The sequence below is a fragment of the Streptopelia decaocto genome (assembly GCF_964273445.1).
Source record: "Streptopelia decaocto genome assembly, chromosome: Z".
Classification (NCBI taxonomy): domain Eukaryota; kingdom Metazoa; phylum Chordata; class Aves; order Columbiformes; family Columbidae; genus Streptopelia; species Streptopelia decaocto.
Window position 1 is genome coordinate 58,922,333 of NC_138657.1, and position 143,449 is coordinate 59,065,781.

The following is a 143,449-nucleotide window of genomic DNA, read 5'->3' on the forward strand; positions in this document are numbered from 1 at the left end:
ACAGAGCAAGGACTTCACCGGGGTCACGGCGATGTGGTGGCATGGCTCACATGGCGGGTGTGCTGCAATGGAGGGGTATGGGCTTTTAGGAAGAACAGGCTGGAAGGTGAGGAGGGGCCTTTTATGCATGAGAGTGGCAGGAATGCATGGAGCTCTGCCTGGAGATGGATGATGAGCCTGCTGAGAGCTTATGGGTCGGGATTAGTGGGCAAACCAACAGAGGCGACATTGTAGGGGGCATCTGCTATGGACTTCCCAACTAGGAAGAAGTAGATGAGATCTTCTTCAAACAGCTGGAAAAAGCCTCACATTCACAGGCCCTTGCCCTCATGGGTGACTTTAACCACCCTGATATCTGCTGAAAGGGCAACACAGCAGTGCTCAAGCAATCTGCAAGACTTCTCAAGTGCATTGATGGCATCTTCCAGCACAAGTAATCAAAGGAACCAGTAAGGAAAAGCACTCAGCTGGACCAGATACTTGCAAACAAGAAAGAACTGCTCAGGAACATGAAAGTCAGAGGCAGTGCTGGCTGCAGTGTCCATAAGATGGTGGAGTTTAGGATCCCAGGAGAAGGGAGCAGAGCAAAAAGCAAGAGCATGGCCCTGGATTTCAGGAGAGTACCTCTTCAGAGACCTGCTTGGAAGAATCCCATGGAATATCACTCTGGAGAGGAGAAGGGTCAATGAGAGTTGTCTGACAAGCTCTAGAAAGGTCTGTCTCAAACAGAAAACCAAGAAAGTGGCAGGAGGTCTGCATGGATGACCACAGAGCTCCTGAACTCAAACATGAAAACAAAGTGTGGAACAGAGGAGTGGAAGCAGGGGCAGGTGACTCAGGTGGATTATAGAGTTGCTCTCTGATTATGCAGGAATGGGGTTAGGAAGGACAAAGCTGAGCTGCAGTTCAATCTGGCAAGGGATGTGACATGCAGCAAGAAAGGATTCCACAAGCACATAAACAGTAAAAGAAAGAGGAGGGAATATGTGAACCCACTATTCAATGGGGCAGGGCAACTGCTGACAAATTACATGGACAAGCTGAGGTAACTCAGTGCCTTCTCTGCCTTATTCTTTACCACTCAAACTGGCCTTCAAGAATTCCACATCTCTGAGACCAGAGGAGAGTCTGGAGCAGGGAAGATTTATCGTCAGTGGAGGAGGAACAGATTAGGGAGCACTTGGAAAAACTGAACCTACACAAGGCCACAGGGACAGATGGGATGCATCACCTACCAGTGGTGAGGAGCTGGCTGACGTCATTGTGAGGCCATCGTCAATGATCTTCAAACAGCCATGGTGACTGGGAGAGGCTCCTGAAGAATGGAAGAAAGCAAATGTCATTCCTATCTTCAAGAAAGGTAAGAGGGAAGATCCAAGAGAACTATAGCTTGGTCAGTCTCACCTCAATCCCTGGGAAGGTGATGGAGAAAATCCTCCTGGAAAGCTCCTGATTTCCAAAGATCTAAAGGATGCGACAGTGATCAAGAGTAGACAGCATGGATTTATGAAGGGAAAATCATGCTTGACCAACCTGGTAGCCTTCTACAGTGAGGTGACTAGTGTGGTGGTCAAGAGGTGAGCGGTGAATGTTGCTTACGTTGACTTTAGTAAAGCCATTGATACTGTCTCCTATAACATCATCATAGACTAAGTTGACAAAGTACAGGGTAGATGAGTGAATAGTGAGGTGGACTGAAAAGCAGCCGAACAACCGGGTCCAGAAGGTTGTGATCAGTAGCACGAAGTCCAATTGCAAGCAAGTGGTGTACCCCATAGGTCAACATGAGCCCAATACTGTTCAACATTCTCATTAATGACCTGGACAATGGGGCAGAATGTGCCCTCAGCAAGTTTGCAGATGATAAAAACTGGGAGCTGTGGCTGATGCACCACATGGTTTTGCTGCTTTACAAATAGACCTCAAAAGACTGTAAAAATGGACAGGGAGAAATCTCATGAGGTTCAAAAGAGGAAATGCAAAGTCCGCTGTCTGGGGAGGAATAATACCAGGCAGCAGTACATGCTGGGGTCTGGTAGAGAAGGGAGGAAGAAATGTGTCTGGTTCATCTGCTTGGTTCACAGGATCTTCAGGTCCTGGTAACATGGGAAAGGGAATGAATATGTCACTGGCTCAGTCACAGAATGGCTGCTTGCCTAATAAAATGGCGTTAGTTATGCTAAACACTTTACCAGGGGTCAGGAGCAGGGGGTACTGGTCACAGGGTCAAGTGTGATCCTTCCCCTCAGCACTAGCGAGGCCAAAGCTGGAGTGTTGGGTCCTGGGCTCTCCAGCACTAGAGAGATGTGGATTTAGTGGAGAGAGTCCAGCAAAGGGCCACAAAGATGATAAAGGACTGGAGCATCTTGCATATGAGGAAAGCTTGAGAGAGCTGGGACTGTTCAGCCTGGAGAAGGCTCAAGGGAGTTGTCATCAAGGTGTTGTAACCATCATGGTTACAACACGATGGTGGATGGTTACACATCATGGTGGATGAGGGGAAAGCTGTAGACGTGGTCTATCTAGACTTCAGCAAAGCCTTTGACACTGTCTCCCATAATATACTCCTGCAAAAGCTGGTAGCCCATGGCTTGGACAAGTGTACTCTCTGCTGGGTTAAGAACTGGCTGGAGGGCCAGGCCCAGAGAGTGCTGGTGAATGGGGCTGCATCTAGCTGGCGGCCAGTCACTAGTGGTGTTCCCCAGGGGTCAGTGTTGGGTCCAGTCCTATTTAACATCTTTATTGACGATTTAGATGAAGGGATTGAGACCATCATCAGCAAATTTGCTGATGACACCAAGTTGGGAGGGAGTGTCGACCTGCTGGAAGGCAGGAGGGCTCTGCAGAGGGATCTGGATAGACTGGAAAAATGGGCCGATTCCAATGGGATGAAGTTCAACAAGGCCAAGTGCCGGGTGCTGCACTTTGGTCACAACAACCCCCTGCAGCGCTACAGGCTGGGCACAGTGACTGGAGAGCAGTCAGACAGAAAGGGACCTGGGGGTACTAATTGACAGGAAGCTCAACATGAGCCATCAGTGTGCCCAGGTGGCCAAGAAGGCCAATGGTATCCTGTCCTGTATCAAAAATAGCGTGGTCAGCAGGACAAGGGAAGTGATCCTTCCCCTGTACTCTGCATTGGTGAGGCCACACCTGGAGTATTGTGTTCAGTTCTGGACCCCTCAGTTCAGGAAAGACATTGAAGTGCTAGAGCGGGTCCAGAGAAAAGCAACAAGACTGGTGAAGGGACTTGAGCAGAAGACCTATGGGGAGAGGCTGAGGGAGCTGGGGTTGTTTAGTCTGGAGAAGAGGAGGCTTAGAGGTGACCTCATCACTCTCTATAACTACCTGAAGGGAAGTTATAGCCAGATGGGGGTTGGTCTCTTCTCCCAGGCAGTCAGCAATAGGACAAGGGAGGTGGTGGACTCACTGTCCCTGGAGGTTTTTAAACTGAGATTGGACATGGCACTTAGTGCCGTGATCTAGTAAATGGACTGGAGTTGGACCAAGGGTTGAACTTGATGATCTCTGAGGTCTTTTCCAACCCAGTCGATTCTGTGATTCCCATTACTGGTGGGAATGAAAGAAGGGAGACGGGCACTTTGCAGTAGTGCCCACTGACTAGGACAGAAAGCAGTGGACACAAAATAAAACACATGAAATTCAATCCAAACACAGGGAAACACCTTTTTGTTTTGGTTTGGTTTGGTTTGGTTTGCTTTGTTTTATTTTGCTTTGTTTTGTTTTGTTTTTGTGAGGGTGGTCAAACACTGGAGGCAGGTTGCTGAGATAGGTTGTGCAGTCTCCATCCTTGGAGATATCCACAAGATGTCTGAGCATGGTCAAGGGCAAGCAGCTCCAGGTGGCTCTGCTTGAGCAGGTGAGCTGGACTGGATGACCTCCAGAGGTCCCTTCCAACCTCAGGCATTCTATGATTCTGTGATTCTGTGAAGTCAAGTTATTACTTCTCCGCTTCATACCTATGTTGTTTCTAACTTTCTTATTACTCTTTTTTAGCTTTGTTTCCTGGGGCCTTCAACTGTTGCATGAAAATTTCACATGGAATTCCCAAAGGAATTCTCCAAAGAGTGGAGAGGTTTGAAGTGCAGAAAGCAGATGGCCTGTGTCACCTGGAAGCTGTTATGTAAGATATGTTTTGAGTCCTTCACTGTGAAAGGGGTACTGTCAAGTTAAAAACTATTTGGTGCCACTTAGAATCTTAGAATGCTGACACAAATTCAGTGAAAAACAAGATTGTGTGTGATTTAAGACTGCTAGAATTGAATTTCCTTTTCAGTAATAATATTGACAGTTATTCAGCCTGCAGTAACTTTGATACTTGCCTTATTTTCAGAACTGAAGAAGAATGACTCACGCACTTTAAGACTTATCTGTTTTTTCCAACTGTTGATCCTCTCCAAACCTTGCCTAAACTCATTAAATCAGCTTTACTTTTGTACATAAGCTTTTTTTTTTTTGGTCTGGTACCATATCACACTGTGTTAAACTGATAAATTTCAAAGAAATCCTGGACATTTTTTTTATTTCTAGGCAGTTGCATGGTGATCCTGAAAATAATCATAACAACGTTGTCTACTTATTTATTTGCCATAGAAATGTGCTGGTTTGCACTGTGGTATTTTTCAGTCACACTGAAGTAGTAAAGCTTTTTTCAGTTTTTAGAAGACAAGTCTAACCATATGAACTTTAGGTTATAACTTTTACATATTTGAAACCATACAAAAGTGAATAGACATAGTATAAAATAAAATATAATTTAATATAAACCAATTCTAACTTTGTGGTCTTCATAGGTGAGTGATAAGTATGATCATTTTTAAAAGCTGGGGACTTTACATTTTTTCTTTGAAACTGACAACCAATTTTTGCTCTGGCAGTCTCTACATAGAAGGCAGAAAGTTCTGTGTGAGCCCACAGATTAGAAAACTTAAAAAATGGATGAAGAAGGATAAGCACAAGATTCCCAGAAAAAAACCTCACAGTAGAAAGCAGAGAAAAACCAAAATTATTAAAAAGAAAAGAAAAAATAACATGAAGAAGCAAGCCCCATGATGAAGATACCTGCGAACAAAGATAACAGACTTCATCAGCCGTGGATGATTGTAGCGTTAAAATGACTTTTCAAATATCTGAGTGCTAGAAAAAGCAGTGGCAGAAAACATCAACTCTACACAAGAATGATTCTGGTCAGATTACCAGCCAAATGACAAGGAGTTCTTGACAACACCTTGTAGCAAGTGCTTGCTGCACTTGCTAGATCTATTGTTAGACTTAAATCCTCCTCTCTCCCATCATGTTTTCATGGCAACCTCCCCTGTGATTTCTGTTTTAACATGGAAGTATGTAGTTCCTTCCTCGTCATTGCTCCATTTTCCCAGTCCCATTCTTGGTCCTTATTCTTCCTTATCTGCAATCATCTTTGTGCTGTTACATGTTTTATTTCTGTTCTTCCAGTCATTCATTTTTTTTTTCTTCTTACATAATTTTACAGATAGATTTCCGGATACTAGTTCGGTTTAAGCTGGCCAAAACCATGTATTGTTTACTTATTCTAAAGAACCTCTGCTCCCAGCTGTTATTGTAATGAAATATCATTTCAGTGATAATAACCGAGCCTGTTCATCGGGCTCCAAGTGCAGCATCCAAAGCTACGCAACAAAAAATAATCTCCATTTCTTTTTTTCATTCAGTTCCCTATTGAAATCCTTCAGCTGGGTCTTTCCTGCCCTCTTTGCGGCATTTCTCTTAATTACCCTTGAGGATTGCATGTGTCTATCAAGGCCTTTCTTTGAAGACTAACAATAAATGCTGGTCTGGCTCTCCGCTCCATAGTCCCGCTCTCACTGCACGGCACTGCCTTCTCCTGTGTGGCACAGTCTCCAGTTCCTTCCCTCCCTCCTTCCTTGGAAACTTCAGGCTAATTTACTATTTCCACAAAGCCACCTCCGTCAAAGGCACTTTTCCTCAGACACACACGTGTGGAAAGCAGCAAATGAGGGAAAAGAGTGGTCTTAAAAACAGTAAGTGCCATAATTCTGTTCCTTCTTCCTCTTCACCTACTAATTACTGTTTGTTTTCATTCACTGCATTTGCCTTAAATTAGCTCCTCTGAATTTTCTCTTGTATTTGTTTTGAAATTGCTACGTCTAAATACATACTCCAAGCATGGGAGAAAGCACAGCAGATGACAGTAGACAGAAGCAGCTGCTGGTGGCTTCCCTACATAAAATAAACATGAATATCTGTAGCAAGGTCACTAGAGATTAGATAGCATACACGGACAGATGCACATCTGATGAAAGACACTGTCTTCTTTCAAAACAGATAAGAAACATAATTATCTTCTCTGATGAGGAAACAGCCTCCCAACGGGGATGAAGCAACTCACCTACCTCTTCTTCCGGCTTCTAGGGAATATTGTGTGCACCATGCGCACTGGCAGAGCTCCATCCTGCTGACATGACATGCAGGACGCCTTGTGCCAGGAGCCAGGTTTGGTGTTGCTTTCTCTATCTCTGAACACGCACAGAAGCTCTTCCTCCCAAACGCCGCATCCAGGGGAGGCAGAGGATGCAACCCTGGCTGATGCAAGCTGTGGTGGCACACGTTTCACGCCATTATGTGTGCACTCTGATGTGCACTGTGATGCCTGGACACCGCATGATTTAGTAAATGGGTATTAGGCAGAACCTAGTCCTCCTGGGCCCAGGTCAACAGAGCACCTGGAACACTAAATTGCTGAAATATATTGCACTACAGTATCGGTATCTTACTGTTTCTGGCAGTTCTATTTATTTTCTTCCTCGTGTTCTGCTCAAGATTCCATATTTTACCTTCACACTTCCCTCTTGAGTCACACATTTCTAGGTGGGTTTATGATAGCATCTCAGTTCCTCATGCAATCATCAATGCAACCAGTGGCCTTTTGGGTGTGTAGAGTGTACCCTAAGTACTGACCAAAGTATGGAGTGTACCCTGATTTCCATGCCTGCTTTATTGGAAATATTGAGCATTCCATGGGATCAGAGAATGCAACTAACTTCCCAGGCTATCACAGACATGTCTGAGGCCCCTGTGAACCATTCAACCACTTTGCTTACAGAATGATTAAATATTGCCACTTGGCGAAGTCAAGTCAGGAAAGTCTGGGAAACTGGAAAATGCAGCAAAGTCAAGCTGGGAGTATGGATAGGAAAAGTGAAACTGTGAGGCTCGATGAGACCACAGCAGCACTACCATCGAGACTGGGAACTCCTGGGTACCCAGCCTGTCGTGGGAAGTCCCGTCCCTGCTGTTTTCGGCACAGGCTGCTAGGAAGCTCCACACAGTCCTGGCTTGCAGACCGGTCCTCTGGGCTCAGTTGTCTCTCCGGTTTGGGGATTAGTATCTTCTTCCTACTGATGACCTCCTTTTGTACTGTCAGCTTTCCTGTCCCCTCACATTAGATTCTTATCTCTTCAGCAGTTACTGCTTTGTATTTGAAATAATAACACTGCTGCCGTTCCTCCTCTTATGTATATTGCATAAAAACAGTAAAGTGTGTTCTAAATGCATTTTTATCATTTTTAATAACTGGAATGGTTAAAATGTCACAAATATTTTAGGACCTAACCAGATCTGCAACTCAAATACTATTGAAATATATGCATTTACTGGACCTACTTTAACAAGACAGGCTTTTATAGTTTTGTTTACACCTCCCTGTTCTCCAGTGTGTGTTCTATTTCATATCAGGTTCTCCTGGATTCAATAGATCAAACTGAGAGATTATGAGATGACACAAGTCCTCTCCCAGCTCCCAACTGTGTTTCAAGTTTGAGTTCCTGGGCATTCTTTTGAGAGTTTAACAACTTCTACTAGTCATTAAACCAAAAAGCTTTCTGACCCAATATTGGTATATGAAGTATCAAAACAACACTTGAAAGATCTACTGCCTGGTACAGTTTCATTTATCCCTGAACCCTGACACACAAATATGTAAAAAAAACAACTTTCAGTTTCCAGACTTTCACTTGAGTGACCTCATATTCCCTGTACCTGAGCATTATTTTTGACCTTTGCTATTTTGTACTTGGCAACAAAATAAAATCAATATTTTTTTCAATAAAGTCATCTCAACATCTTGTTTTGTGGAACATATTATTATGGGACAGGACGCTCTTTTGCCTGAAAATGCTGGCTAAAATTCTCTTTTCAATGGGTTTAGACACCTAAAGATGTAGTTGGCATCTGAAAACCCCAGTGAGCATTTTAGTGACTTAAGTGTAGCTCCAATTGAACTAAATCCAAACTAGGCCTGTAATTAATATCATTAAAAATTCTCATAAATTCACGTTTAAAAGGTTTTAAGAAACAACTTTAATCATCTGGCTGTTTCATTTATTTTAAGAATAATTAACTTAGCCTAATACAACAGTCTCTATCTCTCTAAGAGACTTTAGGAAAAAAAAAAGTCACAGATAGGATTGCTTGAGAATTACTAAACAGAAGTAAAGAACCTGTTGGGTTTCTTTGAGGATAAGCCAGTGCCTCTAAATTTGATACATAGGCTTAAAACTAGAAGTAAAGGTGAGTCATCAGAGAGCAAATACTTTTCTTTCAAAACAGTACTGGATTAGGAAATCCCACCCACCTTTACACAGCTGAAAAATGGTGAGAGAGGCTCAAATTCAAACTCCTCTTTTATCAAAACAACCTGGATTTTAACAGAGAAAGAGGAAGTGTGGTTTTCCTCTCACTAGCAACATCCGAGCAGGTTTCTGCTCCAAGCTTATTCTCAGCCATGCTGAGTTTCTTTGGTAGTACTATCTTTATTAAAAGGACCTCTCCTTTCTCAGGTTTCAAGTTCTAATGTTACTGAGGTGCCGCATTCATTTTGGTACATTAGTCCAAATTACCGAATACAGTCTCTGTTGAAAATCGCATGGGACAGACTGGCTAAGCTCTCGAGCCACGAAAGGAAAATTACCAGAATTCTCAAAAGCTGGGCTGGAAATAGTGGCAATCACATGTCTGAAACACAACTTGGTTAGAGGACTATAATTAATTACCTAAGAGGTTTGGAACAAGATTCACCAACAACTTAAATGATATTACTGCAATATTTGCAAGAAAATCGTATAGAGCAATTGTAGTCTATTCTATTGCAAGGGCAGTATAGGCAGGTCCCTTCTTCTGAAGACACAGTAGTAATCTTTTTGTATGTATTGCCTTGCAATACACTCAGTGACAGGAAAAGCAGATAAGAGGCTCATAAAACCGAATAAAAATAACGCTTTGACAACAATTATAAAATAAATTGTACTGTTTAATAAGAAAATATGGTACATCTTAGGCTATAAAGAATTAGTCATTAAAGAAGTCTGCAAGAGGAGGACTTCTGGACTTGATGCAAATTTAAATTAGCATCTGGATCCAGAAACATCCTGAGAAGGCAAATATAATACATTGATTTTAGCAGTGCAGCTTAGATACCTGATCTCTGAATTTAACCTCAGATAATTGTTAAGAAACTGGGAATGCATTGTGTCCTTAACCTGAGTTTTAAGATTCTGAAAACCCAGCAGCTGTCTGTCACACTTTACCTTTCACCTTTTAACTTTTTTTCATCACCTGCAGCATGTGAACCTTAAATGTGCCTCCGTACTGGCACAGTAGGAGAATATGGTTATAATTTTATTGGCTACAGGCGGTTGACAGAGGTTTGTTTTGAACATACATGATTTTGAATCAATAGCAATGGTTTCATGCATGCCTATGTCATGCTATCTTCTACAACACAGAAAGTTAATGTAAGAGACTGCGAGAGGTCATTCATCATCTTGTACCACGGACCCCAGAAAAGAAAGCAATAATATGGATCATTTCCCCAAGCTAATCTTGGTAATTTTGGCACCTTTTTTGATCATATCTGTGAAGATGTAATAAAGATAACAAGATTACTGTTTACATCTGCATTTATTGTTGACTACACACCAAAAAAAACCATTGCAAAGACCAATTCTGCTTTTCCCATTTTGAGAGCAAACATGACATTTTTCAGAAAAACGAACAACCAACAACAACAACAAAAACAACAAAAAACCCTGAACAAACAAACCCCACCACTGTGTAAGTGCATGCCTACAGGCCAGCAGAGTGAAGCTGGCAGGAGTAGCAAGGTAGCTCTGCAAGGGCAGGAGAGCCAGGAGCTGAACGTGACAAAGCAGGCAGGGTAGTGGCCTTGCTGGTAAGTGCACAACAAAGCAGAGCAGGGCAGTGACAGTGAGCAGGGTCAACCAAGAATCCAGGGTTTCAGGCCAGTCTGCAGTGATGAGCAGGTCGGAGGTGAAGCTGGGAAGTTAAGTCAGTGGCTCGGGACCACAGCAACACAGCTGGGCACAAGGACACCTGCTACAGTTCAGATACAGCCCCCCAGTGAAGGGGAAGAAGCGATGAGGGTCTCTGCACAGCTGTTTTTGCTGCAGCCCTGTCTCAGGCTGCGGGAGTGCGTTATACCGGAGCCAGGCCCATGCACAGGGAGACGAGCCCCCAGGGAGTGGGGAAGGGGCTGCAAGGTCTCGGGGTGCACTCGCAGCCCTCACCTGAGCTCCCGCAAATCCAACAAGATGGATGGCTTCATCTCCTGGGTGCCTGTTCTGTCCTACAGCCAGGACTGCCTGTGCAACCCCATGTCAGGAAGCATTTTGCCACCAAAGCCCACAATGAGAGGCTGGCGTTAGCAACCCATATTTAAGTCTAGAACAAAGGCACGGTTCTGCCTTTGGTTTTTCTTTTTGTGGTAGGAAGGGAAAAGTAGGAGGAATTCAAGTTTTAGGTTCCCAGAGCAGAAGTTCAACTTTCCTAACAAGAAGTCTGTTTGGTGTGTAGGCAGAGAACATGCGGTGTGTCTACGTGACCTAACCGTGCCATCACCTACTTAGTTTGCATTTTGTCACCGTGTTTTTTCAGAATTACAAATGGAACTGGCTTGTACACAGACTGGCATAAGCTTATCAGAAGACTGCAGGGTAACATGTGCAAACAAAACTTTTGATTTCTCAGTAGTATTTCTCAATCCTTGCACTATGAAGAGTTACATGAAAAATCTGTGATTCTATGTGACAATAGCAGAAGAGGTAGTTACAAGTGCAAAACAGATTCAACAAACGCGACAGGAGTTAAGTCTTTCAGTGACAGTTTTTCCCTCTCTTTTGCATTATTTTTACATGCCCTTAAAATGGTGGAAATAATACAGTTTCAACACCTTCACACTGTGGGTGGCAAGCAAAGTGTTGTCTTTGCCTAGCTGTAGCAATCAGATGTCACAGAACCTGACACTGGCTGCTAAGGGAGTATATTTCTTTGACTTGAGCAAACTATCACGGCTTTAAAATAGGTGTGTAAATTTTATGAAGCACTTTCCCATCTGCAACAGGCGATGCCCAGTAACCTGTGCAGCAATGGGTTAGCTGGATATCAGTCATCACAGTGTCTACAGGCCGCCGAGGGTGGCATGTGAAACCCATACATTAGCTAATAGTGAATTTGCCAAGCGCCAATAACGCCATAAGATATAACTTGGCACACTGTGGATTTAACAAGCTGGGAAGAGATGTGACGGGAGGATCCAGGGCAGGTAGGGCAGGACATCGCCTCGTCCATGGGGCAGAGCCCCGTGCAAGCCCCCAGCGCCTGGTCCTGGCCCACCACGGGAAGGACCGTGGGCAGGTTTCAAAGGCCCAGGATACAGGGCTGCGCTCCCTGAGCCGAGTTACCTGCACCACGGCCTCCTGCTGCCCAGCAGCCTCCTGCCCGCCCCGGCCTGATGACGCCGCAACAGCCCTGGGACACCTCTCAGAGCGCCGCAGCCGCCTCCCAGCCCCTCACCCGCGGCCCTCCGCGCCCGATCTCAGCCCCCGGAGACGCCGGGACCCGTCGGGCTGGGCCCGGGTCCAGAGGTCGGGTCCGGCGCCGGGGCGGCTGGAGAGGAGGCTGTGGCCGGGCCGGGCGGGCCTCGCCTCCCGTTGCCGGGCAACCGCCTCCTCGCCTCGCCGGGGACCGGCAGCCGTGCTACCCTCACCCGCCGTCGGCAGGGCGCTCCCATTGGCTCCCCCCGTGCTGCGCTCGGCTCCCATTGAGCGCCCGCCGCCGCTGCCGCGTCCTCATTGGCGCGCTGCCCTCTGGCCACGCCGCGTCACTTTCTCACACCATTCCCCCCGCCTTCTCCGCCAGCTGCGAGCCGCCCGGCGGGCGGGGCCTGGGCAGCGGCAGCTGTGATTGGCGGGAGGAGCTGCCGCTCAGGGCGCGGGCCGGAGCAGGGGCGGCGGGGCCGTTTAAAGGCGCCTCTCGCCGGCGCCCCGTGTTTTCCCTGGTTCGTGCGAATAGGCGAGGGTGCGGAGCGGCGAGCGACACCGGAGCCATCATCTCCGACAGGTGAGGGCGGCTCGGCACCTGGAGGCCTTTGGGCTGAACGGCGTGCGCCGCCGTCTCAGCGCCGGGCAGCGGCCCCTGCGTGTCCTCTCCGCCGCGACGGGACGCGCGGAGCCCCTCGGGGGAAGCACGCGAGGCGGCGGGGCTGCGGAGCCGCCCGCGGGGTTTGGGGATGGGTCCGCATAGTTAGAAGCGGTGTTTTCAGTGCATGCAAGCGTGTTGTCACTAGTGCCTGCAGTGCGGCAAGAGGGGAGAAAAAAAAAAAAAAAGGAGGAAAAATGGAGAAAGAAAAAAGAAAGAGAGAGAAAAGAGGATAAAAGAGGAAAAAGGGAAGGAAGAAAAAAGCAAAAGAGGCGTGTGAGTGTCTCTTAACGCTGGTGTCAGTCTGCACAGGGCGCCGGGCGCTGCCGGGAGCATCACGGAGCATCGCCCGAGCGCGGCGTGCGGCGCTCCCTGCCCGGGGCAGCCGGCGACGCCAAACGCCGCCTGAAAGAGCCGGTGCCGGGGCGCGCTGGGCGCTGCCTCCCATCCTGCCCGCGGGGGAAGCCCCCCGGCTGGGTGCGCTGTGGTGGGCGGCTGCAGCGGGGCTCCGCCGGGCTCTGCCCCCGCCTCGGGCTCCACAAAGAAGCCCGAAAGCGGCGACGCCTTCGGCGTGTCGCTTTGTTGCTTCTCCGTGTCGCGACAGAGGCGCCCACCCAAGGTGGGGAGGGCGGAGCGGGCGTGGCCTTCTGCTCACGCCACCCGCCATCACGCAGGACGATGGCAGCTGGGTGCTGCGCCCGGCGATGCTGGCGGCTGCTGCACGGGTGTGGGCATCTCGGCACTCACCCGTGCTGCTGACCGAGCCCCGTTCTCGCATGTGCCCGGGGTGCATCCGGAGGGAGGGCCCCCCAGCGCGGGACGCGCTGCGGGTGGGCTCTCACGAGTTAATTCAAGGTGCCGTCTCTGCGGTTCGGTGCTTGTACGCGTTTTGCCCGCCTCCCACGCAGCCCCACCCCGTCAGCCCGCAGGCAAGCGGGGCGCGGGGATGCCACGTCCACGCGCGGCCCGTGCCGTGACGAGTGCGGGTGGCGGCAGGGACCTCTCGTGGCGTGACCGCTGTCCTGCATGCGCTGGGCACCTGTGGACCTTTCGGCTCTGCGGGGATGACTAGGTGATGTCACGGCTGTAGCTGCCAGGTCATCACTGCTTAACTTCCGAGGAACAGCTTGCGGTGTCTCTGCCATCATCACCAAAGCCTCCTCCCCGGGTCCTCCAGACGTGAAACCCCAGAAGGAGTTACCAAGTGTACTGCTTGTAGCCAACAGCCTGAGGGCTTATTTTCTAACTTTCATGTAAGTGTTCTGTATGAATTAGAACTTAGGCAGAAAATGACAAAGTCCAATTATTGACAAAATACTCTCAAACTCTTAACAAAAGCAAAGAAAGCCCCCAGTTGTTATGGGAGAACGTATTTCTGGCAATGTTTACAGAAAGAAGTGTCTGTTTCATGCTGCTCATTCCTTATACAACCTTAGGTGGATGTGAAACATAGCAGGTTTCTTGTTTATTTATATTAAAGCATTTGAGGTCCTCTGTCTTTTAAAAGAAATTGTACTTTTGAGTGCACTTTAATTTTCAGTAAAAAATCAATGATGGGAAGTTGTTTGCTGATTGAGCAAGAGGACAGAAGACTGTTTGTTTTACAGCAAGTAAACAATTTTTTCCTGAAATGACTGACTGAAATAACATGTCATATGTCTCTTTCTTCAGTAAATTGGAGCAAACTTATAAAGCCATGTTTTCCATTGCAGTACAGCCCGACAGCCCTGACTGCTGCTATGTTAGGTGCATTTGGTCAGCTTGGTATTTGATAAGCCATGAGAATACAACAGAAAGAGCCTCCCTTTAGTTGTCTTCTGTAGGAAGTTTTCTGATGAGAGAACTGCAGCCAGTATGAATTAAATGCCACTTTTGATCTCAAAGTTCTGTAAGGAACAAGCACAGAGCAGGGTGTTTTCTTCAGCCCTCGCCAATAATACAAATCCTCTTGGCTTACTGAGTTTCCTGGCTGGTTAAAAGCCACTGTTCTATGGTTATTACAGGTGAAGTCCATTATGTGCTGCACACATTGCATTTTAGTATATCACTTAAATAAAATTATTACTGCAAGAGTCTTTGAAATGCCTTTCAGCTTTCCGGCTCTTGGAGCAGAATCAGCTCTGCTTTTGTACAAGGCTTGTCCTTGTGGTGTCTGCCAGACCCTGTGCTGAGCCAGCAGCGGTCTGTATTTCCTTTTTGTCCCCTTTTGATGGAAATGAGGTGTTTTCTGCCAGAAAGAGAGCTGAACCCCGAAGTCGTTTTCCCAGCTGGTGCCTTGGGATCTTGCTGTCGATGGCATGTCTGCATTCATAAAGGGAGCCAGAAAGCACCATCCTCCTCCCCTGCAGTCCCTGTGCAGATTTGGGGTAAAACGGCGAGTTTTGGCCCCCGGCGCTGCGTGGTGTCTCCAGGAGGTGGCGTGTGAGTGGTCGAGAGGGGACATGATCCTAGCAGCTCCTGGAGGAGCCCTCCGGACCACCGGCCCTCTCTTCACTGCCTGTGGCTTTCGGGAAGCTGTGATGGGTCTAAGCGGAGAAGGTTGTCACCGCTACCAGGTGACATCTCGGAAGCACCGCCCCCAGGGGAGGAGCTCCCCGCGCCTGCGCAGTACCCGCCTGCGCGAGCCGGTGCGCGCACGCGCGGCCCGAGGCGCCGGCAGCCGGACATGGGATTCCGCAACGTGTAAGGGCCGGGGGCCGCGGGCGGGACGTGGGGGAGGCCGGGGGTGGTCGGCCTCCGCGCTGCGCTGAGCCCGTGCTGCGGGTGGGACGCGCCGTGGCTTTTCCACGCCACCCTCCGTGACTTTTCGCCGTCTCCTTGTCCGGGCCCTGGGTAACCTTGAGGCGCGTTAGGGCAGGGGGGCGCCCGCCGCCCTCAGCGCGGCCGGGGCGGCGGTCACCTGGGGTGAAGGCCTGCGTGCAGGAGAGACCCCTGTCGGCGTGGAGGGAGTGAGCTGGGGTGCCGGCAGGAAGCACACACAGGCGAAACTGGTTGTTTTGGTTAAAATCGCGGCAGTGCCGCTGTACGGCTGTTGTGCAGCGCTTCGGTCAGCAGCTGCAAATAGCGCTTTTCTCCCGTCTACGCGTTTTAAGGCTACAAGAGAAAATACTTAAATAGGTTATTTTGGGTACATCATAGATATGCTTGGAACTTCGTTAGAGACAACCAAAATGAATGGCAAGCCGTGCAGTCTTACATGAGGCTGTACCTGTAACAGAAAACACTTTTAATATTTTCCTAATGCTTACCTTAATACACATCCCATGAAGTTTTCAGTCCTGCAGAGAAAGGCGTTATGCAGCTCTTGGTGGTTTTGTGGAAGAAGTTGGGTGAGGTCAGGGTGACGGTACTTGAGCTGTGCACAAAAGGGACAAATGCTCTGGAAGGATGTAAGCAAAAATATGGGAAGATGGTGCCCGTCTGAGTACTACGGATAGGGTTAGAGTAATGGGGTGTACGATATCCCCAAGCATAGTGACAATTAAAGCTATGGAGTTCAGATAAGAAAACTTGGTCTGTCGGGGAGAATCCCTGTGTGTTCATCTCAGCCTGTGAAATATTCCTTCAGGCCTGCTGTTAGGAGTTCCAGTCTTCTGGAATGCCAAGACAGAGAATAATTAAAAGGAACAAAAAATAAAACCCAACCAAACATGCAAAAAGAGTTGTTCTCCTCCTGCCAAAAAAAAAAAAAACAACCAACCAACCAACCAAACTGCATCTTTGTTGTAAGTATAAACAAAATGGAGCACCTTAGCTCATTTACTTTAAAAATAAAAATAATTTTGAAAAGTCCTGGCCTTCTTTAAGGTGGAGATTTCCTGGTAAGGACACCTGTTTAAAATGTGTCCTTATCAGGAAGTTCCCAAATGCCAACAATTTTTCTAAAAAATCAGATATTTCTAGCTTGGTTGTCTTAATTGAGACTTTGCATATAAGCAAAAGTAGGATAATGAACATTAAGACTAATTTTTCAAACACTTGTGAAACATGTGTTTTGCTTCAGTGAAGTAGCTTGAGCTTAAGCTACATCCATTCATCTCCAGGGCTGAAATTTGTGTTTTCACTTAGAAGTTCTTCTTAGTGGAAGTTTTGTAACATTTTATATTGATGTTTACATTATGCTGAGACCAGAGTCTCTCCAGAGGCTAAGGCTTTCCTTTTTCAAATTACCTTGTAGAATTCCTGTAATGTAACTTTTTCTATAAACTTAGAGAAATTGAAAGTAGGTCTCTCAAAATGGATGTGAATAAATTGTCTGGTTTTGTGGTTTTCTTTTTTTCTTTAAGATCTACCACGATGCCTGGCTCTCTTCCAGTGAATGCTGAATCCTGTTGGCCCAAAGATGTGGGAATTGTTGCACTGGAAATATATTTCCCATCTCAGTATGTTGACCAGACAGAGCTGGAGAAGTATGATGGCGTGGATGCTGGGAAATACACCATTGGGCTGGGCCAGTCAAAAATGGGGTTCTGCTCTGACCGGGAGGATATCAACTCTCTCTGCTTGACTGTGGTTCAGAAGCTCATGGAGAGGAACAGCCTTTCCTATGATTGTATCGGGAGATTAGAAGTTGGAACCGAGACAATAATTGATAAATCAAAATCTGTAAAGACTGTCCTGATGCAGCTTTTTGAAGAATCTGGTAATACGGATGTAGAAGGAATCGACACCACCAATGCATGCTATGGAGGCACTGCTGCCCTTTTTAATGCTATTAATTGGATTGAGTCCAGTTCTTGGGATGGTGAGTTCAGGGCATTTTCTTGAAAAGTTACATCATCCCCTGGTTTTGGGTATTCTGCCTTATAGTGACAGTGTTCATGTTTAACCATATAAAACCCAAGAGGGTAAACTGTTTTTCTCTTCTGAAGTCTTTTTGTTAAATACTCTGGGTGTTTGCCACCAGTGCAATTACAGTGCAAAAAATAATGACATGGCTTAGAATCATTGGCCTTTTCCTGCAAGGAAATTGAAAGGTGGGGGAGAAGTCAGGATTGAAAAGCCCCTTAATCTTGAGGTCATTTCCGCTGTAACCAAACTCTAAAAATTGCTGATGGATGGTAAAATGTACTAGATTCTCCCGTTTCTCATTGTTATTTCTGTGTGTTTCTGACAGGACGCTATGCACTTGTTGTTGCTGGAGACATAGCAGTGTATGCCACTGGAAATGCCAGGCCAACAGGTGGAGCTGGTGCTGTCGCTATGCTGGTTGGTCCAAATGCTCCGTTAATTTTTGAGAGAGGTTAGTCCTGTGAGAAAACAAATACTGTTCAACCAGATAAGTGGATCCATTCTAAAGCCTGCCCCCTGTTTTTTGTGTGTTGCTAGAAGGCTGGATGAACTCCCACTAATGTCAGAAATTGAACTTTAACTCCTCTTGCTCTGGGCTAACATGGCCAAGTCCCATTGCAGGAGGCAGCAAATAACAGCCAGAGGTGTTCCTGTCTTTTCATTTCCCTGGGGATTCTCCAATAAAACTGGCAAAGAGTGGGCTAGAGCTGAATATCACAGTGCTCTATGTCCCAGGTGAAATGATGAAAATAACTTGTTACTTGTGTTTGTCATGCTCAGTCCTACCATACTTAATAAGCAGTTGAGAACTGTGTGAAACATCACTTTAAAAGGCCTGAAGTGCTATGAAAACGTGTTTGACTGGGCCCAAATATTGCTTCTTTCCCCACATGTGCCAAGTAATACATTCAGATTGACTGAAAGCAACTGAATAAAGTAATTTTCAATTTCTTTCCGTCAGGGCTGCGTGGAACCCACATGCAGCATGCATATGACTTCTATAAACCAGATATGGTTTCTGAATATCCTGTAGTTGATGGCAAACTATCTATACAGTGCTACCTCAGTGCATTAGATCGCTGCTATACTGTCTATCGCAACAAAATCCACGCCCAGTGGCAGAAGGGTACGTAGCCTCACCTGATGATCTGGCAAATGCTGGAATGTGTAACTACACAATGTATTTTCAAGTTTTAGCATCCAATCTAAAGACTGGTATATGGGTCCCTTTCTTCACCTTTGTGTGTTCTTAGGCAATTGTTATGTTTTCTCACTCCCATAAAAAGTGTGTTATTTCTGTTCTGGTGTGGCTAAAGACCTGGTAGTCAGTAAGCAGTCGTCTCTACAGGCTTTTGTTTGTGTTACCTACAATATCTTGCTTAAAGCCCATTATTTCCCTCTTCACCCATGCTCTTAAGATATTAAGGTTAATATTTAAGTGTTATGTAACAACACTTTTTCTTTTTTGTACCCTGTATGTTTAGTAATTGCCTCACTCATTAAGAAACACAGATGTGAAGATTAGATAGTTAAACGAAGCAGATGATTATGTCGAAATGCTGAGTAGAAATGCAGAGATTTTGTTAACCGTATAGTTTTTTATCATAGAAGAAGGGCAAAAATAGTTGGTGCAAAAGGTCACTAAGAAAGTAATTTGTAAATAGAAGTAGCAGCAGTGTGTTAAAAGAACTTGACAGCAATAGCTTGTCTTGTATGCTGATGTGTTTTAATGACTGATATCCTCCCACCCTGCTATTTTATTTTCATAGTTGAAGTGAGTACTAAACGTAAGTTGTAACACAATGTTTCTGCCACTTTCAGAGGGGACAGACAGACGTTTCACCTTGAATGACTTTGGATTCATGATCTTTCATTCTCCCTACTGTAAACTGGTGCAGAAATCTGTGGCTAGACTCTTGCTGAATGATTTTCTCAGTGACCAGAACCCAGAAACAGCAAATGGTGTTTACACTGGTCTGGAAGCTTTCAGGTGAGAATGGCTGCTGTCTTCCTTGTTCACGTAATTTTAATTTGGTACACATCCAAGGCATGTTTTTTACTTTCTGCTATTTTACTAACTGTTTCTGAACTTCTGTTTTTTCATAGGGATGTAAAACTTGAAGATACATATTTTGACAGAGACGTGGAAAAAGCTTTTATGAAAGCTAGCGCAGAGCTCTTCAATCAGAAAACCAAAGCTTCGTTACTTGTATCCAATCAGAATGGAAATATGTATACCCCTTCAGTCTATGGTTGCCTTGCCTCTCTTCTAGCCCAGTAAGCATAAAATTGGAATAAAAACAATAGCTTTTATATATAAGGCCATAAGAGTTTTTTGTTTCAGAAAGCCGTTTGTAAAAGCACCATATAGCAAACCTTTTCCTACTAGATTGCCTCAAGCAGAAAGGCTGAAGTTAAAAAGTTACTCAGTGCATACAATTAGTTAAAGTGACGACCAAATTCAAAATTTCTATGTCAGAAGCTGATCTGAGACAGCTGCTTAGTGCCTTCCAAAGTAGGATCATATTTGTAAGGTGCCATCTTTTCTCAACCTCAGCCTTCTTCCCCTGCCTGTTCCCCACCCCCACCCAAAAAACCCCCACTGCTGTGGAAAAGAGAATCAGACTGCTTTCTCTGTTTCACTACAATAAGCAAAGCCAAATTAAATAGTATTTACTTTTTTTTTTTTTTTTAATGGCAGACTTCTAAAAAAATCAAGTTAAGTTTAAATTAAACCATTCCTCTTGTGCTCCTTTTTACTTTGTTCTGACTTTGCCTTCTATGATGTGGTTGTTCATTTTAGGCTTTAGGTCTCTTAAGAACTGAAAGCTGACTGCCTTCTAGATAATCATATTCTGGGCATTTCTTTGCTCTGTTTTGCTGTGGCAGCTTTGGAATTTACAACAGCAGTGTTTGAAACTGAGTTTTTAAATGTCATCATTTATGCACACAGCATGCTAAATGTATATTGTAGTCAGTATAATTTGCTGGCTGATTTTTTCTAAGCTGGCTGTAGTTTCTGGTTGTTAAAAATTGGCACATTGGCTTAATTGTCACTTTAAACGAATGTTGCTTGATCTGCAGGTACTCCCCAGAGCAGCTTGCGGGACAGAGAATCAGTGTGTTCTCCTATGGCTCTGGTTTTGCTGCTACGCTGTATTCCATCAGAGTTACACAGGATGCCACTCCTGGTGAGTGAGAGGAAGAGATGTTAATTAACTCCCTTGCACAGCTTACCTTTAAATGCTGTGTTACACTAACCTTCAGCATAGCCTAACTTGCAGAACAGTGCCTAATGACAGTAGTGTTAAACTGAAGATGTTTCAGTTCCAGAGAATGTTTAAATGTCTCTGTGGGCAAATAAATAATATTCTTGAAATTCTGCTAATGTTCTGATTGAGTAATTGTGAATATTTTAAAATTACTAAAACTTTAGCTTCTGCAATGCAAAATATTTCAAATGGGCTTGAAATGTTAACATACTAGTGTGCAGTTCTTAACACTAGTGTTACCTTACCTGGTGGTTTTATATTGTAGGTTCTGCACTGGACAAAATAACTGCCAGCCTTTCTGATCTCAAAACAAGACTTGACTCAAGAAAGTGTATTGCACCTGATGTCTTTGCCGAAAACATGAAGATCAGACAGGAAACACATCATTTGGGTAAGGACTTCGTAAATATAAATCATTCCTAGTCTTACAGTAAAATGCTCATCACTTAATTCACCTGACTTGAAATGGTGAGGGTGTAGAATGAAGAAAGTGTCCAGCTCTTTGCACTTCTGAATAGCTCGTGTCCATTGGCCCAATGTGACTGAAATGAAAACGCACACTTGTTTATTTTCTGTCGTACTACTCCAAACGACAATGTCCTCTGTTGTGTAAAGCTCTGACCAAGAACAAGCTAATGGTGTATTACTGACTTTTTTTACAGCAAACTATATTCCACAGTGCTCGGTAGAAGATCTCTTTGAGGGAACCTGGTACCTGGTGCGTGTGGATGAAAAGCACAGGAGAACTTACGCACGGCGCCCGCTCGTGGGGGATGGACCTCTGGAGGCAGGAGTTGAAGTTGTCCACCCAGGCATTGTTCATGAGGTGAACACTCAACGCTCTTTTAAATATTGATGTAAATGGTGAAACGGTTTGTGTTTGTCTTAGCACGTGCATGTATGTTAAAAAAGGAAGTGGTTTAACAAGTTATATTAAATACTTTGTTAACATATGTAACATATAAGCCAGAAGTAAAAAATTGAATGTGGGATTTTTAAAAGTACATTTCATCATAACAAGAATGAAACTGTTCAGGAATGAAACAAGAACAAACTGGCTCTTTTCACGTAATCAGTTTGCATGAAGCATGACCAATTTGACTGACTTAAGACCAAGCTGTCCTGTGTAGCACACATGTTGTTTGAGAGTTGGATTAACCATGAAGTATGAATGTCTATGAACTAGAAAACTGTATTTAATGTTTTTTTTCCCTTCTTCTTAGCACATCCCAAGCCCTGCTAAGAAAGTGCCAAGAATCCCTGCAACAACAGAATCTGAAGGCGTTACTGTTGCCATTTCCAATGGGGAGCATTAAGATACCTCTGTGAGGTGGGGAATCAAGGCGTAAGGGTAGGGCGAGAGAGGAAAAAAAATATTGCAGTAGTGCTGAAGTTTCAGTGTACGGTAGTACTTCATTGGAGCATGAAAAACCTGTTTAAGCTCCTTGAAAAGATTTGTCATAATACGGTATGCTAATATTTATACAATTTTCAGAACACTAGAAACATTAATATACTGGAGATGGAGAGACCTGACAAGGTCTATGGGGATTCCTAAACATGTCTGAATTTTTTAATTGCAGAGTAGTAGCTGTAGTCTATTACAAGGTCTTTGTACATAGAAACAAAATAGTCTTCTGCTTGCTATTTCCATGTGAGATTACTTGAAACCTACACTGTTAACTTCTACTTAAGTGTGTGGCAAAATAGTCCAAGCTTTCCATGTTAGGGTTCTCAGTGCCTTGACAGTAAGCAGTCAATCTTCTGAAAACTGCACTTCTTCTCTTTCCCTTTGTCACCTTCCCTTTCTTCTCCCAGCCTACCTCCCATCCCCCTGTTGCTTTAGGAAAGGTATAGAACTGAGTAACATTCATTGCTGGACTAGAATCTGACTCCCCTGTCAAAATGTCTGGATGAGAAATGGATAGACTGACAGGTGGTTTTCTTCCAAGAAACTCTGTGACCCACTGTGTTAGTTACTGCATAATTCCCCCTAACATTCATATGATGTGTTTCATACCTGCATTATAAATCACAGCAGCCTGGGAGAAGAGAGGAAAAAGAAGAGAGGTAGTAATTGTTTATTCTAAAGAACAAAAAGGGTGTAATTCTGGGTTTCTTGATTTGGCACCTTTTGGGATTGTATAGTAGAAGTATTTAAGGCAGTGGAATTTTCAAATAAAACTTAGAGATGCTATTGAGCTGTTTTAATTGGCCAACAAAGGAAGGGAGGAAGATCACTTTGTCTGGAGCTCTGGCCTCTCGCTATTCTTTATCTAATATGTTTCTAAATGACTGTTTCCAACTTTGACTTTGGCTTTGTACTTCGAAGCCCTTCTCCCTAGTATTGTAGGAGTGGGGTCTTTTTTTTTTTTTTGTTAAAAAAAAGTTTTTTCCCAAGATGCAAGCTAGAAGCTATCCATTTTGCAAGTGGTAGATATACAATGCTAATGGGGAGTCCATTCTGGTAGATTTTTAAAGCCCAGATTGGAAATGAACTATGACATAAGCCTTGTAAGCTTGTAATATATACTTAAATTGAGCTAATGTACAGAATTAAGTTTTGTTGAATTTTTTTCTTTGCTAATTCTACAAAGCTACGTTATCTAATACAAAGTAGCAGAATCTGATTTGTCTGTTAAATTACAATTTTTGTGTGTAATGAAGTGTTTGTATTATCTGTCACTCACTAGGATTTGATAACTTGCTGTATTTGTACAGTCAAGCCTTGGTAAAGTAGTTGTTTGTTATAAATCAATGAGTACTAATCTGTTGTTTTTGCTGAAAATGATGGAGGAATATGCATGATGATAGTGTTTGCAAGTATTTTGATTTAGGTTGCCCTTGTGAAACTTATCTTGGCACCAGAAAAACAAATTGCCTTGGAACAAAGTCCATTGCTGGCAGTGGACAAGCCAAGAAGTGAGCTACTGGCCCAAAGTTAACCACAGGGACCTCATGGTCTGTGAGGATGATCCTTTATTAAAATAAAGTTGGAGATATTTGAAGCCTGTTGGAGTAGTGCTGACTTGTTGGGTCTTCAGGATGCCTTTTTTTTTTTTTTTTTTCCTTTAACAGGAAATAAAGAGGAAACTGGTCCCGTAAAAACCTGAAGTTGTGGGTTCACAAGCTGTGTGGACCTTCTGGGTCTTTCTTAATATCATTCCATTACAAAAGTAGAAAGAAAGGGTTGCTTAGGCTGGTGTAAAACCATTATTTCAGGGTTGTGTTTCCAGATAACTGCTTTCATATAAGAACTGTTTATAGTGGAGGAATTCATTCCCAGCTTATGAAATAGAATTGATACTTATTCCTGTCCTATGGAAGATGGTATTGTTTTATCCCCCTCAGAAAAACTGTGAAGGGGGACTCATTTTTGCTTTGTACTTACCTGAGCCTCACAGAGTCCAGTTTCCTATGGGTGGCTTTTCAGAGTAATTTGTGGCTCATTTACATTAATTACTCCTTTCTTAAAGTCAATTGATCATCTCATCAGTCCCCATAATACATAAGGCATCCTGGCCTTAAATTTGAAGGCACCAGCTGTACTTCTCTAAACGTTGTATTAGCTTACTTGCCTTAACTAAAATTATGAGACTCTACCTCTTAGTTTGGGCAGTTGAGAGAAGGACAACTACTGCACTTTTCCACCATTTGTATTGGAGCTAATGGTGCTGAAGATTAATGTATAAAATAAGCAATTAAAGCTAAAAGTGTCTACACCTTGGTGATGCTTGGAACAATTGGAGTTGTCAGGCTATCCAACTTATAACTTGCAGTGGTCAAGAGTGCCAGCCTTTGTTGCCAAGGTAGGATGGCAGCAGTTAGTACAAGTCTGTAATACTCAATATATAAGGGGATTTTGTTATTGGTTCATTCAGCTTACTGATACCTGTTGCTAAAGCAAGAAGTTACATGAGTTTTGGAGTACGCTTAAGTTTTTCTTTATGGGAGTGCAGCTGGAGTCCAAGCAGTTCTGAACTGTTGGAACTGTGCAAGTAACAGAAGGTGCCAGAAGGTCAGTAAATGGTAACCCAACCAGTTATGCACTAGGAATTGCAACCAAACATGCAGGGTTAAAGTAGCATATCTTAATTTGCCTTCCTGAATTGTGACAAATTAGGAGCTGTGGTCAACAGCATTGCCGTTTCTTTAAATAAAATTTTGAAAAAAGCTCTAAATTTTGTCATGCTTAATTTACTGAAGAAATTTTATGGAAGAATGTGCAATTGTTTAGATTATAGTTTGGTTTCTGCTTAAATTTAGTTTTCTGCAAAAACTGTCCTGGATTGTGGTGGTAAAGTTGTGTCAAGCTGAGGTTCAAATTTCAATAAGTTATCTCTTACATGCCTGTACTGAGATGTCCCAGCTGTGTTAAATGCAATAGTGTTTGATCATTACTAAAAGATGACCTCTGCTAATCATCCCTTGCCTGTTTCGCCTCCTGGGGATTTTGCACTTTGCTATATGAGGTGTCTGGAGCAAGGGACAAAGAAATGCATAAGAGCTCTGTTTCCAAGCGCTTTGTTGTGACTTGAGAAGTGCAAAGGAGGTGAGGCATTTCTGGTTTATTCAAAAATTACAAAAAATGTAACGCCAGAACTTGTGAAACATGAATAAAACCCTTTGTTAAATGTGCCAAGTATAAAGCCTGCAGTACAATTTATAAAATGGAGCACAGCTTGGATGTGTGCTTCATCCCACTGTAAGAATTGATCCTTCTCCTCAAGTCTTGTGCTTTGGGATCAGGGTGGGACATGATAGGAACACATTCAAGTGCCCTTTTCTTCTGTACCTTGTGCAAAACAATTCTGTAAACTCCTGTTATTGAGCTGCGTGCATCTCTTCCCCGGTTATTTTGAATGTGCTCTTCTGTGATTCCCAGATCTTCCAGAATGTTTTTCACTTCGATTTCTTCCTCTTTCAGTGTACTCATGTCTGATAAGTACTTTGGATCCAGTTTAAATGGCTGTAAAGGTTTGGGGTACTGTATTCCTTGCATCCATTCACTGTTCATAATAAGTTTGACAGAGTATCGTTCGGTCGGTACTGGCTGAAGGACTCCTTTTATCAGTTTCTGGCAAGTTTCTGAGAGGCAGGGAGGCAAACTGTATGTCCCCTCAAGAATGCACTTTTTCAGTTTGGCCACAGTGTCTGCCCGAAATGGCATGACACCCGTTGTCATGAAGTATAACAGGATCCCCAGTGCCCAGATGTCTACATAAATGCCAACATAGTTTTCATCTCGGAAGAGTTCAGGAGCAGCGTAAGGAGGAGAGCCGCAGAAAGTATTTAAAGTTTCATCTCTTTTACTTATTGTGCTGAATCCAAAGTCTCCCACCTTAACACAGGTATTACTGGTGTAGAAGACATTTTCTGCTTTCAGGTCCCGGTGAATTATGTTATTCTCATGCTGTAAAACAAGAGAAAAATTTGGTGTTAGGTTGTTCACAGGAAGGTTCTCAAGTGACTAGCTGTTATCATCGATTAACGGCCACATAGGAGAAAGGGAGTTATCTTGGACAAAGTCAGAAATAAGTACTACAATGAAACTGAAAAGTTGAAGTATTTAAACAAATTTAACTTCGTTGTCTACTGATACAGAAACAACAGAGTAGGTGCAAAAGAAGGGAAGAAGGATGCCAAGTTTAGGAACAGCAGCAATCTTTTGCTAACTATTCACACTATAAACTATTTTCATAAAGCAGATTTGTGATAGTATCATAGCTAATCCTACAAGGATAGATACCTTCATGTGCAAAATCTGTATTTTTTCAGAGTTCAGAACACTAATTTTGTCAATTACTACATTTCCGTAATGGTGTAAGTAACAAAAAATAATTTCTTTTTAACTCATTCCATTTTTGTATATATTATTGGCTTGTGGATTTATGATGTGAAAGCATTTAGTTCACCAAGTCGACATCATCACAGATACTTTGTTACAGTTCTGTTGTGTGATCTAATGTCCTACGAGGAATGGGTGGTGGCAGGAGAAAAGGACCACAGACTTGTGCCTTGCAAGACACAAAGTTCAGTGGTGCCCTCTAGTTTTAGAGATCTAAAGTAAATACATATGCTGTAACTTGTACTTTTTTTCCCTTGGAAATGGCAATAGCAGCCAAGGACTCAAACTGAGTTTGCTCTGGTGAGCGGTGATATACCTGTCTTGGTCAGGTAAGGTTTTAGCTTTGTCTTGAAGTAACTATGAGGAATGACACTCTCTGCCCTGCCCGTAGAAGTAACAAAGTGCATGTGTCCGGAGACAATCAGGAAACCCTTCAGCATCCCAAGATTTTTAAACCGTCATCGATAACAGGCAGGGATCTGTCCTTCTGTGGACTGGCAGCAGTGAGATGTGATTTCAGTAGCCTGGATTTGATAGCTCAGCACAAGTAAAATGTTTTCCAGAAGGCTGTGTGTACAGGTGAAGGAGGTTGGCTGGCTTGGTAGTCTGGGTTTAATGCTAGGAAACATGCAATCTTGAGATGTAAAGTAAGTTTCAGTAGCTGCTAAGTACCTGTCCTATGGAAAAGGTGTTGAAGCTAATCCATCGCATACTTTTATACAATATGATCCTTTTGTCAAAATATATTAAAAATGCATGCTGTTCATATATGCCACAAGCAGTCTGTAATGCAATTTCTAGATGCCTGACCTGGGAGCATCCTTGCTTTTGACTTGCCTGAGGCTGTTACATGTCAGGAAAATGCAAGCCACCGGAGGGCACCCAGAGCCAACTTTAACAAATGCTACTGCTCATACTTGCAGAACAGTCTTCCCTTGTTTTTATGCTCTTTAAAGTAGTTGTAGTTACTGTGCAGGTTCAGAGGAGATGGTACTGACATAATTAATTATTCCTTTTCTGCCTTTTATAAGGCTCTACACTAATTGCATCATCCTAAACCCAGTTGCAATACTGAAGAATAAACAAGGGGAAGTGACGTGATGGGTGTTAACTTCACAGGTTTGTGCCAAAACAACGACCAGGAATTAACTGTCTTAAGTGCCAGTCTCCTGCATGCATTAATAAACAAGCTGGATGCTTGCAACACCTAACAAGCTGCTTCTCTGGAATGCTTTCTTGTAGCAGAAGAGCAATTGATCTTATGTTTTGAAATAGCTGGAGGTAAGAAATGAAGCCTATGGCAATGTAAAGCAGACAGAGTGCTGTCGCTAAAGGGATGTTTCTACCTATCGGGTGTTCCCAGTTCAGTCTTCTCCCAAAAGCTGTCAACAGAGGGGCAGGAACTCAAGGTTTATGTGAAAGCTCTCTCAGATACCTTTTAGACAGCTCCTCTCTAGCTGTTCTGCTCTTCAGAAATGTGGGCCTGAAATCTTATTAACGGTAAACCTGCTAATTGAAACCCAAAAGATAGAGGCACAACATGTGCGAGTAGTGAGGGACAACATGCTTGTGGAAGAAGAGCAACTTACCATGTGCTTCACAGCAGACACAATCTGGGAGAAGATTATTTTACACTCTGTTTCTAGCATCTTCCCTTCTGTACTGATTTTAGTGAAGAGCTCCCCACCTCCTGCATACTCCATCACCAAGTGCAGTTTTGAGAGTGTCTCCACCACTTCATATAGTCTGATGATATTTGGGTGGTGCAGTTTTTCCATGCTGGATATCTCACGAGATAGCAAGCGTTGAGTCTTCCGGTCTAGCTTTGTCTTGTCCAAAATCTTAATTGCAACTTTCTCTGAAAAGGAAAATGCTTTTCCATGTTATTAATGCAATAGATGCAAATTCCGATACTGTTTACTTACAGCAATGCTTGGTTACAGAAGTCCAATAAAATTTCACCTCTGATCAGTATATGCTGAACCAAAGAGGCCTGCTGAGCCCTGCGATATTTCACACTCACGCCCATGCCCCTTTACATCTATGGCAGCCTATGCATTGCTGAGGTAGCTAAAGGCTGATGGCATATTGCAAGGGTTAATCAAATCATCGCTGTTTTAGTGTGCTCGCCAGCTGTCAGGCTAATATGACTGACGGACACAGTCACAGCATCTGCTTTGATGTCTAATGCTGGTAAAGAAGGTCTGCGCTTTCTCTTTCATTGTTGGCTCAGTGCTCTTCATACGAGCTGGGTCTGATCCTGGTTCTTGCAGACTCATAGAATCACAGAGTGTCCTGAGTTGGGTGGGACCCACCAGGGTCATCAAGTCCAACTCCTGACCCTGCACATGACAACCCCACAGTTCACACCATGTGTCTGAGGGTGTTGTCCAGTCTCTTCTTGAACACTGTCGGGCTTGGGGCTGTGACACCTCCCTGGGGAGCCTGTTCCAGTGCTCCACCACCCTCTGGAACAGACTCCCCAGGGAAGTGTCAAATTCAGGTGCTTTGTTTCAGAGTGGACAGACAAACTTGGGAGTAATTTAGGGGCTTTGGCTACAACCCTGCAAGTTCAGACTGCAGAGGTGTTTTTAAGTTGGTGTGACTTGGAGAACTCTTCCCTAACTTCTTATCCTATACTCCACAAATTCTGTTACCACAATCGGTGTTGTAGAGGTTTGTCTTTCTCAGGATAGATGTACCAGTTTTCCAATATGTTAATGTATGAGTAGTTCTTGGTACTGTTAAGAATACAGAAAACTATATGTTTATGCCTGTATGCTACAGCGGGCCATGAATCTGCATCAAACACAGGTTTTATTCTGAGTGAGGGAAAAAGACCAAAACAACGGTGAAATATAGGAAGTTCCAGGGATCCCATGAGACAGTATATCTAGCTGTCTTACGCTGTCCTGGTAATGCAAACTGCTTCTAAATTGTACATGTTTCTGTAGCATATCTACAGCAAAGACAAGGGCCACAAAACATAGAAATACATCTGCAGTTGCACCTCATGACCAGGGAAGCTCAAAGCAGTAGGAACAGGTCAGTCACAACTGACCTTATGTTTCTGTATGAATGAGTAGGTTATGGCTTTTGTGTTCACTCAAATACAACTGTTTATTCCTGGCACTATTTTTTCCCCCACCCCCAAGAATAGCTGAACAATTTCGTCACAGATTTCTTAACAATTAATCAGTTTTATCAAATCTTTCAAAAAAACCCTTCATCTTGGTTTCTAGTACATGAAGGTAAATTAAAAAATGTCAGTATTGCTTACTAGCTGCTTTTAAGAGGAGAGAGGCTATTAGATTTGCACATGTATGTTGGTATAAAAGCATTCAACATGTTTTTACTTAATATTGTAAAGCTATTTAACTCAAGTTTAGTATTCCACCATATCTAAAGGAAGTGTTAAGGATACATAAGCTTGCATGTCTGCACAGATAAAGAAAACTCCATGTTTGATATGTTTACCCTAGTAACATACATTGGGAGGAAATGCAGACGCTGAATGGTAACAGCACCCGACACGGACCCTGGCAGAGCTCTGACTGTGGCCCCAGCCACATTTTAGTGAAAGACTAAAAACCTTGGCTCACTGGTAGCGTATTCATCACCTAAACCAAGAGGGAAGAGCATCAGCTCACAGTAAGTAATACTTAGACAACTAAATGCCCAGACACTACAGCGATAACAATTCTTACAACTTAAACTTTGTAACTACATAATTACATCTTGGTTTATAAAAGCTGGGGGTATTTGAGCTTTAAAATAATAATCTTCAAGGTTAAATTCCTCCTCCTTTCTTTTGCTGGAATTTGCTATTCCTCCTGGTCAGTTTTCCTGCCAAGTTTTAAAAGGAAAGGGAGAAAATAAAGTTTGGAACTGAACGGCTTGATCCTTCTCACTGTTCACATACCACCATCAATCAGAACCAAGCTCCTTTATATCTACATCACTGCAGTTGCATATGCATGACATGCAAAGAAAACCAGCCCACTAAAACTATAAAAAAACTAACACCCTCCTTTTTTAAAAACTCATTCCCTTTGCTTCCAAAAAAACCCAGCTGGTTTACAAATCCTCTATTACCCTGGCATGGTGGCAGTGCTGAACAGAAGAGCATTTTTAGCAGGCAGCTTATTTGCCAAAATACTGAATCTGAGTAGCAAGAGATTTTTCTAACTATATGCAGTGTATGTTGAGGTCTGAAAAGAGCTAACTGAAATCTTAATAAGAGAAGGTCGTAAAAGATTGAGAAATAATGTGAGGAAGGAGCAATGTATGCTGTGATGGCAAAAAGAAACAAAATACAAACAAGTTAAAATTGCTTAAAAAAAAAAAAAAAACCACAAAAAAACCCACAACAAACACCAACTAGGTTCCTGGACATTCCTACCTTTGCAATTGATGTTTCACATTCGACTGGCTTTTTGCTAGCTGTAAATTGTGGATGCTTTTAATCGCATCTGAGCTGTGGTGTCACATTACATTCGTCAGCTGGGATGTATGTAAAATAAAGGTTATACAGAGCTTAGGATCCTAACAGTCCTTAGCAAGCAACTCTGCTGGTCTCTGGAGAACGTATCTGCCAAATCTCAGGCTAATGAAATGGGCAACAGTGCCAAAGAACCCAATACACATCATAGCATCAAAGAATTTCCTGCATCCTCTAAGCAACCAAGACAGCACTTGTGAGAGATACAAGGGTCTTCAGCCAGTGTGATCCTGCAGTTTTTCCCTCTCTCCCTCTAGGAAACTTTTCCTGTATCCTGTTGTGACAGATCACAAGGGCCACAGAACTGCACATGCATGTAATTGTTACAAAAGCTCACCTTAGTGAAAGACATAATTAATTTTTTTTTTTTTTTTTTTTTAAATATAGGGTGACATGTCAGGAGAAAGACCATAACTGGAACTTAACACTATGACAATAACTGAAGAGCTGAACAGCCCCCTGATACACACACCTCCCCCTACCACAGGGACCCAAACAGCATTAATAATGAAGCCTTTGTATTTATATAATCAGAAAAACAAACCAACCAACCAACCAACACCACCAGCCCAACTTGTACTCATTAGCACTGTGCAAGAACATCACTTTGTTACCAAAACACTAATGTGCATCTACTGGAAAACTCAGAATCCTCTTTGTGGGTGGCGGTGGGGGGTGTGTGTGCACGTGTGCACGTTCCTATTCTCCTATCCGCATACTGTATTTTATGAAGACAGATAAGCTCACAGGAAGAGATGGGTCAAAAGATGTTTGTCCTTCTTCCTTCCTCATGGTCATTGCAAACTTAGTATTGAGAAATTAATTCCTTGCCCCGTGAACATTTTCAACCAAAAAAGATACTAAAAAAGAAGAAAAAAAAAAAAAAAGAAGATATATTTTTGGTGAAAAATAATCTTCTCAAGAAAAAAAAAATGGTTTTAGTATTTAGTTTGTCCAAGCTTACTGTATTCACTGAAGTTCAAAGTTTTCAATCAGCTCTATTGAAATGCTAAAGCAACCTGTCTCCTAAACAAGTTAAACAGATCATAAGATCAGACGTTCATCCAGATCAACTTTATAACTTCCTTTCTTTAGCGTTCTTCCTGTTCCCAGTACAGGAGCGGCATTGCCTCCAACAGTAAGGACAAGACAGCTTTCTCTGGAACAAAAAAATAATCACAAAAAAAGCAGAGGAAATAACTTGCTGTGGGCCAAGTAAAACAGAGATGCTTTTCTGAAACAAGCAAAACGAAAAAATCCACAAGCAGTTAAAACAACCCTTAGGCATAGGCAGGCTTAAATTTGGAAAAAATAAATACCATCAGTTCCCCACTTTGATTCCCAGTGCAACAACCGGTGCACACGAGGGACACATGAGCTTTCACACCTCTGCAGTCTGGGCTGAAAGAGGCGGTAATAAAAATAACAGACAGCATGTCATGAAGGCTTTCGGGTGTATCTCCTTCTCTCACCTGCAGTGAGAGAAGGGAAGGAGAATCAATCAAATTGGAAAGACTATAAGAAAAAAACAAGATAGCAGTGCACAAAGATATGGGGAAAACCAGTAATCCCTGAGGGAAAATGAGAACAGTTTCTATTACTGTCAGAGAGGTAGAGGCAGAAAAAGAAACAGGATAGATGAAGGCAAGTTCTCAGTTATACCTATAACTGAAGTGTTTGCTGCAGTTCCTGAGTCTTTATAGTTCTTCCTAGAAGAAGAACATCCTAGCATATAGAGTGCTTTTCTATAGTTCAAAAAAATTAATAACAATAATCGACAATTCAACACAAACCCTGAGGTCCATGAGCTGGCCAGGGAAGGGGCAGACACGGACAGGATGAGGTGTAGGAGGGGAGGCACAACACCGTGCTTCACAGTGTGGACTGTTCACGCTATGGGATGAGATGTTTTAACTCCATAAAGTGCAGAGATTAACTTTTCTTGTAATAGCTGACATCTAGGAAATGTTTTTGTTTGTTGGTTTGTTTTTTTTAAAGCCTAATCGAAACCTGAGCATTTATCTGTGACTCTGCCTCTATATTCACTCAACAACAACGACGACACATACAAACTACATGTGTATTTAAGGTTCAGACAGCACCTTTCTTCCCAAAGAGGTCCGCTTGCACACATACAGAACGAGGGCACTCACCACTCAGGTGATCCACACAACGGTGCCTACCTTTTGTTAGGGAATGAATTCCAAGCTTCACTTGTGAGAAATTCCCACTTCCTATTTCTCCTCTGACTCGGTAGAAGCCAATTCTCTTTCCCAGGGTTAATTCTTTCACCACTTTTTCATTCTGGGACATATCCTGCATTAGTTTCTCAAATGGGGTCAGCCTGTGCTGTCTCTCCTCTTCCTCTCCTCCATAGTGCTCCGGGTGCCCGTCGTCTTCTCCGCTGTCCTCAGGATGCCACCTGCAATAGCGGTGTTTCCCAAGACTTCCTCCATTCACATATCCTGTTGTCATAGTCTATAAGGTAATCATATCCCCATTTAACAAGATGGCCTGATAAGTAGTTCAGATGAAATAATTCTGTATGAATATGCAGTCCTCCACATAATGGACACTGTGACAAACCCAGCCAAGAAAGCAGCTTACGGGAAGTCCAGTAATTAGTTTGGAAATTACTTCAAAACCAGATCTGGCATGTCTATATATTGCAGTTCTGTTCAAAATCTCAGATAAAACTGGAAGCCGTTTACATTCATCTCACACTAATAGATGTAGTATGTTTGAATCTTCATCTACAAGGTAAAAGATGCTTTGCAATTAAAACTGTAAACTTTGTGCAAGGAAATGGTCAGTTGCTTGCTGTCTATGCAGGACATTTGACACATGCAAATCATTTGACACAAATTTTCAGGCTTCAGCTTGCTGTTTTGAAAACTAACTTGATAGATAAAGGTCAAACAAATAGGTGGTTAACTACTTTGAATAAATGCAGAAGCTTCCAGTTCATTTTGAATAGCTGACCTTTAGAGCATCGTTCTCCTTGATTCTGGTACCAGTCCAAGAGCTGAACGTAGGGTTTGCCTTTCATTCATTCTTCAGCCGGTGAGCTTGTCACGGTGCCTTGGAAATGTCACTGTGCCTTGAAGCCTTGCTGTAAAAAGTTTGTTGCTCCTGTTTCCTCCTCATCGCAGGTTTAACAAAGCAACTGATCCTGGAAAATGACAGGAAAAGCACAAACTGTGCACCAGGCAAAAGAAAGGCTGTCTCTCAGTATCCCTGCAGTCACATGGTGGGACAATACAGGATTAAGTAACTGCAATGTCACGTTAACCCTTCTTTATTTAGATGAGCTTTCTTTAACACCTTGAGCCTTCTCAAAATTTTGCCAGATGCGTGGTGTTCCTAAGTAGACAGATGAAGACCGTCATTAAAACCTTTACATAACAGCCATACGCTTCACTAAATAACAGCACACCGCATACCATCTCATCAATTTAACTCTTACGTGACTGGCAGCACCAACAAAGAAGTCCTTTTTCTAAATACACATGCAATCACTTACCTTTAAAGCAGCACACCATTTTTGTTCCTTTTTACCTTTCTTCTTTAACCTTGGTAAACAGGAGGTGATCAGCAATGGCTAATCAGGCAGCCACGTGCCTGAGAGTGGAGAGCCGGGCAGGAAAGCTCCGAGATGGCGCGGGTGGCGATGCTCACCTCCCCTGCTCCCAGCAGCAGCACCGGCCAGCTGGCGAACACGGGAGACACCCCACTGCTGCCGTGTACGGATTCACCAGACTGAGGGGGACAGAATTAGAACAGCATCTCAGTGCCTGGAGCTTAGGGAAGGTAGACAGTCACCTAAGGTGCCACACTGGAGGACAGACAGTGTGTGATACTGCAGGTGGAGCTGCCCTCTAAACGCCAATCTACTGCTTGAGCAAGAGGTGGAGAGGCCAAAGGCACCTCGTAAAGGCAAAGAAAACATGGCTGGTGACAATTTAACTGAATAGGAACTGAAGTGGTACAGGAGCACTCGGTTGCTTCTACAGAGGGGCTGAGGTGATCCAGCCTCCAGGAGGCTGCTCCTTCCCCTCAGACACCCCAGCGATTTTGCAAGTTGCTTCCCCTCTCCATGCTGCGGCCACACTGCTGACAGCTCTGCCCAGGGACAGGTAGAGAGCCCAGCTTCTCCTCGCCCTCACGGTACAGGAAGGTCCATCACTTCTCCTTGTCACTCCTCTGAGCCAGGGATGCTGCTTACTGTGCGTGGTGCAAACTTACAGCTGATGCAGTTTGCAATGGGAATGGAGGGAGAATGTACACATTCCACGATGCCTTTGAATTCTTGTTACTCTTTTTGTTTTACTCCTGTTTGAAGAAAAGGACCATTTTCACGGTTGACAGAAAAAGAATAAAATAATAATAATTAATCAATTACGTTGTTCTCTGGATCTAAATAGAGTCAAAACCCTGACAAATATTGTATGTGTGCAACAACTATTGGTCAAATCCTGAAATTGTTAGTAGGGGAGAGACTGAGTGACAACTGAATGAAGTCTTCGGTATTCTCCCATCAAACCACCCTCACTTACCATAGAATCACAAAATAATTTAGTGCCAATCCCCCTGCCATAGGCAGGGTTACCTTCCACTAGACCAGGTCTTTCAAAGCCCCGTCCAACGTGGCCTTGAACACTTACAGGGAAGGTGCATCCACAGCTTCTATGGGCAGTTAGCACCAAGTGTTCCCTTTAAATTTATTATTTGATAACAAGGAAGAACAAATCTCAGTGGAAGGACATCTGCACCCCCAGCAAACAAAAACCCCACCTAAACTCAAACCTTACAGTCTCTTTTTGTTTTCCTTCACCATTTGGGTAAAGGATGATTTCTTGCAGGATTGCCTGAATCCTGGCCCACAGTTGTTTTCTGTTTTAACATCACAATTTTGAGAGTATTTTAGGTAATGAAAAACTTGTAACATGAAACTCAGCAGTATTTCAGTTTTAATGGTGGGCAGCACTCTGGCAGAGCAGGACTTTTGGAAGCCACTGGCCTGCTGTACACTGGCACAGTAATTCGGGTGTTCCCATTCTGCTGTTTGATCTTGAGGAAAAGGACAGCAGCTCAGGTTGTCCATGCAGAAGGTCTGGAATGCTCCATGAGCAATGTCAGAGGTGCCATGTACAAGCTACAAACTATTATTTAATTAAGTATCATTGGGCAGGCATTGGCATGCTCATCATCTTATCAAAGAACAACTGTAGCTTATGGGTGTAGGCAGAGCACTCTAGAGTGGCAGGTATCGACAATTCTGCTCTCGTGGGAGAAACACAAAAGTACTGCTCATGGTGGGGTGTAGGGGGGGAAACGGCAAGATGCTCTGAATAGCTGTGTCTTATGTGATTCTTAGAATGCCAGTCTATTCAGCATTAGACGTCACTCAGTTAAAGACCATCTTGTGCAAGAATAATCAAGCCCTTTGCAGTTAACTGGCTCTACAGAAAGGGCTGGCTGCACGAGAAGGATTTCCTTCAATCAGACCCATACAAGCCCCTCCTGGACACATTTGATAAAGGCAGAAAAGGCTGCGAGCCCAGTCTGTGTGACCAGTCAGTGCCACAAACACACTGCAGGGCAATGCCGGGGCCTCGTGGGGACAGGGCTGTCAACAGAAAGCCAAATCTGCGTTCAGGCATCAGTACATGGCTCTTCCAGAATTTGACCCTGCTGAATTTCTCCTGGGGCTCAACGTGCTCTTTTTTAGAGCACAGCCTACCATTAATCTCCCTTTCAGGCTTCCCACTAATTGTCAACCCTGCAATCTCCTGGCACTTGGCCAATTGGCTAGGTTTCCCCTCTCTTTTAAGATGAGCTATTTCAGTATTCCTGGTATTAGCAGAATGTATACCGTCTATTTATGGCCTGTGTTCCTTCCTGTAATCTAAACCAGTAAAATCTACTCTGAAATCACACAAAAGGGCACTAACTGTAAAAGCAAATAATTCTAAGAGAGAAGGGAGCAACAAGGAAATCAGAAGTTATCCAAATATTACAATGAAGGACAATTATTTCAATTTTTCTTTCTCCAGCCTGGCTAGCTCTCAACCTAAAAAAATCTCAGGAGAATTAATCTACCCAAATTATTACTTTAAAAACCAAAACAAATGAGCAAAAAACAGAACACTATGAAAAGGACCACAAGACAGAGTGAATAGATGTATCAGTCCTTTAAGAACCAGGCCAGCCCAATGCTGCTCTTGTTTGACCTCGTTTTTCAAACATTTCCAGGTACTGACCATCTGATCCTATTCTAAGAAGCTCTAAATACCCTCAGGCTTCAGCTGCAGGCACAGTTTAAACCCTGCATCCCAGCTCTTAGGAAATTTAGAATGAAAGCAAAAAGGATGAAATAAAAAAAAAAAAAATCACTGAATATACCAACTTCAGTTCCCAAAATCCCATTTTGGCAGGTATATAAAAGTGATATGGTCTTAAGAAGCTTTGAATGGAGCACGTGGAAACACAGAAGCAGCTAGACCAGGGCTCTAAGCACCACATTTCCCAAATTTGTTTCTTTTATTAAGCCCTTCTTTTGGAGAGGCAAAAAACATCCAGCTTTGTGTGCTTAAACTGCTGCAGCTCCTAGTCAGTGACTATGAATAAAGTCACCACTCAAATCCTCAGAATAGCGTTTTTTTTAAATCCAGAGGGTGCCACTGGATATTGCAACACATTCACTAGAGTTCGCTTGTCAGCCCCTCTGCTGCCTCGCCCCAGAAGAGCAGGATTTTGGAGGTATTTCCCCGTGTTACAGGATTATCTTGATTTGTTTGACTTCCCCTGAAGAACAGCTTGTCTCCTGCTTAGTACATTATATGCACCTCGAGCCAACTGTAGAAGCAAACTGAAGGTAAAGTTGCAGGGATTTTTTAAAGTCATCCATAAGAAAAATATTGACCTTTTTTTTTTTTAAAAAAAAATAGCTTTGGAAGTTCAGTTATTGTAAGAAAATACCAGCAACCCAGTATATTTCTGTGTTTGGAAGACCTATACTGTGTTTGGAAGACCTGTACCACAGACCTAACATGGCACAAAGGTCTCCTGTGCAGCCACAAACCGTGTTCACTGACGCAGGGAAAGCAGTAGCTCAACTTTTGTACTTTTTCTCAAGTAATATTGGTTCAGTGCATGGCTGTTGTGGCCAAAGGAAGTCAATGCTTGTTCAAGGTTTGCCCTGAGCACATTTTTTTTATTTAAATGAGAAGCAATCTCAGTGTTATTTCTGTGAATGCCAGAAAACATACTGACTATATAAAATACACATCCCAGAGCCTTGTATGAGTTGCTAAAAAAAAAAGGTTCAAACCACAGAGTATAGCACAGTTACAGGCTGAATGCAGACTGTATGTTCCCAGCTCAGGTAGGAGGAAATAAGAGCAGTGCAAACAACTTGCTCTCTCTGCCCAGGCACACATGCCACCCATTTCAGTACATCCCAGAATTACTACTGTTAGCTAGCAGTTTGCCAGTTTGCCAATTATTGTTTGATGAAAACCAGACATGATCAACATAATTCTTAACCTTATAAATAACCTTGCCTAAGACACAGCATTGTTTTTCTGCACACGGAATATTAACACATGCAGAAGCCCTGGCAAAGGCAACATAAACTAACACTGTACTCGCTTTTATAACCATGTAAGTACAACCCTATGAGTGTTGTACCAGATGGAAATCAGAGTTGTTTAGGACAGTGAAATGGGAGTCAGGCCCTGTACAACAGACTATGCAGAAGCTGTATTTATTTTTTTCAGTTAAATGAAAGCCTGTTTGCTTAATACAAGATACATGCCATGATATCATCAGAGAGTGACTGCAACATGCACTGTAGTGCGTTACAGCTCTCATTCCTTCCATCATCTCCGTCAGGACATTGCAGGTTGTGACAAGGCACAATGGTACCAACACCTAAGTGACTCCATATGGAGTCCATATGACTCTCACTGTAACAGCAGATGTTCTGGCAGTCTGACACAGCACCTGGAGGTCAGTCACCTTCACCTCCTGCACGAACCTCCCCGTCCTGCCACACATTAACGTGTAGACACAGGGTAATGCCAGTCACTTGTGCCAGCCCATCGGCTAGAGCCAAGTCAAAGCACTCTGCTGTCCTCTCTGCACATCTTAGACAGACCACAGATATAAGACTACCTTCAGGATGACAAAGTGAAAGAGAAGGCTAACAAAACAGTAACATTAAAGATCATGGACACTATTGTTTTTCCTGCTGCAGATCACTTGGTGAAAGAGAACGTCCTCAATGGCTTCCATGCAAAGCTTCACTTGTTGGCCACAGCACCCAGAGGAGAAGGAGGTGCTAACAAACAGTTGTATTGTACTGACTCTATCACCACCTGTCAACACATATTCTATGTGCTGATGCCAAACAAAAACAATCAGAAATCCTGGTGTGAAAAAGAAAAAAAAATGCCAGCAAAACCCCCCACACCTTGGAACACAGTAACTCTAGCCCACAACTTATTCTTCAATTGTAACTAAGGGCAGAAGACAATGGACTTTGCAACCTGTTTAGAAGTTTAATGAGCCCCAGTCCTGCACACTGAAGCAGAATACAGGTGGGTGGTTGATCAGGAGCCCCCCTCCACCAGTTCTTCAGAAAAACTGAAATCTTCATCTTTTGGGTTGATCCCACATTCGTTCCAGGATGGACCCCTAAAGACAAACGTGGATATTTCCCTGACAGAATCTGACTCAAGGATCTTACCCAACCAGCCCACTCCCAGAGCTGCTGATGAGAGACGGTGCGGGGGGGCATAGAGCGCACCACTCAGCACAGGTCATCATGGCAGAAGATCACAGATCCAAGCAAGCTCCTACATTCATTTAGTCCAACTTCCTTCCACCAAGAACAGGGAGAATAGAGGGAATCCCCAGAGGTGTGCCCTAATCCTTGATCCGCCCCTAAAAGATCTCGCCATGATCAGTGACAGGTAGTCACTGGCTGTGTCCAGGGCTTGCTACAGCTTGGCCCACAGACAGCCACCTGGCAGGTAGACAGCAGGCTGGGCTGTCATAGCAACACTCATCTGCCAGGCCACACCTGTGCCAGCGTTGGCATGGCAGCAGCAGCCCAGGGCAGGCCTGCAGGCTCACTGACAGGCAGTGCGTGCCGTGCTGGCACCGGGGTGCAGCACAGACTCACCTCTCCACCTCTGCAAGTGTCGTCTGCCGATGGGCTGGAATGAGCTCTTGGATGAGAGCATCAAGGAGGACAGGCTGCAGAGAGCCCTCAGCACTGAGATGTAACCCTTCTCTCCCAGCCGAGCTGACACCAACATGGGTTGGGTGCAGCCCAGCTAGTGCAGCCTGACATCAAACCCACAGCATGCAGACTGCATGGGATATATTGAAAGGAAAATAAATCCACAGGAATCAACATAACAGAAGCTATACTAAGCTAATGCATTGAGACCTGAGAAGTAGAAACCAAAATGTGTGTGTGGGGAAAAGTCCCTTTCATCCTTTTGCAGCATTGCATGATAAAAACAGCTAAAGAGAGAACTCATTAGTCTTTGAATTGTGCAGTAACTTGTATTGAAAGCAAAGACAAAAAAATGAATTTATTAGTAGAACCTATTGATTTCCCAGGTCTTTGAAGTACACAGAAAGGATTAATTTGAAGTCTGGCTGCATTTTGAAATAAAATTTACCCTCTGAAAACTTTAACCTGGCCAGCCTCTTTTATTTCCTTCCCTGAGGTACAATGCAAATTGGTCAATTTGCCACGGAATTGTTCTTCCAAGGTAAAACCAGCTTCCATTAAACATGCATTCTGAGGCAACAGACATGCAACGAAGTCTTTATTAGCCTTTTAAATAAGAGGACAAAATTTACATATAATCCAATTACTCCACTGAAAATGAATTTGACGCATAGTCTTTCAGAGAAAATAAAATTAATTCTGGAAAAAGCAAGCTATAGTACAAGAAGCAAGAAGTAGCAACACTTTGAGTCCCACTGAAATAACCAAGGTAATTAGTCTTTACTTATTTCAATAAAATGACTGTATATTTAGGCAGATATGAATTGCTAAGCAGATGGCCTGCAATAAAATCTCCCTGCCGTTATTTGCAGGAAAGAGAAACCTAAAATGTGTTTCCATACCAAAGAAAACAGACAATGTTCGGGTTTATATTGTCTATTGCAGTTTTCTTTCACTGTTCCCCACTTACTTACCACAGGGGCCCTAGCAAATTACAGATAACTCTGGTTACCTCTTACAAGGTAATAAAGTTTAGCTGCATCAATATATGTGCACTCCTCAAAAGTACTGAGTAGTAAAAGTTGAAGTATTCATAAGGTAAATTTTAAATGGATCTGGGCAGAAGATAGGCAGCTGCTATTATTTTCCAGGGAGGTATTTGGAAAGACGTAATTCCTGCACCGCACTCTGAAATGTACTTCATACTGCCTGGTGCTTCCAGTTTTTTAGACTACATCTGAAATACACGAGCTTCATCCTGATTCGGAGCTAACAAGCCACTGCATTACAGTAATTATATTATTGAGCCTGACTAAAATAAGGCATAGATGTAGGTATACGACACCCATGTAAAAAGGGCAGAAGCCATGGAGAAACAGAGCAATGTCATAAACACCGCTTCATTTTATGAATGCTGAAGAACCGTCTCCTGAAAGTGTCATGGCAACTGCTCTGGCCTTGCCAATTTTAAATGTCCCAAAGTGACTCCAGTACTGAGAACTTTCAGAACATATAAAGAAAAAAATCTAGACAGAAAGACACATCTTTGTACTTTTTATCTAATGGACAATTAGATTGGAAATCTCTAGAACCTATCAAGATATAACACTGAAATGGAAAACAGTCCCAGCCATATTTCTCTAGCAATATATGGGCATGTCGCTTTCTCAGACCGACGTGGTCCTCTCACCATGCAGACCACTCGCTCCTCACACCAGCTCCTGCCTCTGAACCCGTGTTTGGACACCACGTACCATGAAACGTCTTCACATGGCAGTGCCCTGCTGCCCACTCCACTGTCTGCACAGCCTCCCCGGCCCTGGCGGGCACAGAGCCACGCAGAGGAATAAGCACAAGCTCGCCAGAATTGCTGAAGCTTCAGCTAACCTCTGGAAACCACTTAACACGCAGTTAAGTCTTTGAGACTCAGCAAGAAGCTTAGCAGGAAGCCATCTGATCTCATTTGACATCCTATGGGTCATAAGTTACTAAACTTTGCAAATCAAAGAAATGTTGCCCATTAAAGACTCCCCTTCCAGTGGAGTGAGAATAAAATGACATCACAATGGGTGTTTTTGAAACTGGGATCTAGAGAAATGGTCTAATGGCAGCAAGCATCATTCAAAACAGCCTACTGCAAATAGAACTGTTCTCTGAGCTTCAGCTGCTGTGGCACACATTAAACACAGCATCTTTTGAGCAGCTTCATAACCCTTCTGTACTATTAGCAGAATGATTCACACATATGAAAATTATGGGAGCAGATGTAAAACTCGCCTGCAAATACAAACAGAATCAGAGTCCAAATCAGCTTTAAAGTTCAGGACACCTTGGCAGACAGCACCTGCTCACAGCACTGAAATCCACTGCATACACCATGTTGTGTTTACTGTTGGGAGCATTAGCAGAGACCAAAACCAGAAGTGAACTCCCAGTGCTAAAGCTGCCAAATCTAGGGAGCCTTCGCAAAGCACTTCCAAAAGACAAAATTTCTGTGGAACTGTATTGCAAATAATCGTCGTCTCAGTATCTACCAGCTGAAGCTCAGGTCCCTGGTGGAAAAAGGCTCTGAAATGAACAAGGAGTTGATGCTCATTTCTGTGCTGTAGCGGTCAGAAACCAGGCTCTTCTGTAGCACCATTTTGTGTAGACTACCAGTCACACCATCAAGATAATTGTCGAGTCTGCAAAACTTCAAAGCCCAGTCACGTTCACTTAAATGCCTTCTCCAAAACAAGCTCTGACTCTAAACTTTTGTCGGCATTTCTCCCCACATTGGCAGATAATTACACTTGTCTCTAAGGTGACCTGAACTATAACATCAAATCAGAAGAAAGCCTTTTTCATTGTGTGGACCCATGTCAGAGAAACCCATGCTTCTTCAGTGGAACCAGTGAAACAAAAGCAGGGTCAGACACAAGTGTGTGATCTGCAGGGTTTTGCTCAAGGTTTTTTCCCTGTACTACAGCCCTGAATTCAACATTTCCATTTCATATCCTTCTGACCCCAAATTCAACTAAATCTTACAATATACCTGCCACACAGACACATATGTAGGCAGATAGGCACCACAGACTCACACAACATGCAACATCCAAGGAAAACCACTAGTTGCCAGAGAACTGGAAGTTGTTGGAATTCCTCTTCCCATGTTGGCTCTGACCATCACTGAAGCACCCGCTGCAGTTACCTCCGGCTTTTCACTTCTGACAGATCAGTGCTTGTTCCTTACTTGCCTGAACACAGCAAAGCATGGACTCGAGGCTGATGGAAGCAGCTTCTCCCATTTTCTCCCAGATGTTGTAGAGCCAACAGCTGCAGCACTTTCCAATTAAATATTGCTGTCACTGTGGGCAGCCCAGCTCAACACCGCACGTCCACAGTCATTTAATGTACTCACCCAGCTGTGCAAATGCTTTTATCACCAAGAAGTTCTCAGATCAGACTGAACAGAGGAAAAATAAGCAAGAAGAAAACAAGGAAACTCACAAGACAAGCTTTTCCCTGAAGGAAACAATTTCTGAAACACCACATCTGTCAAGGATGCTGCATTCTTCACAAAATCACAGAATCACAGAACATTAGGGATTGGAAGGGACCTCGAAAGATCATCCAGTCCGATCCCCCTGCTGGAGCAGGAACACCTAGATGAGGTTACACAGGAAGGTGTCCAGGCAGGTTTTGAATGTCTCCAGAGAAGGAGACTCCACAACCTCCCTGGGCAGCCTGTTCCAGTGTTCTGATACCCTTACTGAGAAGAAGTTTCTTCTCAAATTTAAGTGGAATCTTTTGTGTTCTAGTTTGAACCCATTGTCCCTTGTCTTATCATTGGTCGTCACTGAGAAGAGCCTGGCTCCATCCTCGTGACACTCACCCTTTACATATTTGTAAACATTAATGAGGTCACCCCTCAGTCTCCTCTTCTCCAAGTTCCTCTTCTCTTCTTCTGAGTTAGTGATGTGTTGGCTCTTCTTTTAAGTTTCATTAATACCAATATCTTTTCCCTATGGATAGCATAAAAGTCATTTTCCCAAGACAGCTGATTTTTTTTGTAAACCTCCTGTATTGCCTCATATGTCAGTTAAGTGGAGGTGACAAGGACAGTTCAGTTTCTTTAAAGAATCTAAAGTTATTCCACATCTGGACTAGAACAACTTCCATGTTTCTTTAAACAAAACAAATAAACCCAACAGAACCTAGGTCAAAAGAGCTGCCAGGAAGCAGCCTTGTGACTGGAGCACCTACTCAGACTTTGGTAGCGTATATGAGTCCCTGTGCTAAACCTTGAAAAAGGGTTTCAGACACAGTCTTTCAGCACGCAGGAGAATGCTGTCATGGCTCAACTATCCTCCAGGCATGCCTTGAAAACCGTAAGCACCACTAAAGCAAGTTTCTAGAGGGGTGGAGGGAGGACAACCCACTGACTGTGATGTAGACCCATATAGGAATTTATATAACATAAAAATTTATGTACCAGTCTAGCACCCCGTAAAAATAATAGTTTCTTAGCATCAGGCTTATGGGAATAGCTTTTTGCAAGATACCCAAATGAAGTTGTGTGGTGTTTAGCAAGAATTAAGCCTCAGTTCCAATATGTTTGTTCTAACTGCGGAGTACAGAAGTTTGGGCAACTCTAATCTGTATTCCAATATATATTCGGTACATTTTGCTTGGTGACTACATTTTCACATGAAGTGTATGGCTAGCTTCTAGGTATCACTTAACTTCAAGCTTTCATTTTCCTGCCAAACACATCCTCAGGAGGTCATCAAATCCTGTGTCACCAGAGACCAAGGACAGCAAAGAGGATGATATAATCTGCATCTGGGAAAAAGGCCAAATGCAGCTCTTACTGATGCTCCAGGACTTTGATTCTGAAGGGAAACATGCTTTTTTTTCTCCTACTTAGCAAGATATCAGCTGTTTCAAGTGACATTAACCAGCCAAAAAGGGTCTGGGACAGAAAAAAGCATGAGGGACGATGAAAAAACAATCACACAGACAAAAAACCCCAAGGAAGAATAAGCAAGAAGGCTTTGAAATAAAACACTTACAAAAAAATTCCATTACTGATGCAAGAAGTGTCAATGTTAATTACGACTGAACTGTTGTCAAGAGAAATCTCCTCCACTAAATGGAGCTGATTACAGTCCAAATTAAGACAAAAATCAGCCACTGATGTGCTGCAGAAGAGCTGACAGTTTGCATCAATGCTACTTTTTAAATGCTTTCCTTTGAAGCTTTTTAAAAAATCTGATCCTGCTAGAATCCAAGCATTTTTCAGGATTTTGTGAATGTCCCAGCCTCAGGGGAGCCCTCCACACACACCCCCAGCCTCCACACGACACCTGCAGAAATGCAGTTCCACTGATAAATAAGTGATAAGTAAGTGGTAACTCCTTAAGGACAGGACACAGCTGCCCTCTGCCCGTGCTGCAGTGGCACAGATGAGGGAAGCTGACACCGAGTTTGATTCCTCCCAAGCAAGGGCACAGTACACAGAGCCACCAAGGGCTGCAGCACCCGTGTTCAGCGTGAAGGTGCCACTGGGCGATGCACGCAACCTATGGACTATGAGACAAGGGGCACGCTGTCAGTAAATGCCTTACAGCTTTTGCAGGCAGCGCTTCACTTGGGTGGAAAGCATCATGCTCGGAGCGGCTGACCATTCCTGGAAAGCTCGCATCCCTGTGCCGCTGCAGCGTGCTCCTTGGTGGCTCAAACAGCATTGTGCATCGCTGAGAACTGGTACTAATGCTGGAGAGATTTACTGCCTGGCTCGTCTTGAGGCCGTGCTTGTCAAGTGGGGACGGAGCTGCACAGGAGAGACCTGAACAAGAAGCAAGCCTGGACAGATGCTGTTCACTCTGAAGCTTTAGCTCTTTACCCAGGTAACATGCACATATTATTACCGTCTGCAATCTTGCACTTTATGGTCTTGAAAATGATGGTCTTTATGAAGGTGACACCAATGAGAAGCTACTAAACTTTAAAATATGAAACAGCAGCAGATATTGTGCTCACAAATCAGCATTTATACCTTCCAGACCAGTAGAACCTTTAAAATACTGTTTTCACTTTTGATCCCGAAACTATTCTCTAGTAAGACGCATTACAAATTTACATGTCCAATCTACAGGCAGAGGATTAAAACAAACATTTGAGAAGTGTTTTCTCCTTCCACCCCATTCTTTGAAAGAAAAACTTGAGATATTGTAAATCTAGAAACTAGAGTTTAAGAAAAAAACATTTCACAATCTCATTGCTTCCCATCCACCACTTCCCTCCAAAACTTAAGCTGGGGTAGGGGCAATCACTTAAAGCAGCACATCTCAGGCTATTCCCAAATGTCAAACACAAATTATATAGATGAAAAACATACAGGCAAACACAAGTTTGTAAAGAACACTGACACCATGAAAATACAAGTAACTACATTATCAACGAGCACTGTGCTTCAAGAGAAACACCACTTTAACTGGGTGATAGTTGCCTAAAGAATTTATATTTCCAAATATGTTACAAGAAAGAAAACCTGTGATTATAAATTCAGCCTCCAGCCTGTGACATTTTGCAGCCTACCAACATGGAAAAGGAAACACAATACTAACATGGAAGCAATAACCTCACATGTTTTAACTTATAAAACAGTAAAATCATAGAATCATAGAATGCTAGGGATTGGAAGGGACCTCGAAAGATCATCTAGTCCAATCCCCCTGCCAGAGCAGGAACACCTACATGAGGTTACACAGGTATGTGTCCAGGCGGGTTTTGAATGTCTCCAGAGCAGGAGACTCCACAACCTCCCTGGGCAGCCTGTTCCAGTGTCTATTACCCTCACTGAGAAGAAGTTTCTTCTCAAGTTTAAGTGGAACCTCTTATGGTCCAGTTTAAACCCATTACCCCTTGTCCTATCATTTTTTGTCACTGAGAAGAGCCTGGCTCCATCCTCGTGACACTCAACCTTTATATATTTATAAACATTAATAAGGTCACCCCTCAGTCTCCTCTTCTCCAAACTAAAGAGACCCAGCTCCCTCAGCCTTTCCTCATAAGGGAGATGCTCCACTCCCTTAATCATCTTGGTTGCCCTACACTGGACTCTCTCCAGCAGTTCCCTGTTCTTCTTGAACTGAGGAGCCCAGAACTGGACACAATATTCCAGATGTGGTCTCACCAGGGCAGAGTAGAGGGGAAGGAGAACCTCTCTGGACCTACTAACCACCCCCCATCTAATACACCCCAGGATGCCATTGGCCTTCCTGGCCACAAGGGCACAGTGCTGGCTCATGGTCATCCTGCTGTCCACCAGGATCCCCAGGTCCCTCTCCCCTACACTGCTCTCTAATGGATCACTCCCCAACTTATACTGGAACCTGGGATTGTTCCTGCCCAGTTGCAAGACTCTACATTTGCCCTTGTTATATTTCATTAAATTTTTCCCTGCCCAACTCTCCAGCCTGTCCAGGTCTCACTGGATGGCAGCACAGCCTTCTGGTGTGTCAGCCACTTCTCCCAGCTTGGTGTCATCAGCAAACGTGTCATCAGCAAAATGATGATACTATAGAGCTAATACTGGTACTGGGAGAGCAAACACAGGCTTGGCTGATACATGTGGTGGCCTGTGGCCTCATGGAGCTACCGGAGTGACAGGTCTAAGGGACATCAGAGACAGACCCTCAACTGAGCTCATTCATGCCCAGGGCCGCAGCTGTAAAACTGAGAGACGATTCCATCGTATGGTGCAGAAGCCTTGGGAGCAAAATGATGGACAATATTTTGGCAAAAAAAACAACACTTAGAATTTTGACATGGTGAAGGAATAAACTACAAGGACAAAAAAATCAGCAGCAGGAGCAAGTTACAGATGAAAACCTGACACTAACGGCTGATAGCAGAAGGTTTTTTGCACTCTACACATCTAAAATACTTCATGAAGAATGTTTTCTTATGCTTAAGGTCAACGAAACAAACAACAACAAAAAAAATTACATTTGATAATGAATTCATTTATAATGAATTAATAAAATCGACCTGGGTATGAGATCAGTGACACCTGTATGCTTTGTGGGAGAAGCAAACACAGAGGAAGGAACTGTCTACAGAGGCAGCATCGGGAGCTGTGGGGAGAACAGCCCAAGGCCACCAGGACACACTGCAGAATGACACCCTAGGCAAGGTGGTGCAGCAGAGAAGAGAGGGGACTTGTGGGGTTTATCACCAGGCTGGGGCAGCAAACACATAAACTGTTTCTTAATGTTCATTCCCGCTCCTCTTGTTTCACCACATTTCGAAAAGGTACGACTTCTCTGTTAAATGCACATGAAAATGGGATTTAAACATTGACTGCTTATTTTAAATGTTACATTTATTGATGCTGGTAAGTGGTCAGCTCTCCTTTGGTGCAATTATGCCATGCTTGGCCAGAGAAGTAGAACTTTACTTAAGAGCAGAGCCCCAAACTCAATTCTACAATGTAATTTTTGTGCATTCTGAACACTGGACCAGACTTCGGCATGAGCTGACAGAGACTCTTCAACTTGACTTCTGCAACACCAAGTTCCTAAATGAAGATTCTGTGGAACCTGTAACCAATAAGAAAAAACAACTTACACAACTCTGTCGTGGACAAAAATGAGAAGCACTGGTGGACTCTCCCTCTGTAATTATTAGTGCAGCTTTGTGCTGTCTCTCTTAGCCCAGAATTAACTCATGGTGGCCCAGCAGGGCAGAGAAGACAACTGCCAGCACAATCATCTCTTGCAGGACTCGGAAAAGCTGATTCTTTCAACTGTGCTGTACAGTATACAGCATTATACATGGGCCTATTGTGGAGGAGAGGGCTGTCATGTTACACAAACACAGCATCTCACAGAGGCCACCTTGCACACACAAACTGGCCCTGGTTACCCTGACTTCATTAAAGCTTTCACAAACACCAAAGTTCAGGAGTACATCTCAGCAAACTATAGGAAAAACTATGGAACTAATAACATAGTAACTGCAAAATAATAAAAGAGGGATCAATAACTGAGAATCAGTTCAAACCAGCAGTAGTTCTCCTGAACTGTTCAGAGCCAGACGAGTTTTCAAGCATGATTCCATCGCCTTGCAGGAAACACTTAAGCCGTCTAACTTACTTACAGATTAAATACTTTCTCATTTTGCAAAAAACCTCCAAAAGTCATGATAGTATCAGCACTCATTGTTGCACACTGTAATAATAATGTCTTAATAATGGCCTAAAGAGTCCTTAAACTTTTGATACAATCTCTAAAACAAATGACATAATAATTTAGACTGAGAACAATGACTTATCATAAATACCCCAAAAATGTTGGGCTTGGGACACTGGGCCAAGTCATACGCTGCTATTACAGCAACAAATTGCTCCATGGTTTAACACTGTGTCTTTCCCAGAATGCTGGAGGTGCATTAGTTGGACTGTGGGTGCTATTTTAGGAGAAGGAAATGGAGAACATTTAAAACAGCTGTTATCTAGCAGCTCTATATTGATCATTTGGAAATGGGATTAAACTGCATGGATCAACACGCTGCTGTACAGCTGCATGGATTCATGGTTGTCATGACAACCAGCAGAAAATGCATCCCACTAATCCTCCCTGAGCAGATCTGTCCCCATGCAGCATTAATGAGATTTATCACTAGCACAGGCATACTTACAGTAATTTCATTGCAGACATCTAGACTGGTATAATCACTAACTCTCTCTGCAGTTTAAAATACAAACTCACAATCAGAAGGAAAAAGGCCCAGTTTTAGGCATGAATGCTCGAAGCAACGAGACATCATTGGATGTTACCTGAAATGCACAATTTCTTAGTGTTAGTGTTTTCCAATTAATTTTCCAGGGCACTGAGTGTGCAATAATGTATTTATTTGATACACACAATAAAGTAACTGATACCTTAGGCTTCCTACATTAGGCAGAGTCCTGTCATATTTCAAGCAAGAGACACACTGATTTCTATTTTGGAGTTATCCTTCTAAATAACTTGTTTTCCTTGCTATGAGGAGGAGTCTTTGGTTTTATGCTTCAGGAAAGAAAGTCAGGAAGCTGGACAGTCTCTTCAGTTCCACTACTGCCCACTTGCAGAGTTATTTACTCTGTGTAACCATAATAAAATACAGAATTTTATTTTATTATTATTTTTTTTTAAAAGGAAAATAAAAGCCATTTACCCACTTTACAGGAACAGTTAGAGGCTGAGCTAATTAATATTCGCCAAGTGTCCTAAAAGATAGCTGTCTATGCATGAAGAACTGGTTACTTCCAAACACAGAGGAGTCATGCTGGAGATTTTCTCAGTGTTAGCCCAGAGTTTCAAAGGCTGAAGTTTATCCCCTGCCTCACAATAAACATCAGGAAGAGAAGCAACACACTCCCGGCTTCTAGGGCTCCAGAATAACACCGGCCATGAAAAAGTTGTGTGGTGTTCCAGCTGCAAGGAATTAATCCCATCATTTGTCAGTATGGTTCAAATGCATGTGCTTTCATTTGTTATGTTCCCCACTCCTGTGTATCTTAACCTCAAAAAACCAAAACCAAAACCACATCACCCAAATCCCCCTGCAAAAAGCACTTTTTGAATATGTATCTTACCACCACCTGTGTCACTTGTGGTTCCTGGCAGTGAAGCACTGCAGCTGCCACGGTGCCGCATCTGCTTGGGTCAGTGCCCTGTGTCTTGTGGAGTGGGGACTTGCAGCACCTCCACTCCAGAGCGCACATCATTTCCCCACTCGCAAAGTCCAGAAAATTCTCCCATGAAGCTCAGCCTATGAGCACCCTCTAGTTGGAGGCCAGTATCTAGTGGAGTGCCTCAGGGGTCAGTACTGGGGCCAATATTATTCAATATATTCATTAACGATTTAGACGAGGGAATAGAGTGTACTATCAGCAAGTTTGCTGATGACACCAAGCTGGGAGGAGTGGCTGACACGCCAGAAGGCTGTGCTGCCATCCAGTGGGACCTGGACAGGCTGGAGAGTTGGGCGGGGAATAACCTAATGAAATTTAACAAGGGAAAGTGTAGAGTCCTGCATCTGGGCAGGAACAACCCCAGGTTCCAGTATAGGTTGGGAGATTACATATTAGAGAGCAGTGTAGGGGAAAGGGACCTGGGTGTCCTGGTGGACAACAGGATGACCATGAGCCAGCACTGTGCCCTTGTGGCCAGGAAGGCCAATGGCATTCTGGGGTGTATTAGAAGGGGGGTGGTTAGTAGATCAAGAGAGGTCCTCCTTCCCCTCTACTCCGCCCTGGTGAGACCACATCTGGAATATTGTGTCCAGTTCTGGGCCCCTCAGTTCAAGAAGGACAGGGAGCTGCTGGAGAGGGTCCAGCGTAGGGCAATGAAGATGATTAAGGGAGTGGAGCACCTCCCTTATGAAGAAAGGCTGAGGGAGCTGGGTCTCTTTAGTTTGGAGAAGAGGAGACTGAGGGGTGACCTTATTAATGTTTATAAATATATAAAGGGTGAGTGCCATGGGGATGGAGCCAGGCTCTTCTCAGTGGCAAACAATGATAGGACAAGGGGTAATGGGATCAAGCTGGAACACAAGAGGTTCCACTTAAATTTGAGAAAAAACTTCTTCTCAGTGAGGGTAATAGACACTGGAACAGGCTGCCCAGGGAGGTTGTGGAGTCTCCTTCTCTGGAGACATTCAAAACCCGCCTGGACATGTTCCTGTGCGACCTCACCTAGGCGTTCCTGCTCCAGCAGGGGGATTGGACTGGATGATCTTTCGAGGTCCCTTCCAATCCCAAACATACTGTGATACCCAAAGAAAAATAATTTTTAGCGAAGGGTTAATTGATCAATTTATTGTAATGTAATGCCATAGGAGCAACCACTTCTTTTCCAGTGTAATTTAATTGCCTTCAAAACGGAATCACTAGACCAGAATGTATTATAATAAATTATTTATATTTGCAACAGTGTAGGCCCTGTGTTATTTTATGAAATCATTTTGAGTACTTTCATATGACAAAGCTAATGACCCTATGACTGGCAATATTTTTTAAAATACCCCAGAAGCTGCAATTTTTAAAATAACACTTTGAAAAGATCCCAAACAAGTAACTGTAAGAACAGTAAAACTGGCATATACAGGTATCCTAGTTTCTAATTCCCAAACAGCCCAGCTGTCTAGAACTAACTAAAATCCTTAGGTCTTTACACCTATTTGTGGGATAATACACTATTTAGAAAAGAACTATCAGTTGAATTAAAGGCACTAGAAGATGGATGATAATTTTTGAGAGGTCAGGAAAACTAAGCATCTGTTTGCTCATTACAGCCATGCGGTTGCTCAGTCCCTGGAACTGCTTAAGATCTGGGAAGATATTTAAATTAAATTACCCAGTGGAGGAAGAAAACAAACAAACACACACCAACAACAACTTAGATGTGTAATTTAGGACCCTTTTTGATAGAATGACACTTTTTAAATTCTGTTTTTTATACACACATGCACAAACACACTTCTCTCCCTGAAAATGAGTACTGGTTTTCAGTTTTCCTCCTGAACCGCGGACAGGGATGGTCCAAACATGCTGTAACATGTGTGCACCCATGATGTCAACAAACCTATTTGGTGTGGATCAACTGAAACAACAGTCCTCACCCTTAAAGGGGAGAGTCCCGAAACCAAACATTTCTTGTGACAACTGCTGTTACAGTAACTGTGCCAGCCACACTATATGAACAGGTTACACTAGATAAGGAATAATATCGCAACCCAGAAAACACTGAAGCATGTCCTGGCTCCTTCTATGGGAATTAGTTGTATATGTTGTACATATAACATGGGATTTCAAGGACTGAAAATATTTTGGCTTCAGATTCCAATTACTCCCAGCACAGGAAAAGGGCCTCAGTTAAAATACAAGTGTCCCTCAAATAATCTGCATTTGAATAACGATTAAAATCCACCCATGCTGTGTGGGCCAAGTCACAATCAGAAAAATGTGGGATGTTATGCCAGTGACTTTACCAAGAAAAATAATTCCTTTTAGCCGGTGTACTTCCTCTAGGCAGAATAACATAGATTACAACAGCGGCGGCCAAGCGCTACAAGTCAGCGCAGGCGTGCAGCAGCACAGGCAGAGGCAGGAGGAAGGCTGGCTCACACGGGCGGGACTTACCCGCAGCCCCGGCAGGCACAGGAGCGCACGCTGAGCCTCTGGCCAAGGCTGCCAGACCCGGCTGCGCTGCAAGAGCAGGTACCTGAGCGCCGGCTCACTCCCGCTGCCTCCGCAGGGCCTCGCCGCCCCTTCCCACTGCCCGGCAAACCAGCCCCGAGCCGCGGGCCTCAGCACCGACACCCACCATTTCCTCCTGCCAGGCTGCCTGCCATTTGCCCCTTTCCCTTCCCCTTCCCTTCCCAGGATGGGCTTTCCTACCCCAGCGCGCCCCTCGGCCTGCTTCCGCAACCCAGCTGACGGGGCTGGGAGCCGCGGCCGAGGGAGCTGGGAGCCGCGGATTTGCCGGTGAACCGCGGACTCGCCGCTGAACCGCGGACTCGCCGCTGAACCGCGGACTCGCCGCTGAACCGCGGACTCGCCGCTGAACCGCGGACTCGCCGCTGAACCGCGGACTCGCCGCTGAACCGCGGACTCGCCGCTGAACCGCGGACTCGCCGCTGAACCGCGGACTCGCCGCTGAACCGCGGACTCGCCGCTGAACCGCGGACTCGCCGCTGAACCGCGGACAGCTCCGTGGGGCCGCGCTCCCAGCCTGTCCGGCGGGCAGAGCCCCCCAGCCCACCTGCACCCCCAGGTGTTCTTATCCCCACATCTGAGACCCGCACCCTGGGAGCTGCTGCCTCCACCGTCATTCCAAGCTTCGGGTCTTTTAACGGTACCAATTATTGCCCTAAAAGGCTGCCAGCCCTCGTTTAAAGACAAGCCCCAGCAGAGATGGTTATGGATGCCAAGGCTCCTGTTAGAAGAAAAACCTGGGGAGCGGAAAGCACCAGACAGCTGCCTGAGCATCTCTCACCTTATGTGCAAAGCTGTGGCAAAGATGTGAACACTGCCCTGCTCACCAAGGGGTCCAGCCGTGGCTGAAGCTGAATTTGGACCAATCTGTGAGTCATGAAAGGGCTCCAGCTTCTGCTGGACCTGCCCGAGCTGCCAGTTTGACAAGCTACAAATTACTTGTTTTCATTACAGACAGGCTGCTTTCATTTTTAAATTATTTGCTAGCAGCAAACACTATGGCTTAACAACGACAAAATCTAACTGCACATTTCATGACAGTCCCTGTAGGACAGATTCTTCACACCCTTAAAAATAAGCAACCCAATTGAACATCATTATAAACATGTTCTCACTGAAAATAACACCGAGTTACAGAACTTGTGGCAGGGAGTGCTATATTCTGCACCATTAACTGCAGGCAGGTCAAACAAAGGAGAGGCTGCATGATACTCCTCTAGTGACCAGTTCACACAGGATCGACATCCAATGTCAGCCTCGAAAGTCTGCAGATGAAACATGCTGTGGCTCAGGAAGACTTTTCTAGAAAAAAATCAGCTAGTTATTTCTTATATTGCCTAAATAACTCAGCATTTCTCAAACGGTTGATCAGCTCACTTTCCCTTCTCTGCTCTACTTTCAGAAATAGTTTATGGTCTCTCATTAATACCACATATAAATCTACAAGTCTACCCCTAACCTCAGTCTCAATTTGATGCTCAATTTTATGTTATATCCAGACACACCTCACAGGTTTTTGTTGACTCCCACTTTTCCATTTCTCACTGCCTAAACCCCACTGCTTTAGCCGATTAGTTTCAGTTTAGAAAATTATAGGGAAGAGGGGTCTGCAAAGAGAAGGGCTCTCCAGTGGAGATGTTGCTTGAGGAGAGCATTTCACCCTGGCCCGCGGGGTAAGGAGGGGATGGCTCGCAGTCCCACCGTGCTCCCACCCAGGGCAGCTCTGAGCATAATACAGCAGTTTCTCTCCTACCAAATCAGTGAACTGTTACTGAAAAGAGGAGATCAAACAGAACAAAAAAAATAGCCCAACTGTGCTTACCGTAACACTGCCCTGCTACCAATGCCACCTACTGCTCAATTTACATTGGACTTAAATGGTCTGAGTCAGCTTCATTGGTTAGAAAGACTGCCAGATTGCTCCTCTAATTCCACTGATACACACCCTGTGTCGATATGCACAAATACCTAAAAAAAATACAGTTATGCAGCTAAGCAAATAGGCCTGTCCCCTCCATGTTATCAAAATACAACCTTCTTATCAGAAACCAGGTGTAAATACAATAGCCAACTTTTACTTTAATTCTTAACATTCTTTCCTCTGCACAGAATCTCATCACATATTACTTGCACCTCAGAAAACAAAAACATCATTAAAAAGAATGCCAGTTACATTAATAAAATTGTTTGAAATTTTAATTGAGATCTATTTCTTTTTTTTTGCAACAGTTTCTCAAATGCTATGATGAAACACAATCATTTTGAGCGAGACTAAATAAAACCACAAATCCCAGGAAACAATTCTACATTTGGAGAAAAGTGAATAGAAAAGCCTGATTTTAACTAAGAGCATTAGGGAAAATCCTTGCAAAAATTCCTGCTTTCAGTTAAGGCTTTGAAAAGAAAGCTTTTCAGAAGTGTGGAGCACCTCTAATTTCAAGGCAATAATTGAGAATTAGAAGTCCTTAGCATCCTTGAACACAGAGCTAGACAATTATTTTCTAAACAAATTGAACTTTAAAGAGCTAATAATCTTATTAAAAATTAGGTTGATTCTTACCACTGGCAGCTTGCCCTATAATTGCCAGTCACTCAGTTGTTCTTAGTTCATTGGATGACACAAATGATGCACCATTTCATGGTTGGTATTGTTTTATTGTCTAATATTGATTAAGTTATTTACACTCCTACTTTTCAATCCACAGTTTAGCACTCATACCTATGGCTTTTACTTTTATGTTTAGCACAACATATTTCTGTCAAGTGTCAGAACATCATTTCAAACTAACAGGAACCCAATATCATATAGACAAGTCTCTATGGTTAAACGTATTCAATATAAAAAGTGATGATTTATAAAAGAAAAGTCTGCTGGTAGCTTTCTTCCAGCTCAGGCTTACCACAGTTTCTGCTGAGCTTTTCTTATTTCAAAGTGTCCTTTTTAGAGTGCCCTGCTGCCTACATGTGAAATCTGTTTCTGTTTCCTCACTCAGCCCCCCGCCTCTACATTAAATGGAAAAAAAAAAAAAAAAAATCAGTAGCTGACATTTTTAAGCTAAAATATAAAGCGCTATAACATTACCTACATTGCCTTTTACTGAACTAGGTTCCTGAACACTCTAGGAACTTTGTGAAAATTTAACCAGTCAGTGTTGACAAGGCACAGGATTCTTGTGCTCAGAGGCCTCCAGCAACATTATTTTTTCCCCAGCCTGAAAGTCAGGGACCACTGTAGGATACAGCAAACAGATCGATCCGAAAATTCACAGATGCCCAACTGCCACTTAAAATAGAACTGACCAGATATTACTGATTCTTCTGCCACTGACACCCTGCAAATCTAGAACAAGAGTTTGCCTCTAGCAAGGGCAAAAGAGATCAAGTTACTCTTACATATACCCAGGGTGGAGTAACAATGACACAAGCTATTCATTTTAAAATCCTCACAAAGCTGTCCATGTCTGTGGTATTTTCTGTTCCATGGTATTACATGAATGTGAAAGTTATTTTTCACATATGTGAGAAGTTTAGTTGTATATGAAGAAAGCTAATTTTGGTCCACTTGTCCAGCTTCCTAAGGGCAGCATATTGGAAAGGTAACCACTGATGGTTCACAAACCAATGTAAAAGTTAACAAAAATAATTTGGTATCTCATTCCTAAACCTGCACACTGTTATTTGTCCTAGTCATCCACCTTTTCATTCTGCATGTCCACTAATTGTTGAGGTTTTAAGTCTTCAGCTTGTTCATGATCTTCCTTAACTGCATGATCTACTTGATCAGGTTCTTTTACTTCTGCTTCTCCTTGATCAACACTTCCATACTGTACTTGTTCAAGGTCTGTTCCATCTACAAGTTCTGCCTGTACTTCTTCCATCTGTATTTGATTTACGTGTTCAACATGTAACTGCTCCACATGAACTTCAGCACCTTGTTCAGTCTGAATATGTTCCACTTCCAAGTAACGAATTTGCACCTGTTCTTGAAGTTCCTCCATCTGCGCACCTTTCACTTGATTGTCCTGTATGAGATCCTGATGCAGCTGTTCCATAGTAACCTGTGCAGGATCCACTTGTACCTGAATTACTGGTAGGACATGGACTTGTTCCACTTGTTCTATTATAGTCATTGACGTTACTGGTTCGTTTTCCACTGGAAGCACCTCTTCTGTCACTACTTGTTCTGAAATATTGTGCATTTCTTTGAGATGCCTTCTCAGCTCACTGCCTCGCATAAACCACAAATCACATAGGGTACAGTGGTTGGGTTTGTCACCGGTGTGTATTACCAAGTGATCTTTGAATTGATCCCAGCTGTTAAACACACTGTTACAAACCTGAAACAGAAGATACTGTATGTTAAACAGTGTCAACAGAAATAAGACAAAGTATAGTGCCTATTTCAGATTACGGCTTCACATACTGTAGTTTCTTGCTACTTGGATTAAAAAAAATATATACGTTAGGAGGTGAAAGCTGAGAAGTCAGCTTCAGATGAACAGAAGACCTGGCATTTATTTTTGAGAAACAATGTGCTACTTTTGAGTTGTACACACACATAGAATACATACAAAATTTATGAATCAGTACAGCATTTCGAAGTTTTCTTATTTTAACCTTACAAGAAATTCACATACAGTATCATGCCCCAATAAATGTCTGGTGCTAGAGTTTTGAGTGGAAAGCTATTTATGTAATAATACTGTATAATAAAAGTGTAATACAAACTGTCCTGTTACTGAAGTTCTAGATTCAGTACTACTAGCCAACTTTTCCTTGTCAGCTTTCATTTGCTTATGGTATCATGAGGTTTACCTCGGTAGACTTCTTAAAATACTAACCTTACAGATAAACACTCAGAATTACTTAGTCGTACCTAAAAGTAATGAATATTGGTAATGCCCAAGCACATAATTCTTGCTCTTGCCACATGGAGCCTAATTCAGTAGTCCAGACATACACTGAAGAGCACCAAAAGTGCTCAACAAGGAGGCACCATTTTGCTTTCACCTCTTTGTTCAGTGAGCCAAGATTTATCTACTGAACACTATTCCATCTTAGTTCTAAGGAGAGAAAAATTCAAGAACAATTTATCCAAGAACTGCTGTAGTTTCTGCAAGTTGAAGAAACACTAATCCACAATCACAACATCTGTGAGAGGGTGTGGTATCAATATAGAAAGCGAAAGCTATGATACAAAGTTACTAGACCAAACGATCACAAAGACAAAACAGTATGTTCCAGGAAGCTATCTGGTACAACTTCGCGTTATACAATAATTCTCACATTCAGAATAAAGTAATCTTTAAGACAAAGGTATGCTCCCAAGAATCAGCTTCAGACTAGCATTACAACTAAATGATGCAACTGCATCAGTGAAAGTTCTGGTTAAATTATTTGATTAGCAATGCAAAATTAATTAATCTCTTGCAGTATTCAATGCTTTTGGTGAATAAGATCACTCTCTCTTTTGGAACAAATAAAGCCGCTATCCAGTAGATTTCTTCACTACACAACCCTACTTAACCTCAAACGACAGCCATTTTGTGAACTGAATAAGGTGAGAGCCTTAAAGGATTAGAAAGGAAGAGGAAGCGGGGGAGAGGAAAATGGAAGAAAATAAGTGTGTTTATATTTGAGACTGTTACAGCAGTGAGGCAGCAACTGGCATATAAAAATGCTACAACCAGCCTCAACTCTTGTATTTTCTAGCTTTCCAGAGTCAGCTTTTAAATGCTAAGCAAGATTTATCTAAACAGCTTTTCAAATGTCAGTTACATATAGTTACTGACCAAGCACCATAGCTGTCCATCTACTGTATTTGTACTTGCTTAAAAGACATTACAGATTGCCATTTTAAATTGGAATTACTTTCCAGGCAAAGTCAAGATATTTGGTATCAAACAGAAGAATAATAAAAGAGGAAATAAAATAGTACTTTGTATTTTGGACTTTAGGGAAGCATGCTCACAGCTGTAAACGTCTAGGTCAGTGCATCAATAACCTTGAAAAGGAAGTAGAAAGATCAGTAAAATGCAGATGAACAATTACACACCTGTAAGAATCTCTTTGATTGTAAGAATTATTAGGCTCCATATTAATAATTCCATATTTTCAGTGGAACTACTTAGACATAAGAATTTATCTGCATGTTTTAGTTTAAGGCAATCCTTATATTTAATTTAGTAAAAGTAGTTCTTGGTGATATAAGCCCCCTCTCGTTGCCTTTCCTGCTTAGTACAGGAAAGAGGTATTTAACCTCAGGCTCTGCTACTTCCGCTACCCACCTGACATTCATACAGCTTTTTTCTTCCCTTTTTAGCTCCAGCTCCAGATTGACAGGCCGTCAGGTGACATTTGAGAGTGCTATTCCTAGCAAAACGTTCATGGCAGTTTGGACATTCAAATGGTTTTTCACCTGTTAAGACAGATACAAGGATTTGTAAGTGTATAAAACTAGGCAGCTCTCTGTCAGCTCTCTCTTCCTCCTCTCTCTCGTGTAGGTTGATATATACACCGTAAAGACATCGCCAACTGAGTTATTCTAAAGAAGATAAAGACATTATATGTAAACTCAATTTACATAAATAAAAGGAAAAAAACCTCATAACCCTCATTTAGAAATAAGACAATGTAACAATTTGCAGTGCCATTCAAGATACATTTAGGTTTTTATGGAAGTTACATCACTCTTCTGATGAAATAGCTTAAGAAAAAATAGCACTAATTTGTCTTTTTTCATCTGATAATATTTACAATTAAAGACCCAACATTAGTAAATATATGAAGTGACATATTAAAGAAGGAAATATTTAAATAACAGAGTTTTGTTTTCAAGAACAATAACTGCTTATGCTTGAGAGCTGATACTGAGCTCCAGAAGAGAAGCTGGCAAGGAATGACCATACAATAACAATGCATCGGTATTTAAAACAAATGAACAACACCCCTTCCCCCAAAATACAGTGAAGAGAAAGCACAGAACATAAATGGGCACAAGCAAGATAAAAATTCCTTTCAGTTTGGCCACTTCCAACCTGATACCAAACACCGAAGCAAGCTAGGGACAACAGTAGGGGAGGTTGAAAGCAGGTTGGTTTTTCTTTTTAATCCAAAACAGTATATTGTTGGTACTTTCATCAAGTAGTAACAAAGAACAACTGGTGTCTCCATTTACTAATTTAATCACACACATACACAATGAAATTCAAGGAAATGAAAACATAAAAAATTAAGAACAGGGTGCTTATTCTGAAAGTCTGATATTAATAATTAATTTGTGGAGGTGGTGACACCAACCTCACTACTGAAACAGTTTAATGAACTCCAAAAGAGGCTGAGACATTTCAGTGAATAACAAAAAAATCTGTACTAGCTAGTAAAAATGCCTGCATTTTCAGGAATGCAATAATTAGTGACTACTGAGATAGAAGCCAATAAACCCATACTTTCAGAAATAAAGATATTCTGAAGTTTCTAATTAGCTTTTCAAAAGAAATGCACAAGTAGCCTATAATTTTCACTTACACACAGAAAAATCTTAAATGGTGGGAATATTCCCTTTCATGGTTACAAAATGTTATGTTTTGGAGACTGTGTACAGGTAACGCAGAGGATGCTGAACTGCCATCAGTCTTGCAGGTCAAAAATCAAGGACTTAGCACATCCTGGCACAGTGCAAATCAACACTGTGACGTGGGCTGCACCAGTCACAGCATGGGCTGAAAATACAAAGAGCGTGCCCACTGTCTTTTTCTCTGAGAAACACACTGGCATGCTGGGGGCTGAACTCCCCTGCTAAAAGTGACAGCTTGCTTCTCCTACCCCACTATGAGTTGAGTTGCATCTGAATGAGATTTTACGATGAGAGAGGCTTTGGGCCTGATCTAATGATCATCTGTTTTCCCTTTATGAGAACGGATGAGATTCCATTTGCCAACCATAAGGAACTTACAGGATGGAAATTCTGACCAGAGATAGTTGAATATTGTGCTGGTCCTTTATAATCCTACAGTCACGGGAAGGAGACTTCCACAAATAAATATTTTTTAACCCCTCAAAATTTGTAACAACTACCACAGTGACTTTTATTTGCTTAATATGTAAGGAATACCAGGTAATTCAGCCATAACCATAAAGCTACCATATCATCATTTAGGCTGGGTTTGGAGAGAAATAGTAAACCTAGGTGTGTTTTTTTTTGTTTTTTTTTTTTCCCCCCACTAAAAGCAAGCATTTATCAAATTAACTTATTGGGGTAATTTATTCAAGGTATGTAAACAGAGTCCATTTACTCACTCCTATGGAGGATGCTATCTGCAATTCAAAGTACTCTTCCTATAAAACATATTCTAGGTTTACCAAGAATGGCAAAGACTATGATTAACTTCTTCTAAGAAGTTTGTATACAAATTACTTCAGTTACAGAGTTTTCAGGCAAGGGGACAGACCAGATTAATTCAGCTGCTGGGGGCACATCACAACTCCTTTACCTGCACCTTCACTCACGTGAGCACACACACGTGCTGTCCATAAAAGGAAAAAAAAAATCAAGAAGGCCTAACTTTCAGAAATATTCAGCAGTCAAAATTGCCAGTGAAATCAGAGGGAATCAAAGCCGTTCAGTGTCTCTTTCCACTACGGGATATAAGCTTTGCAAAACATGAGGATTAGACCAGCATACTACGAGCAGTAGCTTCATTTTAAGATTGATTTCTGTATGAGGAAATCTCTCTTCTTGTGCAAGACAAATTAGAGGTATTTAACTTGATGGATATACATTATTTAAGTGCAGCCTTTCCTCATAAAGGGGAAAACCGTACTAGTTACATGAGAGCAAAACTCCCTCTTTATAAATTCTGGAGATGACTTTGTTAATACTTTCAGAGTTAAATGATATGCAAGATGTTTTTGAGGTATTTTGTGAGAGACTTGGAAGCTGCTTAGGGCACTGTACGCATGAGTGAGAAACTCCATATATCTCTTTCCTATATTTTATTGAGACAAAGATAATATCCATTGGCAATGTCAAATTCCTACATCAAAAAGAACAACCAGCATTGGTAAAGTGCCTGTTTCTGCTCCAATTGCTATTTTCATGTTATTGCTGGTGTTGTGAAGAACCAGCAACAAGATCAAATACTTTGTAGGACATTTTCCCCCAGGTCTTTTAATTCCATTTCAGAATTCAACCAGTGCTATACAGAATTCAGACCTTACAATCTTTTGGCTGAATGGAAGTTTTTCCACTGACCTTAGGAGACCACAGTTAAATGCTAGTATCCGTTTTGATTTTAATCTTATGGCTTTTGAAAATGCTAACCCCAAAGTAATTAAGTTCCATGCCTTACACTTGTTGTATCAATATATCTAGAAAGTATTCTGTACGTCCTGTGATATACTAAGTCACTTTGTCCCCAAAATCCTTTGTTGCAACAGCAATCAACATATTGTGATATTTGGGTTACTCTCTTAATCTGCCACAAACTTCTACCTGAAAAGTCTTTTGTTAAGTAGCTTGGTTTTGGATGGCTCATAAAGGAGAAACACTTGCTGTTTCATAGGTAACAAGGATTTGCCAAAGACTGTTTATAAATAGAACTTTTGAGGTGCTATTTGGAGTAGACTGGACACTGCCATATATACTCAGCAGTCTCATATATACGTACCAAGAAATTAATATTAGAAGGCTTTAACAATGATAAGAGGTTGTGAAAGAACTAAGGCTGCTACCCTCCATTAAATTCTTACTGATGACTCGTGACTGACATATTAACCAAAACCATCTGGAAGATCAGGACCACATTATTTTACATTCATCTGTATAATGATCAGTACCTGTTCAGATAGTAGACTTTTCAGTGAGATGACGAAGCAGCATCTTAACCTCCCATAATATAAAGAGCAAAGAAGTAGCACAAACCACTTTGTACTCAAAAGATGCTATCCAGATTTCAGAGAGGCAGATTTCACAGTAAAAAAAAAAAGCATACTACAGTCACTAGAAACGTTTTGCTGTTTTAATTAACAAAGAAAAAGTCATAGATGAGATGTCAAGAGCAGGGATGAAACTTTCAAAACAAGATGATACAAGAGAACTTTTAGGGAGTATTTTATGCCTAATGCATTAAAAGGCATTTGCTCAGAAGTTTTGTTAGACAAAGCCCTCTAAACTGTATTCCATTGAGAAGCTCACAGTTGAGGTCATATTTCAACAGAAACATTTGCTAGTGGAACCGTGAAAATAAAAGCAGCTCCTCAGTTTAGTACTTTTGAGGAAGGAAACATGCCTTAAGATTTTGAAAAAATCTTTAAGATTTAAGACACTTCGGAGAGAAGCTTCATTCATGCTTTCTGGTTTTAGGTGCCTATTTGTAACCCCGTCAATCCCTGAAAAGTTTACATCAATGAAAAGCAAAACAAATGAACAAACAAAAAGACAAACCAGCACTTCAGTTGTAAGTAGAAGCCAAGTATTTCTAGCACTGAGGACTCATGCATTCTCTTCAGTGTATTCTCTTTTTCCCCAAAACATGCAAAAACCCAAAATGCTAGAGCCAAGCCACAAGGACAGGACTACCGCAGTGCTCTTACCTGTGTGCTTCCGGAGGTGCTCTTTAAAATGTCCAAAGTGATCAAACTGCTTTTCACAGTACTGGCATATATGTATTTTTTTACCAGGTCTTTGCTTCTTGCTGGCACCACCTTCATCAAGGTGGTAACAGGTGAGGTGCTGTTTCAAAGCACTTTCTCGTAGGTACCTTTTATTGCATATGTCACACTTGTAACTCTCAGTAGAATGTGTTTTCATGTGTTCCTTAAAATGGTAAAACAATTTAAACGAACGGTTACATATCTCACAGTGGAATAAATTGTTCATGTGTGACAGCTGAAGTTCCACAATTTCAATACCTTCTACCTGTTTGCACGAGGGATCAGTTGCACTATCACCTTCTTGGATCTGGCATTTTCTCTCTCCCTGACGATACTTGCTGGTGATGTCTGCCAGAAGAGCCAGAGCAGATTCATCTGATGTACCCGTTGTCTGGATGTACTTTATGGATTGCTCTGCAGAAGCTACTTCTTCAAGTATTTCAATGCTGTCATCTTCCACTTCAATTGTCCCTTCAGCAATCTCAACCTCAATTTCAACAGGCTCTGATTCTGCAGATGGCAGTGTTTCTGTGATAACATTAGAGGTTTCAGCTATCTTCCTCTTTTTTGGTTTATTTTTATCTTGTGCTTGATTTGATTCTAAAGTTGATGAATTTTCTTTGTTCCTGCAAAATATTTGCATAAGCATGGTTAAGATCCATAAGCACTGACATAACAATTCCGGCCCAATACTGAGCTTCTGCATCCAACACTCTCTAGCTGTTTCTCAAAGAAGCTGAGCAATGAATAACCACATAATCTGTGTGCCTCTCAAAAGCTAATTTGTCCTTAGTCTATACTCCTTAGAGCTGTAAAACAGCATGGTTAAACCTGTAGAGCCTTTGACATAAGGCTACTAAAGTGTTTTAAATAGCTCTGCTTGAATGATAAAAAGCACCTGTCAGGAAAAAAGGCCACTTAACCTGATGACATACGTTTATCTAAGAAACTTGTGAAATTCTTTACTTGGAAAGAAAACTTCCCCATAGAAGGAGTTCTTTGGCCTGCATATTCAGAAATAAGGTTCAAGTCCTTCCTACACTAGTCACCTTTTAAGCTCTGGAATGTCTGCAGTTGCCTGCAGTGCTTAGAGTTTATTAGAAAACACTACATCTGTGAAGTCACACAAGGATTATTAGAACATCTCATACTTCAGGAAAGCAGACAGCTAATACCTGAGGTAAAAATAAAAGCCACTGGGACATGGACAGAGTATTTTAGTTCAATTTTCTGGGCTTAAACACAAACCCCAGCTCTGCTCTGTCCTGCCTGCATCATATACTCACAACCCATTTCCTCCAAGATGTCAGGGATAGCATGACATCTCAAACACAGACAGAGCTGAGTAGGACGATGCTTTCCAGTCATACCCTCAAGATCATCCACAGCACTCATGTACTGGAAGTTTTCCTACTGATTATCACTTTCGAAAATGAGTGGCTATGTTCCCCTCAAATCAGACTGACACCCCTCAAGTCAAGCTGACAAGAGTAAGATGTGCTTTTACCTTCCTCTGCAGCCCCATTAATCCCTTAATGTAACCCGTTCCCTATCACTTTCATGTTTTCTAGTAAGAGGAGACATAAGGCTTCACCCAGTATCTGTAAGTCATATGTTAGAGATGTGTGGCTAATGATCTAATGCAGGAAACAGCATATCAAATGTTACCTTACTCTATTGAGACACAGGAAGATGGAGTAGCTAAACTCACAGTTTCCTCTAGCCTGGATTTCTGACATCTAGAAGGTGACAGTTACTTTGCATATTGCTGCAAGGATCTCCAGGATCATGTACCAGAAGACTCTGACCACATTGTATGAAACTTTAAATGAGGATACACACATACAATACAACTGCACATTAAGGAATAACAGCTGATATTTTCTTTCTAGCCTAGATCATATGATGTGCAACTTTTTGATGCACTATACAAATATTTAGTTCTATAACCATCTCCACTTGAGCTGAAGTTTCTGAAACCTGCCCCTTTCAGTCAAAGCTCTGACTGGGCAATGTATCATAATTCTTCCCCCTCTCACTGTGGAGGAGAAAACAAGAGCCTGACAGTGGTACTCAAGCTTGTCTTTCTGACCAAAACCAAATAAACCCTCCCACCAAAAAATCCTTTCAAAAACGTATGAACAATGGAAATAACTCCAAGAATAGACTGGCTTGTGTGTGTGTTTGTTAAGCAAAACATTTGTTTCCTTGTAACGTGAGAATTACGGTGTTTACTGGTGATGCATAACCAACAAACTGCATAACATCATGCAACAGTGGTAAATAACTTCAGGCTGAAGAGTTTAGCTTGATGGATGGATGTGAATCCTAATTCAACAGTTCTACCAATCTACACTGACTCAAAGTGATATAAATTAGAGCATACTTTTTTAATTTCAAGTTTCTTTTCAATTTCTTAAGCAGAAAACTAAGGTCTGCTCTTTTTTACCTTCACATTATCAACATACACCCAGCTGTCAATTAGGTGTGGGCAGTCTGCAGAGACCTGGTATTAGTTACCAGAAACTCTCAGCGCTACAGTGTCTGCAACATTTACCAGCTATGTCACTTGCCATCGAGGTACAGCCTGAAGTGTGTGACACTCATTTTTTATCCTGCATAATTCTGACCTATATCTTACAGTAGAAGAGTATATGGTGCCACATAAATTTAGGAGGTTCCAGGATAAGGAACAGCACTGAAAAATACAGGGAGCCAGCTCTTATAAAAAGATTCTTGTGACTCTGCCTTACAGCATTGGGAAGAAAAAGAGGCCTGTGTGCTTACCTGATTTCAAGTGCTTTGATTGCTTCTAACATCTGTAGGTACTCAGCTGCTTTCCAAACATCATTTGCTTCTTCCTCACCTTGGACCATTAGTTTTGCTGTATAGGTGAACTCAATTAGATGACGAAATGCCATGTTACTTACACCTGTATACAGGCAAGAAAAAGAGCATTTCCTTTTAGCAGTTTCTCAGTCTCATCTGTCTGATGAATCTCGCGTGCTTGCCTGCACACCATTTTGCTCACAGTACTGTAGCTGCCAGTTTCAAAAACACAACACCCTTAGAAGACTCATGTTGGAATAAAAAGTCTGCTATAGAAACATGTGAATCTGGAACAATTACAGCTATGCCATGACAAAGATAAAAGGAAGGATAAGATGGACAAAAAGCTGTCTGAATAATAAAAAGTATAGATTTAAACATAAAAATATGATCTCTTTCTCAAGAGACCTTGGAGCAGCAAGTTACTGGAGGCTGAAATATTGCTCCAGTAATTTGCTCCCTGGCCATGCTGTTCTTGCATCCCAGCCAAGGCATCTGCTGTTGGCCATCACTGGCAGCCTTTTTCATCTGACCAGAATGGCTGTCATCAGGGAAAAGACTGCATGTCACACTGCTAGTCCTAAAAACATACAGGGTCTGCCTGACCTCCGTTAGTCATGTATTGAGTGGAAGATTAAAAAAAAGAAAAACGAACAAGGAAAAACCCACCCATAGAACCTCAAACTTTCTTTTCCAAAAAAACTATTTCAACATGCCCCCCCCCCCTTTTTGGGGCGGGGGGGGAGAAGTTTTTTTCCAGTGGTGGTAGCTGCCTCAGAACAACTCAAGAGCTGCGATCCAGAACACTACTTGACATGAACAAGTATGTATGTAAGCCCGTACCAAGGATAATCCATTCATTTCCAGCTTGGGGACACAATTCTGAAGCTTTTTATTTGCACAAATCAGATTACCTTCAATCTCCACCAAAGGTTCCTGAGTGAAATCCTGGAAGAATTTATAGAAGAACTGGCTACAGGCAGCAAGAACAGCCTTATGAGCTTTGAAATGGTGACCTAAAATGAGAGACAAAAATTTTGGTTTAGGATAACACCTTCCTCACTCATAGTGTAGAAGAAGTGCAGATGCGGAACAGAGACCACCCAGCGTACTAATCTATTCCAGCAGCATAGAGACATTTAGTATGCCTCCTTGTAATGTTGAATACTACTGCAACTAGCCTGTCCCATCTCACACAGACCCTTGCTGACATCACTGACCTTGCTGACGCTCTGCAACTCAATTAGCTGGAGGACTCACTCCAGTGTTTCTCTTTTCAAATTTAAGCTGTGCAAAATTCCAAGGCTAATCTTCTCCTTTCTTGGCCTCAGCTCTCTGATTTTACCCAGATTCTGTCTGTTTTTTGCTGCTCTTACAGACTGATGTATTTTATCACCACTTCTGACAGCATAACTGCAGAACAGCAGCAGTTGTGCTGGTTTGCTCCTGTTTTCCAGACTCCGTACTCCCTATCACTGTGTTGTGCTCTCCCTGGCACAGGCATGAACATTCATAAGGCTCCAAGGGACAGAGACGGGAGAAGTAACAGGGATCAGAACTACACAGCTGCTGCACACATTCAGGATAAGTTTTGTGCAAGCGCTGCCAATGAAGCTCTGGCAATTCCTGAGGAGTAACTTTTATTTCGTTTGCTTACTTTTTTCCTAATCAAGACTCTGTAGGACCCTTTTCCTTCAAAAGAGTTCTTGCTACCCTTTAAAAGATCAGGTGTTACTCCTTTAGCTAAATCTGCCCTGGTGGACACTGCCTATCTTCCTTGAAGTCCTCATCTGTTCTAAGACATGTTTGGGATGAAAAGCAATCTTAGGTTATCAATCAGACACCACCTTTTCTAAGGGGATAATAAGCACTTATACCTATGTCAGCCTTTTAAACTAATACTTATGTCCATAGAACACACACATAAAAGTGAGTGCTTCTACCCTATTATAGCCACATACTAGTAGGCAGGTAGCAGAGAAGAAAGAAATAAATCTTATTTCAAGATTTTTTTTTTTTTTTTAAACACAATATTTGTATAAGTTCTCTGAATGCAAACAGTCACCTCAAGTTAGGGAAAAAATATTTTAACAATGTTTCAGAAACCCTTGGGCAACATGTTAAATATAGCACAGCGGTTTCAGACTGGGCTTCTAACTAAAAATATTTAGAATATTGTTTGAAAAGCAGAAGCAAAATTATTAGTCACTGCTGGAGACTCTGTTCACCCTGAGATTTTAAATGAAACTCTGCATGCAGCTTGCACACTGGTACAGAACCGAGAATTTGTCAGCAGCCTGGTTTGACAGCTGAGCTGTGACAAGCCCAACAGCTTCCCAGCACAGCTTTCAGAATTCTCTGTACAACAACTGGTTCTTAGGCCTGTACGTACCATCGACAATCAGAGTGATATCTGTAAACTGGTCCTGCTCACGTTGTTCATTCAGTCTATCCAAAATAACTTTATAGTGCTCAGGGAATTCTTGGATACATTCCATCGTTTCTTCGGCTTCCATGGCAAAAGGACTAGACTGCAAAAGATGTGGTATGAGCGTAAGGATAATGTGCCACTGAGTAAATACTATGCACAGTTAGGTTAGTATACAAACATGAAGTAACTTGCATTTTTCAGGGACTATAAAATAAATGGAAACCCTAAACTGTCTTGGTAACAGGTTTATCTGATTTTAGCTGAGAGGTAGGAAATAGCAGGGTTAATGATGCAGAATATTGCCTTATTTATACACATAACAGACAAAGTGGTAAGTGTATTTATTTATTCCACAGATTCGGCAGGGACCTACCTCCCTCAAAGCAAATATTGCAGTGATGTAACATCTCCACAGCTAACTATTCAACACCACTACAGCAGCATAATGTCAGAATCTTCATATAGTTACTTCTCGCTATTCTACCAATTCACTTGGTGGAACAACACTTCTTAAAATTTTCATATTAAAGTCGCATTTTGCAGCTAGTGAACACAAGATGTTTGCATCCTTTAAATAAGGTTGTAATAAAGCAGCATTTTTCAGCTTCTGAGTATATGGGAGTTGCCAGGGATTTAATGTGCTGTCACACCCAAGAGCAAAGAGCATCTTATTAATCCAGCCTACTTACACTCCTCCCCATGCAAAGCGAAATATTCTTAGCCAGCGTTTTGAAAGAGACACATATTCTCGTAATCTGATGGCTCTTCCTCCCTTACTAATACAATAACCGTAGCTGGGGATGGGAGCTGCACAGGTTCTCAGACCTGAAGTGGTTTAGCAGAACTCTGTGCCTGTGGACAAGACGCAGGTTTTAGTCTGCTGCTTATGCAAAAGAACCTCTTGAGAGAGCCCAGGTGCTTCAATGGAAGCATTTCACAAACTAACTCCAGGCAAAATGACTTCAGATCTGTGAAGCATCACTCATCTTCAACTCCCACACTCACATGGCTCACACTGAGAATGCCACAGAAAAAGCAAAGACATTTCAAAATCACCTTAGAACAGAAACTTTCTTTCCAGAGTCTAACTTACTTTGAAGAACACGTGTCTTCTGACTAGGCCTGACTGTCCTAAAGGCATTTATGACATACTTTTCACTATACTGTTAGTATGGACAAAAGGAAGAAAGTCAGGAGAGCAGCTGGTATCAAACCAACCATTATTAAAGAGATGGAAGTTTCTGGTGTGGCAATGAAGCATTTTTCTTCAGTGCTAGAAGAAACTAGAGAGCAGGTGCTTCCTGACTGCTGGTGCAGATATTTTTGTATGTGATTGGAATTGGAAGGTCCTGAGTGCAAAACTGTTCCTTACATGTACTGATCACAACTGAGCTGATGCTGTCATACTTGCAGACTCCCCTTGTGTGTAAATTCTGCCTCACAAACACAGGTGTATGGGCTTCAGTAGACACAGAGAGGAGAATTACCCAGTTATGGCAAGACAAAGTTATCTTCTTATGACTAGAAGACAAGAAGTAAATGAAATTGTGGAATTTCTGTTTTCACCACAAAACACACTTTCTTGCATCTCAGAAAAACTGGCCCACACAGAAGTCATTTTGCCAAGAGCATTAAAAAAAAAAAAAAGCTGAAGCAACCGCTTATGGAAGTCCAGCTCTAACTGCCATTACTGCTTTGCCAAGCGGACACTGAAATACCCATCAGGGTCTTCAAGGGGACAGAGGAGATCGGCCTGTGAGGGCGAGTGGCAAGGTGTGGTGCGAGGGAGCAGATTCTGCTGCTGCTGTCGTTGCACTTCATCCGTAATGATGGGTCTAAGACAGAGAAGCAACAGCTCCTGCCTCTCTTCCATTATCTGGTATTCTACATAAAGTCTCATGTGGGAAGCTGTCAGCTATTTACTTCACTGTTTAATTCTTCTTGGGCATTTTTGACACATTATAAAAGGATGACTTGCAGTTAGAGGCATAATTCCTTAAAAGTTACAACAAACAAAGTTTTGACCACCAGCTCTCATTATTTCCACCTACCCAAATGTAATTTACTTCCAAATTCAATATTTCTAGGGATATCTTACAAAACAATAGTGTAACCTCCCCCTACCCAATCTAAGATTTTTTTTTTAAGTTTGTCTTTCTCAGAACACTTAACAAACATGAATAAGAAAACATACAACTTATGATGGTTAGTTTATTGCCATGAATTAAAACAGAACTAGTAAAAAGTGTGAATTTACTGTGTATCTAAATGCAGTTGCAGCATACATTGGGTATTCTTATTTTAAAAAGTCAGTGATACTGCAGAAAAAAACCTCCAACAGAACAGCATCCATTCGATAAGAGCGTGACTTCTTTAGAGGAAGAAGTGAAAAGTAGACAAGGAAACTGAGAAGCCATGGAGGGCAGACAGAAGTGATCCAAATTGCCACTTATGAGGAGCCTCATAGAAGAGTAACAGAAACTGGAGTTTTTCAGTTGTTTACCTTGATTTTATTGAAAGATGCTGTAAACTACAAACTTAACCTTATCATCTCATAACATTGGATGCATCTTACATGATGTGCATATGATTTGCAAATGTTTTTATAACTCTACTTCAATAAAGCCAGCTTATTACTATCCTCCTGGACTACAAGCAGCGCTCTGTACTTTAGGAAGCAGACATGTGGTTTCTTTGCCCACACGGGTCACACACGAACGCAGGCAGACAGAGCAGTGTCACAGGGGCTCCGACAACCCAGAGAGGCTGCCGAAGCACCGACCAAGCCGCCGCCATGTCGCTGTGGCCACCGCAGGAAAGCGGAATCTGAGGGGTGTCTGGCGGGCAACAGTGGCTACACAGAACTGAGAGCTTCTCGTGCGCTTTGCTGATTATTTTTCCTCAAAATGAGCAGCGGCAGAGCCAGGCCGTCAGCCCGCCGCTCGGCCCCCTCAACCACGGAACGGGCCCCGCTCCCGCCGCACCGCGAGGCCGCCAGGGGGCGCCCCGACCCCCCCGCCCCGGCGCGCTCCCGCAGGCCCCGCCCCCGCCGGAACCGCAGGGCCTCGGCCTCAGCCCTGCGCCCCGCGGCCAGCCGCTGCCACCGCGCCACAGCCGCAGCCTCACCGGCGGAGGCCGATGGCAGTCAGCGCGACCCCCCGCCAATCGTAAGGCGGTGGAAGAGCCCGCCCTAGGCGGAGGAGCCAATAAGCGCCCGCCGAGTCCCAGGAGCGGGAGAAGGCGGAAGGCCTAACCAGCGCCGCGTGCCCGCCGGGCACAGGCGCTCCCAGGGCGTTACAGGCGGCCATCGGCGGGTGCGAGTATCCCACCGGGGGCACCCCCGGGAGGCGGCCAGGCCGGTGTCTCCCCGAGCCATGCGCCGGGAAGCGCCGCCGCCTCGTTAGTGCTTATTACGTCATCAAAGCGCGCATTAAATCGATCCCTTTTCAATTCCCGGCCGGGTCGCGCCCCGGCGGCGCGACGCCCCGCGGGGTGGGAAGGCGGTTCCGCCAGGTACTCACCGCGCGCAGCCCCTCGCCCCGCCGCGCCCGCTCCGCCGGTACCGCTTCCTGCTCCCCCGCACGCTGGAAAGCGGGGCGGCCGTCGGCCAATCGCGACTCGCATTCCCGGCCTGCACCGCGCGGAGGAAGTGACGCCAGATCACCTTTCACACGACAGGGCGCGCAGGCGGCGGAGGGGCGGGGGCTCGGCGGCGCGGTGCATTCTGGGGAGTTGTAGTCTTGCCGCGTGCGTCAGCACCGCGCAGCCGCAGAGCGGCCGGCGGGGGTGGGCGGTGCCGCCGTAAGGAGCCGCTGCCGCGGGTGGGCCTGGCGGGGGCGGGGCCGGGGGCGGGCCCCCCGCGGTGCCGCGCAGACGCGGGTGGGGCTCGGTTGAGGCCGGGGTGCTGCGGGAAGCGGCGCCTCCAGCCGTCGCTTGGTGCCGCCCCGGCCCGGAGCAGTGCCGGGAGCCCCGGCCGCCGCCCCGCCCGGCGGGAGGCATGGCGGTGGGAGCGGCTGTCGCGGCCGGTTGGCGCCCGGCGGAGGGCGGTGTGGCGGCGGCCTCGGCTGTTCCTGGCCCCTGGCTGTGATCGGCGAGTGCAGTTAAATCCACCATTGAGATAAGGTGAAACTCCGTCGTTTTGCAGAGAGCTCGGGCCGGCTTTTCTGCGCGCCGATCAGACGGACAGACAGACACACGGGTGCGCTCAGTGCCGGGGGCAGGCGCGCTGTGCTGGTGTTGCCGCGTTCAGTGCGGGTGATTCTGCTCGGTGCGATCCGGCAGAACATCCCGGCGGCCGGGCAGCGACCACCCCGCGCCCCGCAGGCACCACCCGACGCTCAGGGGATTCGCTTCAGCTCCCCGCGCCAAACCAGCCCCCCTGCCTTAAACAGACACTTCCACGCGGGGTACGCACACCGGTGGCGTTCTCCTTTTATTGGTTAAACCGGATGGTACTTGAGTGTCGTGGTCACAGAATCACAGAATGTCAGGAATTGGAAGGGACCTCGAAAGATCATCCAGTCCAATGCCCCTGCTGGAGCAGGAACACCTAGATGAGGTTACACAGGGAGGTGTCCAGGAGGGTTTTGAATGTCTCCAGAGACCTCCACAACCTCCCTGGGCAGCCTGTTTTAGTGTCTGTTGCTCTCACCATGAACAAGTTTTTTCTCAAATTTAAACGGAACCTCTTGTGTTCCAGTTTGTACCTATTGCCCCTTGTCTTATCATTGGTTGTCACCGAGAAGAGCCTGGCTCCATCCTTGTGACACACACTCTTTACATATTTATAAACATTAATGAGGTCACCCCTCAGTCTCCTCCAAGCTGAAGAGACCTAGCTCCCTCAGCCTCTCTTCATAAGGGAGGTGCTCCACTCCATCATCTTGGTTGCCCTGCGCTGGACTCTCTCCAGCAGTTCCCTGTCCTTCTTGAACTGAGGGGCCCAGAACTGGACACAATATTCCAGGTGTGGTCTCACCAGGGCAGAGTAGAGGGGGAGGAGAACCTCTCTGGACCTACTAACCACCCCCCTTCTAATACACCCCAGGATGCCATTGGCCTTCCTGGCCACAAGGGCACAGTGCTGGCTCATGGTCATCCTGCTGTCCACCAGGATCCCCAGGTCCCTTTTCCCTACACTACTCTCTAATGGATCATTCCTCAACTTATACTGGAACCTGGGGTTGTTCCTGCCCAGATGCAAGACTCTACATTTGCCCTTGTTATATTTAATTAAATTTTTCCCCGCCCAACTCTCCAGCCTGTCCAGGTCTCTCTGGATGGCAGCACAGCCTTCTGGCGTGTCAGCCACTTCTCCCAATGGTGTCCGAAGCTGTGCTGAAGTGCTGCCCAGTGAGGCTGCCTCTCCTGCCCGTGCTGCCTGGCTCTGCCCCTTGGGCGCCCAGTCCCTGTGGCTGAGGGAGGAAACTGCCCAGCAGCACCTGCCGCTCCAGCAGAGCTGCTGGGTTATTTGGATGAGGCACCTTAGGAAAAGGTAACCAGTGAGCAGCACTGGCTGCAGCCAGCCCCTCTGTGAGCGCTGGTAACGTGAAACTCGGTTTGGCTTCTAGGCCAGGGTCTGCATCCCGAGGAAGCCAGGCTTTGTGTGTCGTGACCGGGTGAAAACATATTAATCCAAATACACCAGTATCATTAACTTGCCAAAACAGACACAACGATTGTCCCTTTAACAGCCTCTTTGTCAGTCATGACAACAGAAGAATCATGGAATCACAGAATCATTTCAGTTGGAAGAGACCCACCCTCAGGATTGAGTCCAACCATAACCTAACTCTAGCACTGAACCATGTCCCAAAGAAGCTCATCTAAACGCCTTTTAAACACCTCCAGGGATGGTGACACCACCACCTCCCTGGGCAGCCTGTTCCAATGCCTGACAACCCTTCCTGTGAAGAATTTTTTCCTAATATCCAATCTGAACCTCCCCTGGCACAACTTGAGGCCATGTCCTCTTGTCCTGTCACTTGCTACTTGGGAGAAGAGACCAACACCCTCCATACTACAACCTGCTTTCAGGTAGCTGGAGACAGCGATAATGGCTATGTGTACTCATGAGCTTGCCCATGTGAATGAACTTGTTCATGAACTCCATTACTTTTCCCTGGAGCCAGAACTACATGATTACTTTTGTTGTATTCATCCCCCACTAAGGGTAAATGCCTATGAATTTGAGGCAGCCATTCAGCATAGAAATGCTGCAACATCAAACAAAACATGAATAACAGACATTCAATCAAGTTACAATTAATTTTTATATACCCTTTAGTACATAAACTCCTATGACTGTGCAGTGTTTTGTAATACAGTAATGCAAGAAAGTTTTATTGATACTGGTGGTTTGTAATGTAATATTAAAAAGCTTGAAGTCAAATTTGTGTCTCTTTTATTTCCTTGTGGTATTGCTTAATGACCTTGCTAATGCAACACTACTGTTATTCTTGTCAGTAGGTATTCAAGCAATTGTTTTCAATCTAGGAGTTCTCTGCCACACCCATTCTTGTTTTCTTGTACACAGCAGTACATTAGGAGTGTTGATGCCTCCTACATTTAGAAATATAAAGGTTTGCTTTAAACCATTATAGACCTAATTTTTAGTTGAGGAACTGTATCTCCAATAGCTTGTAATTCAAACTGAAATATCACTAAAGATACTGTTGTAGGACCAAAAGACAATGATTACAAATTTCCATTCCAGCACCTCCCACCTATCCAGACAAGGTTGGTGGGCTGCTTATTTTTCATTAATTTAGGTTTTTCTGACAATTTGCCTTTTTAGCCAGGGCATTTTGCATACTGTTTCCTTCTTTTTTCCTATGGCTTCACCCTTCTAATTGTACTGTCAGGGTAGATGGGAGCTTTTAAATGAATGATTCATAATTTGTCCTAATAGCTTTTCAAATACAGAATTAGACTAACTGATCTATAACTTTTCAGGTTCTCCTTTTCCTCTCTTGGAGATGGGTGTGGTGTTTCCCAGCACTACCTTTAGGATTTCTGACAGTTATGTTACAATACAAACAATACAATTTAGTTGTAAGTCTCAAAATAACCTGGATTACAGTTCATTTTATTCACAAAAGGAAAAAAAAATGTTAAGCAAACATCAAAATGATCTTTATGTCTAGTTCAACCCATATTGGCCATTTGTATGGCTAAAAATTCCCCCCCCGCCTTTTTTTTTTTCTTTCATTGTCCAGAATCACCTCAGTGACACTCCGCTCTGGATAAATCTGTATTCATAAAGATAACCTGATAAGCCGAGTTTGGAAATAATACCAAAGCACGGATGATCTTTTCCCCCTCTGGTCTTCTCACGGTGGTGTTGAAGAAGGTAGAGAACATCCAGCCAGACCTTTGGTGGCCTCTCCCTGGGAGAGCTATGAAGCAGCAAACAGATGAAAATGAATACTAAGCTAGTTGCAGAAAAGTGTAAATCTTACATTTCCCTTCTTTAATAACGAAAAACCCTCTTATCTGAAGAAATGAAGGAATTAATAAACTGCAGATGTGAAACTAAGAATTCAGAAGGTGTGCTTATGTGCAGGACTGAGTAGATATTAATAACTATTTTCCAAAAGCAGTTGATCCAGACTATAAGTGAAGGACAAATGGAGCCATGAGCTTATCTAGTGCAAGGCTTTTCCTCCAGCAGTCTGTGACCTGTGCCCAGTGCGCTCGTGAGCGCTGCCTGGCTCCCCAAACAGTTTTCAAAACTACTTAACACACTTGCTACAGACACAGATCTCCAACCACATTGTCCCACATTGAGACCAAATGATTCACCCGAAGAGGGGCAGAATTCAAATAGCTCCCACGTGGTCTTTTCTGGTCTCTTCTGTTAAAGCAAGTGTTATGAAATCAACTGCCCATTCCTGTAGTGATATCAATCGTTTGTAAGAAATCTCTCTATCAGTGGACGCAGCATGTATTCATCGCGCAAGGACGTGTTCTGTGCATGAAAAGGCTTTACTGCCGTGCCCAGAGCAGGCCAGACGTGTCCTGTTATGCAAGAGAAAAATATTTCTGTAGAGCCCCCGTGATAGGTATGCTTAGTGAAACAATACCAGTGACTGTTTATAAAGTTTTAAAGGAACATAAATATGGGTTGTTCCTCTAACAGAGAGCTGTTCTGTTAATCCTCCTCATCTCTTTACTCTTTCAAGAGGGGAGGGAAGATAAAAGGAGTTAATGAAAGCCAAAATGACAGTGTAAAATGCAGTGCTTGAAAACTGTAATGTGCCGAATTGTCAGTTGATGTTAAAAATCCTTAAACCTTACAAAGATGTCAGTTTGTTCCTGCATTATCTTTATGTTTTCAGAGGAAATGCAGTTAGGACAGGATGTGCGTTTGTACCTACTCAGTATTATCTGCTGCCCTACAAGCTCCACACCAAATCTTATCTATTTTGTACAACTTTCATATTTTTGTGACCCCATGAAGATCAGCTGACTAATGAAACCAGGGAGATCAGTGTATGGTGAACATTGCAAGACAGGGTGGTTGAATTCTAGCATTCATACCCAAGTATTTTCTTCTATATTATTTTAAAAATCTGGAAGAAGAAGCAAGTCGAAGAACTTCATGCCTATCAGTTTCATAAACTATAGCAATTTGGATTCTGCAGAATTAAGAGAAGCATGCCTAAAAGAATTGTATAGTGGCTTAGTGCTTAAATAACAGTAGGTTTTAAGTACTTTATTATTTTTTCCTTTTATTGCAGAATATAAAATCATAGAATTGCAGAATCACGGAATGGACTTGGTTGGCATGGTCCTTTAAAGAGTATCTAGTTCAGCTCCCAATATAAATTCAGCAGGCCTTGGCTAGGTCAGTATTTGTCGGGTAAATGCCTTAAGGAAAACCTCTGTTAAAAAGTTACCTGTCTTAATGGTTAAAATAAATACATACCATGCCATTTTTGTAGGGGTATGCATTGTGCATTGTGAGTAGAAATAACATACATACACATTGTTCATAAAGATTTTGTATAGGTAGATATTACCTCTTTAGAGGTAACTAAGATTTTTCACAAGGCAATCTGTAACCTGATTTGTAAAGATGTTTTCCTGTTGTTTTGATAAACAACAGTGAACATAGTACCTCAGGACATGAAATATGGTGATTTTTCTAGCTGTCTTTAATAATCCATGGAAATCTATAGAGTCTGGAAAGGATCTCCTCAAATCAGACGGGCTTCATCCTTCTAGGGAGAGCAAGAGGACTATAGCCCATAAGTTGGCAGGGCTGATCAGGAGGGCTTTAAACTAGGTTTGAAGGGAGAAGGGATTGAAACTGGGCTCTCCAAAGATCAGCCTAAGGATGGAAAGCCTGAATTAAGAGGGAAATCAGCAGCCCACTTGAAGTGCATGTACACTAATGCACGCAGTATGGGCAACAAACAAGAGGAGCTGGAAGCCATCGTGCAGCAGGAAAACTATGACATGATGCCATCACAGAAATATGGTGGGATGACTCTCATGACTGGAGTACTGCTATGTGTGGCTACAAGCTCTTCAGAAAAGATAGGCAGGGTAGGAGAGGTGGAGGGGTGGCTTTGTATGTTAGGGAGTCACTTGACTCTGTTAAACTTGAGGTCAGCAGTGACAAGGTTGAGTGCCTGTGGACCAGAATCAGAGGGAAGTCCAACAAGGCTGACATCCTCGTGGGTGTCTGTTATAGACAGCCCAATAGACCAGGACAATGAAGGAGATGAATTATTCTACAAGCAGCTGGCAGATGTCTCAAAATCGATGGCCCTTGTTCTTGTGGGTGACTTTAAGCTGCTGGATATCTGCTGGGAGCTCAATACTGCACAGAAGAGGCAGTCTAGGAAGTTCCTAGAGTGTATAGAGGACAATTTCCTTCATCAGCTGGTAAATGAGCCTACCAGAGGCAAGACCCCGCTAGACCTACTGTTTACAAGCAGAGAAGGGCTGGTGGGAGATGTAGTGGTTGGAGGCCGCCTGGGGCATAGCGACCATGAAATAATAGAATTTTCAATACTCAGAGATGCAGGGAGAACCATTAACAAAACCTCTACGCTGGACTTCCGGAGGGCAGATATTTGCCTATTCAGAAGTCTAGTTCAGAGCATACCCTGGGAAACAATGCTTAAAAACAAGGGGGCCCAGGAGGGTTGGACATGCTTCAAGCAGGAGGTTTTGAGTGCACAGGAACAGGCTATACCAGTGTGCCGAAAGGCTAGCCAGCGGGGAAGACAACCGGCTTGGCTAAACAGGGAGATTCTGAATGAAATCAGAAATAAAAAGAGACTTTACCAACTGTGGAAAAAAGGGCTGGCTACTTATGAAGAATTTATGGAAATAGCTAGATCATGCAGGGAAAAAATCAGGGAAACAGAAGTGCAATTTGAAGTTAATTTGGCCAATTCTGTCAGGGATAATAAAAAGTCCTTCTTCAAATATGTTAACAACAAAAGGAGGGGCAAGGAAAACCTCCATCCTCTGTTGGACTTTGAGGGAAATATAGTTAACAAAGATGAGGAGAAAGCTGAGGTACTTAATCACAGTATCACAGTATCACAGTATGTTTGGGATTGGAAGGGACCTCAAAAGATCATCCAGTCCAATCCCCCTGCTGGAGCAGGAACGCCTAGGTGAGGTCGCACAGGAACATGTCCAGGCGGGTTTTGAATGTCTCCAGAGAAGGAGACTCCACCACTTCCCTGGGCAGCCTGTTCCAGTGTCTGTCACCCTTACTGAGAAGAAGTTTCTTCTCAAATTTAAGTGGAACCTCTTGTGTTCCAGCTTGATCCCATTACCCCTTGTCCTATCATTGTTTGCCACCGAGAAGAGCCTGGCTCCATCCCCATGGCACTCACCCTTTATATATTTATAAACATTAATAAGGTCCCCCCTTAGTCTCCTCTTCTCCAAACTAAAGAGACCCAGCTCCCTCAGCCTTTCTTCATAAGGGAGGTGCTCCACTCCCTTAATCATCTTGGTTGCCCTACGCTGGACCCTCTCCAGCAGTTCCCTGTCCTTCTTGAACTGAGGGGCCCAGAACTGGACACAATATTCCAGATGTGGTCTCACCAGGGCGGAGTAGAGGAGGACCTCTCTCGATCTACTAACCACCCCCCTTCTAATACACCCCAGGATGCCATTGGCCTTCCTGGCCACAAGGGCACAGTGCTGGCTCATGGTCATCCTGTTGTCCACCAGGACCCCCAGGTCCCTTTCCCCTACACTGCTCTCTAATATGTAATCTCCCAACCTATACTGGAACCTGGGGTTGTTCCTGCCCAGGTGCAGGACTCTACACTTGCCCTTGTTAAATTTCATTAGGTTATTCCCCGCCCAATACCTACTTTGCCTCAGTTTTTACCAGTAAGACAGGTGGCCCTCAGGACAACTCATCTCTGGAGGTGGTCAACAGAGATAGGAGGCCAAATAGGCCCCTTGTATTCCAGGAGGAAATAGTTGGTGATTTACTGAGCCATCTGGATCCTCACAAGTCTATGGGACCAGATGGGATCCATCCTAGGGTGATGAGGGAGCTAGCAGAAGAACTTGCCAAGCCGCTCTCCATCATCTTCCAACAGTCCTGGCTCACTGGGGAGGTCCCATATGATTGGAAATTGGCCAATGTTACCCCAGTCCACAAAAAGGGCTGCAAAGCTGACCCTGGCAACTACAGGCCTGTCAGCCTGACCTCGGTGCCTGCCAGGGTTATGGAGCAGATCATCCTGAATGGAATCACACAGCACCTTCAGGATGGACAAGGGATCAGACCCAGCCAACATGGGTTTAGGAGGGGCAGGTCCTGTCTGACCAACCTGATCTCCTTTTATGATCAGGTGACTCACCTGGTGGATGAGGGGAAAGCCGTGGATGTGGTCTATCTGGACTTCAGCAAGGCCTTTGACACTGTCTCCCATAATATACTCCTGCAAAAGCTGGTAGCCCATGGCTTGGACAAGTGTACTCTACGCTGGGTTAAGAACTGGCTGGAGGGCCGGGCCCAGAGAGTGCTGGTGAACGGGGCTGCATCTAGCTGGCGGCCAGTCACTAGTGGTGTTCCCCAGGGGTCAGTGTTGGGTCCAGTCCTGTTTAACATCTTTATTGACGATTTAGATGAGGGGCTTGAGACCATCATCAGCAAATTTGCTGATGACACCAAGTTGGGAGGGAGTGTCGACCTGCTGGAAGGCAGGAGGGCTCTGCAGAGGGATCTGGACAGACTGGAAAAATGGGCTGATTCCAATGGGATGAAGTTCAATAAGGCCAAGTGCCGGGTGCTGCACTTTGGTCACAACAACCCCCTGCAGCGCTACAGGCTGAGCGCAGTGTGGCTGGAGAGCAGTCAGACAGAAAGGGACCTGGGGGTACTAATTGACAGGAAGCTCAACATGAGCCATCAGTGTTCCCCAAGAAGGCCAATGGTATCCTGTCCTGTATCAAAAATAGCGTGGTCAGCAGGACAAGGGAAGTGATCCTTCCCCTGTACTCTGCTTTGGTGAGGCCACACCTGGAGTATTGTGTTCAGTTCTGGGCCCCTCAGTTCAGGAAAGACATTGAAGTGCTGGAGCGAGTCCAGAGAAGAGCAACAAGACTGGTGAAGGGACTTGAGCATAAGACCTATGGGGAGAGGCTGAGGGAGCTGGGGTTGTTTAGTCTAGAGAAGAGGAGGCTTAGAGGTGACCTCATCACTCTCTATAACTACCTGAAGGGAAGTTATAGCCAGGTGGGGATTGGTCTCTTCTCCCAGGCAGTTAGCAATAGGACAAGGGGGCATGGGCTTAAACTCTGCCAGGGGAAATTTAGGCTGGATATTAGAAAGAAATTCTTTACAGAGAGAGTGGTCAGGCATTGGAATGGCCTGCCCAGGGAGGTGGTGGACTCACCGTCCCTAAAGGTTTTTAAACTCAGATTGGACATGGCACTTAGTGCCATGATCTAATAAATGGACTAGAGTTGGACCAAGGGTTGGACTCGATGATCTCTGAGGTCTTTTCCAACCCAGTCGATTCTGTGATTCTGTGATTAAAGCTAAACTGGCAGAAAAGGTTTTGACCTTGCACACTATCAGCGCTGAAGTCCAATGTATTACACAGACAGAAATATTAACAGATAATTTTAGATTACTCCTTTCAGGCCATGCAATCTTCCTAGAAAGCCGTAGATTTATGGACCGTATTATTGCTGGGAGAAATTATGTCTGCCTGATAGGTTCATAAAATGTTCGCTAAAGATGAAGGTTTACTTCAGAACCTGGAGACAATCAGGGAAACATTTCACATGCAATTAAGATAATATTAAGAGCAATAAAAAGTTGGAAAGTTGTGCAACCTAGAAATAATTCCTCCCGGTATATAGGGGAAGATTTTTTTTCTTCAGGAGCTTTTCTCTTTCTGGCACAGCCTTCCATCCGTCAAGTGCATCTCTCATCCATGCAGAACTGTGTGTGCTGTGTGGCATGTGGACTGTAACTGTGCTGACTGTAACCTCAGCTCAAGTTCTCCCTGTGCAGACACACAGATGGAGCAGCTACCAAAGCACACGCGCTACTGAGAGAGAACCCAGCCTCTGTCTGTTCTGCCATTTAAGTTCCGAAGACCAGCCTCACGCACAATCCACACTGTAAGCCTCAAACAGTGCCTGAGCCACTGACTGCACCATGATTTGCCTGAAAAACGGCAAACAAAGTCCTACATTTGGCTTCAGGACAACTAGACATCTGAAATTTCACACGATCATTTAATTACATGTTTTGCAACTTACCTTGCACACATGTGTGTTTTAAAGAATAAACGAACAATTTATTATTAACTTAAAACATTTACAAGCAAGAAATGATGAAGTCTTTGCAAAAAAGGGGGATATAATTAAAAACCATTTATTGTTAATTATTACTGTTACTGCAGTCATGGGATCACTTATGCATTCAGTTTTCTGGTCTGTCTCCTCCTGAATGCCTGCTAGCTGTGTTGAAGAGAATGTTCTGCAGCTTTGTTGCCATGATTTTTAAACTGCTACAAGTTTTTTTCAAGTCACATTCATATTTTTTTTCCTCTTCTTGAGCTCTGACAGGAAATCTGGCAATGAACATGATGCAGGATCAGCACAAATCCCTACTTCTTTTTTTTTTTTTTTCCTGTTTTGCTGACAAGAAATATTTCCGAGAAATTCCACTTGTAGTTTAGAGGGCTGTATAAAATGCTGATGGTCAAAGACAGGTGTGGGAGCTGCTCAGCTGTTCCACCATGAGACACTGACTCTGGGCTCTACTGGGGATACCACCACCTCTGTAAATCCAGTTCTTAAGACAGCTATATGCCCGATATTTAAATGACAGCTAGTAAATAATATAAGGCATACATGAGTAATATTTTGAATGTCTTCCTGCCAAGAGACAGCCACTAAAAAGTTAAAATAGAGGTCAGCTAGAGATGAGGACTCACTGAAGTAAAATGGCAACCTGAGACTCCCTCTCCTATAGTTCTACAAGAGTCCTTACAAATGAGCAGCCATGCAAACCTCTATTGACTGTAGAGATGTTGAGGCTTAGTGTGTTGATTATTTCTTGTCAGGACCAGGACTCATGTTTCCAGTTCCACAAGCTGAGCCAGTGCTTTTGGAACGGAGACTCAAAAGTGGGTATTGCTGTTATTGCCTGTAACTAAAGAACATGATACAAAGCCTGTTCAATGTGAATTCTCAGACAGGCCAAGAGGCCCATGCAAACACAGGTGATCATATGAAATAACAGCAATTTCACAGAAGCAACCAATAGTGGCTGCTTGAATTTTGCAGGGCAGACTTTTTCATGTCTTTGCTATTTGCAGTGATGTAGGGTAGTGCAGCTGGCTTCCAAAGGTGTTGATTTGGACATTATACCTTCATTATTGCCCTAAGAAGAGCACACAGTATTTTTTCAAAGTTCAGCATTCCAGGACTATGCCATCTGAAAAGCAGTATCATCATTAATCAACCTCCAATATCATGTATCTGAAGCCATGAGTATTTTAATTTGTCAGACTCCATTTCTTGTAAAACAATCTCCATCTTGCACTCAGCTATCTGAATCTGTCCCTAGGCTCCCTTACAAATACAAATCTCTCTCTTATTCATTAGCTGGACTCAGTTTTCAGTTCAATTTTCAAGTATTTTACAACAGATAAGCAAAGAAGCTTGAACTTCCTGTAGGGTTCACTGTATATTGTCACTGAATCCCATGCACTGTGCTGTCGTAACTTCCATTCCTTGGCTAGGGTTCAGTGCAGTGAACTCTGCTTGGATGATCTGTCATAAAACATTAACAAGAACTTGCTTGTACAGGTATTTCTGGTGAGAAGCCTTTAAAGTCACCTGGCATGAACTGCTGTTAGTTTAGCTGATGAATCATTTTCCTCTGCATCTCCTAAGGAGAGTTATTTTGTACAAAGATTAGATGGGAATTGTATGTATTGCTGATGATACTTCTGAAGTTATGATTACAGTTACACCCTATTGAAGACCTGACAATGTAAAGAGAACTGTCTGAATACAGAAAAATCAAAGCCTTTGTTTAACTTCCTTTATATTCCTTGGTACAGATCCCGAATGACTTTAGTTATGGGTTGACTCAATGTATTGGAAAGTCCAAAGCTGCCTGCGGAATTCCTCATGCAACTACATGATTGCTGCAAAAGAAGGAGTCACTGATCATGGTGTGGGATCTGAGATCCATACAGGAGATCTGTACAGATACCCTACTTTGGGTATTATATTTGCATCTTCCTGATTTACTGTCCCCAACACCAGGAGCCCAACTGAAGGAATTTTCCGTTTTCTTCTGTAAATCACAGGACAGTCGAGTATTACTAAATACACTGAAAAATACAAAAATACAGAAGTTGTACAGTTATGCTCTTATTAACCACCTCTTGGGTATCATCAGGTAATTTGTCTATCCTTCAAAGGATGAGAGGACCATTGGTTTCAGGCCCAGTGAGGTGACATGGGGAACCCGCAGGCCGATAGAATTATTGCAGGATAAATGCAGTAAGTAAACAGGGCCAATAGATAACTCAGAATACATGTGGGTATTCAGCAACTAGGGTCAGTTTGCATTTGTAATCTGTGCAATGATTATGACTTACGGCATGCCTGATAAAAACAATAAATCCCTTGCTGCTTACAGTGTGCTACATATTGGTTGAAGTGGAGACAGATACTTCATTATTATAATGGCGTTTCCAAACAGAAAAATAAAACATTTATCTACTAGATGAAGTCTCATTTTGTTTTTAAGTAGACACATGCATGTATTAGCTATTCCTTCATTCACTGGGACAATTTCCAGGCCTATATCAGAGGATGTCAGCTTTTGTTGCTTCCTTTGAATTCTGAGAAGTATGCATTTAGCTATTCATATCTTCTGCTGCTTTGGATCTCACATGAGAGGATCACGAGACCAATATTGCACCACCATCCTTCGTTCTGGAGTTACTTTAACTAATGATCTTGTGGTTCTAATTATTTTGCTGAATTTACTTTAATATATCTTCTCAGCCTTCACTTAAATTACCCTTTATTTACAGCATTTAAGCAAGTGTTTAAGGCCTCATAAACAAACAGAAATTTGTTTATGTAAGCAGTAAGTAAACCTCAATGGCCCGTTTTTGTTGTAATTTATTCCATTATAAAGGATGAGTAACCCCACTGAGTTGACACGGTTACGCTGTTATAAAATGTGAAGACATGAGATGGATCACTAGACTGACAATCTGCCTGTGGACTTTGAGTTCCCCATTTGTGATATCCCTCAGTCACAAGAGCAAAACAGACACTGAAGTCCTAAGGTCTCATGATAGAATTCCTGCTGGATCCACGTTCTGCCTCTGTTCTCTCATTATTTGCACATGTTGCAAATCCCTACAGCACACGTCACCAGAATATAATTACTGACAGCCTCATAATTCCGTGTGCATTTGAGATTTTTTTTAAGAAATACATAGACCAATCTAGATAACAGAAATAACAAAAACCACTTAATTTCTGAAGACACTATAACTTCTGTGTGGTAATGCTTTGAAAAGTTTGAAACACGCCAAAAAAGGGGATAGTTATGTTCAATAAGAAGGGAAGTGGGCTGTTATTTCCACCAGGACCATTATTTTTCCCAAATAAGAAAGTAGAGTAGAAACAGAATGATAATGAAAAAAAAATGTTTGAAACTGAAGTCTTATCCAAATTAGAGTTCATAACTGCCTCCTGCAGTGAAATTGGAACATACCCAACAACTAAGAAAATACTTGCAGTGGAAAGCAAAATTAAGATTTAAGACAATTATTTCCTTAGAAGCTATGGACAAAGGGCAACAGGAGCCTACGAATTCAAAGGGAATTAATATAAGAAATGGAATGGTCAGACTCTTAGACTGTAAATTTAACACTTGTTAACATCTTTATTGTACTATTTGTAAAAAAAGCTGGAAGTGTATTTTTTTCCACTCAGAAAGGGTAATGCTCCAGATTGAAGTTTAAAAATATTTATGGTATATATACTTCTAAAACAACTGAATTAGATCTATCTAAACTCACAGCCAGAATTATAATATACCCTACCACTTGCTTTAGCGCAGAGAACTTTTTTCCTTAATAAATCTTAAGGCAGCAGGCCCAGCAAATAATCTGTCATTTGGAATAGTGAAGGGCATCCTCAGAGCTATGAGAGCTAGGTCCCAACCCAGCAAGGAATACGAAGACATGTTTCCCTAACAATATAAGGAAAATGAGCACACTCCACCTTCAAAAAAAATCTGTCCCAGTCTGATGTGTGTTTTCCGCATGCTGTCCTCCAAGACTAGTGAATAAAACTTCAGATTTTTGTTCTTCTTTCCATTGGCTTGAGCATAGGACTTCTACAGGATAAACCCCAAACTCGCACACAAACAGAAGCATAAATCTCATCTCCGCAGGAGGCAGCTAAGCCGTATAAATCTCACCACCTTAAACTCTAAGGGCACACCATGTTTTTAAACATTTATTTCTCCATAAGCACACATAACACGTGCATTGCGGGAAAAAACCTCAAGCACGCTGCTGTCAGACTGAAACATGCTGTGCATAAACAGTTTTCTCACTGAGGAAAGAGAGTAGGCCAACAGTTTAACCTGAGTGTCCACACATACCTCAGTGACCATGGAGTTCAGAAAACGTAACAGAGTAATAGAGAGGTAGGTAACTATGGCCAGTCGGTAGAGCTTCGTGGCTTTCACGGGGCTACATTGATTTAAATGGCTGAAGATCCGGTCTCTAACTTTCGACATAAATTGGTAAACTGGCAGGTTCTGCAGAAACAAGTTTTAGAACTGAGTGATGTAATCGAGAACAGCTGGGCAAAAGGAGCTCTGTGCTCACATGCCCTTAGGCGTTGTGAGCCATTTGCTAAGACAAATATAAGATAAAGCATATGAGAGAAAACCTGCTAGGTCAGCGTTTTCATAAATAGAGAAGAACCTTCCCCCTCTCACTGCGGTTACCACTGTGCTCACAAAATAATGGCTGGTTGGCCCACCCCCCTGCTCTGACTGTACCACTGCCTCCAGCTGACTGGGGTGACTGACAAACTGTATAACCCGGTGTTCAAAGTCACCGTAAGAAAAACACCACACCATTCTGCATGACAAATGGTTTCCACTTGGAATTAGTTAGCGGAGAAATATTTTGGCTACTTTTGCTGAAGGGGTTTGCTTTGCTTGCAAGGTCATTCAGAATAAGCTCCCTGAACTTTGAACCGTATCTGCAAAGCGAGATAAACAAGAGCCCTATAAATACCACAGCCCTTTTCCTCACGCTGTTTTCCTCTGCCACGGAGTTGAGCAGAAGCTGCCAAGGAGCGGGGGAGCAAAGGGTAAGTGTGCAGGTTTTGCTGTGAAACAGCTTTGTGACTTAAGATTTGTTAAAGTTTCTTCTTATTTCCTTGACTGAGGCGGCTAACTGTGGAAATTTCCATTGGAAACCAACTAGAAAGTTGAAACGCGAAGAGAAGTGTAGTTCAGAGTGCAGCTCTGTTCTCCCTCGCAGGGCAGACAGCTGTGCGCCCGTGCTGCTGCAGGCTGCACAGAACCATCTCAAGGAGTTTCTCACAAGAGTTTAATGTGTTTACAATGGATATAAATGCGGGTAGCTTTCCAGATGTGTGGAAAGAGCGAAAAAACGGCCCTGTTGATACCTACTGGATCATGGTTTAATCTTCAAAGTAGTGTACCTAAAATGCTTTTGTTAGAACTGCAGGAAAGAAACATTAGGGACAGACGGATTTAACAATGTTGTTGGCTTTGGAGTGGCTGGCTCTTGTTTTAGAAGATCAATTAGTAAGATATTTAAACTTTTTTAGAATATGACAAGATTGATGAAATGGGTGTTATTTATCACAACTTAGTATTTCCAAACCATGCTGTGTTTACTTTGAAACTTTGATGCGAGTGGCGAAATGATACGATTCCACAACCTATGACATGCTGGGGAGCAGTTCTATAATTTTACGTGGTTTTCGATAGTGGGTATTTTCTGAACATACAAAGCAAAAATTTTTTATGGTAATGGATAAAAGGAAAAGATAATTATGTATGCTTTGATTTTCATAAACATTAAATGGATTAAGTGTGGGTAGGAGATTTTATAAAATCTGAGGAATCCTGAAACTCAGTTTTCATTTCGTGTTTTTGCAAAATTGTTTCCAGTACCTGTGTTCTTAAGAGACTTTTCTCAATGGGAGTCAAATACTACAGACTGACTTGTAAAAGTCTTTAAGTTTTTCATCTGCTTGTTTTTTATTTCTGCCAGGTTCTTTAATACTTGCTATATAACAAAATACGCTGTTGGTGCAAGTACTTTTAAGGCAATGTTATTACCCTGGAATCTGGAGTGAACTGGTGTTGATGCTTACTGGCTCAGCAAAAGTGATTTCGAAATGCAAGAAATGAGGCTACTTTAAAATCGCTGAAGTATTAAAAACAGTCAAGAAGAAATTACAAAGGGGAAGGAACAACGTAGTGTGATTAGTAGCATTAAAAGAAAATCCAGTTATTTTGAACACTTTATATTCTGCTGTTTACATACAATAACAACACGAAAAGTGCTGCCTATTTGGGGGAACTCCACTGCAAAATGAAAGGCATATGATCAAGCAGTAAACAAAATAGCTCAAGCTTGTTCTTAGAGTTTTTTGGTTTCGTTTAGTGTGTTTCGTCCTTTTTTTTTTTTTTTAACTGAATATCCTGCTGTGCTTTGTTATGAGAATTTCAGAGTCTGAACTTTGTTCAGGCACTGATCTTGTTTTGTTTATTTTCTCTCTCTTCAGATAAAGCCCAGCCATGTGGGCAGGGCTGGGGCTAGTTCTGGTTCTCTGTCTCCTCCCAGGAGGAGGGACAGAGACACAGAACTGCAAGGAGGCCCCAGAATGGCGTATCGGGGAGGAGAACCCCATGCTGAACTCCAGGGGCTCCGTGACGGTGGTGGCTCTTCTCCAGGCTAGCTGATACTTGTGCCTGCTGCAGGCTTCCAGGTAATTTTGTTAAAACATGACAGGTCAGCTTTTGATGCCAGGGTAATGCATGTGCCCAACTACAGCTGCAGTCAATGATCACTACTTTCCTCAAATGCCACCATCCCAGCTGGTATGTGTGGCCCAGGGGCCAGTGTAACACTGAGCAGGAGCATTCTGGGCAGTGGCTCAGATTCTTTGTCTCTTGACTTAGTGCTGATTGGCAGATCATTTTCTCCAGATTGTACTTACAGCATGAAAGTATGATGAATTTAAGACTCATGAAAACCCAACAGAAACAGTTCCTCAAGACTATACTTCAGTTAGCAACAGATGATTCATGTGGCAAAGATGCTGAAGACAAGAAACATCATCATCCTCTGACACCACTAGTACAGCTGAAAGAGAGAGATCTGTGATCACCCATTTGTTATGTATGATCTGTAGGGGAAAAGGCAAATCAAAACATGCACTTTTAATGTGCTTTCCCAGACCCTATTCAAACGTCCTAGATAGAAGAAGTATTACAGAAGGTAAGGAAAAGAATGGCCATCTCAAAATAGATGAAGCATTCAAGGGAATCATCTCTGTTCATACGAGACCTGGGATGTTGGTGCTCTGGTTTCTAGAACCTACTTCTGTGCAAATAATTAGGTATCATGACAGTAACAGCAACAAAAAAATAAATTTGAGTTGACCCAAACAGGAATTGCATAAAGTTCTTGTCTTGGATTCATTTAGTGATTGTGAAATCCTCCTTCTGGTTTAAAAATTCGTAGTACTGGCTTCAGAGCTTGATTTTAATCACAGTAATAACATCTTAGTTTTCCCCTCTAGGCTGCATGACTTCATATTATAATAGCCTTTGGAAGTTTTTTAATATCTAGATTTGAAAAAGCAGTGGTAAACCTCTGGGTCCATCAAAGTCAAAAATGGGCTTCGTGGTTGACTTTCAAGGCATTTGGGTTTGATTCTGTACATTTTAGGTATGTTTTAAAGAATCCTTCAAGCTCCAGACTATTTCCTGAAAATGGAAAAAAAAAAAAAAAAGTGTTTTCCAGAGCAGTTCAATAGGAACAATACAAATGAAAAGGAAAAAAAAAAAACCCCACATGATACAGCAAGAAAGCAGCTTTCTGTACTATAGACCAAAGAAAGACTTTTGTGAAGGGATGCCAAAGGGAAAGGCTAATAACTGCCAGCCAGGTCATGCACACATTCTGTAGCCATCCTTTTGATCCAGTTGCTGTAATATGCATTTTCTGGCTATTACAGAAAAGATGAGTGGGACAGATATTGGCCTTTTACTGCAGGTTTGCTTTCTTGATTATTCATCTTCCTCCTGTATTTATGGTGTGCGTTCTTTAACCAAATATGTGATTAAAATCTCAGCATTTAAATAAAGACATCAGATAAACTAACTGTGTTAGACCATGAAGAGCGTGAAAGAACTGAAATAAAAACAACTGAATTCATCCTGAAAACAGATCTTTTCTTTACTTAGTACTGCATTCTACTTACAAGGACAGGGCCCATGACATATTAGCTATTGCAGAGTCTGCTTTGGTGACAGTGTAGTTAACAGTCATGGCAAATGGCAAAGTTGTTTTGATAGTGTTAGATTGTTGCCATTAAAACTCAGAAAATAACATTCACTGTACTAAATCAAGATGGAGCATATTAACTGCTGTTGAATATGGCAAAATTTATGCTTCCCTAATACAGTTTTGCTTCTTTACATTCTCCACTAGATTGGAGGACCTGCGAGTGAAGTTAAAGGATGAAGGACTGGTCAATATCTCGTATGTTGTTGTCAATCATCAGGGAACTCACTCACAGAGGAAATTTCACCTACTGAAAGAAAGTGTTTCAGAAAATATTACTGTCTACCAGCAAGATGAACAGCAAGATGATGTCTGGACTACCTTAAATGGAAACAAAGATGACTTTCTCATCTATGACAGGTCTCTGTTTAGAGGGGAACACAGGAAAATATTTGCATATGTTTAGGGTAATGCTTTGTAAATCTCTAAATTATTTAACTGATTTTCAAATAATCTGATTACCTCACAACAAAGACATAATCAACTTCTAAGTTGCACTAAGTAAAGTACTTGCATTTACTGGAAAAAGGAAGCTACAAAACAAAAAGTTACTTTTGCTTAAGTAAGTTAGGGATAAATTATTTTTTCTTTACAATTACTGATAAGGATATAAGGCTACTAAAGAGTGTCCAGAAGAGGGCCACGAAGTTGGTGAAGGGTTTGGTTGGCGAAGCTATATGAGGAGCGGCTAAAGTCACTTGGTTTGTTCAGCCTGGAGGAGACTGAGGGGAGACCTCATGGCGGCTACAGCTTCCTCACAAGGGGAGGAAGAGGAGGAGGTGCTGATCTCTTCTCTTTAGTGACCAATGACAGAACCTGAGGGAATGGCGGGAAGATGAGCCAGGGGAGGTTTAGGTTGGACATTAGGAAAAGGTTCTTCCCCCAGAGGATGGTGGAGCACTGGAACAGGCTCCCCAGGGAGGTGTCACAGCCCCAAGCCTGACAGTGTTCAGGAAGAGACTGGACAACACCCTCAGACACATGGTGTGAACTGTGGGGTTGTCCTGTGCAGGGACAGGAGTTGGACTTGATGACCCTGGTGGGTCCCTTCCAACTCGGGACATTCTATGATTCTATGATACAGTGGATTTAGACTAATGTAACTTGAGTGTAGAGTTTGACAGCATGATTCTGGTCTTTTACACTGGTTTTACTTTCAGACAACTTCATTACATCGATGCATGTGAGAGAAGAAACAAATGAGAAAAGCTATCTGGATTATTATGAAAACATTTTGACCGGAGTTATTGAAAATGTCACGTAGCCATACAGAAAAAATAGTATTTAGGTGAAACTTAAAACTTTCAAAGAAAATAGCTTTTTGAACATAGGATTCCGGAACATGTATCTTTTGGCAGAACCAGTAATAACTGGTTGAAATTATGATTTTTCAGTTTTGATGTGATTCAACAAGTCCTGCACTCCTAACATGTCTATCCTAATTACTATTTTGTTACTGTAATGAACATTCTCAGTTCATAATGAAGCATAATTAAGTATAATAAAGAATTAGAAAGTTACTTAACTTTTTTCTTTTTTTTTTTTTTTTGGTAATATGATGAAATTAAATGAATTAGCTAAATTAGGCTTGTGGGATGAAACTAGCACTAGAATGATCTTTAGAAAGGGATAGCATGTTACAGCAGCAAATATGCCTGAGTGTGGGCCATTGCTGTCATATGACAAACAGAACAGGGCTGTAAGCAGTTTGTGGAGAGGCCTCAAACCCATGGCCTTTGAAAGGTTGAACAGTTTTGAGCTGCCGCCACATAGCATACACGTACACTGTGAACTGGTTTGCACTAGTTTGGCCATGACCCATTCTGGTTCCAGGAACGTATGTCCTTACTGCGCCTTCATTGGCAATGAAGCCTTTGGCTGTTGTTGCTCCTAGACATGTGCTGCAGACGTGTAGGGAGCTAGGCGGGAGGGCTGCGTGTTGGCATTGCAGGTGGGGTACGTAGCCAGGTGCCGTTGTGTACACGTCCTGCATTTACTCCACCTCCTCCAAAGGTACCAGTGGTGTAGACAAGTGCAGACCAGAGCCCTCAAGCACAGACAAGGAGCAAACAGGTGCCGTAAACATCTCCTTGTGCATGCTGCATCAGCAATGCAGAGGGACCACAATGCACATTCCAATCAAAATACACGTTATGTGGCACAAAAATGTTATTTTAAGACTGCAACAACCAAGTGGCGACATGTACAACCCTCCTCATTAGCAAGATAGGTTTGTAATGAGTGTAACCTTTGCTAGCCTAAATACTGCTAAACGAGAGGTTTCTGCCAGTAGAGTTACTATGTCAGCCAGAAATCACACTTCACACTACTGAGCGATGCAGTTGAATGGGCAAATGTGCGTAAGGCAGATATTGTCTGCCTGTAAACCCCTTGGACAGAAACACCTTCTGTGGGACTGTATAGTGTGGGCAGATTGACGTGAATAAAATACAGTATGGCAAGAAGAGATACTTAATTTTAGGTGCGTGTTTATGTATAGGTAACCACAAAGTTCTTTCTCTCCTTAGGTGCGGCCGTTTAGTGTATCACCTGGGTCTGCCCTATTCCTTCCTGTCTTTCCAATATGTAGAAGAAGCTATTAAGATTGCGTACTGTGAAAACAAGTGTGGAAACTGCTCTTACACGGTATTTCCTTGTTTCACTCTATATATACTAGGAAAGAAGACCAGATTTGGCTGATACTTAAATTATTTCACTGTGATTAATCCCAAAGATATGATTTAGAATTTACACATTTCATGGTTCTTGGCAGAAAGCTTTTAAAGATTTTTCAAAGTAAATTAGATCTAATTTATAATAGACTGATTATCTGAATTCCTGCCCTTGATAGAAATGCAAATAATTTTCAGAAATCTAAATGCAATCTTGGAGGCTAATTCTGTTTCTGGGGTTATGTACAGCTAGTGAGCAGTGAACCACCCTAGTTTTTGGGTACAGGTAGGTACTTAAACAAATAGTAATTAAATCCTCCCCCCCATCCCCGGGAATCAAATCTCAGCTTCTTTGAGTTACTGTTCCTTTTAGTTTAAACAGTGTCCAATGGGTACTTTAAAAAGTGGTGATACAAGGTAAAAAATTATTGTGAGCATTACAGAAGAAGGGTAGCTTTGTTTTATATAAAACTGAAGATCAGAACTACTTCAAGGATTATCAAGAAATGTGCCTGGATAGTCATGAAAGTTCAAGGAGAAGAATCATTTTTATCCCATCATGCAGTTTCACAGCTAAATGCAGGCCTTAGGTCAGATGTGGAATCCTAGAAAAATAATACTTTTAAACAACAATTACTTGAATTATCATTCCAAAAGTTTATATGAAGAGCCCTGTCTAGTTATCAGTGGTGGTGTAAAACAAGGTTTTGATACATTCATATCTTTCTTCAGGAAAGTAGCACAGATGACTTAAAATTGGGTTTCAGGATCTGCAAAAATGTTAAGATAATATTTTATAACTAGTTCAATCAAAATAATATCTTGAATTTAACACAAGCTTCTCTTTTGCAGGAACCTGATATTGATGGCATATGTGAAAACATCACTAAAACAGCAGAAGAAGAGCTAGCAGAGATAGCACCTGAGCCAGCTAGTCAACATTCACACCACCACAACCTGCACAGACACAGACACCACCACCACCACCACCATCGTGAGGGTGGTCGTCACTCCAAAAATGAAAACCATCAGGCTTCTGAATCTCACAGGCATCATCCTCACAGCAGTCGGCGTCATAGAGTTTTTGGCCGCAACAGGCATGATCACACAGGTAGTCATGAACAGGTAGACACTGTTCCTCCAGGAGAAGGTGTAGAAATTACACAAGATAAAAAGCTATGAAAAAAGGGGAAAACCAGCTGTAAAAACCAGTTAACTTGAAACTGGCAGACAGCATCAGACTCAACTTCGAGTAGCTGATGCTGTCATTGTCGACACCTTTTGTTTGAAGAGGTAGGAAATTCTGTCACTTGACAGTGTCGCGGAGCACTTCCAAACTCTTGCAGGTGACACGGGCAGCTGTTGGCAGAGGACATCACTGAATCCTGACAGTGACGTCTGCTCACTGCTGCCTGACAGTCGCCAGCAGCAGGAGGAAGTGAAACTAGTGACACCTGACAGTGACAGGAAAACGCAAGAAACTGAGCCTGAAAAACAAACTAAGCACTTTAAAAATGCAAGGGAGTCCTACCAGCTAAATTCACATGGTTGTGAGAGTGGAACAATTAACGGATTAAGTGTTTTCATTGCCTCCAATTAAAATGATACTAAGACAGGTGTGTAGAGTTAAAATGTTGCAAACAATTACACTTTTAGAGCAGTGCTCTCAAAATTACACATACCTGTCAAATTCGATCACTAAAAAACTTAATAAGATACAGGAATTTAGTTGACCCTTAGTTTGTTTTTCAGTTGCACTGGGAAGGTGTCTGCATTCTTGGTTAATTTGTCTGTCTTGTTTGTCTTCTAACATTCTGTTTGCATTTGTGAGGCCAGGAGCATAAACTATAACCTAGGGGCTCCTGTCTGATGTTCTGCAATCAAGAACAGAAGATAACCAAAACAGATATTTTAATATTTTTTTTTTTTAATTATTAAGAAGATTGAATATATTCAAAAGCTGTTGCTTTTCTTTATAACCTGGGGATAGAAATTCTGTACGAGAAAAGTTTATTCCTAAACAATGTGCCAAAATAACTTTTTATCTCAAATGTAGCATACAACAAGTAATTGCATTATTTTAGAGTAACAGATTTATATGCTTAACTTTTGTGACTTAGAGATGGTATCAGGGTCCATTAATACATACTACTAGAGCTTGTAAAATTCCACTAAATCAGGAAGATGGTGCCTAAAGAGAGAAGCAGTGTTAACTTCATGCAGAATCATTATCAGTCTCAAAAAGAGGGAAGGATGAAACATTTAATCTTGGTTTAATGTTTATCATTGTTTATTACAGTGCTGAATTTGATTAATCTCTATTGGTTAGTAAGGTAATATACCACTTGAACTTGTATAACTTCTCTGTCCGTAGCTTAGCATCCCTAACCTTTGATTAACTGAGTTGAAGTAAAAATAGAATTGTTTGAAGGATTCCTGGATGAAGAAGAGAATATACAAGAATGGAAAACTGCTTTGAAAGCATACACCATAATTAATGATGGTTTAATGGGGAAATTATTACTCCTGTGAAACCTGAATATTTTTATTGTGAATGCTGATTAGCAAGAAAGTAGTCCTGGATATTCAAAGAATGCATGCCTTTGGAATATTTGACAAGAGTGTTTTCAATTAAAAAAATCTGCATTTTTTCATGTCTTGTTTTTACTTTCAGGTGCAAGTTTCAAGTTTGAAATACTCTGTTTCTCATTTTATGTACTGCTGAAATATTTCATGTCATTTACTCAAAATCGCCTCCGTTTGAGGTGCAGGTCTTGGCCTTTATTAAGACGTTGCTCTAAGTCTCTTATGGTGTTCCGGAGAACTTCAATTTCCTTATTCTTCTCCTCCTGGAGATGCTGTAGCTTCTGTAAAAATACATGCAAAGGCTCAGTTGTTAAATATCACATAGACTTCAGTAACAATACGATAGTAGTAATGAGAAATATTCTAGTAAAAATATTTTTCTCAGTATTTTATATCACAAAATTACAAAGATGACTTCTCCAGAATCCTATTTTTGTGACATCCCAAAGTCCCAAGGCTACAAAACCAATAATGCACACATATAATTTATATCAGTCAATTTATGTCAGTTCTGTCTTAAGTTCCCAGATTACCAATTCTGAATTTTTGTTGTTGAAGTCCAGCTATATCAACATAATGCAGAGAGATGTTAAATTAGTTGTCTAGAGGTGGGAGCAGTGTGTGGGAGAGTAAGATGGATCTATAAGGCATGAAATTCGTCCCCACCCTCCAAACTTTTGTTGCAGGACAAAGTAAAACCCCTTTCAAACAGGCTGTAATAGTATTTGGTATCTGCAGACTACAGGCACATACCCTTCGATATACACTTTGTGGCAAAACAGAAGCATCTGAAAATGATTTTGTTGTTTTATTCTGAACTTGTGCTAATTTAGCATTGAACTGAAAGAATCAGGAAAAGACAAAACATTAAGAACCAACAGGAAAAAAAAAATGTTAAATAATACAAGCATATTTTTTCACTTTTTTAAAAATTGGATTTTGTTCCTGAAAGTAGTAATAGCAAGTTTATCTGCTACTTAATACTAGTACAAAGAAGTTACTTTATTTAAAACAATGTGATGACAAGCTACATTTCTTCAAAAAAACCCGTAAAAATATTGCAAAAAGGAAATACTAGAAACACGATAAACCAAATACATTTAGATGAACAAGATCACTACTGAAAAAAAAATAAATGGAGGCTACACAGCCAAATATCTGCAGGAGGAGAAAGTGCAGAGGATGCTAAAAACTTCTGAAACCATCACCTTTCCCTCACATTCTGAAGATAACTGAGCCCAAACACTTTCACACCTTATTTTTTTTCATATGTGAAAGGTTTGAAGTACTTCCTTAATTATTTCTGTAATAAGGGTGGCTTAAAACCTGAGCTATGAAATACATGTTGAATTCTGTGACTCAGATCTCTGCAGGATTACAAGTCTTTAAGCTCTTGGAAGTTTAAAAAAGAAATGTATCTTCCCAACATTCAGAAATTCAAAAGAATAACACTAAGAATTTTTTTTTTATAGCTCAAAAACTAGCAAAATTTTCAAAATAATTTAATTTAAACCAAGAACACAGCAAACTTCAGTCTCCCTATACAGTAGGTAGAACTCGAATCCTTAGCAGAAGCAACTCAGTACCATTAAGGAAGGGAGCACACACCAGTGATATTTGCAAAGACAATGTTTTTTAAGTTTCCTAGATTGCATCATATTACTTCATTAAGTACTAATTAACATTTATCACAACACAGTCTCTTCTAAGTTTACTCAATGCCCAACTGATCTTTAACTCAGCTTTGTAATGCATACCTCTATCTGGAGTTTAATTATTTCATTCTGCTTCTCTTCATTTTGAATTTTCAGCTGTCTAGTTAGCTCTAATATTTCCAGTTCTTTTTTCTCTCTCTGTTCTCTATACTCCGCTTCTTTTACTTCAACTAGTAACATAGCAACACCAAATACGATGATTACAGAAGATGTTTAGATGGATAAATAACATAATTTCCCAAATATTAAAACTTTCTTTAGCAGCAGGTCAGTATTTCATGGGAAAAGAATGTCATTCAAGCAAAAAACAAGACTTCAAAACTATGTGAAAACGACCCTGTTCCATCCTAGTAAGATGGAGTCTCTTTAAAGCAGCATCACATTTTACAAAGAATCGGTCTGGCTTTTTTCAATTAAGTGGATGACCAAAAAATCCTACTCTTCAACGCTGTGCCAGTATTGCAAATAATTAATATTGAAATAATTTTTTTTCCCATTGCAGTATTATTTGTGAAAACAATGTCCTACTCTGTGTATAGGTGGAACTTTTTAACAACAGTCTAGCTTATAGATTGAAGCAATTTTCCAGCCTACGGTTCAACCCAAAATTTCATTCCTTCACATTTTTAGGTCCAAGTTCCCAGTGGCTGTTGTACCTGTTTGGGAATTTCTGCTCATCCTGTGTTGCTGTACTATTGCCCCATTGCTACTGTTTACTCTCTTGAGCAAAGATAAAACTCCGTTAAACACTGTCCACTTCTAGCTTTCATGTTTCCACTAAGTGGAACTTGCATTTATCCTAGATGAAGTATAGCTCCTACAGGTTACAACATCTTTTTACCCAATGCTAGAGCATTTAGTCTTCAGAGGACTTACATTTTTTTCTTATCTCACAATTCAAGTGTGTTATTTCTGATTTGTGTTCTTCCTCTTTGTTTTTAACTTCTAGCATAAGTTTCTCAATCTGATCTTTATATTCCTGTGAATGTAAAAAGCTTCATAAAAACCTTGACGTTTCTGTGCTCTTAGGTTCTGCAAAGCACAATATTAATGTCAAAATGTACAGTACTCTATAATTCAGTACTTGTTTTATCCTCCATCTAGTAAATTCAAAATGCCCAATTACTTCTTACACAATCCAGCTGAAGTCCAAAGATGAAAAGTGTAGCAGATTCCACTGTATTATAGCTATCAGTTAATACAGAATTAGAAATTGTACTTATTAAAAGACAGGCAAATAGAGAGGTAATATTTCTTTCTCCAAGCCAGGATCTGATAAAATGCTGCAGTTAGCTAAGTGACTACAATTTTAATTTTGGGGATTTTTGACTGCAAGACTGTTCAACAAAAATCATATTTCAAGTATGAATTTTGTTAATATTGTTTTCTGCAACTTCATACTAGCAGCAGTAGAAACATCAGTGATACCAGCATTAGTGAGGCTGCTGGCACTGATACTCAAGTGAAGAGTCTGAGCATACCTATTGTAAGTTTGCTCCAGTAAGTACTCCAGAACTATTCAGGTATTGGCTGTGGCTGCCACTGTAGTGGTGCTTATTCCAAAGCCCTTCAGAGCTTTCTGACAAGGTAGGTAGCCACTCACCAGAGGAATGCTCGGAGGCACTCACAAAGGCAGTTACTGATTGGTGGTGATAATATATACAGACATGGTCAAGGAAGCGCCTTCAGCCACACTAGGCAGTTTCACCATGCCCATACATGTATATAATGTATAAAATCATAGTTTCCTCATGTCTTTCTGAAGATATTACTTACTTTATTCTCAAACTGTCAAGACAACAACTCGATTGTTATAAAAACTTAGTTTTAACTCATAGTTACTATAAACACAGGCAAAGACAATCAGCAGCGAGCTTCTTAATTGTATTCAGGTAATGGATCTGCAGTGTTAGCAGAGAGAACTATCACAACCTGCTGGTGTTACCTCCTTTCCAAAAATGAGTGGCATAGATAAAAAATAGAGAGAGATGGTAAATGGAATTTATCATGAGACACAGATAAAAAGTAGAGATCTATTATCTTTGTAGCGTCTACTCCCAAAGAAACTATACACAAAATTCAGACACCTTTTGATTCTTTGGCAGTACAGCAGGCATTGTGAATATCAAAACCTTATTTCCACACAAGAATATATTTTAATGCAAAGGATTACATGTTAGAATGTAAAGCTGAATTTAAAGCTAAATACAGATTTTTAAAAAGTCCATCTTAAATTGAGACAGAGTTCTCAGAACTTACTTGTTTTGACCTCTATCACATTCTCACATTGGTACTGTGATGAGAACAACTCTTCTCTTTTTACACTATAAACATTAGCAAAAGTGCAACAATAATGGTATTGGTAGCAAACCCAAGAATACAACAATATATTAACTGCTTCTATAGAGATAAAATATTATTCCTCTACCTAAATAATGATAATTTGTGATGTACCTGTTCACAAGCCTTTAATTTCTGTTCCAAGATGTGAATGGTACCTTTCAGTCTATCATTTTCATCTATGTAAAAAAACCAATAAACTATATGATACACTAAAAAGTACAGTTTGACAGTATTATTAGCATGGAAGCAGAATAAATAAATTACTTTCATTGTTTGACTTGTCTGACCTTCGAGAAACTTTTTTGTAGACATAATAATAATTCACAGAACTACATAATCTCAGTCATCATTTTTCTAGGGCGAAAGTTCCTAGTTTAATCATAATATTTTCCTGGTATTACTACTTTGAAATGTCTTTGGCCTTCTGATAACTGATGCATTCAAGAAAATCTAGTTGTAGAGTTCTTTGACTCAGAGAACAGAATATTATTATCACGACTAGAGCAGTTTCTAATGGGAAGATGCTGCTTTTAAAGTACTTGTTTCCCAAAAACTAGAAAGCTGGTATCTCAAAAACAGAATTTAGAAAAAGCAGATGCTTTTCTGATTGTCAAAAGTCACCTTGAGTATTAAAAACAGCTGCATATTTCCAAATTTTGGAGATTTATTAGTATTTATGCTAACATGACTTGGACACAAATTGGGTATAAAATTACCTACTTGGTGTACAACTAAGCTGCAGTATAAAGATATAGCAAATACTTATGTATTTTATTTTAAAATAGCAAGCAATCAGTAATTGTCAGGTATGTATGGATAACAGCTAAATCTTATTAACATTACACTGAGGATTAAGACTCTTTGGTTTAACAAAATGATAAAAACTATGTATAAATGCTGTAATAGACTACGGTCCAAAGTTGAACGATACTTTCTCACTTTTTATAAAATTGCCTGGGCTAGGCTGAAATAAATTTAAAGCCCAACTATTGATTAAAAAACCTCGCTGAGGCAGAACTTCTCTACACATGGATTCTACGTAGGATAACAGCAACAGACATTCTTTAAGCACATAGACTACCAAAATCTGCACAAGATTGATTTTAGATACTTTTTTTCATTTCTGTTTGTCTGCCAGCAAGTTTCTCTCTCTGAAAAAAACAGTAAATATGCACAAAACAATTCAATGCCTGCTTAGCCTAGTTACAGTACAGTACAGTATATATAAAAACATTATTCTTTTACCTTTCACATTACACTGGTTTTCAATGGTTTGTGTTAGACCCTTTATCACATTCTGTAGAGCAGTACATTCTAAAAGAAATGAAAAAACAGTATTTTTGAATAACTTATTAACAATTTTAATTTTTTATTTTGTTTATAAACTTTTCTCAAGTATTTTATAATTATCTTGATTTTTAGTCTAAATCTTCTTACTGACTAGAAATAACCCAGATTATTATCACATGGTTACTGCTCCATTTTAGCATTTAGTTTGAACCAATTTCATCAAACAATAAGAATAATTTCATAAAGCTATTACATTTTTGTTTCTAGACATAAAACAAAGAGGTTTTTGTTTTCTGGGCAATAATGGAAGTTTTCCATATAAGCATTCCAGGAATTTGATGTAATGAATGAAACCGAGGTTTACTTTCCTAACAGTGTTTTTGCCAAGATTCTTTTTAACAAGACCAACACTACCCACTCATTGCAGTTCCACACCCTGTTTTTAGTACATATTAACATACACCTTGTGGCTCAACACAAACTTGGGGAGATTCATAACATGCTACTATATCTCATTTTAAACAAAATAATTATGTATGTATATACATGCAACTTGCTATCAGTTCACATATTTTTATCTCATATTTTTATTTTTTAATTGTATGTTTAACATTGGAACACCATATGGACTACTTATAATATAACATTTGGCTTTCATGAAGTACTGTTTTTATCTCTTATGTTCCTTGTAACCTTATCAATAAAGTTAAAAACCATTCAAAGACTGGGGACACTAAAACTGAAGTTGCTTACTCTTAAAACCTTACTATTTCCAGAGCACAGCTGCATTTCTTAAGTGGCTTTTTATTTCTGCAACAGATAAGGTATGCTAAACAACTGTTACTCATCTCATAAGATCAAAGTTCTGTTGAAAATTGTAGATCATACAGTTAAAGACTGCATTAGAAATAATGGAGTTGGGAAGATGAATTATGACCCCAGCCCAGAGATCCAGTTTTCCACTAATCTTTTTGACCTTTAGTCTACCCTTCCATCAAGTCGGCTGTTGATGCAGCCAAGCACGTTAGCCAGCTGCATTCTCCCATTCTATGCTTCCAAAAAAACAGTAGAGGGAGCACGCAGAGCACAGAAACATTGCCTGCCCTCAGTTCCTGTACTGGTTCAAAAGCATTTGTGGAAAAATCCTATTCAAAGTTGGACGCACTAGGTTAGCATGCCCATTTGTACCAACTAGTTCTACTACAAATTTTCTCCTATTTGAAAATGTATGGAAATAAACCCAAACGCTTCTAATTAATGCACAAATTGGAAAGACACCTATGCATTTGAGTATACAATAGGACAGCAGCTAGTAATGCAATGAATCGCAGCTATTTAAGCGCAAACTGCTCTTTTGTCCAGTCCTAAGAATATCTGCTTATCTTTCTTACCTTTAAAGGACGTATCTTGTCAAATCCCTTATGCAATTACAGTTGTGACTGTAAAAATTACTGGGAACAAATTTTGCTTGCCTACATTAGGGAAAAATAAGCAAAATTTTGCTAAATGGTTGCACCTTTGGACCACTGGCATAGCATCTGTTATGGATTCTGTGGGGTTCCTTGCGTGTAAAGAATATACTCCCTAAATGATCTTTTTCCATGTTGAATATATACAATTTGTTACATTTTCTTCCATTTCCATTTATAATAGGAGCTATTGGCTTTTTTAATGGGGTAATTGTATCAACCACTTGTTAATTTAACAACTTTAAAACACTAAGTCACAACAAATAACACAAGCTGGAAGATGCCAAATAGAGCAACCTTAAGTGTTTCATAGACAATAATGTGATTGCTTTATTTTTAAAAATTACAGTAGATTTTAGTTCAAAATTGCAACCTGCACCACAAGAGTCCATTTATTCACCATAGTAAAGGTTTAGCAGCAGAAAAATAGAATGCCAGACCTGCATCTGTCTTACTGGATCTGTGATGATTTACACTAAACAAAACTGTGGTCCTGAATATTACCTTTGTTTAGCAAAGCACATATCCAGACAAAACAGAACCTTATGACCTTTCAGAACCTTATGACCTTGCCCAGTTGCTCATCTTTTCCCACCTTGTCTATGGTTCAAGTGTTTCACTCTCCTCTCCCCTCGGAGTTTTAGAAGATTTCTTTCTTCTTTGCATTTCCTTTAGAATTCCCAATCTTACCTTAAATAATTCTAGAGAGAGACTTCTGGCAATCAAGGATATCAAGGAGCCCTCAGGTTCTCACACTTGCTGGAGATTTATTGGGGTGCAAAATGCTACTCCTGTTTCTGTTTCTCATACTAACAAAGAGTTCTTCAGCCACGATAAAATTCCACTTCCTTCACCCTGTTACTGCTAACAGCCTCAAACCCTTCTGGGTACATGGAACAACAGCCTATCCTTCCATAGTGCTCTTTCTCTCTGCTCCCCTGCTGTAAGCAGCATATTTATTTGGAATCATATGTAGTTTCAGCATGTAGTTTCATGTATTTTCCTTAGCTGTTCTGTGAATTGTCTACTCATAAGCCTTCCATTCTAAGGTTGTGTACATATCCTGTAAATTCATTTGCTTTTGCCTTAAATTTGTAATAGGATGAACTTGAGAATGCTCTTCAACTTGAGAATGTATGTGCATTGAGATTGTGTTCTTACACTGTTCATCAAGCAGTCCAAACCCAGCAATTTCAGTTGTCCTTGGACCAACTGTTCAAATGATACTTTCAGGAAATGCAGCTGAGCTGGGTTCTGGGAAACAGCTTGGGCCATATGGCCAGGATAGATCTTTTTTTCCAAGCCACAGCTGGCAACATCACTGTATAAAAATCATTCTCACAACTAGAGTCTATTAGCATAACTGTTGCTAGAGTAAGAATGAAAGTATCGATGCTACATTTAGTCCTTGCCTCTTATTCAGTTCTGCACAGGATCCCTCTATAAGTCCATCAATAATAAATAATGTTTTTTAATCCCACAGTGCTTTGACTTTCAAAAAGGTTTTACAAAGAATTGAACTATTAGATGCAACACTTTTAGTGCTCTGATTCTGAATACACAGTATGCTATTACCCCTTATCAAGGGTTAATGTTGCAGGTGAATTTGATAAAGGTGCAAAGACTAGTTACATAAATTTCAAAAAGGAAAAGCAAAATCCTTTAGAAACACTATATACTTTATAATATTATAATATTTACACCAACCATAATGTCCTTTTGAAATACTTTTAATGTTATAGTCACTGCTGACCTTCAGTAATGTGGTAACTATTTACCTGAAGGTTCCTCTGACAGCATCTGCTGCAGATTATGCAATTTGCTGCCCCAGATGTTTTGTGAGAGTCTGCTTTCCAATCACCATTAATAAATCCAGTTAAAAAATGTAAACTTATAAGCACTTCATGCCACAATACTTGAAGTGTTTATCTTATTGGTTAGCAGGTTAACCTAACAGAACAGCCATGATAACTGTCTTAATTTCTAAATACATTATATCCCTTTGGCATCTCTCATTTACCTTTTACTTCCTTATAATCAAGTAGCTTTCAGAACCACCTCTTGGATGTCCAACATTGTTCCAATGGCCAGCTATTCACTTTTTTCGTTACTGTTGCTAACAGCTCTCCAATCTCACTTAGTCATTGACCAGAATCCTAGTCTTCCAACTATCCTGCCTATTTATATCTGTGCTAATTTGGGCAACTACTATGACTTAAATATTACTGAATTTGTTTCTTCTTGACTATCCCTGCTGCTAAAACTTTAGTTCATATTTCATGCTGATTACACTGGCATTTTTACTTGGACTTCTGCCATCCATATTTTTTCCCAATTGTGTTTCAAAGCAGCTCCAGAGGTTGCTTTCTTCAGTTATATCAGCGTAGCTATCTCCTCCTCAGCAGTGAAGCACTACTGTTTAAAAAATTCAAATCTCTCTTCTTTGAATTGTTTTCAGCCCATTCTACTTCCACAGGCCTTGTTGCAGTCATCCCAGCTGCTCTGATTTCCTGAGTTGTCTCTTTCTCTGCTTTTTTTATCCCATAGGTCTTATGACAAGTACAATTTCTTCCTTTTGTCCATCTTTTCCCTTCCCTTTTAAAAATCTGTTTTGTAAAAACCCCTCTCTCTTTTTTTTTGTCAGTAATGAAGCCTCTTGACCTGCTTCTGAATGACTGTCCTGCATTGTCTTTTATGCTTAACACAGAAACAAGTGGCTCTAATGAGTCAGAACAGTTCCATCCAGTTCACGATCCCACTTCAAAATACCCAGTAGAAGATACTTCAGGAAAGAGGAAAAAAAGCTGGATTAACGCTACCCTTAATACATAATCTCAGCGTTTCAAAACGCAAAAATAAGGGAGATCTGAGTGAGATGTACTGTCTGTGTTTAATAAATTTGTTAGGTTTTGTTACATGAATTTTCTAATCTTTTTGGACTGATCTCTACTTGTTACCCACAAGATTCTATGGAATTGATTTATCTGTTATGTTCAGAAAAGTTCCTCCTTCTGTTTGCTTTAAATCAATCAACACATTTGATTTCTATCTCGTTCTCTTATTACATTATACAGTGAATATTCATTCTCTAGTCACTTTCTCTATGCCATTCATGATTTTGCATCTATGAGTTATATCAGCTCTATTCTTTCTCTTTAGGCTGAGAAGTTTCCAGTCAACTTAAGTCTTTCTTCAGATGTTCCAAAACTGTGACCAGACCTGTGAGGGCCCCAAGTGCATTCTTCTGCCACCTACCTCCTGCGTGTTTGGCTGGGCTCAAGGCCAACTTAGAAATCTAAGTACAGCTGATGACCTTGAGAAAAGCTGTTTGAAGAAAGCTGGAAGACAACTCAGAAATGGCTGCCCCTCCTTCCCTTGGGACCTGCTTTTAAGATGAGGCTTTTGCCCTGGACCTAGCTTGAGCTATGCTGCAGCTGTGTTTCAGCCACATTACCAAGTAGATCTAGACCTTGGTCATGACCTAGGGAGTGAATTCCAGGCTTGATTTCAGACCTGCCTCATTGCTACAAACCTGCTAATTATCACTACACCACGTCTGGCCCTTGTTACCATTTCTGGACCTGATCCTGACTCGCCTCTTGTCTTGGTCTTGGAGCTGCTCCATCACCATGTACCTGTTTAGTAATGTGAAGTTTTGGCCATCCCTGGCATCCCTCACTTAGCCAGCTCTGCATGGGTACAGCAGGAGTGAGTCTTGGCTGGTGAAGCCCCTACCTTGTGGGCCTTGTTATATGATTGGTCCCGATTTCCCGTCCTGACAATATCAAACTGTGCCACCTTCTCAGTTATCTTTTCTAGTTCTGGTATGTCTGTTTTGAAATGTGGAGATCAGAACATTACAAGAAAATCACAGACTTTACAAAGACATGATGCTTGTTTCTCTGTTTCTTCTATAATCTGATCACATGTCTACCACCGTGTTTGCTTATTTGACCACTGGTATTTTCAGTCCAGAAGGACTCCAAGATCTCTATCCTGAGAAGTAGCCAACTAAGGCCAACTGTTGATATAAAATGCTTCCCATAGGCACTGCTACTGATTTTCATCTCCCCTTTCTACCACTTGTCATTTTGTGACATGATATTCTTAGTATAACAGAATAGATTAGCATCATTAGCAAACTTCATTCACTCAATAGCTTTTCTGATCATGCTACATTAATTACGTCCTAGTGAAGATCTAAAAAACTCAACTGGCAATCTCACTCCAGTATGAACATAAATGTATTGCTACCCTGTTTCCTAACTTTTAGCATGTTGACTTGTCAGAGACCAAAGTTCTACAAAAAGATGCACCTTTCAGCAACTCTACAAACTATAGAAGAATAAGCAACCACAAATCTATGGTAAGTACTAGATACTATTTCTCTTTTCAAATATTCATCTAAAAAGACATACTTCTAGAATAAGAAAAAAAATCTTTAATAGTTTTGTCTTCAATTCCTCCTTTATGTGCCAAGTTTTTTTATTATGATGTATAGGCTTATAATTCCCATCTGTAAAACACTAAATGCCATTTCAATATTTAGCTTCTTTTAAACAGTTTGAATCCTCTTAACTATTTTTACCATTCATAACGATTTCACAGAATCACAGAATGTTAGGGATTGGAAGGGACCTCAAAAGATCATCTAGTCCAATCTCCCTGCCGGAGCAGGAACACCTAGATGAGGTCACACAAGAAGGTGTCCAGGCGGGTTTTGTATGTCTCCAGAGAAGGAGACTCCACAACCTCCCTGGGCAGCCTGTTCCAGTACTCCAGCACCCTCACCATGAAAAAGTTTCTTCTCAAATTTAAATGGAACCTCCTGTGTTCCAGTTTATACCCATTGTCCTTTGTCTTATCATTGGTTGTCACCAAGAAGAGCCTGGCTCCATCCTTGTGACACTCACCCTTTACATATTTACAAACATTAATGAGGTCACCCCTCAGTCTCCAAACTAAAGAGACCCAGCTCCCTCAGCCTTTCTTCATATGGGAGATGCTGCACTCCCTTATCATCTTTGTTGCCCTGCATTGCACTGTCTTCAGCAGTTCCCTGTCCTTGAACTGAGGGGCCCAGAACTGGACACAATATTCCAGGTGTGGTCTCACCAGGGCAGAGTAGAGGGGGAGGAGAACCTCTCATGACCTACTAACCACTCCCCTTCTAATACACCCCAGGATGCCATTGGCCTTCTTGGCCACAAGGGCACAGTGCTGGCTCATGGTCATCCTGCTGTCCACCAGGACCCGCAGATCCCTTTCCCCTACGCTGCTCTCTAACAGGTCACTCCCCAACTTATACTGGAACCTGGGGTTGTTCCTACCCAGATGCAAGACTCTACACTTGCCCATGTTATATTTCATTAAATTTTTCCCCACTCGACTCTCCAGCCTGTCCAGGTCTCACTGGATGGCAGCACAGCCTTCTGGCGTGTCAGCCACGCCTCTCAGTTTGGTGTCATCAGCAAACTTGCTGACAGTGCACTCTATTCCCTCATCCAAGTTGTTGATGAATATATTGAATAATACTGGTCCCAGTACTGACCTTTGAGGCACTCCTCTAGTTACAGGCCTCATAATGACATGCTTTACAAAGTAAAAGAAATATGACCAAAACTGATCACATCAAAGATGACAGTAACACGAGTACAGCCTATGGAATAAACTTACATGAGTGGTATCAGCTTAATTGAACGCAAACATGAAGGATTAAATGCTATTCCTTACACTTCATTACTGAATTGGAAATGTCACTGAGATAAAATCTTGATGGTGACATTTTAAACACAAAATGGAATGTCACTTTGTTTAATCTGGTCTCTTCAGAGATTTAATCTCACACATAAAAAGTATAATCACTTTGGACAGCTGTTCTGGCCTCTAGAAGTTAAACAAATGCCTAGGCAGAACAAGACACTGAGATTCCACAAATACCAAATGCCCTTACAGAATAAGTATAAATGAGCAAAATTCAAAGACTAATACTAAAGCTTTAGTATACCAGTTAGCACGTTACAGGGAATATATATTCCAAACCCCAAACTGGGCCATCAAATTGTCCCTAAACAAACCAAATCACACAAGCAACTAAGAAATATAATTCTTCATGTTATCTCACACCACGAGCCTCAGCAGTCTGACATACCCCCTCCAATTACAGGCAAACTTTGACATTTCAGACAGCGGCAAAATATGCATTCAAGAATGCATGTGGCTCATTTCTCATTGGGCAAAACATTCCTGGTGACCAGGTGAGACATAACACGTGTCATATTGATACCCATGAAACAGCTCAGCTGGGGGCACAACTGTTTCAATGCTTACCTTACTTTTCCCAAATGTTGACCCTGTTGTTCTACACAGACATCTGAGCTGCTTATGGATGAACGTAAGTCACAGGCTAACACTTAAAGTAAAACTACTGATGTTAGGTTGCTTAAAAATACTGTCTTTGTAAACCGTGTCAGTTCACTAGAAGCTCTGGGCCTGTATGGCTGGGAAAGGTAAACATTTGGGGACAATAACATCATCAGGTATATTAAGCTCATCTGATCCTCTCCTTTTGTCCTTGTCAACACATTTTTTCCTTGTAAAAAGAAATAATGCAATCAAAAAGAAAAAAGATGAAGAGGAAAAAAAAAGATCATACAAAAGGAAAGTTTTTTCAGTCTTGCATGCACTTAAAAATCTCATAAAGTGGATGGACATTAACATCAAGTGGAAAATAGTTACTTTAACGTAGTTCTCAAGATATGTTTGTGAATTAAAGTTCTCTAGTTTAAGCAAATGAGATGGATTCTAACACATGACCCAAGATTAAGCATTACTGCTTTTCAGGCAATATCTGAGATCCTTGGTAATTTATTTTTTGTATTTTATATGACTGAAAATAATGGAAATATTTATCGGAACTTCCTGAATATCTGCAAAAAAAAAATCATAAAAAAAAAATAAATTACCTTCTTTTACTGATTCTTCCTTCGATTGGCTTAATGTTAACAACCTGTTACATTTCTCCAGCTGAAGAACCAGTAAGTTATTTGCTTCGTTAATTTCCGATATTTTCTAGAAAATTGGAAAAAGATTATATTAACATCTTTTAAGTTTTAGATCTTAAGTTTTAAAGTAACATAAAATTTAACAATTCACAACACTGCAGTCACAAACTTGTATTATTTGCCATTCTGGTTATTCTGTTATAGAGAAGAGTGATGCTAGACTTGAGAGCCTGTGCTATTGTGAGATTAACCTACAGAACTAAGAATGCCAACCTATCACTAGTTATAAACTGGTTTCTTCTCAGTTCTGTAGTTCACAGTCTGGACGAGTCCTCAGCAAGGTTCCTTCTACTGCTTTGCATAGGAGGTTGTCAATGCCCTCGCTGAACACCAATATGAGTAATGCACAGGAAGAGGAACTGGTCTGATATTTTTTTTCCCATAAGTAATGCTAAATTTATATTATCTATAGTAGGTATTTACTGATCAGGAAATCACCAGAGAGCTAGCCAGAGTGGGTCTAATAAGAAATACAGCATCAATATTCCTCAGTGGATCAATTTTTTAAGAATGGCTATATACACAAAATAAAGAGAGCTCAATGCATACGGAATATAACAACAGATGCTCCTGCTATGGCAATGAGATTTTTCAAGAACAAGGATCAATTTCAACAAGGACAGTCCAGCAGAGCTATGTAATACTGTTATCTCCAATAGCAGCTTCTGATACAAAGGGACACTTCCATGCTTTTCCTGAGAAGCCAAAATTGGCCGCTCCACTGCTAAAATCCTAGCACAGAAACAAAGGCTTCTTAGGCTCCACAGAAGTCACTCATCACTCTGAAATAAAGTCAAGACACTTTCCAAACAAAGCTCATATTACAAGGCATATTAATAAGCTGGTATCACTTAGAATAAATTTTCACTTGAAAAGTTTATTAAAATGTCACAAAATATTTACAGATAGCAGTTTCAACACTCTTTGCCTTCTTCACTTACCTTTTCTATCTCTGAGAAATTATCTAAAAGTTTATCAAGGTTCACTACACTGATTTTCTTCATAGTTTCTTCATGGATGTGATTCATTTATTTGCCTGAGCTTACAATCCAATAATCACTGTAAATATAAAAGTAGATTTATGAATTAATATATTTCTCATTCATACTATGTAGAAAGATTTCATATGCACAAAACTAAGCAGAACAAAAAAGACTTAAAAAAAAAAAATTAAAACTATTTTTGCATGTGAAGCTAAATTTCAACAACCTAAGATCTTGCATTTCTAGAAAACACCATGAATGTCAGAAAGCCCAACCAAAACCTACCAATCAAACTGTTAGATGATACAGTTGAATTTGGAACCTTTTTCTGCAATTAAAAAACAAACCTGAATTCACCTGCACAGACACAATGATGCAATTTTACCTAAATATATTAGTGATCTGCACATAGGATTCTGTTAAAACATACATCCAATTTCTCTTTAGATATGCTGCTAAAACAGACTGGTCTTCCCTTCCTCACTTTAAAGAGTAAGAAATTCAATCAATTGAAGCAATTAATTATTTTCTACTCTGAGTATTTTAGAGGCAACAGATGAATTTCTGTTAAGTTTGATTAACTTAAAAAATGTTGCTTAAGTAAATGAGATCTTTCCAGACACACATTAATGCAGGATCTAGACCTTTCACCTGTGTAGATGCTCTAATACGTAACTACTCAGGCTTCAAGTTACTTACACATTTTCATATACACAATTTGCATTAATACCAGTGATGAGAGACTGCAGCACATAAACCTTACCGTATGAATAAGAAGACAATATTTTGAAAAGCACACATGTAATTCCAGATTATTAACACAATCCCTATTTTTAGTAGAAATTCTACTTACAGAGTCTTCAACACATGTTTCCAAGAGGGACCTGAGAGACACAATATGAATGCTTCTAAAAATATCAAAACTATCTCTGAACATCAGGCTCCATGAATACCAGATAAACCATGTATTCCAGACAAAACTGTCACTTTTATGTGGTAATGTATGAACCATCTTTTTACAATTAACAAAAAGCTGCAATGAAAGAAATTAACCAGAATTCAGAATGTGTGCACTACCCAGAAACTGCATGAGTTTCCAGACAGAAACTTCCAGTGAAGCTAGGTGGAAATAGATATGTAAAGTAACAACTACTAAGCAGAAAACAAAATTATGTAACTGAGTTATTTTCTCAGTCATTTAATATTTAAAAGTCTCTACATGTATGTAACTTCTTCACCAAAGCAGTAAGATAAAGACACTGGTTCTGTGTGTTTAATACTCACTTTTCTCTTGTATCTGACGTTTCCTCAGAGGAAGTAAAACAATTCATTAGCTAAAGCTAATTAACTTTTTTTTTTTAGTCAACTATTTTTAAGGAGATATATATATATATAACATCAAAGAATTAATGCTTCTAAGTTAGTGACTTTTTTACTAAGTTAGCAATCTTAATGGATTCTGTTATTAAAATGCAACGATTTGTTAAAATGCAGTTTAAAATATTTATTCGGGATATTAAATTTTGTAAAATAATTACATATCTTAATATTCGATTAGTTGGTAATCTAAATGTACACTATGAATGCAAAGCCCTGATCTTTTCAGTCCTTATCACTGGCAATATCTTAACTGTTCGTCAATCACTGTTTTTTTAACCATGCTCTTAAAACTGTGTTTTACCCTCAACATTTTGGCTGAGAATGGGAGTTCAGGGAACTGCCATCTTGTATGCTGCTTTGTGTGTTTCTTTATACCATGGCATCAATGGTTTCCTCAGAAGACAGGATGCACTCAGCACTTGCAGCATTAGGCAACAGTGCCACTGGGAATAAAAATCCTGCTGAACTGAAAAAGTAGTTCAAAATAACACTTTGTATTATTAATGTTGTGTTTTTCCAGCAGGAAAACTCATCACTTTTATTTTTTTTGTATATTATTATGTATGTCTTCCAAAGGCATTTTTGTTAAGCCTCCTGCTGCTGATTTGAATGATGGTATTTATTTTACGAGGGGTAAAATTAGATTTTAAAAATATTTTTGACTGTCATAAAACTGACACCTTTATTTAATCTCTCTTTAACTGCTTTCTGTCCATGGTCTCTCTGTATCTTTTTAAAGTATTGTAGCTGATGATCTGATTTGGGAATTTAAAGTTCCATTTTTGCTTCACGTAACAGTGAAAACTGTATTTATAACCAAAATAAAATGAGTAGATATTAAAATGCATATCTCAACTGAATATAGTAATTATTCAATTACAGGCACCTCAAACAGCCTCACCATTTTGTCTGAACTACACCTTTAAGGCAGGCACCTGTCATTTGCATTGCCTATAATCTCGCTTTAATTACTCACTCCTTGAAGACCCTGAGTACATTTAAAATGAGGTTTGCAGATCAGTATTATCACCGCCCAAGCGGCGTCCAGGTGTGGGGTGAACGGCACCCCCTCATCCGATTCCACAGACAACCGCAGCAGGCCAGAGTCCCAGTGGCCTCACTGCAAACCCCGCCGGCGGCGCCCGCAGACCCTCTGTCCTTCCCACCTCCGCAGTTTTGTCTACACAACGTGTCCTGGGTAGCAGACAGACCCTCTCACAGCCTCAGGTGCACAGGCACTTCCTTTAACTCCGCAGCGCGTGGACATAACAGACAGACGCAGCAGATGACAGCGCAGGCCACACGGGTGACAGCACAAGGCCGCCCCTCCGCTCCCCACACCAGCTGAGAAGAGCCGGCTCGCGCCCCCCTGACGGCGGGACTGCAGCCCCGCCGGCGGAGCGTACCACTATCGACCCTGCGGGGGCCGCTTCGCCGCCCTCCCCCTCGGCCCGCTGGTGGGCTCGGCCGCGTGCAGGCGGTTGGGCGGTGTCGGTTGGGGCGGCCGTCTGGCCCTGGGGCTGGGCGGGGAGTGAGCAGCGCGGCCGGAGAGGGGCCTGCTGGGCTTGGGGCGTCTCACGAAGTCCCCACGGGATAACCGTCTCCTTGGGGACAAGGGGACAGGGGAGTTGGGGGCACTGCACCTCGATGCTGTCTTGTCATAACCTCAAGGGCAGTGCCACCACTTGCCACCTCACCAAAAAACTCATGCGCCTCAGCAGAGTGCCTGTTGTGTGGTATAATTATTTTACCAAATAGCTTCTTACGTGGACAATAACATCAGTTGAGAGGGGACTTCATGTGCGAATGAACGTTCCTTTGAACAGCAGCAAACAGACATTGGATGGGGGTACTTCTGTGAGTGACAGAGGTTGATCGATTCCCTTGGTCTCCGGTTTGTCAGCATTTATGTTGCACATGTAACTATGGCTACGGAGCACTGATACTCTGGCTTGTCACTCCTTGTTCTGAGGGAAATTACCACAAAGGGCATCTGAGGAAAGTTTCTGAGACACCCACGGTGGTGAGGGCACACAGGCTGAGGCCAAAGGTTGCAGAGCTGGAGGTTGGTACCACAAGCAGCATGGTGTCAGCGCTGCAGGCAGGCTGCTCCTTGCGGGGACTCCTGTGAAGATTACCCTGTCCCAACATATTTAGTATCCTTCCTGACTTTTTTTTTTTTTTTTTCTTTTTTAAAGCAGACATGTAGGACTGTTAGGGACCCTTTGGGTTGCTGAATAACATCCCTGTGAAATCAGAGGCAACCAAGACCTGGAGTCCCACAGGAAAACAAAACAACTCCTGCTCCTGCAGCTTCTTCCTGCCTTACTAGGTATAAATTGCTTCTTTTCTAGGATAAAGTTGAGTTAATGATCAAGACATACTAGCCTTTCTCTAATCCTGCTCAGAGTGTCTAATCTAAGGTTTAATACCCTACCTTGCCATGGAAACAAACTGCTGAGGCAGTGGGAACTCTTCAGCACTTGGGTTCATATCAGGAAACATAACTGTAGCAAAGGCTTCTTAGCTAGATACCCTTGCTGAAGACTTCACAGGAAAACATTAACCATGTTGTAATGTAAATGATCATAGCTAGACTTTGGGGTTGTAGTGCTGGGTGGGTGACTATTCGTATTACTTAAGTGAATTACTTAAGGGACTTCTGGAGCTTGCCTGCTTCAGACCCGTTGTTGAGTTTAGAATATCTTAAAGGAGAAGATTGTGTTATGTTGTAATCTTAATAGGAATTGTTTTTGAGGCTTGAACTTAGAAAAAACTGTTAATTTACTTTATGGACTTAGGTTATTCCAGAAACAGGCTGTAGACTTACATTCTAGAGCCATATCTGCATGCTAGAATAAATGGATTTGTTTGCAATAGAGAGGCAAGATGTCACATCTTGTATGTTTGTTGATGCTGTCATCAAGAGCAGAGCTGCCTGTGTGCAGATTAGAAGCTGTGGGAGCATGCAGGATCCTTCATGCCTGAGAGCATCCAGAGAAATAACAACCTACCAGTCGTGATCCCCAACGTGTTTTGGAGGCAACTGCTTTATCAGAATATCTGAGGGTTAGTGTCCACTGAGACATTGACATAGACAAAATGAAGAAAATAATTTTTGTGGATACAAGATATGCAGCTGAGATACAAGTGGGGAAAGGACACACTGCCAGTTGTGTCATGATGATGGATACTAGCAGGGAAAGGCATACTCCTGTCATCTCCCAGGGACCCAGTACATGCTGCTCGTATTCTCTAGCTCGCTTTCCCTGCTTCACTGACCAATTTTTACAAAATCCGTTACACGCTTTTGGTTGTCCTTTTAAACTGCAGTGCCCCCAAAAGCCTGTCCAAAAGGTTTGGTACTTAATGAAAAAAAATCCAAGTTTAATAAAGTTATTTTTTAAGAGAAAACTTAGACCAGTGTTTTAGTCGAAGTGAAATGTCACAACAATTAGTTCTTGTCTTAAAACCAGAAAAAGGTGCACACTCGTTCTTGATTGCTATAAAGTCCCCAACAAACTGAGTGGTGAGGATTTTAATGCACAGTGAGCCACGGTGTATTGCACAGACTGTATTTTGTGTTAGTTGTTTAGTGTTGGTTTTATTTTATAGATTACACTCACAGGAAGATAGGGAATGAAGACTGAGATCCAATTCTCATGATTAGGCAAAAATGTTACCCCTTGGCCATATGTTATATTTGCAATAATGCTATACTAAATGAGCCATATGTAAATATGTCATTTAACCACTGGGAAGGTGATTACTATGAGCAGACTGGGAAAAAATGCATAACAAAACTTTGGGGGAAAAATGTATGACAGATTTTGACATAGAAATACATGTTAAAAAACCTATAAGACAGGGTAGAACGTTTAACTGACAATAGGTTTAGCAGTCAGCAAATATTCTTTCATTTTATCTTTTAAAATATTGCTGCTAAACTAGTAAGCACTTCAGTACCGCAAACTTCCAAAATATGAGAGTCTTTCTATAGTTCATTTAGAGTTCATTCTTCTATTTTTCTGACTCCTTGTATGGTCGTGACTTCTCTGGCAAGACAGTTCAAGAGTCTGGTGGCCACTGAAAAAATGTCTGACATCCACTGTGTATTAAGCAAGTAGGGAGGTCTTTTCTGGCAGAAACCAGCAGGTAGCTGGGTGATGCTGTATTAATACACTGCAACCTACAGAGGGTTTCTTACACAACTGGAACACACAAATGTCTTTTATTGCCATTATGAGCATCCCTGTAAGGGAAACTTCTGTGCCAAGGACCTATGACATGGCAGTCCCAGCCATGTTTCTTATTCCACTTCTCACAAACAGCATCATCTTTGTATGTTTGAAGTCTTGGACATCAGCATAATGTTTGTTATTTTGTATTCCTTTTGGTAAAAGGATTCATTTTTCTGATTTAGGAGAGGAAAGCTTTCTGTCAGGGGGGATTTTTGGTATAGGAGCAGCCGTTTCTGTTGTTCTCCAAAATGTTCTATATTTTTCCAAAGGATGAAAACATACAAGATATGCAGCTATATAAAAAGACTTGTTTATTAAGTAGGTTAATATAATAGAACAAATTTAAATATATATATTTAAATATATACATAAATATATGTGTTTAGGCAAATATATCTGTTAAAATTATATCTGTAGCCATTAAAGTAACCTCAGTAAAAAGTTGATTGCATGTTACCATCACTCATGCATGTTTGTTACCTAAGTCTTGGGAGGGGAGGTTTTAGAAAAAAAAAAAAAAAAACTACATATGTCATCTTCATAATTGAAGCCATCAAACAACATAAAAGGCCACTTAGTTTCAGCATGTGCTTGAGCTGGTATTTTGTTCAGAAATAGAACAGAAATATTCTTCCACAAAGTAACCTTTTCCTTTGTACTTGTGTCTTTTTGCTTGGCAAATGATGACCAAATCTTTGCTATATAGCTTCAGTAGTTGAAGAAGTATTGGCTTAGCATTAGTGTTTATGGTATGTATCAGATAAAAGTTTAATTATTTGTACTAGAACATTGATAGGCAGTAAATTTCTGATGTTGGTTGTATGAAATCCATACTCATGTAATCTCAACAGGAGTGTGCTGTGAAGGAGGATGATCTGAAAAAAAAAAAAAAAAAGGTAAACACTAGGTAAATTGGAAATGAAATTTCCCAAAATGTGTATCATTCTGTGACTCTGTAAAAACCTCAATTTTGTAATATCCAGAAGGAATCATTAGGGTCAGATCTAAAAATCATACAGTCTTCTGTGTTAGCCGTACCACATGCTCCACTTAAAATGGCTTTGGTTTGCCTTCTGAAATAACTTTCTAAATTACTACAGATGGAAAAACAGCGCACTGTATCATGCTGTCTACAAGCTTTTGTCTGGAATAGCCTGTGTTCATCTGCAGCATAACTTCCAATAAAATATTTAGCCATATGGTATTGAAGGTAGACAGCATGTTCCAGCACTTTGTTGCATAGACAGACTCGTACGTGCTGTTTCCAAGAGAAAAAAAGCCCCTCATATGTCATTAGAACCTAAGAGACCTTTGCAGTCATTTAGCTTGTCAGAACAATATTTTTGTTTCAAAAGTCTCAACCACCGCCCAAGCAGGAGTTGAAAACATTAATTTGTAGCACAACTTGTTTGCTCTTCGTCTGTCACAGATGCTCATTTATTTTGACCTGGTTTAAATTTTCTCAAGCACATACAAACAAACTCATGTCTAAACAGAAATCACATACTTAGGCTAAATAGTTTAACTACTTTAATACAAAAGTTTATGCTACAGGGAAGAATTTGCCTGTCTGCACACAGGCAGATTCAGCTATTCTTCTGCCCTGAGTTTTTTGGTAGTCACATATTATTCATTAGAGTGTATCAATATTACCCACTTGGAGTCAGTTTCAGAGAGAAAAAAATTATGCAGAAATAGATTGGTGATTTTGCTGATTGGCTTCTGTAAATCTTGAAGTCACTAGAATAATTTTCTCTGCTGTGGATGGGTTTCTGTTAGATGGAGATTTGTTATTGAACTAGCCAGGCCCAAAGGAATTTCAAGGCCACCTCGGAATGCTGAAAACAGGACCTGCTGTGGGGATGAGGCAGTTCTACAATAACAGGGCCTCAACATGACGTAAATCCATGGACCTATTGGCAGTGAGACTCCAGCGCATAGACAGCTCGTGAACATAGATGACATCCAATTAGTGAATGCATGCTTGGAGCATGGAGGCGTGACCAGAGAATAGTTACTTATATAAGGAGGCTTGTTTCTGTAATAAATGGCTTTGCGTGATTCACATTGAATCGAATGCCAAGTCCTTTATTCGCTCCAACACTCTGCAAAAGATTTTCACTTTACAAATTACTGTTTACTATTTATATAGCAGCTCTGTCAGCATTCCAGCCATGCCAAAGCTCTGTCTTGCAAGCCACGGTGTGAGCCTACAAAAAGTATTATTTGCTTGAAAGCGGATAGATATTCAGTTTAAATAGAATATGACAAAGAAGGCTGATGAACCTTAGGGATGAAGAGCAATAAAGAAGGACAAAGTCAAGAGAAGTAGTTGTGTTGCTTCCACTGGCTTCCTAAGTAACCTAGCCTGCATTCCTTTGCTTTCTCATGTATATCACGTTTATTTTTCTGTTGACATACTAATGGGTCAAACTGTTACAATTTCAATTTTAAGCACAATTATAGAAATTATATTATTATAATTTATTTGTAATTCTGATTTTCTTGTACTTTCAAAATACAAGTGCTGAACTTCTAGTTTGCTTGTACTCCTAAAAAAATCAGGGTGGTAGAATCATAGAATGATAGAATCATTTTGGTTGGAAGAGACCCTCAGGATCACTGAGTCCAACCATAACCTAACTCTAGCACTAAACCATGTGCCTAAGAACCTCATCTAAACACCTTCTAAACACCTCCAGGGATGGTGATTCCACCACTTCCCTGGGCAGCCTGTTCCAGTGCCTGACAAGCCTTTCCATTAAGATTTTTTCTCCTGAAATCCCATCTAAACCTCCCCTGGCACAATTTGAGGCCATTTCCTCTTGTCCTGTCACTTGCTACTCGGGAGAAGAGACCAACACCCTCCATGCTACAACCTCCTTTCAGGTAGCTGTAGACAGCGGTAAGGTCTCCCCTCAGCCTCCTTTTCTCCAGGTTAAACAGCCCCACTTCCCTCAGCTGCTCCTCATCAGACTGGTGCTCCAGACCCCTCACCAGCTTCCTTGCCCTTCTTTGAACTCTCTCCCAGCACCTCAATGTCTTTCCTGTAGTGAGAGTCCCAAAACTAAACACAGGATTTGAGGTGCAGCCTCACCAGTGCAGGGTACAGTGGCACCATCACTTCTCTAGTCCTGCTGGCCACACTATTCCTGATACGAGCCAGGATGCTGTTGGCCTTTTTGGCCACCTGGGCACACTGCTGGCTCATGTTCAGCCGCTGTCAGTCAACACCCCCAGATCCCTCTCTGCTAGGCAGCTTTCCAGCCACTCTTCTCTTAGCCTGTAGCCCTGCCTGGGGTTGTTGTGATCCAAGTGTAGAACCCATCACTTGGCCATGTTGAACCTCATACAGCTGGCTTCAGCCCAATGATCTAGTTGGTCCAGATTCTTCTGTATGGCCTTCCTGCCCTCCAGGAGATCAACACTCCCACCCAATGTGTGCTTATGTGTCAGACTGACAAGGAGTATGTTTTCTTAAATACACATGGTACACCGTAAAACCAAACTGCTTTGTTAGAGACTACATTTTCCAGAGATTATCAAATCTTGTCCTATCTGAAAGAGTCCATTTGGACAGTATTTTGTTTCTTACTTTTCCCTCCATTGACTATTAGTCCTTCTTCTATGGAAGTTAAACAGTTGGGGCTAGTCTTGTGAGAAAGGAATGTTTGTGTCTAAAGCATCATCTACTACACTATGGAAGCAGGAGGACAACTTGTGAAGACGCATATGCTTCTATTTTCTTGTGTATCTGTTTGTGACAGTGCTCAACTATCAGTGCCAGGCTAAAAGCATGTGTTTTCTTCTAAATAGTCACTTAATACATTCCTCAATGAGTTAAATTCAGAAGGTTGTTAGAAATGATTGATTGGTGATTGGTAGAAATTAGCTAATCCATACTAATCATGTTCTGGAGAAAGTGACACATCTTTGCCATTATTTACATAATAAAAGCAAGAGACTTTGTGTCCCTAGACCTTTTAAGAAAATAGGTCATTCCTTGGGTAGTCTCTGTTTGTAGTGTGACTGCCAGTACAAATTTTATTAACTACAGTTGAGTAAATTTTTGCATTTTTAAATACTGTAGGTTTACAAATCTAATTGCAGTTAACTCTGGTCCTTTCCCAGAGCTGTGCTTTCTTCCATCAGCAGTTTGGCTTAGGAAATTTCACTTAAAAGGTTGCCTGGCATTTCAAGGCACTAGCAAATCTTTCTGATTCCATCAAAAACCATGCCACAACAAAGGAAGAGTTCTTACACATAGGTAAAAACTTAGCTTGAAGAATCCCCCACAGCTAGGCAACAGATGGAGGACAGGGTGCTCATAATAACCGTAACGTCTTTGGGTAACAAGCATATGGCGCTCCAACGGCTGTTGAAGAAGGGTTGGACACACTCATTTGGTAGCACAGTTTCGCTGGGAATAGTGTTGTCTTTGGTAACTTTCCAAGCTTGTGCCTTACTCTTCCAGGGAAAGAACATTTAGTTGGCTCACAGAGTTAGTGTTCCTGAAGAAGTTTTCCATTCAGAAGGGCAACGTTGGTATTTCCTTTGTTTGTAACATGAGATTGTAGCACTGTATGTGCTACACAGATAGTGGCTGTGAAATAGATCAGAAAATTTAACTTATTTTTTAGTAAGAGAAAGTTACTCGACACTGCATGCTTCTGTAATTTATGTTTTCTGGTATAATATCATAAAGTTTCATATGCAAGCGAAAAAAATATGTTAAATATATGTTCTGCTAATTTTACTACTGAAGAAAAAAAAGTGAGGAGTCAGTTTCCTGGCATACCGAGGCCTCAGATGTCTCTTCTGGAACAGCATGAGCTCAAAAGCATACCAAAGACAGCAGTGGAAGCATCGTTCACAGCACCTGTGATGAGAAGCTACAGAAAGTTGTCAGCTCTTCAACTTTGGTTTTACTCCTGGTAAACTTTCTGCAGATTTGTGTTCCTTCCAGTCTGGAGGAAGGGAGTTCAGGTGTGCTCTCTCACAATTTGCAACATGATGTGGAAAGATTCTCCGCTTTCTCAGACTAATTTTGGGAAGCCAATGTATCATTAGCCAGCTCATTTTCATATATTAGGATAAATAAGTTCATATTATGCAAAAGAAATACCAAAGCCTGTAGTGATAAAAAATAAGCCTGTCAAACATTGGTGTAAATTTAGTAGATGCTTTATTTCAATAGCGGCATCTGCTTTTCATTACAACTAATGACTACAGTTGTCATCCACACCACTCCTACAACTCCACCTACAGCTGATTACCCTGAGACTTGCTGACTACTGGGAGCTGCTTCACTGTCCCTAGGTCTCTAACGCCACTGTTAGTGTTTTCTTCCATCTGTTGCTGAATTTTGCCTACTGTCTCTAATAGCCCTGATTAGAGGTGGTGAGGAAATGCTTGCTCAATACAGTTATGCCAGAGCGTGCAAGTAATATGCAAATTATGGATATGCATTTGGTCTACATCTTGCTTCTGTGTGGCCTGAGGGCGTGGTTTCCATGGTGGTTAAAACACTGACTGTGTGTGCAATTAATAATGACTAGTCAGAAAGCAGAATTTGTACTATAAAATGACATTTTAACAGAGGGAGTTCCAAGAGAGAAATACCTCCACTAGTGTCTCCTCAAAGTCAATTTGCTATAAAAGCTGGTTAAATTCTTACCAATTCAACCGTCTTGATGAACAAGAATATTCTGAATTAGAACGGAAAAATATGTAAGGAAAAAGTAATATTCTGTAGTGTTTACCTCGTTGCCGGCCTCCCAACTTTGCTTTGCTTCTTTAATAAAAATAACAATATGCTCTGAAATTTTTCTCCCTTTTCTTCTCAAATAGGGCGATCTGAGTGAGGCACTCCTTTCTGTACAGTGTCTGATAATGAGCCCCTGTGATAGCACGTTTCAGTGCTGGGAAAAAAGATTGCCTGTGCTACAAGTCATAAGGTTTTAAGTTTCTCTTTGAACCAGAGCATTATTTCCCATTCTTAAAACGGTGCTGGTGCATATGTACTTGTATTTACTAAGCTGTGAATGACAGTATTCCCAACATAGATTGCCATGATTAACTTGAAGCATTTCTAAAAACACAGCAACTCTGTAGAACACTCTTCTTTAATACTACTCCTATTTTGAAATACAAAACATACCTTTGATAATATTAATTTTCACTTGGAAATAGTGAGCAGCTGTCATACTCTGCTGATCTGACCTCTTGTATCGTATGTCAGGAAAAATATTTCAACTCAAGTAGTAAAGAACAGAAGTGTAATTCACTGTGTTTGACAAAATTGTTTATCTTAATGGAAACTGGTACAGATGGTGATGTTTCAGTCTCTCATAACAGTAACTTGAAGCCTTGGAAATGCATGTTGTCTTTGATGGAGAAAAAAGGCTCAAAATCAAACTCTTCCATGCCAAGATGTGCTTCTTGATTACACCAAAAAGGAGCCAGCAGAGCAACTTGTGTCCTTCTTGCTTTTGAGAACCAACATGGTTTCTGAATACAGATACTCATATAGACTAGCCTCTGCCAGGCAAGATACGAGTAAAATGTCTTTCCAAGAATCTGAACAAATGCAGCCAATTTACATACCAGAGGCTATGCAGTGAAAGTTACTGGTTTTACCACCAAAATACTCCTTGCTTACAGTATCTGTCTGTGGTGTCTGTTCCTTTTCACCTTGTACCTTTTAGCCATTGATTAAACTTGGTAGTACAATTCTAGCAGGCATTTCTAAAAAAATTCTGTCACTTTTACATTGACTCATATATCTGACATTAGGACAATATGTAGCATTATTTCTCAATGTGAATAAGAGAAAAGATAAAAAATTACTGGTTCACAGGCTTTTTCTGTAGAGCAGAGATTTATTTTTCCCCACTTAAAATAAGACGTGAAAGTAAACAGGTTGCTTTGCAACTGTATACTATAAGCTTCTCTGTATGTGGCAAGTGCATTGTATCTGAAATAACAGGTTGCTATGTTCTGTAGGAAAACAGTGGATTGCCAGTATAAAGCGTGAAGTTCAGAGACAACCGCAAGTCTGACACTTGGATTTCTCTTCTGAACACCCACATGTGAACTGTACAAACAGACTGCAGTCATTAGGCACGTGATTACTTGAGATGTGCTGCTGCTGTAGGTGGGAAGGATCTCAAGCCGGCTTTTCACAGTGCCTTTAGCTGGCCTTGGTGATAGTTAACCCAAGAGGTCATTACACTATGTCCCTATGAACATACACCTACCCTGAGCTGTGTATTCCTCCTGTTTCCTGTCTGCGCGAGGGAGCTGTTTTTGCCAAGAAGATATTTCTGGGAAGATCATTGTTACTCCTCCCTCCTTTGATCTTGGTGGTGTGGTCCTGCCTTCCCTGGTGCTCATCTGGGACTGCTCAATCAGTTTAACTAGTTAATCAACAGAAGGTAACTTCTGATACTTGCTTTTGTGATAATCTCAGGTTTTAGAATGTTGGATCAGCTCATGGAAGGGCACTGCCAGACAGCACTGAAACTGGCACAGGTCGGAGTAGTAAGAGTGGAGTTTCCCACGTGGCAGTGGTGGACCGTTGTCTTCACTGCTGTTTCTTAAAGTCCAGCTGTGAATTCTCCAACTCCCACTGAAGCTCAGTTATTTTTAGAGCCTTATAAAAGGCTTAGGCCTTCTGAAGCTTAGTCCTTCAAAGAGGAGGTATATGCAAACATATTTACTCATTGTTGTATTTAATTTGTATTGACGAAGTTGTTTCTACAGGCAGTATAAACCGTAAGAGAAAACCCTTCTCTGGCCTGCCTTGTTCAGCTCACGTGAAATACATGTCAAGACACCTTAATTAACAAATATACTTGGTGTTTGAATGTGAGGAAGATGTCCATGCTCCCATTCTAGTCTGAAGCCTTAATCAGCTTACCTAAAGGAGAAACCCGTATCTGGTCAGTGAAGAAGATCTTCAGGCTATTAAGTGTAATGGTAACTTAGACCTTCCTGACACAAAGATGTTTACATTCCTGGAACTATTTTCTTGCATGGGGGATCAATTCAGCTGCCAAATGTGGGTATCTACCATCACTCAGGCTTTTAAGGAAGACAATCTACCCAAGACCTGTGCCGTTCTGGACCCACACCTGGTAGCCTAATTACATACCTTAAATGGCACTGTAGGTCTGTGTAGGGGAACAAGGTGTAACAAAGTGGATGGATGATGGCAGAGCGGTGGATGTGGTCTACCTTGACTTCAGTAAAGCCTTTGACACAGTCTCCCACAGCATCCTCACAGCTAAGTTGAGGAGGTGTGGTCTAGACAATAGAGTAGTGAGGTGGGTTGCAAACTGGCTTAGGGAGAGAAGCCAGAGAGTGGTAGTCAATGGTGCGGAGTCTAGCTGGAGGCCTGTATCTAGTGGAGTGCCTCAGGGGTCAGTACTGGGGCCAATATTATTCAATATATTCATTAACGATTTGGACAAGGGAACAGAGTGTACTATCAGCAAGTTTGCTGATGACACTAAGCTGGGAGGAGTGGCTGACATGCCAGAAGGCTGTGCTGCCATCCAGCGAGACCTGGACAGGCTGGAGAGTTGGGCGGGGAATAACCTAATGAAATTTAACAAGGGAAAGTGTAGAGTCCTGCATCTGGGCAGGAACAACCCCAGGTTCCAGTATAGGTTGGGAGATTACATATTAGAGAGCAGTGTAGGGGAAAGGAACCTGGGGGTCCTGGTGGACAACAGGATGACCATGAGCCAGCACTGTGCCCTTGTGGCCAGGAAGGCCAATGCCATCCTGGGGTGTATTAGAAGGGGGGTGGTTAGTAGATCAAGAGAGGTTCTCCTTCCCCTCTACTCCGCCCTGATGAGACCCCACCTGGAATATTGTGTCCAGTTCTGGGCCCCTCAGTTCAAGAAGGACAGGGAGCTGCTGGAGAGGGTCCAGCGTAGGACAACGAATATGATTAAGGGAGTGGAGCACCTCCCTTATGAAGAAAGGCTGAGGGAGCTGGGTCTCTTTAGTTTGGAGAAGAGGAGACTAAGGGGGGACCTTATTAATGTTTATAAATATATAAAGGGTGAGTGCCACGAGGATGGAGCCAGGCTCTTCTCGGTGGCAAACAATGATAGGACAAGGGGTAATGGGATCAAGCTGGAACACAAGAGGTTCCACTTAAATTTGAGAAGAAACTTCTTCTCAGTAAGGGTGACAGAGCACTGGAACAGGCTGCCCAGGGAGGTTGTGGAGTCTCCTTCTCTGGAGACATTCAAAACCCGCCTGGACATGTTCCTGTGCGACCTCACCTAGGCGTTCCTGCTCCAGCAGGGGGATTGGACTAGATGATCTTTTGAGGTCCCTTCCAATCCCAAACATACTGTGATACTGTGATACTGTGAACTGAATCACACTCTGATTCCCTTGGGAGGAAAACGTGTACCCTTGTCTAGTTGGATTCCCCCAACAGCTCTCTCCCTACTTCTAGAGAGAGAAGAGAGGCAGTAGTACATTACTAAGTTACACGCTGGGAGACGTTCAAGTTACAGCATTTTCCACAGAGGCAGACTATCTGACATTTCTGTTTTCATGTACTGCTAGGTTTTAACTATCACTACAAGTAACTATTGAGCTTTTTTAAAATATCTGGTTTGTGGATTCAAGTGTAGGTGTAAATCCTGGACTAGTGCAGCTTATTTACTTGAAAACACAGGCTGTTCAAGCCAAAGGTAAACTGAGCTGCTAAATTAGTGACACATCTTGGCCACTTCTGAGTACACCATGTCCTATCTCCATCTATAAATTTAGGTCTGCGCTTCTATTTTTTGACTGTATACATATCAATCAGTGAAAACACTGATCTCATTAGGCATTGCTTCTATTCTAAGGAAAGCTGCATTCTGCATTATTCAATGAGAAATACTTTATTTTTCCTAATAAAATCTATATTTTCCATTAAAAATGAATCTGCAATAAAACACATTGTGTCAGGACAGATCAAAGACAATACATTTATTAAACTTCAAGAAAAACAAACAAAACACTGACATGAAGTTAAATAGAAACTGAAAGACACATCTTCTGACCAGCGTATAATGGCTTGTGTGACCAGTAAAGTACCAAAATGACATTCTGAGTTTGATTGAGGTATTTAACTATTTTTGGCAATAGAAACAGAGTAAGAAACTTGTTCCAAACACACACATAGGCGTTACTTGCATTAGTGTCTATCATCTATGAAATTTTATATGAAACTAAATCATGTAGCTGTTAGAAAAATATAGCAGCAAATTAGCAGAATATCTAATGCACATTTACCATAAAGTACATCCTAAACTTAAAAATCCCACCCAATAGCTGGGCCCAGTCCTGTACCCCTTGGTCACAAAGAGAGCATCAGTGAGTTCAGTGGGAGACACCATGAGCAAGACCTGCATTCACCGTGCTTCACAAACCTCTGTTCAGGTTACAGAAATGAAATGAGTGTCTCTATTTGCTTTCAAAGAAGAAACCTGCTATGGTGAAACCATGGCCTAGGAAGGTAACTTCTGAAGCAAAGCTCACTGCAAAGCTCCGTCAAGTTCTTAACATACGTAACAACAAAGAGAGCTTCCCCACTGAGTTTCAGTTTCTCTCCTTTCCTTCTGAAAGTCTGCCTAATGTGGTCAGAAGAGATGCTGTTAGGCTGCAAAAGCGAAAACCACTTTTGAACAATACTGTATTCAATTCCCCTGTTCCACTTAAGTATTTTAATCCTGTTGTATCTTTAAAAATGAACTGCTGGCTAACTCCTGAAGTCCTTATTTTTTTAATCAAGACTTTATGTGATGTGAACTAATAAATGTAATGATACCTTTGGCCGTAGGAGGGCTTCAGAAGTTGGTCAAATGTGAAGAGATTATGCTGCTAAGTCACCAGAGCTTAAGTCACGTCTTCTCAAAAATTTTCTGTGAAAGTATAGTTGCACACAGTGTAACACTGTGGTCAACAAAATTTTGCTTATAAAAAACTATATTATTAGAATTAACCAGAATCTGATGAAGAACAGAATAATTTGCCAAAATATTTTGTATATTTTAAAGTTTTCTACAAAACTTTAAATTGAATGTATATTTCTATATCAATTACCATAAGAAAGTATAGAATCAGTTACTTTAAGTTTCTATAATATTTCAAAATTTCTCTACAGGTTTATTTGGAGGTATAAAATGGCTCTGTAAAAATCTATTTTCTCGTTTTGCTGCAAACAAAACTTTTAAAAACCAGAAAACTTCTTTTTTAGATTGCAGCAATTATGTTCCTTAGATGGGTCATCATAATTTACTACAGTGTGTAGTGTAATAGAAAATCTTTATGTTTTTATGACTAAAATATTAAAATATATTCTATTAATTTATAAAAATCAAAATAGATGTGTTATTTATTCAAGTTACCTTTTTTCACCTATACGTTCAGTTCCCAATTACTGATATAAAGATGTCTGCCAACAGCACAGTTTTTACTAAATTCTTAGACTTTAAACCACCTGATTTTTAGCTTTATCAAAATGCATGATTTACTGTACATTAAACATAGTCATTTCAATCTTTAGTATCACAAAAATCAACACCCACAAGACAGTCACTGCTAGTAAAACATTCTCAAGACAAATTCATAGATAATATTTACAGAACACAATAGGAATATTTTGATGAATATTTCATGTTGCAACATTTCAGATAAAATTATAAGAACCACGAGAAACTTTTAGACTTCATTTTGGTTTCAGCATACAAGCCCGAGCTGACTCTGCTGTGAAATACTACACACACCTAGTCAAAGAAGAGCTATGGCATGATTTTGTTCAGCTGGTCTGTGCTCACATAGCCACAAGACATGTTGAATTCCTTGTCAGGCACAGGCAGTGCGGTTGCGTTGAGCACAAGGCCTTGTGGAGAGTGGACGATATGAATAGATGTGTAGTCTGGGACAGGCACCTCTGGACTTGGGGTTTCTGCTGTTGAAGCTCCAAGACTGATGCCAGTAGTGGTAAGGCTTTCTGTGGTGAAGTAAGTGTCCTCATTACAGATTTGCTCCTGAACACGTGGCTCATCCTCTTCGTGGGAAATCACAGCAATACATTTTTTCACATCTGCCTCACAGAAGTAGGCATTGTCCAAGTTTTGTTCTGTGCAGCCTTCACACCGTGCTCTTGCCACCTTGGATTTCTGCCCTGGTGAAAGCACAACACTGCCTGCTGGGGTAATATCACTCACTTGCGCGTAAAAGTCAGTATTTGTCAATGAATTCTGGTTACTCAGCTGGGTATGGGCCGATGGACTAGCTGTGTCAATGCTGTCTGCAAAAGGTGGCCACGGCTGGCTATTTTCGGGTCGAGTACTCGTACGCGGCTGTTGGGTGTCTGTGTTGGCAAGGCTTGGAAGTGACTCATCATTATCTTTTCTACCAAGGCACAAGAGATCCTCTTCTTTCTCAGTTACCTTTTTGAACTGATCAATATCAGAGATGGCATCGCATGTGTCGCTTGCACTGAAGTCTGTCTCTGGAATATCTGGTTCACAGCAACTGGCACGTCCAGAATCATCGTCCTTCGCTCCCAAGCAACTGTGTGATTTCAGATGGTCTTCACTCAGGAGCCTGTCAGTATCTGAGACTCTGTTCTTTTCATCGGGGTCTTCTATGTCCAATTCAATAAACTCAACCCATAAGTCGTCATTGTACAGCTGTGTCTTGTAGTTGTCATGACTGGCTAAGATGGAGTTAACTTCATCTAGCTTTCCTTTCTATAAAGCAAGAAAAAATGAATGTTATAAAGGAAATAATAAAAATGCTTGTGCTTTTTATGATGCTAACTTAGGGAAAGGTAAGCATAGCTGAGGCAATAATTGCAAGGTTTTTAAAACTTATTTTATGAAAACTAATTCTGCAGCAAGTCCCTGCATGTCATAATTTTTTCCTACAAAATTTTTCTGTCTGGGACAACAATTATCACCTGCTACTACTACAGTGATTTCCACTGTAGATTTTAGAGCACAATATTACCTTCAAGAGATCTGGGTCAATCCCCTTAATCTTTGGAACTGGCACAGGAGGAAAAATCAGCATTTTTAACCTGGAAAAGAAAAGATGACTTTTAACTGACTGTGGTCCTTTTTGGGAAAGTTAGAAAGAAGAGAGCATTAGATTGCATTTATACTTAATTACTTTAAAGATTAAATGCTTGAAGATTCAATTTCAAATAATCCTAAGGAAAGGAATGATTCTCCCATCGCAAATAAAAACCCAAGTTCTCTGCAGACTTCCTTGTTGCAATCACATACATTTATGTGGGAATCCATTTTGGAATCTGATAATTTAATGCTGTATAGAGAGAGAGTAAATTCCTAGAGCTCTGTCATTACTTTCCCTATTTTTGTAACTTTCAAAGGAACCTGACACCAGCCTCAGTTTGCAGAGTAACTTTCCCCAATTTTTTTTTTTGGGGGGGAGACAGAGTAGTCTTGCATAAGCTCAATAAATTTAAATATGGGAATAGAATATGGGAATAGAAGAAAGGAGCTTGTGTAAAGAGTGAATTACTATAGAACTAATAAATAAAACAGAAACACAACTCCAAAAATTTAGGCTAGTGTTTTGTCATCTCTATGACACTTCTGTTTTCTGTATGATTAACATAACGAGTAATACAAAATAATGACAGGGTTTTACCCTTGTGGAGAAAGGCATAGTAACTTGCTTATGTGTGTATATAATGTAGAAATACATATTATTCTGATCCTTCATAAAGTGAATTTCTAATTCTTTGGGGGGGACAAAAAAAAGAAAACCCAAATAGAAGGATGATTTTCCATTAACAATAATCCAACAATAGCAGGTCATGCCTATCTCCTCCATTTTACATCCCTGCTTCTTTTGCAAACAGATAAACTGTAGTTCCCAAAAGGAAAAGTCAACATTCCCTTTTTACTGGGTTACTTGCCTATTTTAGAAAGCAGGTTGTGGGAATGGTAGATTGAAATCCAAATATTAGTTTTGCTGCATTGTTAGTGACCTTGGTGAAGTCCAGGAAGGATCAGAGGAGCCTTAAGGAGTGCTAGAGAAAAATTTAGGCACCTTCTGAACTATGGCAGGCCCAAATTCCCCAGCTGTTTTTGTTTTTGGCAGCCCCTCAAAGTTCTGCCAAGCAAGCCTCAATGAGAGCCATAAATCCGGTACTTTTCCACCTAATCCCTGGAGGGGCTGTATTAGCTGTGCACTGGCTTGGGTTCTCAGGGTACCAGTTTAAGACTTGCACTTACAGTTGAATCCACAAATCAGTTGTTCTGACAGGATTGGGCACTTCTTCTAACAACACAGACAAAGGGTTTTACTGCTTGCTGCCTGGAGAAATCATTCAGGAGGGAGATATACACTCTGCTCCTTTGTTAGCCTTGCATAATGCAAGCCTGCATCTCCCAGTTGTAAAAGAGCACGCCCTGACCCTGCGGCATCTGTCCTAGAAAGCCTGGTTCAGATCTTGTGAGATCAGAATTCAGAAAATATGAATTGGTATCTTTTCAGAGAAGGAAACTGAGCCTGTATGTTTTGCATGATGGGAAATCTGTGCAGCCTGCTCCTCTGCAGAACACAGTGCCACTCCTACCGCCATGTCCACCAGTTTGAAGGAAAGGGTGCAGGCCCACAGGTCCAGAAGAACTTTCCAGATGAAGGGTCCTCAGTGGAGAAAAGCCTCCTCCAGCAGTCATGAAAGATATTAATAAGCTCTAATCAGAGACACGCTCCAGCCCTCAGGATCTTTGGTGACCAAGGCACTGCTTGCTCAGTGTGCTGGCCTTAGTGAGCTCCTGGTCCCATGTGTGAGCTGTTCTGGCCCCCCTTCCTGACTCCTCAGGCTTTTGTCATACGTTGTATCAGGAGTCTTGCTTTTAACTCTGGGACTGGGATGCTACTGCAGGGAACGGCTGCCTGAAATTAAGCTCTGCCAAAGCATAGTGCTGCTTGCCTGTATTTTTTTTTTAGAGCTGCTCCAGCTGCACCATACTGTTTTCTTTTCAATTATTTGTCTTTATGCTGGTATGTGCAAAACACCTCAGTGTTAATTTTCAAAGTGTACATACAAGACTACTGACAATGTGCATGCATGTGTGCACTGAGACTTGACCATGGTGGACAGTACTGGTATGACATACAAGCTGAATTATTCTGCCAAAACCTATTCCTGAACACACGTACTAGGGGATGAATTTACTTTGAGACCATTTTGTCGTTTTTATATATGTGTCATTGTTTCATTTTTATAAATGACACAGTTTTGTAATTTTTTGTAAATGATGCAATCCTGTGCTTTGTTTTATTTTATTCCTGTTATTTATAAGCGCTTCAGCCTATCCACAGAGATCAAATCTTCCCCTATGACTCAAGATCTTTCCCTTGGCTCGATGAAGAAACAGTCAGAGATTTGTGGAATAGTCCAAGAAAAAAAAAATTATATACAGATATATGTTTGTACGAAACTTTTAAACAGTATGTGGGTAAAAATAGTATTTACAAAATTTGAATGGACTAAAAAAAATCCCCTTCAAAGCCTAAGTACATCAACCATGTAAATACTGTAGAATAAAATGTTCTGCAGTCCAAAAGGAAGAGGAGCTGTCAACATAATCAGATTCCCACTGCTGAAGACACAGTGTGTACCTATGCCAGCATCCATGTAGCTTATGAGAATGGACAACGGTCCTCAAAATAGTTTCTAGTCCCCCAGATTTGAAACACCCTATTTTTTAAGCTACAAGTACATAAAATCTGACAAATAAAAACTCTCTACCTTGATTGTTTAGACAGCAGGATTAAGATCACTGTTACGGCCAGACCACATGCTCCGAAGATAACAACTAAGAACCATGGAAACTCAATTTCTGGAACAACAGAAAAAAAAACAACAACATGTTAGCAGGAGTCTGCACTGCTGTTGCATCCTTAATTTAAACCTTCTCTTCCACTAACTGAGGGTTCCAAAGTGGCAGAAACTGACAGGCGAATTTTTGGTTACTTAAAAGTGAAAGTTCTGTTTTAAGCCGAAATAAAAATTCCCTTTTGGTCTCAACAGTTTCCATACTGCATTTCTAAGTCCACTGTGATTTCTTGAAAAAAAAGACTGAGTTTTAAAATATGATCAAGATCTCAGTACAACAATATATGTAGCAAAAGCAGCCATGAGGAACATTCTCCCTGCTTCGAACATGCTATCAGTAGTCCTGACGGCATGTGATGCCACAGATCGTGTTACTGCTTTTTCGCCAAAGCTGAGAGAACATTATTAATAGCATACTAAATCATAGGCAAACCATTATTCTCTCACAGAAACTAAAATATACTGGTGTCAAAATCATACTACTTCTCTTTCTAAAGGCCAAACATTAATTATGTTGTGAACTGTCAACTGGAAAAAAAAATTGTCCCTTTTATTTACCTTACAGGTGACTACAAAGAATTTAGGTCACTGAGAAATGCAGTTTGGTAGGAATGAAGAACAATGCTTATAAATGAAATGTTTTATCTTTTAAATGCTGGTAATTCCATTATACTTAAGCTGCCAATGTGGAATACAAAGTATGGAGAAATTTATTCTGGATGTAGTCTTAGATTCTTCGCTTTTCTTCCCACTTCTAAGCTTTCCATCATTCACTCATATTTTGGACCAAGGAATACTGGACAGAAAGCTTTAGAACTGTATACATCAACATAAATATCCATCCTTTTAAGGACAAAAGAGAAACAAACCAACAAACAAAACCATAAAGTTCAGGTACCAGTTTTAACCCTGTGCTCTCAGCTTAGATTTTGACTGGACATGTTTTCAGGCATGAGTAAGGTTCTATCTGGATACGTATGTGTTAGACAGGTCCCTAGTTCAATGGAGAACCAGTAAGTCCTTGTCATGTCAGTGAGACCTGTTACTGTCCAGCTGCTTCAAAAATTTAGAATATTGCATTTCAATTTAACTACTTCGCATTTTTAATACGTGGAAAATTTAAATTTTAATTCTGTGTTCCTAAAGGTGATATACAAAACAAGCAAGAATAAATTCTGAAATCAAATCAGATCACTGGTGCTGTGTGAGATTTATGGATATGGAGCAACTGGCAGAATCTGGGTTGTAGTGACTGAAGAAAACTGTGCTTGTAGGATGGCCTTCGATTTTCACAGTATTTTAATTTTGTTCATATAAACCTTGAGAACTTAATGCAGCTGGGATTACTAAAATAATGCCACATGTCCAGAGCATTAGCTGTTCAAAAAAATTAGGTATTAAAGCTAGCAATACAAAGAGTTAAAAAGGGGAATCTAGGAAAATTTTAGAAGATAAAAGAGTTATGGGTGGTTTTATTTAACACTTTCATTAATAACCTGACAAATGAAGTGTGGTGGTAGAAAAAATGTGGTGCTCCATCTGTTTCTTCTTCTATTTTTAATAGCACTTTAAAAAAAAGTACAAGACAGAAGCAAGAATCAGAAGAACACTCACTGTCCTTGATAGTATCAGGCAGATCAGAAAAGCACATCGTTCTGATAACAAACTTAGCCAGCAGAATAACACTTCAATAGAAGTGGCAATTCTTCCCTTCATTCTTGCAGTGCTCATTTTAGATGATGAAGTATGAGATTTAACTTACTTCATGCTGTATAAGGTGTGCAACAGAAGTTATGATTTCTGATTCTTGAAGCTATCTGTATTTTTGCTCGCTGATGAGCTGTGAAACCGTCTTACTGAGTTTACTTCTAACTTGTCTATAAAACTTGTACACTCTCAGTCTCACCAAATGATTTTCATGTAGTAGGCTGAATTATCAATCTATTCAAGCATACAACATCAATGGTACAAAGAAAAAAAATCACAGAAAAGACAACAAGCATGGTTATGAGAACACTTAGCTTCACTTTGTTTATTTACCTTCAGCACAATGAACAAATTCAATGCCCGCTTGAGAAAAAGATACATAAAGGATTTCACTGAACTCCCCAAATTTTTCAGAGGTACGTTGTCTTGATCGGACTCGTATCTCATAATCTCTTCCTATCTTCAGAGAGTACAGTGGAACCATTGTTGAGAGCCTGGGTTCTAACTGTAAAGACAGAAGAACTGTGATTTATTTGTTGTGAGTTGTACTGGCAATTTTACACTGCTTCTTGATTTCAGAAATAAAGCATTTGAAGGCATTTTTCTTACTTGGAACTGTAAGGATACCATAAGAAAACTTCAGAGAAAATTCACACCATTCATGTTCGACTTACTAGCCACTGGGTTTTACTGTGGTTCAGACCAAAAGCAGAGAATCCAAGCTCTCTGTAAATACAGTCTGTGAAGAAAGGCAGCTGTCCCCAGTTACATGCCACAAGTAGGTGGCGTGAACATCTCCCACTGATCTTACCAACTTGTAAAACACTTTTACTGTTAAAACACAACATTACTGACTTCACAATGCCAAAACCCTTGCTAAAATAACATGTGAGTCATAAAAACAGTGCAATCTCCACTACAGAATTAATTTTAAGATGAAAAATGATTTAAAGGCCTACTAACCAGATCTATTGCATCTTAAAAATGTATTTATTTGGGGAACACTGCACAGCTCCCAAAATCTTCAACTATATATACAATGTGATAATGAAGGCTCTGGGAGAGCTGGCATCAGATTGGCAGTCTTGAAACTTTTATATTAACTCCAAAATACTTAGATACCGACACACACCAAACTACGTAGGAAGACACATTAGAGGTCTCAATATGTTAAATCTCTCTCTTCTTCTATTACTCCTCTTAGAATATGTATTTTAGTTCCAACAGCCAAACAGAAGTATATGAAAATAAGGAAAATGTGCTCAAAATAGAAATCCACATGGCAGGTGTTATATTCTGCTTTTACTTCAGAATCAAGGATGATACTGGCTAAGCTCACTATGGGTTAAGAATTAAAACACCTGGAGAACAGCAGGGATTTAAAGGAACCTTTAACAATACAATCCTATAAATACTGTAGCTGCGTAATCTAAACCGGAGGCACAATCTGTTGGTAGCCACAACCTGTGGAGTTCTCTGATCCCTAATGGCTACATACTCAAGTGTTCTGAGAACCAAGCAGTCAGATTTTGGAGGAGGCAGTGATCCCAGACAGATTGTTTTTCTCTCCTACTGGATAAGCACACGATTTTGGACAACCATTGCTGTACGCCACAAAGGTTTTTAACACGTGAAGACTATTGAGTTGGAAAGCGCTGGGAAGGGAATACAATATATACTAGTCCAGTCTACTCATTTTGTGCTGTGAAGCTAGAAAGAAAGAGTACACTGAAGTTTTACAGGTAGTTGTTTGTTTGTTTTGTTTTGTTTTGTTTTGTTTTTCCTCTGAGACAATGAGTAGAAATTCTTAAGGATGCTGCACCACACAAAACTGTATGTACCCAAATGATGGTGGCACTTGGAAAATGCAGTATGGAAGCTAAATTAGATCCCTGAAAAATATGAGGTAAAATTACTGTAGCTGTGTACCTGACATTGCAAGATGTGCTAAAGAACAGATAACTGATTAATGGGTAGGATGTCTAGTCCATCAGTGAACTAACAAAAATTTACCTAAGACAACTGGATGGAGCAAGATGTATATTCTGGAGAAAGTTCAGCGTGAAGTGAATAGATGAATAGCATTTGTTATATGGATTAAATAAAAACCAAATGAGAAAAATATGATAAATGATAACTAATAAAATTGCATGACAGCATATAGCAAACTCATTTAAAGTATGTGAAGGGGTGCTTGGATCCAGACTGATGGGCTGCTGGACTTACTGCATGCAGTTGGTCAGCGTACATAGCGTGATGCTTGTGACTGACACCCTGAAAAAATGTGTGACAATCCTGCTGTCACCCTGGGCTGTGTGACTGCACTGCCTGCCTGAGTCTGGCCCTACAAGAGGGGCTGACATGGACTGCGGGGCTGTCACCGGACCGCCGGAGCCCCTGGGACATTGAGTCACCACCAGGATGGGGCACCAGGGGCAGAGCCTCGCCCAGGCACAACAGGCAACACAGCAAACAATGCAATGGCTTTCACCCACTTTAACAGAAAAATGGTGAAAAGTGGGAGATAGGCAGCAGCAGGGAAAGGTTCAGAGGGACACTGGGAAGGCAAAACACAGGGTTGGGGAGCCATACAGCAAATGGAGATACTAGGCTGTATATCCAACGGAGTGCAGGGAGATGAGTTTCGCATTCCTCCAAGTAGCAGGCCCTGTGTCACAGCCACGGTGCTGTATGGACACAGTGATGGGTTCAGTACTCCGTGTACTCTGTGCTCCCCTGCCCTAAGCGCACTTCACTGCAGTGGGAAATGGACCTTTTCCAGCAAAAATTCAACAACATAATCAGAGCCAGCAGAGTCCTTCCTGGTCCAGCCCTCTTCACTGAGGACTGAGCTGTGATCAGCATTTTCATCCTGTATTAAGTGGATCTGGGCCTGATATTACTTTTTTTTTTTTTAGTAAGTCAAAAGATGAGGCCAATCTAAAGCATGGCAAATAACTGAAGGAAAATTAGACTTTCCATATTCCCTATCACACATACATTTCTAGGCACTTCAACAACAGACACTTCACTGTGAGGTCATCATTCTTCACTATTGCTCAAATAATGTGTGTTTTCACACCTTGTCTGAAAAACACAGCAGCCTCACAAGGGCTGTATAGCTATTGCTGGTCATGACTAGTAAAGTTGGATAGATATAAGATGGGACGGAATTTCAGTCTAGTGAATATAATGGGCAACACTTCAAAATAAGAGGAGAGAATTTTTAGAGAGAGTCAGCAAGAGGCTAATTAAAAACAATGAATTTTTTTCAAACTCTGAGCAATATTACATTTGGCTCCGTCTCATGAACACTCAGCTATATGAGGGTGGGGACTTTATTGTTTTTCAGAACTTTCTCAGAAAATAATGTTGATTCTCTTACCATTATAACTTACTAATACTTTACTAATCAATATTTTAGTCCTCTTTCAATTCGTAAGTTACTTATTTTCAATTAGTATACTATCCATGAAAGAATCAAAAAGGCTCATCTCAAAACACCTGAAAAAATTACAAACAAGTCTCAGTAAGGGGCACACTTAGTACAATTTAAGTCTCAGTAATTAATTTTTGTGTCAGTTTTTTGTATCAGTTATAGGTACAAAGCACTATGGTATATTTAAGCAGTCAAATATTATCCTTTGTTTTAAAAGCCTAGCAATAACATTAGAACTAGACATTTGTATCTTTACTATTTCAGCACTCATTACAGAAGATATTTGTAGAAAAGAATGCAAAAGTGAAATCATTGCTCCAATGCTGTGATTCGGAGTTTGCTATTGCCTTAGGCCAGAACAAGATTTTGTTCAGAAACTTCTCCTTTGTGCTCTGATAGTGCCTCAGGGAATTTTGCCATGTTTGCGCTTTTAAGCTGAAAGGCACAATAACATACAATATATACAGGTGCAGTACAAATCTATAGTACTACTTTTCTTGAGGTAAATTGAGTATTCACCAATTCCTCATCTGTTTCCTGAAAGAAGAAACATTGATCTTCAAACATTTGCTCTCCTGAGAAGAACTATTCTCAAGGCATGCTGAAATTATTGATGGTACTGGAGCAAGAACAAAGCTTTATTATGGTATTTATAGGATTGACGCCTAGGGGCTTCTAAAAAAATTTTTTAAATGTACATTTTTAAAGAGGTATCTGTATTGCCATCTGCTTTTGGAAATCCCATAAAAACTCTGCAGATTTTCCAGCTCTCAAGCAGTATTGATTTACTGCCTAAATTTAAATAATTTTGTAGGCTTTAAAATACATGGTGTTTCAAAAAGATGGACCCAATTTGAAATTACTACATCTCTGCAGCCATGAACTGACCGTTTCAGAAACTCTTACCACTTGGAAGGGTGGGCAAAGAATTTGAAATCAAAGGAAGGATTCTGGTCTGAAATGATTGCACTCAACTGGTCTTCAGGAAGAGTTCTCAATATGCAAATATGCCATGACACACTGGCACTTAGCCTGTGCATTCAGGTAAGCTGGGTACAATTTCTTTCCTGTAACAGGAAAACTAACTACATGAGAAGTGATTTTTGAAAGGAAAACTTAAGATTTGTGGTATATAATACATATTTTATATTTTCATGGACTATCAATATAGTCGCAAATTTCCCATTGCTGTCTGGTACAAAATCTGTGTATCTTATCTGTGTTGCATAATTATTATTAGCTTATTGTATCAAATTTTAAATTATAACACAAAGCTTTTTTTTTTTTTAATTTACTGAAATTATAAATATTAAAACTTTACAGGTACCCTGAAGATTCTGGACGGACATGGCGACATTTTCCAAGCAAAATATGCTGGTTCCAACTACTAAAAATACCATAGAGTGTTTCAAATAGCTGAGGTTTGGGAAAAAAATAGAGAAATATTTTATCTTTGAAAAAACTTGTATATATCTGACTATTGCTATACTTTCTAATCTAACAAAGTGACTTCAGGGTTGGTTGTTATTATCCTGTGTGCCAACTATCTTGAGACACAAAGTTACAACATTTGCCAGAAAACTTCAGAAGAATATGGGTATATTGCTTAAGATTTAAGGTATCACCTAATTAGCAATTACAAACCTGTTGCTTTTCATAGTAGTGCAAAATGTGTTAGGGACAGAACAAGCCTGCACTGTACTATGACTATTATATAATAAATAATTGCTTCATACCTCCTTCCATTTTGTCTCATTAACTTCTTTGTACTGCAATTCATACTCCAGAGTAATCCATCCCTTCTGAACATCTGCTGTTGGTGGCGGATCCCATCTTACTTGAATATCCCCATGGATCCCAGTTTGACTAGTATTTAGCAGAGTCCAGTTAAGATGGACAGGGGGGTCAGGTAGTACTGTTTAAACAGAGTATTTGGAATAAAACAGGCAGTTTTCAATGTGAAATGATCATTCTTACTGTTAAATGATTTCAGGATTAAAAAAGCATATTAACCACATATTTGCAGATTAAAATCTAAACCTATGAGTCAATGACAAAGTTACTACAAATTTGGTAACAAGAAGGCACCCTGCCATTGGCGGTAGACATACTCTGCATAACTCTCACTTGAGTGATTAATAAAGAAGACTAAGAATGTATTACACTACATTTCCCAAGAACAGCTTGTAAAACATTGAGACATAAACAATTCCCCATCAAAATTTAGAGTTCTCACTAGAAATAAAAACAATAATTGGAATAACATAGAAAGATAAATTGAATATTATTAGTAACTAATATAGATGTACATTGAAAAACTATGGTATCTTGAAAAATTAATCTAATTCTGCTCAGCTGAGGAAAGGACAGCAGTGGGTATTCTAGACACTTGCAGGAATAAATTAATTATATCTACATAAACCACTGCTCTGAATAAACAATAACATCTGTAAGGTCCCAGACAATCACAATTCATATTGCAATAAATATAAATTCTAGCTTAGAAATGCTAAATATCCTGATTCTGTAGATTCATGTTGATTCAGGAACAGAAAACTGTTTGGTTCCAGAACTTTGAAGAATCAAGATTTTAATGCCATCCTTGCTCACAATGAACAAGGGTGTGTAGCATCCATTAGAAAGGGCTCAGAGTGATCGCAAAAGCAAGGTCATGTGCACACATATTTCTGAATACCAATGGCATTCAGAAAGAGAAACCATGTATTTGCTTTTATCCTTTTAGTTTTCTTACAATCTGGGCAATATTTTTTGGTGTGGATCACTTTTTAGAAAATAACCTTTCTGAGAGGGAAGATTTAAGTACAGTGTGAGTAACATGAAAGCTTATAGCATCACACCTTGTGTGATATAAAAATATAGAGATAAAATGCATAATGGAAGCATACCTATTTCATCAACGCTGAAACATTTTTCATCAAATACTTCATCCTTATTGGCAAGCTTAACGCAATATGGTATCCAAATAGAGGTGTAGGACGTGTTGAAATAACAGCTGTTTTCTCCTGCAGTGATATAATCAGGACATTCTTTCCAGTCTTCATCATTCCTAGAATGACAACAAAAATGTAATATACATGAGAGAGAGATTTATAGATCTTACAAAGTACAAATTATAGACATTACAAGACACAGTGTTGATAAGTCGTAACTTCTGTGGAAGTGAGAAAAACATGTCAATATTTATTGTGATTTCCAATGAAACCAAACCACTATCCAAGCGACCTGCATAAATGAGTTTAGGTTCTCATATACTCTTAGTGGCATTTCTGTGCATTGGATGCTGCTTCCAAAAGAACAGTCAGAGAACACATCTTGCTGTGCTGGTAGGTGCTGATGATTAGCACAAGCCTAGCTAAATTTGAGACGGATTTAAGCAACTGTTGTTCAGGCAAAGTTAAATTGCAGTCAGATGCCCATCTACATAGTGAGGTGTGAAAACAGTGAAAGCCAGTCCCCACGGTGATCGCTACCGCACTACCTGCGAAGCCAAGGACTGGGGAGTGCGGTGCCCTGGGGAGCTGAACTGGGATGCAGGCACCGCAGCATTGATCATTCACATGGGGCAGTGACCAAGGGTGGATGCGGCAGGAGACCTGGCACAAAACAACCCAGGACTGCAGGATGTGAGCAAAAGGGAAGAGAAACACAGCACTGTGAGGGAGGAAGGGCTAAATTCCTTGGCATACAGAACTTCTAAAACACAGGCTTGGAACTACTAGCAAGAAACCTCTTCGTTTTTTCCATTATGACTTTGTTCAAAAATTCGTAAACGCTCTTTTTAAATAAAAGAATTGTAGCAAGAAATATCACATTCATTTAATCCTTTACAAAAAAAGACAAACCAGCAGAGTTATAAAGAGTGGCATGAATTTTCAGATTGAGAAACACTGCTACTGGTGTGGAGTCACTTTCATATTGCCAAGCTGAAACCACTCATCAGATTCAAAACCAAAAGAGTCTTCAGTTAAAGCAAAATGGGAACAACCAAATTGTTAGAAATAATCCACAGGAAAACTGACAGACATTTATTCAGCATTTTGGAAGTCACTTTAGAAAAAAAAAATCTCATAGTGAACAGACCTGCTGTTGCTGCTCTCTATCTTGATACTGTCTCTCAGCCCAAACATGACTGAACAGGGATCTTTTCAAAAGTTGCAGTTGTAGTTTGTTAAAAATATACCATAAATGCCTTTTCTTACTAAAAGTCATTGAAGCTGCAAAGAAGGAGGATTGCGCTAAATCAATTATGCCAAGTACAGTCTTCAGTACTAGAGTGGGTGCTTAAGAAGTGAAAAAGCAGATGCTACATAAATTGAGTAAGAAGCAATTCTGCCACTAAGCACAGCTCATGTGCTCAGCTGATGAGACCAGACACTTTTCTAAAGGGAACGTTGTAGCTCTGACAGAGTCAGAACGTGATAAAGGTGGACATGGTTAGATACTATGGCTTGTGCTAAGTAGGAAACTGGGTTAGCGATAAAGTCCAGTCCTAGTCTTAAATGTACCATGCACATTGAAACAGAAATATTTTTAATGTGGGTGTTCAACTCACGTCTTTTATTGCAGTATTCTAATTTATAGGACAATGATGAAATATGTGTTCTGCTCAATGTATGTGGTACCGCTTTATTGTAGAGTTTAATTAAGTTTTAAAGTTTGTACCCTCATAGTACATGCCACTGACAAATGTCAGCTAAACTTTGACATTTAAGTGGTGGTTTTAGCTTGGATCTCTATATTTCTGAGAGGTGTCAGAAGAGTAAGCACAAAAGCCAGCCTTGCCATTAGGCTTAAGTTTACTAAGTTAAATGTATCATCACCAGTAGAAAGTGTCTGTAGATTGCAAAGGTTGAAGCACAGTACATTAGATGAACAGAAACTCACATCCTCCTATTCCTGTGAACAAAAGGCTTGTTTTCCTTAATAGCCATTACTGGTAATGTCTACGACCTCTTTCAGGCTAATCATTGTAACAGCCTGAAAATTACAAAAGCTTAAGTGGAATGTGAATCAGATTTGAACAGGTCCCAATGAAATGTAATCCTCAGTCTCAGAGCAGCCTTTTCACCTGGACCTGCATGTTCAGACTTCAATCTAGCAAGTGATCAATGGGAACTTCAAAAAACTTTAATAAAAATCTTTAAGGGGCTTGTATCCAAACACCACATCTGTGCACAGATATA

At 41.4% G+C, this 143,449-nt stretch overlaps 7 protein-coding genes across 19 annotated transcripts in view; 3 read left to right on the plus strand and 4 right to left on the minus strand.

Annotated features, from left to right (window-relative positions):
* Positions 1 to 1,938: 1,938 nt before the first annotated feature.
* Positions 1,939 to 6,064, plus strand: CCL28 (C-C motif chemokine ligand 28; the record flags this gene model as incomplete). Its single annotated transcript, XM_082074201.1, has 3 exons — positions 1,939 to 2,035; positions 4,018 to 4,144; positions 4,899 to 6,064. The coding sequence occupies 3 exons, from the start codon at positions 1,939 to 1,941 to the stop codon at positions 5,071 to 5,073; spliced, it is 399 nt and encodes a 132-aa protein (XP_081930327.1). The 3' UTR covers positions 5,074 to 6,064.
* A 6,251-nt stretch (positions 6,065 to 12,315) lies between these two features.
* On the plus strand, positions 12,316 to 22,952 carry HMGCS1 (3-hydroxy-3-methylglutaryl-CoA synthase 1). Of its 3 annotated transcripts, none has more exons than XM_082075090.1 (10): positions 12,316 to 12,435; positions 16,800 to 17,257; positions 17,630 to 17,755; positions 18,266 to 18,430; positions 19,126 to 19,294; positions 19,411 to 19,581; positions 20,389 to 20,495; positions 20,842 to 20,967; positions 21,239 to 21,402; positions 21,800 to 22,952. In XM_082075090.1, the coding sequence occupies exons 2-10, from the start codon at positions 16,810 to 16,812 to the stop codon at positions 21,890 to 21,892; spliced, it is 1,569 nt and encodes a 522-aa protein (XP_081931216.1). In that variant the 5' UTR covers positions 12,316 to 12,435; positions 16,800 to 16,809; the 3' UTR covers positions 21,893 to 22,952. The 3 variants fall into 3 exon arrangements, with proteins under 3 accessions (XP_081931216.1, XP_081931215.1, XP_081931217.1); XM_082075089.1 differs by lacking the exon at positions 12,316 to 12,435 and adding an exon at positions 15,143 to 15,195; XM_082075091.1 differs by lacking the exon at positions 12,316 to 12,435 and adding an exon at positions 16,086 to 16,238.
* Positions 22,953 to 23,086: 134 nt separating this feature from the next.
* On the minus strand, positions 23,087 to 33,453 carry NIM1K (NIM1 serine/threonine protein kinase). The gene is made up of 3 exons (XM_082075092.1): positions 33,109 to 33,453; positions 28,014 to 28,282; positions 23,087 to 25,989 (listed from the first exon to the last, which is right to left on the minus strand). Exons 1-3 carry the CDS (start codon positions 33,398 to 33,400, stop codon positions 25,240 to 25,242), a joined length of 1,311 nt encoding a protein of 436 aa, XP_081931218.1. The 5' UTR covers positions 33,401 to 33,453; the 3' UTR covers positions 23,087 to 25,239.
* Positions 33,454 to 55,628: 22,175 nt separating this feature from the next.
* Positions 55,629 to 72,968, minus strand: ZNF131 (zinc finger protein 131). 2 transcript variants are annotated; one of them, XM_082075009.1, is made up of 8 exons: positions 72,859 to 72,968; positions 69,299 to 69,437; positions 67,821 to 67,922; positions 66,865 to 67,009; positions 64,343 to 64,703; positions 64,018 to 64,240; positions 59,712 to 59,842; positions 55,629 to 57,761 (listed from the first exon to the last, which is right to left on the minus strand). In XM_082075009.1, exons 2-8 carry the CDS (start codon positions 69,420 to 69,422, stop codon positions 57,108 to 57,110), a joined length of 1,740 nt encoding a protein of 579 aa, XP_081931135.1. In that variant the 5' UTR covers positions 69,423 to 69,437; positions 72,859 to 72,968; the 3' UTR covers positions 55,629 to 57,107. The 2 variants fall into 2 exon arrangements, with proteins under 2 accessions (XP_081931135.1, XP_081931134.1); XM_082075008.1 differs by having other exon boundaries at positions 64,018 to 64,703.
* A 15,072-nt stretch (positions 72,969 to 88,040) lies between these two features.
* On the plus strand, positions 88,041 to 96,776 carry SELENOP (selenoprotein P). The gene is made up of 5 exons (XM_082074945.1): positions 88,041 to 88,216; positions 89,669 to 89,872; positions 91,603 to 91,815; positions 93,984 to 94,101; positions 94,980 to 96,776. Exons 2-5 carry the CDS (start codon positions 89,682 to 89,684, stop codon positions 95,583 to 95,585), a joined length of 1,128 nt encoding a protein of 375 aa, XP_081931071.1. The 5' UTR covers positions 88,041 to 88,216; positions 89,669 to 89,681; the 3' UTR covers positions 95,586 to 96,776.
* CCDC152 (coiled-coil domain containing 152) lies at positions 95,749 to 114,437 on the minus strand. 5 transcript variants are annotated; one of them, XM_082074950.1, is made up of 8 exons: positions 114,124 to 114,437; positions 111,536 to 111,653; positions 110,496 to 110,601; positions 102,017 to 102,085; positions 100,883 to 100,947; positions 99,305 to 99,407; positions 98,471 to 98,598; positions 96,871 to 97,553 (listed from the first exon to the last, which is right to left on the minus strand). In XM_082074950.1, exons 2-8 carry the CDS (start codon positions 111,620 to 111,622, stop codon positions 97,308 to 97,310), a joined length of 804 nt encoding a protein of 267 aa, XP_081931076.1. In that variant the 5' UTR covers positions 111,623 to 111,653; positions 114,124 to 114,437; the 3' UTR covers positions 96,871 to 97,307. The 5 variants fall into 5 exon arrangements, with proteins under 5 accessions (XP_081931073.1, XP_081931072.1, XP_081931075.1 ...); XM_082074947.1 differs by lacking the exons at positions 98,471 to 98,598; positions 99,305 to 99,407 and having other exon boundaries at positions 95,749 to 96,994; positions 114,169 to 114,437; XM_082074946.1 differs by lacking the exons at positions 98,471 to 98,598; positions 99,305 to 99,407 and having other exon boundaries at positions 95,749 to 96,994.
* Positions 114,438 to 127,185: 12,748 nt separating this feature from the next.
* The window catches only part of GHR (growth hormone receptor), a 124,283-nt gene continuing 108,019 nt past the window's right edge, over positions 127,186 to 143,449 (minus strand). For all 6 annotated transcript variants that reach the window (XM_082075832.1, XM_082075830.1, XM_082075828.1 and 3 more), the window contains 6 exons: positions 141,152 to 141,312; positions 139,982 to 140,160; positions 135,140 to 135,311; positions 133,013 to 133,103; positions 130,231 to 130,300; positions 127,186 to 129,971 (listed from right to left, as the gene is read on the minus strand). In XM_082075832.1, coding sequence (XP_081931958.1) covers positions 129,015 to 129,971; positions 130,231 to 130,300; positions 133,013 to 133,103; positions 135,140 to 135,311; positions 139,982 to 140,160; positions 141,152 to 141,312 — 1,630 coding nt within the window. In that variant the 3' untranslated portion in view covers positions 127,186 to 129,014. The remainder of the gene's footprint in view (positions 129,972 to 130,230; positions 130,301 to 133,012; positions 133,104 to 135,139; positions 135,312 to 139,981; positions 140,161 to 141,151; positions 141,313 to 143,449) is intronic.

Coding starts and splice junctions, on each gene's coding strand:
- HMGCS1 (XM_082075089.1), top strand. Junction 17,756..18,265: donor TCCGTTAATTTTTGAGAGAG/GTTAGTCCTGTG, acceptor TCTTTCCGTCAG/GGCTGCGTGGAACCCACATG. Junction 19,295..19,410: donor ACTGGTCTGGAAGCTTTCAG/GTGAGAATGGCT, acceptor GTTTTTTCATAG/GGATGTAAAACTTGAAGATA.
- NIM1K (XM_082075092.1), bottom strand. CDS start 33,400: ATGACAACAGGATATGTGAATGGAGGAAGTCTTGGGAAACACCGCTAT. Junction 28,283..33,108: donor AATTCATTCCCTAACAAAAG/GTAGGCACCGTT, acceptor TTTCCTTTTCAG/AGAAAGTTGCAATTAAGATT. Junction 25,990..28,013: donor TGTCTGCTGTGAAGCACATG/GTAAGTTGCTCT, acceptor CTTGTTTTACAG/CATGAGAATAACATAATTCA.
- ZNF131 (XM_082075008.1), bottom strand. CDS start 69,422: ATGGAAGCCGAAGAAACGATGGAATGTATCCAAGAATTCCCTGAGCAC. Junction 67,923..69,298: donor TATCACTCTGATTGTCGATG/GTACGTACAGGC, acceptor CTCTCATTTTAG/GTCACCATTTCAAAGCTCAT. Junction 59,843..64,017: donor GCACCTCCGGAAGCACACAG/GTAAGAGCACTG, acceptor CTGTCTTAACAG/GTGAAAAACCATTTGAATGT.
- CCDC152 (XM_082074950.1), bottom strand. CDS start 111,622: ATGAATCACATCCATGAAGAAACTATGAAGAAAATCAGTGTAGTGAAC. Junction 102,086..110,495: donor GGAAGAATCAGTAAAAGAAG/GTAATTTATTTT, acceptor CATTTCTTTTAG/AATGTACTGCTCTACAGAAT. Junction 97,554..98,470: donor TAATTAAACTCCAGATAGAG/GTATGCATTACA, acceptor TGATTCTTTCAG/TTCAATGCTAAATTAGCACA.